Source organism: Micromys minutus (genome assembly GCF_963924665.1).
Source record: "Micromys minutus genome assembly, chromosome: 3".
Lineage (NCBI taxonomy): Eukaryota > Metazoa > Chordata > Mammalia > Rodentia > Muridae > Micromys > Micromys minutus.
Window position 1 is genome coordinate 2728903 of NC_137972.1, and position 143684 is coordinate 2872586.

At 44.5% G+C, this 143684-nt stretch overlaps 4 protein-coding genes and 1 pseudogene across 8 annotated transcripts in view; 3 read left to right on the forward strand and 2 right to left on the reverse strand.

Annotated features, from left to right (window-relative positions):
* Positions 1 to 4654: 4654 nt before the first annotated feature.
* Positions 4655 to 32734, forward strand: TM7SF3 (transmembrane 7 superfamily member 3). Its single transcript, XM_080913905.1, has 12 exons — positions 4655 to 4836; positions 10488 to 10642; positions 12829 to 12979; positions 14361 to 14481; positions 16306 to 16477; positions 17876 to 18053; positions 22661 to 22747; positions 24621 to 24701; positions 25222 to 25374; positions 27659 to 27756; positions 29131 to 29293; positions 31071 to 32734. Exons 1-12 carry the CDS (start codon positions 4761 to 4763, stop codon positions 31331 to 31333), a joined length of 1698 nt encoding a protein of 565 aa, XP_080770031.1. The 5' UTR covers positions 4655 to 4760; the 3' UTR covers positions 31334 to 32734.
* Positions 32735 to 35819: 3085 nt separating this feature from the next.
* Positions 35820 to 54685, reverse strand: FGFR1OP2 (FGFR1 oncogene partner 2). 2 transcript variants are annotated; one of them, XM_080913659.1, is made up of 7 exons: positions 54412 to 54685; positions 47057 to 47193; positions 45725 to 45842; positions 44496 to 44638; positions 41856 to 41969; positions 39487 to 39600; positions 35820 to 37665 (listed from the first exon to the last, which is right to left on the reverse strand). In XM_080913659.1, exons 2-7 carry the CDS (start codon positions 47189 to 47191, stop codon positions 37528 to 37530), a joined length of 762 nt encoding a protein of 253 aa, XP_080769785.1. In that variant the 5' UTR covers positions 47192 to 47193; positions 54412 to 54685; the 3' UTR covers positions 35820 to 37527. The 2 variants fall into 2 exon arrangements, with proteins under 2 accessions (XP_080769785.1, XP_080769786.1); XM_080913660.1 differs by lacking the exon at positions 41856 to 41969.
* Positions 54686 to 54895: 210 nt separating this feature from the next.
* INTS13 (integrator complex subunit 13) lies at positions 54896 to 83404 on the forward strand. Of its 3 annotated transcripts, XM_080914003.1 has the most exons (18): positions 54896 to 55300; positions 56087 to 56322; positions 57725 to 57799; positions 66820 to 67022; positions 67811 to 67891; positions 70124 to 70214; positions 71380 to 71508; positions 73046 to 73130; positions 75827 to 75916; positions 76094 to 76183; positions 76899 to 77077; positions 77996 to 78166; positions 78425 to 78579; positions 78849 to 79079; positions 80504 to 80643; positions 82316 to 82451; positions 82915 to 82992; positions 83090 to 83404. In XM_080914003.1, exons 2-18 carry the CDS (start codon positions 56098 to 56100, stop codon positions 83127 to 83129), a joined length of 2199 nt encoding a protein of 732 aa, XP_080770129.1. In that variant the 5' UTR covers positions 54896 to 55300; positions 56087 to 56097; the 3' UTR covers positions 83130 to 83404. The 3 variants fall into 3 exon arrangements, with proteins under 3 accessions (XP_080770129.1, XP_080770130.1, XP_080770131.1); XM_080914004.1 differs by lacking the exon at positions 82915 to 82992; XM_080914005.1 differs by lacking the exons at positions 82316 to 82451; positions 82915 to 82992.
* Positions 83405 to 98132: 14728 nt separating this feature from the next.
* On the reverse strand, positions 98133 to 99806 carry LOC308418681 (eukaryotic translation initiation factor 2A-like; annotated as a pseudogene). The gene has a single exon. The product of its transcript is annotated as a eukaryotic translation initiation factor 2A-like (transcript).
* A 34838-nt stretch (positions 99807 to 134644) lies between these two features.
* Positions 134645 to 143684, forward strand: part of ITPR2 (inositol 1,4,5-trisphosphate receptor type 2) — a 355767-nt gene continuing 346727 nt past the window's right edge. The window contains exon 1 of the mRNA XM_080914558.1: positions 134645 to 134906. Within this exon, the coding sequence (XP_080770684.1) occupies positions 134815 to 134906 (92 nt within the window). The 5' untranslated portion in view covers positions 134645 to 134814. The remainder of the gene's footprint in view (positions 134907 to 143684) is intronic.

Here is a 143684-nt window from a genome sequence, read left to right on the forward strand (position 1 = left end):
AAAGCTACAATGTACTTACTTATACATGAAATAAATAAATAAATCTTTAAAAAAAAGAAAGAAAAATAAATTTAAAAATTACATAAAGCAAAAAAAGAGCAGACAGAAAATGAAAACATTTAAAAATTATTTATTAGTGTGTGTGCACGCATTATGTATGTGTATGTGACATGCATGTGTGTATATGCTACGACATGCATGTGAAGGTTGAAGACCATTGTAGAATCATTCTCTAGTATAGGTGAGTCTTGGGGATTGAACTCAGGTTGTCAGGCTTGTTCAGCGAACACCTTTACATGCCAAGCAGCCATGTGCCATCTTGGTTAAACATTTCTGAAGGAACAATGGTGGCTAATCGGCTGCAGCCCACTTGGTAAAGAGTCTGAGGTCGCCAGCCCCACAGAAGAGAGCTGCCTGCAGCACCGGGGCCACCTCAAGACAACCCATGCTGCAATGCCAAGATTCTTAGCTGAAGTCTCCTCATCTCTGTGATCCTTCTGTCAAGTCCATTGACTTCAGCCAAAGCCCCCAGACACTTGCTCTCAAAGCTTATCTGCGAGTATTTGAAGAGTCCTGTTAAGGCAATGGGTCTGTGTTAGTTTTTTGATACGGAAATATTTGAGATAATCAACCAGTCAACAAAAGATACCTTACTTGTGCCTTTGGAGGCTGTTGCCTGTTGTTCATTAGCCTTGCTACGTTGGGCCAGTGTGGGTAAATCATGTGGTAGAACACAAAAGGGGAGAGAGAAGTGGCCAGGACTCCATTATCCCCTCAAGTGTCACCCCAGTCACATATGGTGGCCTCTCTAGAATATACCTCTTAAAGTGTTGGTAACCTTCCAGTAGTAACATTCTGAGGAACAAGTCTGTAGCATGCGGGCTGTTGGAAGAATCCTAATATCCGAAGTCTAGTCAGAGCCTCTCCTCCAGACAAGACTCAAATGTTTGCATACATTTTTGTTTGCTTCTTTGTGTTCTGAATCAGGGTTTTCTCTGTGTGGCCCTGGCTGTCCTGGAACTTACTCTGTAGACCAGGCTATCCTCAGCCTCAGAGATCTTCCTGCCACCACTGCCTGGCTAAATGTTTGCACACATTTTAAGCAGATAATTACCTTTCTGAAGCTGTGGAGATCTCTGAGGCTGGACAGACAGCCTACTCAAATGGATGAGCCCCACAGGTCTGTGAGGGACTCCATCCTAAAACATAAAAACAAAACGAAAAACACTGGGTGGTGATGATGCCTCTCATACCAGCACTTGGGAGTCAGAGGCAGGCAGAGCTCTGTGAGTTTGAGAACAGTCTGGACTACAGAGTGGTTCCTGGGACAGCCAAGGCTAACACAGAAACCCTGTCTAAAAAAAAAATTAAAACCAACAGAGATTCCTGAGGAACAGTGCCCAAGATTCACTGCCAGCTTTCATGCATATGTGCACTACACACACAGGGACTGTGCACTACACACAGGGACATGTGCACCCACACACAGGGACATGTGCACCCACACACAGGGACATGTGCACTACACACACAGGGACATGTGCACCCACACACAGGAACATGTGCACTACACACACAGGGACATGTGCACTACACACACAGGGACATGTGCACCCACACACAGGGACATGTGCACTACACACACAGGGACATGTGCACCCACACACAGGGACATGTGCACTACACACACAGGGACATGTGCACTACACACACAGGGACATGTGCACTACACACACAGGGACATGTGCACTTCACACACAGGGACATGTGCACCCACACACAGGGACATGTGCACCCACACACAGGAACATGTGCACTACACACACAGGGACATGTGCACTACACACACAGGGACATGTGCACCCACACACAGGGACATGTGCACTACACACACAGGAACACATGCACCTCACACACAGGGACATGTGCACTACACACACAGGGACATGTGTACTACACACACAGAGACGTGCACTACACACACAGGGACATGTGCACTACACACACAGGGACATGTGAACCCACACACAGGGACATGTGCACTACACACACAGGGACATGTGCACTACACACACAGAGACATGTGCACTACACACACAGGCACACGTGCACCTCACACACACAGGCACACATGCACCTCACACACAGGCACTCACAGTTTTTAACACATCCTTATACCAGGACATAGGTCCAGACCCTGCCCCTCAGAGTGACAACTCTGTCACCACCCGTCTATTAACGGTTATGGCCAAGGACTCCTGTTTCAAAACGTCTGGTGTAACCCTCCTGACTTTGTCTCTAATAACTTCCCTTTGCCTCTGGGTCTTGGTCAGACAGACAATTAATTTTTATAATCAAGCTTGAAAGATTATATGTATCTCTTAAAACCACACTTTCTTATTGAACAGACACAGATCCTTCATAAAGCATTTCAATATAAAAATGTGCAGAGAAAACCAATTCAATTACTCGTTAGTAATTAAACATGTGACAGATATACGTGATATATCTGAAAACTATCTCTGTGAATTTAACCATGAATGCATATTCTAAAGGAAAAAAAAAACCTTCATGAGTACATTGATTCACAAATAGTCTTTTCCTAAACCTTTCAAAAGTGTCAGTTACTTTCTGAAACATTACCAAGGGCTGCACAGGGTTCTATTTGGTGGCTTTAGCCCGTGACCTGGTCAGTGCCTAAAGTCAAGCTCGTGTCTTTTCTTACAAACAACAGCTTGAATTTCATTTTTACATTTTATTTACTCACTGTGTGTGTGTGTGTGTGTGTGTGTGTGTGTGTGTGTGTGGGTGTGTGGAAGGTACACACAAACCACGGTTGAAGTCAGACGACAACCTGACTCCTACCACATGGATCCCAGGAATGAAACAGAAGTCATCAGGTTTGACAATGTGTGCCTTTACCACTGAGCCTTTTTACCCACCTGGTTTTTGAAACTAATTTGTTGTTGTTTTCAAGATAAGGTTTCTCTGTGTAGCCCTGGCTGTCCCGGAACTCACTCTGTAGACCAGGCTGGCCTGGAACTCACTCTGTAGACCAGGCTGGCCTGGAACTCACAGAGATCCTCTTGCTTCTGCCTCCTAAGTGCTGGTAAAGACATGCACCACTACGGCCCAGCTTACACTAATTTTTCTATTTATCTAGGTATACACTTAAAATGGAATTATTTTACCAAAATTATATAAATAAGATTTTTTAAAGTTTCTTTTCCTGACCAAGGGGCAGTGGTTGGGAAAAAGATTTTTTATGCAATATACTTAAAGAATTGTACAGTTTCCCTATGTTAGAACACTGCCTTCTATTTTTTTTTTTTTTTAATTTACAACTTAGCTTTTCCTCCATTTGCTTGTTTGTTTATTTGCGATACGGTCTAACTATTTAACCCAGACTGACTCATGGCAATCCTCCTGCATCTATTTCCCAAGTACTAGAACTAGAGGACTAAGCCCTCAAGCCTTGCTTGTCAATTTGATTTTTTTAAAATAAGAATTTCCATCTGTCATTTGTGGTGAGCCTTGTTGTGTGCTTTACGGATGTCTGCCTTTGGATTCGGGTTTTTCAGATTGTCTGCTGTGGGTTGTTGGCTTCCTAATGGAATCCAACCTATGCAGCCAATTCTGTTTGTCCTTTTCTTTATGGGGCCTTCCTTTCCTTTTTGCTTAGCAAGTTCTTTCTTTTTTAAAACACTTGTTTCTGTTATTTTAATTATGTGTATGTGGGGATGGGGGCAGGTGCACAGGAATGGGGGCAGGGCCCACAGAGGTCAGAGGTGTCAGATCCTGCAGAGGCTGGTGTTACAGGGAGTTGTAAGCACCTGATGTAGGTGCTGGGAATCGAACCGCTGTGATTGGTATCGTACACTGAAAAACGACTGATAGAGGTTGTATTATTAACTCAAGTCTGTGCTATGCTTGTTTTCTTAGTTTTTTCCCAGTCCCCTTTTCATAACCGCTTTTTAAGATACTAAGAATCCTGTTTGTGGCTTGGGGCACCTCACTGTGATGATACTCCACTTTATAACTGCACACTGGGGAGGGTGAGGCAGAACTGTTGTCAGTTCCAGGCCAATGTGAGCTACATAGCAAGACCGTATCTTAAATAAAATAAAATAAAATAAAATTCATTAGTGGTGGCGCAAGTTTAACTTCCCTGCCCTTGGGAGGAAGCCGCAAGAGGTCAGAAGTTCACGGTCACTTCTACTGCTTAGTAGCTGGAGGCCATTCTGAATGGTGTGAGACCTGGTCTTAGAAAAAAAAAAAAAAGAAGAAGAAGAAGAAAGTTATTTTGCATGGTTAGGATGACAAAAAGTGGTGGTGGTGATGCTTGTCATTAGTTCTGGAAGAGGCAGGAGGATCTCTGAGTTTAAGGGCATCCTGGTCTACAAAAGTGAATTCCAGAACACAGCTGGGGCTACAAAGAGGAACCCTATTTTTAAAAAACGAAAGAAAAAAAAAGGAGGAGGAGAACGAAACCAAGAAAAGGAGAAAAGAGGAAGAAGAAAAAAGAGAGAAAGGAAAGGCACAAAAGCGAGAAACGGCCCGCTCGCCCCAGTCCAGGCCGGAGGCGCGCGCTCGCGGGGACGCGCAGGGCCGGCGGGCCGGAAGCGCGCGCCCGGTGGGGCCGGGGAGGCAGGTGCACGCGCGGGGCCGGCGAGCTAGAGCGATGCGCGCGGGCGCTCCGGGGTAGAGCCCGGACGACCCGGCCCGCGCGCCCCCGGCCCGCGCGCCCCCGGCCCGCAGCGATGTGGCGGCTGCGCCTGCTGGCCGTGGCCGTGCTGGCGGCGGGCAGCGCCGAGGCCCAGGCGAACTCCAGCGACGGTGAGCTTCCCGGACTAGCCTCGGCTCCCGCAGCAAGGCCGCAGGCCACCGGGTCTGTGCAGCCTTCCCCGGTGGCTGACGCGCGTCAGGCCGCGGGTTCGGAACCGAGTCCATCCTGTCAGCGTCTCGCTTGGGCTGGGAACCGGGCAGAGATAAGTAGCCCCCTCTGAGGCTTCCCGGCAGGGAGCAGCCATGTTTGTGGTTTTATTGAAACGGCCCTTTAAGCTGAATTTCGGGGAGCACGCCTGTAAGCGCAGCACCCCGGAGGCTGCGACGGGAGGATTAGGAGTTCGAGACCGACCTGGAGAGTGAGAGTCAGGTCAAAACTAAAACCAAACCCAACCCGTCGGCTACCGGGCAGCTAAGTATGTCGAGGAACTAAGGCATTCCACGCAGTAGCTGGCTTGACACTCCAACATCTATTCAAATGGGTGACGTTTTGCAGTTTGAGAGGAAAAATGAGCCAGTGACGGGACGTGAAATCCCAGGCCATGTGTCGAGGGAGAGGGGTTTAGCGACTGTTGGGAGGGGGCAGGGGCATTAATGGGAACCGTGGAAAGCACTTTTTGTGCCAGGCTGGTGATCACGTGCTTTTTCTGGCTGCGTTCACTACTTTCCTCGTTTTGAGCTGGAGACCAGTAGCAAATACAACAGTTATCTGAATTGACGGGATCGTTTTTATCCTAGATGCTTATCTGTGAAAAGCTAAGGTTAGAACCGCAGTTAGGATATTTGCGTACAACTAAGGCCAGTACCGAAACGAACAGATATTTGTGTGTTGAGTGTGCACACACGCACACCCTTCTATTTTCTAGAAGAAAACTCTGGCTCACAGTAGACAGGAAGCATTGGCTTCTGGCCGCATGCTAGGTCCATTTCACAGCCTGAGTATTGTAATCCTCAAAGCCACAGGAGTTGTCAATCTGATCCTGCACTCTCTCGGGGAGGCTCAGTACACAGACTTAGCAACACCTGGTGTGGCGCCCTGCAGAGCGCATGTCCCTGCACTTCAGCAAAGCCCTTTCTGAGAAGAATATCTTGCCCAGGAGCCTGGGGATGTAGCCGAGTTGGTAGAGTGTTTGCCTAGCGTTTAAGAAGTCCTGGTGTCCTTCCTGAGCATGACATGTACAGGGAGTGGTGGTACATGCCTGGACCCCAGCATCCAGAATGCTAAGTCACATTCAACCACACAAGGATTATGGGGCCAGCCTGGGCTACATGGGACCCTATCTCAGGAAAAAAAAAAAACCCAAAACCTTTCACGGCATAAGGCTTTATATTTATTCCACCAGTCCTTGTCTCCCAAACATCCTTGGGAAGAAGGTGGGGGAGTGGAAGGGTTGTGTTTGGGGCTGGTCTAGAATGGCACCTCAGTCTGGAGGGCTGGAGCCACAGCTTTTATTTCCTCTGATTACAGCCCGAAACTTCTGTCTGTCGTAAGTCAGTTTTGCTGTGTGCAGGACAGGGATGGACATCACAGACAGTCGAAGGGTGAGCCGCCCCTGAACGTCAGAGCTGGCGTTACGGTACAGGTGGCAGGATCTGCCGACCTCAGCCCCGAGTGAGGGCCGGGAGACAGACGGACGTTCTGGGCGGAGTGAGGGCTGGGAGACAGACGGACATTCTGCGTCCAGGGTCTCATCTGCATGTCTAGCCGCCCACTCTCTGCTTGCCAGGGTGTCTTCATTTTTGTCTTAGATTCGTACCCGGTTGCTCACCTGGAAGGCCACCCTTTAAGAGTTGAGCGGGGCCATTTTATACTAGGGCTTTGGGCCACCCGTGTGGATAGGTGCATCTGATGACTTCCTCCCAAACATCCGAACCCGAAGGGTTGTTTGTTCGTTGGGGTGTGTCCGTTTAGCTTCATACGTTTACTGTGTGGAGCTGAGGGTTGACCCTGCTCTGGACACACACCAGACAAGCATGCCACGCTGAACTAGATCTCCAGTCGTCATCGGAAGAGAAAAAAGCATTAGTATCTGAACTTGATGCTGCACAACTGTAATCCTGAGCGCTTCAGAGGCTCTGGCAGGGGGATTGCCTCCAGTTCGAGGCCAGCATAGGCTGCACAGCAAGACCTTAACTCAAAACAAAGAACACAAACAAATACAAATTGTAAGGGGCAGATGAATACCAGTTCAAGTAGCTGGGCCGTTCTTACCCTGAGGAGAATTAGGAGAGATACACTTTGTTGGCGCTCCTAAAGTTGGCTGTGTTAGCTAGCACAGACAATGCGGGAAGTCTGAGGTACATTTTAGTAACACAGTTGAAGAGGGAGGAGGTAGGTGGTTTCAAGATAGAGATCTGGTTGGGAAAGAGGAAAAGAATAGAAGTGGAAGGTCTTCCTAGAACAGAGTTGGAGGAAGGAAAAACCGACTCTGACTGGTTAAGGACTGAAAGTGCATATGAAAATAGAAAAACCGTCCCTCCCATTTGGATGGCAGTTTGGTTGTTTTTAAAAAAATGTTGGATAAAGCAGAGCCATAGCTCTCCCAAGTACAGTTCGAGTAAGCACGCCATCTTGACTGGGCCGCCTGCTCTGTACCGTCCTTTGATGTGCTGTCAGCTTCCCACACCCCAGTCATAAGATCTAATTATGCCAGTCAAATGGTTCTGGTGACTCCTTGCTTGGAGGCAAGGGTAGGGCCCTATTAACTTCTGCAGGATGTATTTTGGGTATGTCTTCTATTGCCAAGTCTCTTGTGAGTAGAAATTAAATGCCGTTTCCATCCAGGTTGGGTGTCTCAGACTTGTCATGACCCAGCTAGCTGTTGGGGAAGTTGAGGCAGAAGGATTACAACTTCAAGGCCCATTTGTGGTATAGATTAAGGTCCAAGGTAGCGTGGGCAACTTAGACTCTGTCTTGAAATACAAATAAAGAGCTAGGGTTGTGGTTTAGTGGTGGATTGCTTGGCCCTGGATTCAATCTCCTGTGCCAGAAAACAACCCAATAATAGTAAGAACAGACAGAAGGAGATTAAAAGAAGTTTCTAGCAAGTGTGCGGCAAAAGCAGTTTAGTCTTTCATCTGTGGGTGTGTGTGTGAGTGTGTGTGTGTGTGTGTGTGTGTGAGCATGTGTGTGAGCGTATGTATGTGTGTGTGTGTGCTGCAATTGTTCTCCACCTCTGTTCTTCTCTCTCTGCGTTATTTTTGGTGGTACTGGGAATTTAGCCCAGAGCACTGTGCAAGCATCTACCATAATGCACAGCCCAGGCCCCACCTTGAGTACCTTTCATCGTGTCTCTGTGGAAGTAGTCCCCTCGTTGCAGCTTCTGATGGACAGAGCATCTCTGTGAGGACATGTCATCCCTCTCCCCACTAGTGTCTTTTGGGGCCAGTCTGAGGATGCCTGAACATTTTTGCGTCTCCAAAGCACTGACAAGCTACAGAAGTTCACGACCCTTGCTGTGCAGCACCTGTAGGTTGTAAAGTCATTCTCCCGTTTGTTGGGTGGTTTCTGTGACATGGCTACTTCCCCTTTACTTCGAGAGAACAGAGGCCCAGAGGAAATACATTCCTTGCCTTAAGTCACAGAGTTCAGTCAGTGTTGAACAGACATTTACTGCCAGGCCGCTGGTACAGTGCCAAGCACTGGCTCATCAGCTATGACAAAGACCTGCATGGCCAGGAGGGAAACCACAGGAGCTTGGGTTAAAATGCAGCCTTCCGTGCAGACTGCTGCGGTTCTCGTCCAGTGGTCATCCCACACAAGCAGATCGGTTAGGAATGGAGACCTGCGGGTCTCTCTCTCTTACTCACCAAACTTGATGAACTTCCTGCTTTGTTTCCTGAGACAGGGCTAGCCTTGAACTATACGTAGCCGAGGATGACTTAAGCATCTGATCCTCCGGGCTCCACCCATCTCCCTGGTGTTGGATTACAGCGCCCAACACCCGCTGAACATGGGTAGCGCTCAAACCCAGGGCTTTGGGCAGGATGGTTGAGCTGGCCAAGCCCTCTCCCACCTGAGCCACACTCCCAGCCCTTCCTCATGATGTTTGAATGTTTGTTTTCAAATTCCCAGCTTCAGCTACTGCTAGGCATTCTCATTTACGTGTATGGGTGATTCTTGGAGGGAGGTCCCCTCCACAAACAACCAGGGTATACTGGAGTTTCCTTGTGATAAGGATAGTTCATAAAAACTATAGGAAAGACGGCAAGTAAGGAACTGTATTTGAAAGAGAAACTGTAAGGTTCTTAGTGTTACTGATGTTAGAGCAACAGAGCCCATTTTTAGATAGCATAGACTGCCTCCACAGCCGTCCTCACTATCTTCAGCAGGCACGTGGGGGCGGGGCCTCCGTGGAGTCTGGAAATGCAGGCGCCCTTTCTTGTGGTCCCTAGGAGCCCGGGTGAACTTCCTTCTGCTTGGAACTTCAGTCCTGCTATGTAGTCGTGTCTCGGGCTCTTTGTTCTCAGTTGTGACTTTTAGACAGGAAGACCGCTTGGGCACAGTTTAGCCATAAGGGTAAAGGTCATCTGATACACCATGGCATCATAAAAAAAAAAAAAAAAAAGCCTCACATTAACTTAATCACCTGACCTGTATGCTTTCTAGAACACTTTCCGGCAAAACAGAACTGTATTTGTTTTATTTGGGGGAATTGTTGAGACAGAGTCTCATATGGTCCAGGCTAGCTTCAAACTCGGTATCCAGCGTGTGTGTAAGGAAAGAGCATCTGACATATACTCCCAGTGATGCCTGTGGTTACCTGTGTCCCTCATGTTCTTAGTGACCAGTTTGCTTAATCACTTTAATTACCGTGGTCCTGTTTCTTCTCTAAGGATTTATTTATTTATTTATGTGTCTAGATGTTTTATCTGCAGGAATACCTGTGCACCACATGTGTGCCTGCTGCCTTTGGTGGCCAGAAGAGGGTATTCGATCCCCTGGAACTGGATATAGGCAGTTGTGAACTGCCATGTGGGTTCTGGGAACCGGACCTGGATCACTGGGGGAACAGCTGGGCTCTTAACTGCTCTGAGCCTTTGTCTCGTGGTTCTTCCCTGTCTTTCTAGTATGTTGGAATCTTGGAGAATGATTCTCACTTCTGGGTTGCAAAGAGAGGTTAAGGAAAGTTAGCCATCAGCATAACTAGAGATGGCTTCAGTGTCTTCTAGACCTTCTGAGCTGTTCTGGTACAGAGTCTGTGTCCTGGGGAACAAGGGCTACCGCCACCCCATCTCTAGAGTACACGGGAGAAAAGCCCAAGATGATGTTGGGCAGCTCCAATAGAGAAGCTGTAACGAATTTGCTCACTCAGGCGTTGGGCACAGACTTTGTAAACTTGCTGATACTTGTCAACTGGAGAAAATGAGGGAAGCAATTGTGTGCATATGGGAGGGGACAAAAAAATGAAACCAGAAAATGGAGGCTAGAAATGAGCTCCTTGACAGTGAAAGGTTACAGGCCCCAGAGGGCCAGGAACAGTGAGGTGCTTCACCCAGACACCCATGGGGTCTTGTTCCGTCCTCACAGATCCCTCTGCTTTAGCCTCTCAAGTGCTGAGATGTCAGGTTCGCACCCCCATACCTGACTCTCAAGGGGTGTCTGAAGGCTAAATTAGCATTGTACGTTTGCTTGTGAGTGGAATTTCCACAGATTGATACTAGAGGTACAGTATTGTAACGAGAAACTTTCCTCATTGCAGGTTTCCTTGAGTTTTCTGTGGGGAAATTCACATACTTTGTGCTCAGCAGGCCCTTTCCACAGGAGGCCGTACTACACCACATTTCCAGCAATGTGACCTTTCTTCTTTTCCATATTCACTCACAGTATCAGAACACCACAGTTTCATTTACTAAGGTAAGTGCAGAGGGTCTTTTCAGTAGCAAGAGCATCTCTACAATGTTAGAATTTGGTGTCTGTATGAGCTGGCCCGGCCTCCATGCAGCAAGGTTTCAGCCATCTTTAGTTGCAAGCTCACTGCTTGGACTGTCCTTCATCCCCTTGACTCCAGACTCTGTGAACAGAACTCTACAGGGTTCTAGAAATGTCTGTGAAGAGCTGAGCTCTTTCTTCTGTCCCTTCTAGTGGCTGGTGGTGTTCTTGGTCTTCTGTTCCATTCTGTTTGATTTTTGGTTGCCGTGGCAACAGGTTCTCAGAAGCTCGCTGACTCTGTAGGCTGCTTGCTTTGAGTCTCTCCAGGTTGAAACTCACCTGGTACATTTTCCCTTCCCATTCCCTTCGCTTTAAGAGACATTCTGATTGTGGAGGCAAGGGCATTAGACCGGCTTCAATCACAGGGCGAGGCAGAGATGACCTGACCAACGTGAACGCCTGCCTGGAAAAAGATTTCCAGCAGGATGGCTCAGTGGTTAAGGAGCACTTGCTGCCCTTGCTGAAGCCGTGGGCTCGGTTCCCAGAATGCACAGAGCTGCTTACAACTATCCCTAACTCCAGAGCCAGAGGCTCTGATTCCCCGTCTGGTCTCTATAGGTACCAGGCATGTGTCTGGAATGTAGAAATGCATTCTCACACATAAAATAAAAATAAGTAAGCAAATCTTTAAAACAAACGCTTTTGGTAAACTGAACTCTTTGGGGCCAGAGCTCTGGTTTTGTCTTGTTTGCCTCGGGACCCGACAGAGTTGAACTGTGGTGCTTGGAAGCTTCAGTGTGCAAGTCACAGAGACTTTGTCTGTTTGCTGTCTTCCCATATTAAGCTGGGAATGAAACCCAGGCCATCAGACCCCACAGGCAAATGCTTTACCACTGGTCTGCACTCTGACCCCTAGTGTCAGGTATTAAGAAGTGGAATCTGAGGGCAGAGGAGAAAACCCAGTCTATAGGACCTGAGTTAGATCCTTAAAACCCACCAACAAAACAAAACCACCCCCCCCCCACACACACATCAAAGCCCAGCCCCACCTGGTGTGGGTTTGTTACCTTAGGTCTGGGAAGGTAAAAACAAGGCTCAACTGGATAATCAGTCTAGTCAATCAGTGAGCTCCAAGTTCAGAGAGATCCTGTCTTAAAAAGCCATCTGCAGTGGATGGAGAGATGGCTCTGCAGTTAAGAGGGCTTGTTCTTGGAGAGGACCTGGGTTCAGTTCCCAGCACTCACAGCGCAGCTCACAACCATCTGTGACTCAAGTTCCAGGAAATCTGACCTCTGAGGGCACCAGGCATGCACTCGGTGTACAGTCACACAAGCAGGCAAACCACTCATGTACATAAAACAAATAAAGATCTAAAATATATAAATTAGATAGAACAATAAGTTGGAGAGGGATAAAGGGCAGTACCCAGTGTCAACCTTACCACGTGTGCTCACGCACTTGCCCCATGTATTCACACACACTCACCAAGTGTGTGCTCACACACCCACCACATGGATCCACACACCCACCACATGTGTGCTCACACACTTGGCATATGCACATGGTTACATGTGTATATACACAAACATGTATACATGCCTACACTCAAAACCAGTAACTGTGAGCTGTGGACTTGAGAGAGTCCTTCCAATAAGATGGCACCCTTGTAAAAAGGCTTCCCCAGGCCTTCTTCGCTCTGCTGGGTTCATAAACCATAAAACCTGTTGTAGTTTGTCACAGTTCAGACTGACTGAGGCAGTAATGCTGCTAAGCTTTTGTTTATTTACTTATGTCTCTGGTATGTATGTTTTGCCAGTGTGTGTGTGTGTGTGTGTGTGTATCACATATGTGCACAGTACCTGTGTAGGCTTCAAAGGGTAGCAGGTCCCCTGGAACTGGAATCACAGGCTGCTGTAAGCCATCATGTAGATGTTGGGGACTGAACCCAGGTCCTTTGGAAGAGCCACCAGTAATCTTAACTGCTGAGCCACCCCTCCAGCCCCAGTGACACGCTTATTGAGGTCTCCATGTGAAGGTGTGGGGAGTGGAACGTAGAGACGAAATCTCCCTGCGGAGTTTCTCTGTCTTCCTTTGAGAGGATTTGAGGGGGCTCTGCAGCGGATGTGATTTCTCAACTCAGTCTTCATGGTGGCTTTGCTTTCCAAACACAGACTCTCCTTCCCAGCACCTCGGGAACAGGCAACGACCGAGGGCTGGTTTTCATTCTAAGACCGGAGCAGACTCTGTGCACTTGGTACTTGGAGACGAAAGAAGCCAAGCCTGTTCAAAGTGTGGCCGTTACACTCGCCTACTCAGAAACAGGTAATTCCCTATCCAGGTTTATCGTGGATATGGGATCCTAAGAAAATGATCCTGGTAAAGTGGTTTATTACAAGTGTAGTTTATTTAACCAGTTTTAACTGTGAGCGAGGCGGAGAGCTAGTGGGACTGGAAGCTCATGTTGTAACTGGGAGAGTTCACTCCTTGTTACTGTGGCAGAGGAGGCAGTAGGCTCATCCTAGAGAAGGTGCAGGGTTTATAGAGCGGTGGGCACTGGTGTGTCTTGAGCACAGTTTGCATGCATTGCTAAGGTGGGCTCAAAGGAAGCATACAGTCTGAGGGCAGTGTAGTCCATTTCATCTTTAGAAAGCCGATCACAGAGGAGCTGCTGATGTACTGGCTGGGCAGTGCTTACCCAGCATGCATCACACCCTGGGTTCCATCTCCATCACGGTGTAAAATTGGGCATTGTGGCACTTGCCATAATCCAGCAATGGAGGATGAAGGCGAGAGGACCAGCTGGTCAGAGCCTGCTCCATGGCCTGAGCTACATGAAGAAGAAAGAGCAGAGTCAGGTCTGAGCCCGACGGCTGTAAGGAAACTGAAAAGTGGGGTCTGAAAGCAGGTCCTGAGCCAGGGGAGGGCAACGATACGGCACAGTGACTCCACATTACCAGAGAGCAGCCCCGGCCTCCTGTTTGGACAGATCAGAGCCTGAGCAGCAGGTTTAGATGTGGGGCTGTTGGGTGCTGGCCCCTTGATGGGGTAGGATGGAGTCAGTAGTGACTTCTGTGAGGGCACGGCGAGTCTGGGATGCTTGTAGGACGCCCCATTGGAGCATGTAGAATGCTGTCCCAGAGTAAAGGAAGGAGATTCCATAGACAGCTGGTGTCACAGCCAAGACCATGCGGGAGAGTGGCGGTACTCGGGGGACGTGACTGTCTCCTGTTGAGCACATGTCAAGCGCTGTACCTAGGTGACGGTGACTGCTGAGGAACAGGTCCAGGGCTGAGGAGATACCTGGTAAGAGGAATGTCTGGACTCCTGTCTGAGCCTGCAGTGGGAAATAGTGAGTTTCAGAAAAGTCCAAAGACATGACCTGCGGTGTCTGAATGAAAGAGCAGGGGCGAGTCAGGGGTCTTTTAGCATCTAGTCCAGACAGCACTGGGCGAGTCAGCTCACATCGATGGCTAAGGGAAGGGAAGTTAGATTGCAGGAGTTTGGGAGTAGGGCTGGGGAACGCTCAGTGGAGAAGTGCAGACACCCGGGTTTGACAGAGACAGTTTGAAGGGAAAGGGCAGGCGGGAACTGTGCCCTTCCTAACCTCATCCTCTGAAGCGCTGGCATTCTGCACTGATGTGGCTGTGTGGGACTGTTCCCTTGGAGTATGAAGAGGTTACTAATCTCACCATTTCTCATGCAGATCCCATTCCCGGAGGCTGTAATTTGGAGTTTGATTTAGACATCGATCCCAACATTTATTTGGACTATAATTTTTTTGAGACAACTATCAAGTTTGCCCCGGCAAACATAGGCTATGCAAGGTAGGCTGCCCTTAGGACTCTCGGGACTGTAGAGCGGGACCAGCAAACTGCCTCACGGCCATCGCTAATGTAGCAAATGTTGAATTGGCCCTTATTTGGGGTCGGCATAATTTAAACCTCAGTGCTAATATTCGAGCTGCCTTTATACTGAATCATCGCCTTAGTCCTCTGAATTCTTCATCTGACGAGGCAGGTGTGGTACAAGCCTGAGCTGGGAAGCACATCCTAGTTTTCTGCTTTTAAAGATTTATTTTTATTATCTTTAAGCGTGTACCCATCTCTGTGTGTGTGTGTGTGTGTGTGTGTATGCACATGATTACAGGGCTGAGGTTACAGGTGGTTGTGAGCTGCCCTGTGTGGGTGCTGAGCATGAACTTGGTCCTCTGTGAGAGAAATATGTGTACTTAACCACCGAGGTGTCTCTCCAGCCTCACCTTAGTTTCCTTAAAGCATTCATTCATAGGAGGCATTCATAGCCCTGAATTCTTACACCTTGTGAGGATTTAATTACGCAAGACTGCCTCAGTTTCTACTTGGATAGCAGTGACCAGTCGAAAGCTCCCCCCACCCTCGATCTCTGCTCTTTGCTCTTCATTCTTAATAGTTTTAGGAAGAAGCAGTGGTTTTCTGAGGCCTTTGAGGTTAAACACCCTCTTCTGGATTCCATGGGTACCCACAATTACAAACACACACACACACACACACACACACACACACACACACACACATTCAAATCTTTTTAACCACATAACACAATGTCAGATAGGAAAGGTGTCATCGCTGTGGGCCTGACTCATTTCTGAATCTGTTTTCTTTTACCCACGTTGGCCTGTGTGTGTGTAACAGTCAGCCAGTGCTCTGCTGTAAAGAACAGGCTCAACATCCCTTATCTGAAACATCTGGGGCCAGAAGTCTTTGAACTTTCTGTAGACCTTAATGGTTGATCCCTAATCTGAAAACCTCAAATCTAACAAATCAGAAACTTCAAATATCATAGTGGAGCCTGAAAAGTTTCAGGTTTTCAGATTTTTTAAATCCATTTTTATTTTATATGTCTTAGAATTTCGCCTGCATGCATGTCTGTGTGAGGGGGGTCAGATCTTGGAGTTACAGACAGTTATGAGCGGCTATGTGGGTGCTGAGATATTTACCCAGGTCCTCTAGAAGAGTGCTCTTAACTGCTGAGCCATTTCTTAATTCCTCAGGTTTCAGGTTTTTAGATTGAGATTGGTTAACCTATACCAAAAAACTACTTGGGTGAATTTTGAATAACAGAAATTTACTTATTTGTGGGTATTTATCTACTTACTTATTTTTATGTGTCTGTGGTTGGCTTGGGAGTTTCTGTGTAGACCAGGCTGGCCTTGAACTTACATTTATTCACCTTCTGCCTCCCAAGTTCTAGGACCACAGCCATGTGCCACACCCGGAAGGTTCCCCCTCGTGCTTTCAGAGGCAGCACCTTTGGGCTCCAGCAGGGCCTCCTACAGGCTGTAGACTTCTTATTGTGTCTTTATGAGAAGAGAAGGTTGCTTGAGAGCTGTCTGAGGCCGCTCCTGTGGGGGCACCGATCCCACCCAGGAGGGTTCCCCCTCACGGCCTGATTCTCACGGCCAGTTTACAATCCCGTCACACTGCAAGGCAGAGATACGAAACGAAACTCAGCCCGTCGCTGTGTGCCACTTTCTCCAGAGTGACATTTACACTCCACAGCTGTATAGGTGGGGTTGTGCCTGCGGAAGTTTGAAAACAGAGCTCTGGCTCCTTCTCAGGGACAGGGCTGGGGCCATGGGGATGCTGATGCTCCGCTGTGGTTGTCTTTAGAGCTGCAGAGCCCCCACCCTGTGACGTGAGCACAGGCCAGGAGTCCAGGTGGCGGCTGCGCTATGACGTGTATCAGTACTTCCTGCCCGAGGGCGACCTCACGGAGGCCTCTCTGCTCCGGCATCTTCAGAGGATGGCCCAGGTGGCCCAGGTGAAGGCCAGCGGCGTCAAGGTGAGTCTGGTTCGTGCGGCTCATGTGGCTGGTTTGGGTGCTCTGAGGTGATGTTAGACCTCGGGGAGAGGCAAGTTAATTTTGTCTGGATTGCTGCCACATCTGTGACTTCATGGTCCTGAGGCAAGAAAAGAAGTAGGTGATAATTTTCTGTACGCTTCTGCAACCTAGATAAGAATTTCTGCTCAGTGTAAGGGAAAGGTGTGAGAACAGAGGAACTGCCGAAGAGACACAGTCATTAGTATTTGTCATGTTTTTATTGCTTCCTTCAGATGTTCATACAAGAATGCAATACATTCTGATCATATTTACTCTAAACTCCTCCAGCCCCTCCCACGTCCACCCTCCAAATCCCTCCCTCCAGCCCCTCCCACATCCAACCCCGAACTCCTCCCTCCAGCCCCTCCCACATCCAACCCCGAACTCCTCCCTCCAGCCCCTCCCACATCCAACCCTCCAAATCCCTCCCTCCAGCCCCTCCCACATCCAACCCCGAACTCCTCCCTCCAGCCCCTCCCACATCCAACCCTCCAAATCCCTCCCTCCAGCCCCTCCCACATCCAACCCCGAACTCCTCCCTCCAGCCCCTCCCACATCCAACCCTCCAAATCCCTCCCTCCAGCCCCTCCCACATCCAACCCCGAACTCCTCCCTCCAGCCCCTCCCACATCCAACCCCGAACTCCTCCCTCCAGCCCCTCCCACGTCCAACCCTCCAAATCCCTCCCTCCTCCCACATCCAACCCTCCAAAATCTCCCCTCTAACTCCTCCCACGTCCACCCCTCCAAATTCTTTCCCGATGATTTCCTGTCATTGTTTGCTGTTGTTCCAAACATTTCACTGAGTCAGGTTTGCGCTGCCCATATGGTCATGGGTGAGAGCTGTCCAGTGGAGTGTGGCTGAACCTCCGTGGGCCACATTCTTACAGAAGACCGACTTTCGGGGCTGGAAAGATGGCCAGGTGTTGAGAGGACTTGCTACTCTTGCACAGGATTTGGACTCAGTTCCCGGTACCCACTTGAGGTGGCTCACAGTTGCCTGTAACTCCAGCAACGGGATCTGACTCCCTCTTCTGGACTCCATGGGTACCTACACTCACACACACTCACACACACACTCACACACACATACACTCACACACACACACTCACACACACAATCACACACACACACACACTCACACACATACATTCACACACACACACACACACACACACACACACACAACACACTCACACACACTTTTAAAAAGGGAAACTGGCTCTCCCTACCCCAGAAGGCATCAGTTGCCAATAGCTCCATACTGGACTGCGGACTGGCGTGGTTTTGTGCAGGTCTTGTGCTTGTGACCACAGCTTGAAAAGCCATGTAAACACCACTTGTTATGTTTGGCTTTAGGTGGTGACCCTAACAGCTGACGATAAAACAGCCGTGTCCTTCTCTTCCCTCCCGGGACAAGGAGTCATCTATAATGTCATCGTTTGGGATCCGTCCCTCAATACATCTGCCGCTTATGTGCCTGTGCACACATATGCCTGCAGCTTTGAGTCCCTGGATGGTAACTGTGTTTCTCCTGGTGAGTGTGTGGACTTAAACCTGGACAGATTCTTCCTTGGCTTTGCAGATCAATTTCCACTAGTGAAGACCTTAAGGTTGTTCAAAATGCTTTTTCTAACTTTCATTCACTCAGTCACTAGTTGCTTTTGTAAGACCCCCACATCAGGGAAGGGATGGCTCACTGGTTAAGAGCACTCGTTACAAAGGACCAAGGTTCAGTTCCGGTACTCACATGGCAGCTCACAACCATGCAAAACTCCAGTTATAGCATCTGATGCCCTCTGCTGACCTCCGAGGATACCAGGTGTCTTATTAGGGTTTACTGCTCTGAACAGACACCATGACCAAGGCAACTCTTATAAATGACAACATCTAATTGGGGCTGGCTCACAGGTTCAGAGGTTCAATCCATTATCATCAAGGCAGAAACATGGCAGCATCCAGGCAGGCATGGTGTGGGAGGAGCTGAGAGTTCTACATCTTCATCTGAAGACTGCTAATGGAAGACTGAATTCCAGGCAGCTAGAACTAGGGTCTTAAAGCCCACGCCCACAGTGATACACCTACTCCAACAAGGCCACACCTCCTAATAATGCCACTCCCTGGGCCAAGCATATCCAAACCACCACACCAGGCATGCATGTGGTGTGCAGACATACTTGCAAGCAAAACGTCCATACACATAAAATAAAAATAAAATCTAAAAAAGGATGCTGTATCACTACCCCCCCGTGCAATAGAATGTATGAGCGTAGAGAACTCAAAACACTGAGCATTCAGTCGGTGGCTGGTGGTACCCATTTTCCTACCACATAAGGTGCACATGTATGTGTAGTAGGGGAGTTAGCACAGGGATGGTGTGTCTATAAACATGACATTTGGGAAACAAATGGGTACCAGGGAGAAAGAGCAGGAAGGGGGCAGTCACATGTGGATGAGAGAAAAGTCTGTGGTGAGAGGGTTGGTGAAGGCCTTGCAGGCCGGACCCATGTACACATCTGGGCACGGTACATGCCAGGCGGAGGGGACAGCCATGCTAAGTCCTGTTTCTGGGTGACTGCCTGGAGGTCTGAGGCAGGGCAGTGAGAACAGCCACAGGTGTGAGGCCAGGGGAGCAGCATGTGGCTCTAGGCTGGCCTTGACCAAAGGGCACCACGATCAGACTTAGACTCTGATGGGATCACTAAGTGTCTGTGGAGAAAAGACAAATGATAGCAGAGACAGCCACACGAGTCAGGAGACTTCCTGAAGCGATGCCTCATCAGTGGAGAGGTCGTGAGACGTGCGTGTGTGTGTGTGTGTGTGTGTGTGTGTGCATGTTCATATGCTCACACATACACCCCGCTTCACACTTATTTTGAAATGATTTTACATAAAAGATGCAAAAATAACATGAGGAAGTTGTGCACACCCCTCCCTGACGCTCTCAGTGTTAGTTGCTGGACGGTGCTGTTTACTTTTCTCCTCCTTTCCTCTGTGTTTCTCAGTCACCCGAGGATAAGTAACATACATGGGACCATTCCCCAGACTAGGGAAGACTAGGATTGGAAAATGTCACTCAAGATGCACAGCCACAGCCGAGACATCTTCCCTCTTGGAGTAAGACCATGGAAAAGGGAATCAATTGTCCTGAGAACAAGCCCTGAAAGATCCTGCCGTGGTGGCTGAGAAAGCTGGGATTGATAGGGTGGGGGAGGGGGAGACATGTTTTATGGAAAGTGTCGGCTGAGTTAAGGCGGAGGATAAATTAGCTCTGTTGAAAACTGACCACTGGCTTCGAAGCAGGGAGCTCACAGGTGCCACCGAGGGCACACAGGATGTGGGGAAAGTTCAGGCGCTCTGACAAGGAGCTGCCATCTAAGGAAGCTGTGGTGGAGCCAGCAGCTACATAGAAAGTTTGAGGCCAGCCTGGGCTACATGAGACCGTGTCTCAACACTGCTTCCTCAGTGATTTGTTTTGTAGTGCTGAAGGTCAAAGTAGGCGCTGTGCATGCTGGGCAAGCGTGGGGCAGCTCTACCCCTGAGACGTCTGTCTCCTGAGACTCACGGGGAGGTCATGAGGAACGCTGTGCAAAGTTGGGGCTCTTCCAGTTAGGACGTCAGGATGCTGTGAGGCTTTGCCGTGGGCTCAGCTCTAAAGACAATATGTGCAGTGGTGAGGTTTTACTCCTTTTTGCTCCCAGTGGATGGCACGGGTGCACCCACCAAGGAGCCATCTTTGGTTCCTCCAATGAAACGAACACACACATTAGCTTATTTAAAATGCCCTGGCTACCTCAAAGGCTAGACACCCCTAACCTTCCCGATACCCCAGGCCCAGTCGGGGAAGTGGCCAGTGGCTATTCTTATGGTTGGTTGGCTTTTTTCCTGCCGCTCCTGGGACCTGTCCGACCCTGAGTCATGGCAGTTCTGCCCGTTCCTCTCTGTGTTCTACCACGAGCAACTCAAAGTATCCCACCCGTGCCCAACCATTGGTATCTTTATTGATCAATCTACCAACTGGGGACAAGGACCTTCAGTGTCGAGACGAGACACACAGATTCATGATTGAACCAAAGCATTAGATCCATCTCCAACAAGAGTAGGCAGGTGGGTGGAAAGTCATTGTCTGGGGGGGGGGGTTGTAAAAAGTGCAGTGTCAGCATTGGGGGGAGGGGGAATTTGTAAAAAGTGCAGTGTCAGCATTGGGGGGAGGGGGGATTTGTAAAAAGTGCAGTGTCAGCATTCTTTCTGAAGAGAGGCCTGGTAGATGTCACCTTGAGGGCGTGCAGAGGATGAGGGATGCTGTCAGATACTTGGTGCCATCAGATAACAGGAAGAAGGGTGGGAATGGGGGGAGAGGAGGGGGAGGGGCGGTAATTTTAGTTTATTGGAGTCGTCAGATTTTGTTGAAACTAAACTTTGCAAGGTCCAGGAGAAGGCTCCAGAACCTGAGTAGTATGTGGTCACATGAAGACTGTCACTTGACTAAAACGCAGCTACTCATGTTCAAAAGTCAGGCCTGCCTGTCCTGCTTCCCATCATGACATTATGGTCACAAAATCACCTCTGAGGCTGTAAGGAAGACCCCAGTTAAATGCTTTATTCTGTAAGTTGCTTGGTCATGATGCCTTCTCACAGGAAAACAATGTCTAAGAAAAGCATCTAAGACAGTGTTTGTGTGCATGTGTGTAAGCCAGAGGTTGATGCTGGACATCCACATCATCTTTTGAGGTCACCTTTCTGTACCTGGAGCTCTCTAGTTTGGCTGGACTGGCCGGCCAGCACACCCCAGGGATCCTCTCGTCCACACCTCCTCAGCACTGGGAGGCACTCACTGCCACACCCAACTTTTTATGTGGATGTGGATCTCAGGCTCGAAAGGCATTTTACCAACTTTCTAGACCCCCGATTTTTTAAAAAAGATTTATTTATTTATTGTATATAAGCACACAGTAGCTGTTTTTAGACACACCAGAAGAGGAAATCCTATTACAGATGGTTGTGAGCCACCATGTGGTTGCTGGGAATTGAACTCAGGACCTCTGGAAGAGCAGTTAGTGCTCTTAACCACTGAGCCATCTCTCCAGCTCAACCCCAGGCTTTTTATTTGAAGGAAAGCAAGGTGGAACCGTCCAGCAGCTACCTTTTTTTGGTGACAGTCACCCATGACCGGAAGCGGAATATACATTGTTATCTTTTGCTCCCTCCTTCTGTGCACCAGCCATGGCTCACAGACCCTGGTCTGCACTTCTCATCTGTCCTGTGCTTTCTCCTGAGGTCTGGTGCAGCCGCTCCAACTGAGCGCAGGTCTGTTCTTACTCAAGGATAAGCTCATTTGAGGGTTTCCAAGAAAGGTGAATTTGGTAAGCAGGGTTTGCTCTTGTAGGGGTATCTTTTTAAAACAATGACTAACTTTTATGTTGTGTGCATGGATGTTTTGTCTGTGTGTGTCCTGCGTAGTGTGTGAGTGCAGTGCCAGCAGAGGCCACTGTATCCCATGGAGCTGTAGTTACAGATGGATGGGTGCTGGGAATTATGCCTTTATCCTCTATAAAAGCAACAGTGCTCTTACCCACGGAGCTGTGTCTCCAGCCCCCATTGTTCATGTTTTGTTTCTGGTTTTGTGTTTTTGAGTCAGGGATCACTATTTCAGGCTGACTTGGAACTGACCACGTAGCACAGCTGGCCTTGAGTAAGATGTGCTCCTCCTGCCTCGGCCCTGGGCTTACAGGCATGCATCACCCTGGTGGGCTGTCAGGCTGTAGATGAGGTCTGCACATGGCTCATGAGTTTCCTTTAACCGGGGCGCCCACATTTTTCTCTTTGCAGTTTATTTGTTGAAGAAGCGGACTTGCTTTAGGCAAATACTGTTCCCAAAGGAACACCTTGAGTGGTGTGGAATGCCTCTGTCGGGAGCATGTGTTATCTGGTTCTCCTTGTTATAAAAAGCAGCCGCCACGCCACAGGTGGCTGCCTGTGTAGATTTACTTGTCAGGACACAAGGATATTTTTAGGAGCCGTGATCTCGAGTTCTTAATCTGGCGTGATTCTTAAGCCAGGGCACCTCCCATCCTTCCCTGCCTTGCTTATTAACTAGTACAGATGCACTTGTCCACTAATCCTTACTTATCTTATGTTTTTAAGGAAGAGTATCTACGAAAGTGTTCTCCACTTTGTTTGCCCTGCTCGGGCTCTTCATTTGTTTCTTTGGACACAGATTCTGGAAAACAGGTACCTTTTCTCACACAACCCCCTGCTTCGCCTTGTGCTGCATGCCCTGCTGCTGGGGCCTGTGAGGTGAGGGCCTCTCGCTGTTCACATATCTCTGAGGCTGAGGCTGAGTAGCGGCTGCATTTTCGCAGTTTCAGCAGCGGAGAGCAGCTTCTTTAGAGGGAACGTAGGACGTTTGGGTTGTGTGGCAGATCTCAGACAGCTCCGACTGCTTGCAATCTGGAGATTAGAGATGAAGGGGACTGGAAAACCGCCTGGGTTTGGAGGCAGCAGGTTTGATTTTGTAGAAGTCAGGCTGGGGCCGAGGTGAATAGTGACCCTGGATCTGCTCAGTGCTGAGTGCTTCAGCTGCGGGATGGGAGGAGTGAAGGCAGCGAGTGGGGCCAGTGGTGTCTGCACCGCCTTTTATGTAGGCTTTCATTCGCAGAGCCCATGCACTGAATCAGGTTGTGAGGCGGAGCTGTGCCCAGCACCTCTAATCCCCGGGCAGCACTGCCGGAGAGCCCGCTCCGGACGGAGTTGGAACTGCAGCCTTTTCCCTTTCATTTTGACATGGTTTACCTTGCTAGTAGATAAGGAAAAAAATTACAGGGAAGAGTTCATCCTCAGGGCTCAGTGACTACAGACTGAGAATATGAATGTCATCCTGGGGGACGTCCCCAAGTGTGCCGTGCTGAGATACAGTGTTCAGTAACAGCTGAGGAGAATTTGAGAACAGGGACAGAGCTGCAACCCTGTCACCATTAGATGTATAGCGGGGCTGTGGTGGCACATGGTTTAATTCCAGCAGAGGCAGGTGGTTCTCTGAGTTTGAGGCCAGCGTGGTCTGCAGAATGAGTTCCAGTTCAGCTAGAGCTACACAGGAGAAACCTGTCTCAAACACCACCCACCCCACAAAGAAGAGATTAGATTTACTTATGGGAAGCAACGTTATCTGTATGCCCTGACTACATGAGCATCGGGCGAAGAGAATGTATGAAAGTCACATTTTCCTTTCTCCTTGCCTTTATTTTTATTTATGTGATATTTAGTTGTGTCCTTTCAGATTAGACACAGGTGTTTTAAGTAGGAAACCCAGGCCTGAGGATATAGCTGAGGCTAGAGTACTTAGCAGGTCTGTGCAAAAGGCGAGATGGAGGGCTGGGGAGATGGCTGTGTGTGAGGACACGAATTCACACTCCAGACCCGTGTAGAACTGGATGTGGTAGTGCCTGTCAGTGAGGCAAGGTGCGATGTGGGGAGCCAGCTAACGGAGTGGGCAGATGAGCAGCAGGACAAGAGATCCTGCCTCAGTGGTGCCTCAGAGTGTGGAAGGTGACAGCTGAGATTGTTTCTGGCCTCACATGCACACGTGCATGCGTTAAAAAAAAAAAACAAACAAAACAATCATGCTGTGGTGGCAGATGCCTGTAACTCCAGACTTTGGAAAGCTGAGGCAGAAGGATCATGAGTCCATGTGTCTGAGGCTAGCCTGGGCTTCATAAAGGAAGCCCTTTCTCAAAGATGAGGAAGAAGAGGAATAGGAAGAGGGAGAAGAAGAAGAAAAGAAGAGGATGAGGAAGGAGAAGGAAGGAGGGAGAAGAAATGATGAGGAAGAGGAGGAGGGGAGGAGGAGAGAAGTGTAGTAATGAACTGAGGCCAGCAAGTAACCATTTAATTATGTAACAGGCTCAATAGAGGCAAACGCAGCAAGTATCTAATTTCATAATAATGACTTCACCCCTGACTGGCCATTCTGTGAGTAGCCATGGTGTATGAAGTCTAGGTGCTCCAGCACACACGTGTAAACTAGATGCCTCCACTGCGAAGGTCAAGATCCCTGACAGAGGCTTTCATTTGTTTCCCATTTTTCTGATGGTTCATTTCCTCCTAGAATTATTCTTCACTGGCTTCATCTTCCTGGGGTTCTTCTTCTACATCCTGATCACCAGACTGACACCCCTTAAGTACGACGGTGAGTATACATAACTTAGCTGGTGCAGACAGGAAGCTGTGGGGTTCCCACCCAACGTGCCTGTCCTGGGTGATACCGTGCATCAAGGGTGAAGTGACCAGCAACCTGTGCCTGGAACCCCCTCCACCTCCTCACTTCCGCTTTCTCTCCTGGGTACAACAGAGTGCCCGTAAAACAGCACTCAGGAAGCCAAGGCAGGAGGATTACATGTTTGAGAGCAGCCTGTGCTACATAGTCTTGTCTCAAAAACCAAAAACAAGAGGCAGGAGCCCAGAGTGGCTCCGCAGTTAGACACCAGTGCTGTGGAGACAAATAACCCTGGCTGTGATTCCAGTATGGGTGAGGCTGAGGCAGAAGAAGGAGGGTCATCATGAGTTTAAGGCTAGCCTGGGCTACAGAGTAAGACAATGGCCTTACTGACAAAGTTGTTCTGTCCCCAGCCCTAGGGTGACTACTGTAAGACATACCGAAGCTTGGGTTGAAGCCTGTAGACTCATTCCTGTGTTCTCTCCCCTTGCAGTTCGCCTGGTCCTCACCGCTGTAGCTGGCAGCTTTGGTGGACTCCTCCTGGTGGCCTCTTGGTGGCGATTCGGGATCCTCACACTCTGTATGCTGTGTGTGGGACTCGTGCTGGGCTTCCTCGTCTCTTCTGGGACTCTCTTCACTCCTCTGGGTAGGAGATACTGACTCTCCAGCTGTGAGAGGTTTCACTTGGGCTTTAGAGCGGTCAGGAATCTGGATCCTGGAGTGTGTTGTTTATTTCTGCCTTCTGAAGAGTCAAGGCACTTGCAGAGATGGCTGGACACTGAGGGGAGGGTCAGCTGAGAGCATTCTCCTTGGGCATCTTAGAATGCCCTCGGGGACAGCTTTCTGTGGACATCTGTTACAGCTAAGGTAGGTATTGAGGCCCACAGGGGAGGACAGAGGCTTTACTTTTATTTTTAAATTTTACTTTAAATTTTGTGTACTTTGATACAAGTTAGCAGTCCAGGCTGGCTTAAACTCACAGTAATCTTTTGGTTTCAATTTCCCCAGCACTGGGATTACAGGTGTGAACCACTGTGCCTGGTTACTCTGTAAACATTTTAAACCTGGGGTCTAACTTGTCTCCCAAATGAACCAGGTGCTGCTCTGATGGGCGTTGAGCTTGGGACCCTGGTGCTGTTTCCAGTCTTCTCTTGACCTGTCTCTGTCCCATCCTTTGCCATCTCTCACCTCAGGGGGTCTCAAGCAGCCCGTGGACTCGGGTTCTGCAGAGTTCTATGTCGAAGTTCTTGTTTTAAGGTGTTTATTTCTGTCCGTTACAAAAATCTGATTGGGGCTGGAGAAACGGCTTGGCAGTTAGTAGTACAGGCTGCTCTTGAAGAGGACCCAGGTTTGGTTTCTAGCACCTCTGTAGTGGCTCAGGCTGTCACTCCAGTTCCAGGGATCTGGAACCCTCTTGTGACCTCAGTGGGCACTACAAGTATCCAAAACACTTGTACACACAAATTAAACGAGTCTATAAGAAGTAAAAGCAGCTTGTTAGCTTGTCTGAAGTTAACATTCTTAGCAGTTTTAATGCTTCACTTCTGGATTACTGCAAAAGAAAAGCGGAGATTTCTGGAGCGGTCTTGGCAGACAGGCAACTTTCAAGTTTTCAGCTCAGGCGTGAGAAAGTGGGAGTGGCCGGAGGTGTCGCTGTCCCCTGAGGCTGTCGGATCTTGGGGCTGCCTCTGGAGCTCCCTCTGCTCACCCTCCTGTCTACTGGATGAGCTTTAAGGAGCCTCTGATGATGAAGGGTTAGACTTCTGGATAGGAGCTGTAAAGCTTGCTTTACCAATACTGTCAACTAGTCAGTGTGCCCTTAGGGGTGTGGCAACAGGGGTGTGTGGAGGTCGAGGGTAACTTGCCAAGTTTTCTTCTGCCATGTGGCCTCTAGCCGTTAGGCTCCTGGCAAGAGTATATGCTGAGGCTTCTCAGCACCATAGCTCCCTTTTCAAGTTTTAACTATTTACCGACTTTTGCTTTTTTCTTTTTTCTTTTGAGTCCGGGTCCCATTATGTGGTCCTGGCTAGCTTGGAACTTTTGTGTAGACCAAGATGGCCTCAAATTCAGAGATTCTCCCGAGTCTGCCTCCTCAGAAGCATGCCTCGTCAGATATGTCCGGGAGTGCAGGTGTCATGACCTTGGGCAGCTCTGGGTCACCCAGGTGTTCAGTAGCAGAAAGTGAATGGAGTACCTAAGTGTCCCACTCGGGTCTGACCTAGAGTTAGTTCTTCCTGGGAGGAACTGGGTTAGCAGTTCAAATCTATCCACATTGCGTTCACTGATTAACTTGGATTTCCTCATTACAGAAGATTATGACAACTTGGAGGGGTGATGGGGAGGCCCCACACAGTATAGCCAGTCATGCCATGATAGAGTAGGAATCAGACCAGAGCCACAGGGTTGATGAACAGGAGGCTATGACCGCCTCTTCAGGTCACCCTTTGGTCCTCTCTCACCTTCTAGAACATGCCCTTAAAAGAGAGGATGCTGGGCTGGAGAGATGGCTCATCAGTTAAGAGCACCGACTGCTCTTCTAGAGGTCCTGAGTTCAATTCCCACCAACCACATGGAGGCTCACAGCCATCTGTGATGGGATCCGATGCCCTCTTCTGGCGTGCCTGAGGACAGCGACAGTGTGCTCATGCACATGAAATAAATGTTAAAAATATTAAAAAATAAAACAAACAAACAAACAAAAGATCCTGTTAACTGAGCATGGTTGCACGCACTTTTAACCCAAGCAGAGGCAGGGCTTCCTGATATAGAGGCCAGCCTGAGCTATGGATCTGAGAAACCCTGTCTCGGACAGAGATGCACAGGTGGTATAGACCATTAAATGCAAAGCGGGGGGTGGTCTGGCTGCTACCAAGACAGTGACATGGAACTCAGGAGCATCTTCTTTATTCTTGATGTCTCTGCTTTTCCAGGAAACCTAAATGTTTTTCGTGATGATGGTGTGTTCTGGGTGACGTTCTCCTGCATAGCTCTGCTTGTTCCTGTCATCTTCATGGGCTGCCCAAGAATAGTAAGTGTGGCAGGGCAGTCGGATGACCCTTCCTGCCAGCCCCCTGGGTCCCCACGGAGGGTTTCCTTCACTAGGGGGGCTCCGTGGTTATCTGTGCTGAGGAAGTTCTGTGACTGTCAAGTGTTTGTCCTTGTAGGAGGTTTCAGCACAGGCCTGCTTTCCTCACTGATGTAAGCAAGTTGTACTGAAAGTGAACTCTTGCTCTCGAGAACACACACACACACACACACACACACACACACCACATCACAACACAGACACCATAGAAATGTGGCTAGGAACTGAACCCATCTCAGCCTCAGAGGGCTGGGATTTTGAACTGTTTCTGGTAACCTGGGGTGAGCTCCCCTCCCCTGATTTTGGACTGATCAAATTAAACAAAGAAAGGGAAGCTGATAGGCCTGTGGCTTCAGGTAAGCATGTTCTGGACCAGCTTTTAACATATCTGATCATCCTGGACTGGTCAGCCAGAAAGGGGCCCTGCCGAGGGAGAAAAAGCCTACGGCCTGTCTCCCGTCAAGAGGATAAAGAATCAGGAAGCGTGCCATCTTTATTGTCTGTGGCCCCTTTCCAATTGCTCTGCCCTGCCTGTCAGGGATCTGGACAGCCCCCAGTCCCTGAGTGTCAGTGCCTCCCGGCAGTGAGAGCAGAGCAAACCACCTTCCTCTTCTGCAGCAACTGAAAGGGCAGCTTAGTTTCAGCTGCCTCTGCAGAGTGGCTCCTTTGATTAGATTTTGCTGTGCAAGTTCTTCAGGGCAGATTATTTTCTACCGTTTAGTTGTGTGTCACTCAGTGACAGGGCTGCATTCTAAGGGGACACAGTTTGGCAGTCTTTCCATGGTTCAGGCACTGGAGTGAACTACAGACCTGGAGGGCCACAGTCACCACATAGGGTCTGATGGGATGGTGTTGCTGGCCATATGGTACACAGTGGTTTGAGTGTTTTGCCTGCATGAAAATACGTGTGCCTAGTTTATGCCTGGTACCCACAGAGACCAGAAGAGGGTGTCCCATCCCTTAGAACTATGGTTAGGATAATGTGAACTTCCACATGAGTCCTGGGTCCCCTGCAAGAGCAGCAAGTAGTCTCAACCACCGAGCCAACCCTATTTTGATAGCCTAATTTAAACAGTGTGGTAAGAACCTACTATGAGGGAGGGGAGAGGAGGGAAGGGGAGGGGAGTGGACAGGAGTTAAGAATATGATAACAAATACACTGTATGAAACTCCCAAAGGATAAAACCAAGATCCACTGAGGGCAAGGAAGGTTGTTTTTACAGTATCTTTGCACTAGCCCTGGTCTGCTAAGGCTCCAGTGAAAGCTGAAGGCCGCTCTCATTCCATGGGTGACACCTCTCCTCTGCTCTTCCATAGCTGAACATCCTGGCTTGTGGAGTCCTGGGCTCCTACTCTGTGGTGTTGGCTGTTAACAGCTACGTGTTCACGAGCCTCTCCTACATCACTCTGAACATCCTCAGGAGAGCTCTCAACACGGACTTCCGAGGGGCTTTCGTCAGAGTGCCTTTCCAGACCAATGGTAAGAGTCGGGACTGATGGTTCTATAGGCGTGCAGACTAACCCGCCCTAACAGGAACACCTAAGCATCGCCTGGGGCTGAAAGAGACGTGGTCAGATGCCAAGAGAGCGCTCAGCCAGTCACTAAAGGACTCAGGTGTCTAAGGTATTGGGACTCATCTTTCCAAACATCTAAGTGAACTTAGTTAGCTGGGCTTACTTATCTGTCCATTCTCATATAGGGACCCTGTTTGACATCCAGGGTGGGGTGGTTGAGGAATGAAGGGTATCACCCTGATTTAATTAAGTGTATCCTTCTCACTTTAAAGAAAATGTGGCTTATTTTCAATTAGTGATCATGTTGTTACCTTAATTAGAAGATTCTGTCCATTACTAATATTCTATCTTAATTTGTCCTTGAGTCAGGGTCTTACTCTATAGCCTAGGGTAGCCTCAAATTAAGTGATCCTCCTGTCTCTACCCTCCCTGAGATGTTGAGTGTGAACCCTAAAATGTGGCTTGTGTTAACTCCTTAAAGGAAACACAGAGCACACTGCACATTTACAGACTTTTCAAACCTTGTTGATTTTAGGTAGGTTCACAGACCTAGGTCAGAGAAGCCCGTCTTAGAATCGGGACTTAGGAACAGTACGGCTGTGACTGTTGAGACTTCTTAGGCAAATCTTTGCCTCTGCATAGAGTAAACCATCAAGATGGCTGACACCTGGCGTTCCGAGAATGTCCTCCCTGGGGGTGTGGTGGGGTCTTGGCAGTGTCTACACCTGCCTTCTAGTGTCAACTATACAGCTGATTCCACTAGGGTTCCATGTGGAGATGAGTGTACTGGGCTTAATTACAGTCTGGGGAGGAGGTTGTCTTAAAGAGTTTGGGTGAGCCCAAGGCAGCCACACCGGAAAGTCTGCACCCAACAGGCAATGGCTTTCCCACAGCCATGTCCTCACTGTCCTATCCATGTAAGCAGCCTGGCTGCCTGGAAGTATGTAGAGTGTGTTTAGGGCAGCCATGCGTGTGGGTGCTGCACGTGTGAGGCTTGTGAGGCTGGAGCTCCAGGGAGCTCCACGGACGGCTTTCACCGCCTGCTTTAACTTTCTGGTGCCTGTAGCAGAGGAACCTACCATATGTCTCCCCATGCCTTGGCTTTTGAGTGAGGAAATGTAGTTGGACACACATCTCAGACTGGAAAGGAAGACAGGCATTTAGCCTGTGCAGGGAAGCTGGTGCACACGGAATATAAACCGTTCAGAACCAGGTGTGCTCCCACAGAGCTGTGCTCTTAGCCCGCAGGAAACTGAAGCAGGAAGACTGCCGCAAATCTGAGGCCAGCAAGGGCTCACTGTGAGTTCCAGGTCAGGATTGACTACGGAATTAAGGTCTCCATCTTGAAAAAGAAAAGAAAGGGAATAAAAGGGGATGAGGGAGGAAAGAGAAGAAAAAGAGAACTTGGGGCTGGGGAGGGTGGCTCAGTGGGTAAGGTGCTTGCTTGGTCTGCATTGTGAGGACCCGGACTCAGATCCCTATGTAAAAAGCTGAGCATGACAGTGCATATGTAACTCTAGTGAGTGGGGCTGTCTGTCCTCATGTATCTGCACACACCACACATGTAATTAAAAATTGGACGCTTGGTGGTTCATGTCTATAATCTTGGTGTTCAAGAGAAGGCAGGAGAATTGCCATAAATTTAGGGATAATCTGGGCTATAGCTTGAGACATATACTGAAAAGCAAAACCAACCCGCAACACAAAATCCCGTGAGTGCTAAAGGAATTTCTCTCCTTTAGACTACATCATCCTGGCCGTGTGGGGGATGCTGGCTGTCAGTGGAATTACACTTCAGATTCGAAGAGAAAGGGGACAGCCGCCTTTCCCACCCCATCCCTACAAGCTATGGAGGCAGGAGAGAGAACGCAGAGTGACCAACGTTCTGGACCCCAGCCATCACATCCCTCCTCTGAGAGAGAGGCTTCATGGCCAGTTTGCTCGGCTCAAAGAGCTCTTCCAGAAGGAACAACCGGCTGGAGAGCGGACACCCCTGCTTCTGTAGAGGGGCCAGTGTGCTTGCCCTGGAGCGCTCAGACGGTTTCAGGTCCAGTGTGGGGTCAGCTGGGTTCAGTGTGATAGGGTGACCCCTATTGGTGTGCAGCAGTGGAGCTGGAGGATTCTAAGTGACAAGGTGAGAAAAAAAGTTGGTTGTAGATGTTTTCCCTCATTTTCTACAATCTTGAGAAGTTATCTTTTGTTTATAGATAGACGACTGATGTCTTTTATAAAATACACCACAAAATAAAGATGTTTCCTTAAAGCCCTGGTGTTTTGTTCTTTAGCTTCAGTAATGACTGTCTGAACCTGTGGAGGGGTGGCAGGCAGTGGGTATTTATTTGCTTTCTGTGTAGACGTTTAAGGGATTTGATTCCGGGCCATTGAATGTCAAGACTAAAGAAAAAGTAACTCCCCTTTTCCTTAAAAGCAGTCTGATTACTTGGCTGCATCTCATGTTAAAATCAGGAACCCTTTATATATTTTTTTCTAACATTCAAATGATTTATTTTAAAAACAGTGTCAAACTATCCTATAATGTATCAATGAATATAGATTTCCTGTTGTTTTGCCAGTTAGTGCTTAAAGTGGTAAAGTAAATAACAATTATTTCTGTAAAAAAAAAACAGCTGTTCATTAAAGATAATAACTTTTATGTGAACAGGTTATTTATAGCCCAAATGGTTGCCTATTTTTGTTTTCGGGCCGTTTGAAACAGTGTTGGCTGCTGACCTTTCTTTTCTAGGTTGTGTTTGATGGTATCTGGATTCTTTTCTCAGAGAAGCCAGTGAGACCTTCCTAGCACCCTGTGAAGTTATGGTAATGACCGCTCCGTGTAATCAAAGCCCCGTGCTCCCAAGCTTAGAGGGTCACTCAGCTGAGCTGCTTCTTAAAGCCACCCACCCTGGTTCTTTATGGAGAGCCACGTTCTTTTGACTCTGAGCGCCAGGCTGTGGGTTGTGAGGTGGCTTCCCTGACATATGTGACCAACAGTGCGCTGGTGTGCCAGCGGTGTGCTTGCTTAGGGTCACCACTGCTTAACCAATGGTGTTTCTTAGTCTCTCCACAGCACGACCATAGCCTTGACATTTCAAGGAACAGTGGAGTCTTCAGTTCTAACTTTGAAAAAATGGTTTGAAGGTAAAACATGATGAAAAATTATAAGATGATCCCCTTTCGGTTCATTTCAGAAAATTCTCACTGTTATTACTATCTAGCATCAGCAATAAGTTTAAACATTGCTCTGGGGTTCCTGGCTTCTGTCACTTTGTCACATGCTTGTATTTCAGTTGTGTAGATTACTGGAGAACTATTCTCTGGACTGTTGGAACACACTGCCACCCAGAGCTACAGAAGGCAGGATATGCTTTCTTGGAGGGAGAATACAAAATGTGTAAATTTTCATAATTTTTAATAATACCATTTGTATAATTTTTGCAATAAATGCCTACTTTGAAAAAATGCTTATGTCCTCCTTACTAGGATGTCTTCAGTTTATACCAGCCATGTTTGGACTTACATAAGGTTAATCTGGAAAATACAGTTCTTTTGTGTTAAAAACTCCACTTAAGGATAACAGGAAGTGAAGAAAATCCAGGGTGTGTTATGGTTTATGCACACTTAAATGTATTTACTTATTTTTAACTCTTAGTTCTTCATTATTTATTGACTTTACATCCCATATCAGCTTCCCTTCCTCCCAGTCCCTTCTCACACAGCTCCCTCCCCTATTCCCCCTATTCTCCTCTGAGAGGGGGAGGTCCCCTGGCTATCACCCCACCCTGGCACATCAAGTCACTGCAGGACTAGGTGCATCCCACTGAGGACAGACAAGGCAGCCCAGTTGGGGGAACAGGATCCACAGACAGGCAACAGAGTCAGGGTAAGTGACTCTTCTCCGGTTGTTAGAAGACACACTGCTACGTGTGTGCGGAGGGCCTAGGTCCAGCCCATGTTTGCTTGCTCTTTCAATGATGATTCAGTCTCTGGGAGCCCCCAAAGGGTCCAGCTTAGTTGACTCTGTTGGTCTTCCTGTGGAGTCCCTAGCTCCTTTGAGTCCCTCAATCCCTCCTGAACACTTCCACAAGACTCTCCATGCTCCATTTAACAATCTGGCTGTGAGACTCTGCGTCCCTTTCCATTGGCTGCTGGGTGGAGCTCCTCAGGACAGTAATGCTAGGCTCCTGTCTGCAAGCATGACAGAGTATCACTAATAGTGTCAGGGATTGGTTCTTTGCCCATGGGATGGGTCTCAAGTTGGGTGAGTAGTTGGTTGGTCATTCCCTTAGGTTTTGCTTCGTCTTTGTCTGCATATCTTGTAGACGTTTTGGGTTAAAGGTTTTGTGTGTGGGCTGCTGGAGTCCTGCCTGGCTATAGGAAGTGGCCAATTCAGCTCCATATCCCGGACTGCTGGGAGTTTGAGCTACAGTCACCCCCAGACTCTCTAGCACGTCCTAGAGACGCCCTGCCCCTGCCTACCACCAACTTCTGTCCTCGTTTGCTTTCCCTGCACCTCTCCATTCCCTTCCCTATCCTCTTACCCACCCAGTTCCCTCCCTCCATCCACCTCTGATAGCAAATCTCCCCTTCTACAGAGCTAAAAAGAATTCTCAACTGAAGAATCTGAATGGCTGAGTAGCACTTAAAGAAATGTTCAACATCTTTAGTCACCAGAGAAATGCAAATTAAAACTACTCTGAAATTTACACCCATCAGAATGGCTAAGATCAAAAACTCAAGTGATAGCTCATGCTGGTGAGGATATGGAACAAGAGGAACACTCCTCCATTTTTGGTCGGAGTGCAGACTTATACAACCACTCTGGAAATCACCTTGGCAGTTTCTCAGAAAATTGTAAAAAGTTCTACCCAAAGATCCAGCTCTACTGCTCTTAGGCATATATCCCAAAAGATGCTCTACCAGGCCACAAGGACACTTAGTCAACTATATTGATAGCAGCCTTATTTGTAATAGCCAGAAACTGGAAACCACCCAGATGTCCCTCAACTGAAGACTGGATTAAAGAAAATGTGGTTCATTCACACAATGGAATACTTACTATTCAGCTATAAAAACAAAAGCATCATGAACTTTGCAGGCAGATGGAGGGAACTCAGGCCCAAAGGACTTGCATAGCATGTGCTCACTTTTAGGTGGATGTTAGCCATAAAGCACGTGATGACGGTAATATACCCCAGACTCAAAGAAGCAAAGTGAAGAGGAGGGCCTGAAGGATGCTTGAGATTTATTTTTTGAGACAGGATCTCATGTGGTCCAAGCCTAGCTTGGTGTAAGCATAGGTCACCAGGGGCTCAGGCTCCACATGCTCATGGCCAGATTCACGTGTATGTGTTTGAGGGGGAGGGAGTGTTGCATTTTTCTTACCCCTTTTGTCCTTCTGTCTTGACAACAGGTATTACAGTCCCCTTCTAGAGCAAGCTGGTATGTGAGAAACCCAGGATTCCTGCTGGAGTCTTGAGAGTGGAAGTGGACAGGGACACTCAAAGGCAGAGCGAACCAAGTCTGTGCTCACATCCTCTGTGGGGAGCCTGGAGGCCAGAACCCAGTGAAGAATCTCTAAATGGCCTAGGGAGTAAAGGCACTTGACCTCAAATCTGGAGACCCGAAGTCAGTCCCTGCAACTCAATAAGGTGAAGGAGAGGACTGACGCCACAGAATCTTCTGGTCTCCTGTGCACTGCAGCATGTGCCCTACATGTTAGTACAAATATAATTTCAGTGGTTTGCACATACACCTTAAAAATAACTAGATAGGTTTCTGACACTCAGGAAATGTACAGTAAGTTTGGGGTTGGGAATGAGGTGTGGGAAGACTGACTATATGTGTTGTGCCTTCACTTTCCTTTGTCTAGAGATTTAAACAGGACCCACAGTACCTAAGGAGGTGTGTATGTCAACGACTGCACTGTTTAGTTTGTTTGTAAATCTTTAAGTATCCGCAGACAGGAGGCTCAGCTTACAGCAAACGGGAAACCAGGCTAAGCACTGGGCTTAAAGAAATGCTGCCTAGTCACCAGGATGCTGGAGTCAAAGTGGCCAAACCTGCTGACTCTTTGCTATTCTATTAAGAGCCAGTCTCCACCTAAACTTCCCCAAGATCTACTTGCCTTTGCTACCACTGCTCAGCGAGGCTGAATGTTATCAAGTTTACGGTGGCTTGGACTAGGGCTAGCAGGTATGTTCCTGAATAAAGCAGCCAGGATTTGCTAACTAACAAATTCAGTTCAAGATATAAGAGAAACTAAAGTGCTACCTCTTTGTGCCCTGCAGTTGCCCTTGAAAAGATGAGAAGCACTTTAGAAGTTTGGGGATGAAAAATCTAGGCCCAAGGGCTGAGGATGCAGCTTAGTGAAGAGCACATGTGTACAAGGTTCTGGGTTTCAAACCCTGGCACCAACCATTCCTTTAGTAAAGAGACAGAGTGTATTTTAAGGAATGTGAGCTTTGTTTTCAAATTAACCCTGAGACCACACCAACTTTAAACACTCATCTTTATTGACAAAATAGGCTCCTCTTCAGCACATTCTCATATGTAAGCTTAAAGCTGTTTTTTTGGGGGTTGGGGGTGGGGTGGAAAACTTGCTAAAAACAAAGAAATGTCTTTCAATATTCACAACCTTAAAATTATATCCAAGAAGACAAAGAATAAATCATTTTTTATAAAAATAATCACTTCTCAAATCACGTTTCACAATAGAACTACTCAGTACATTGATTCTGACTCATCTCAACTGTGCAGCCTTCCTTCTTTTCAAGATTCTGGCCTGGGACTAAACTACATGAAAGAATGTACCATAAATTAATTAATTAATCTCCAAAACCAATAGAAAAATCTTAAAAATAAATTCACTTATATAAAATGTTAAGGCCTCTGCATGAGAACGGTTTAACATCTGGGGGGCTGGTCCTTTCCTGGCAGACTGATGACCCCACTCACCTCAAACTTCAGAATGAAAGGTTCTCAAGTGAAAAGTCATTTGATTTTTGCCAACACATGAAATTACACATAAAATTCCACTGCAAAGTAAAATGTACTTAAATGGTATACTGAAAAGTCCAACTTCCTATTTGTGCTAATTTCAGTATGGACTTCAACAAGTAGAGTGTATTTTCAGCCATATTTCACATTCTTTTATTCTGATCACTGCAGAACAGTTTAGGTTGCAATTGGTATTAAAGCACACTTCTATATCCTGTGGCCTTAAACTTTTTTTTTTAAAGTGCAAAGCACAATGCCTGTGGGTCCACACTTCACTGCCAGTTTCTGAGTCACAGATTGGGGGGGAAATCTCAGAGGTTATAAGAACTAAATGGGGCTTAGATGCAAAACCAAAACTTTGAGTTTAGAACCTGCATCTACTTTGTAAGTGTTTGAAGAGTAACTTCTTAAATAACAAAAAAATTCCAAATTTTCTTGGAAATGACCATACCTGTCTAGTTACATTAAATATGTCAACTCTGTCTACTGGTCAAGTGTCTTGTACCCTTAAACATCATGTAAAGAGGAGGAAGAGCCAGGTTCACTGCTAAAAGAGAACGAAACCATAATCTTTCAAAGTAGTTTAACCTACTAATGTGTATGTATATGGCTGTCTTTCTTAGAAAGGATCTTCTTCGTCTTTCCTGACACACACTCAAGGAAGTCACGGATAACTAACCGCTAGCCAGGAGTCATGGGAACTAGTACATATGTTCCTCTGTGATGCAAGTATAGCCTTTAAACATGAACTGAACAGATGGGCGGGTGGACAGGTGAGCACCAACGCAGAAGCCTTATGTACATAAGCTATGAGGCCGAGCAGGAAGGATGAGATTTAGAACAAAGCTGTTCACTCAGAAAACCACAGCAACCTTACTTTTAACACTGTGGTAATTTAGGCTTTCCAACATTTGTGAGGAGTATTCAGGGTGGTCTATGTATCATCCCAGAACCAACAGCACGTCTCAAACTGCAGTGTTCGGCAGCACCGTGAAGACTCACTGTTCATTCTGCAGCTCAGCTTTTCCTTTCTAACTGTGATTGGGATCTAGGTTATGACCACTGGTTATACATTCATTCTGTTGCTGTCTTTTTGCCAGTGTCCCTGTACATACTGGAGGAAAAAGGCTGACTGAAGTTGGGTTTTATGTTCACTCATCCATTCACTTCTGGGCTCGTCCTAGTGACCATGCAGAAAGCCACTCAGCTTTTCCTCAGACTCAGGTCACTGTTAGTCACTAAGGCGGACAGAGATGTACTCTCTGACGCGTCATCCTTCCGAAGGTTCAAAAAGGATTCTCGAGTTATCTGAAGGATTTCTCTCAAGCCTTTGTTTTCTTGCTGTAAGGAGACAAGCAAAACCCAAGATGGCTTATATCCTATGCAAATGGGAAACTTGCAGAAACAGAAACTGCTTGTTTGACTGATTCCCTTAAGGCAGCTCCAAGAGGGATACATATTTTAAAAGCCAGTTGTATGAAATGTAACAGAAAGCAGACTCCATAACATATAAATAAACGGATAGATGTACTATGTGCTACAGGCAGTCACAACCCCAATCTAAGCCAGATTTCAAAGCTGGGTGTGGTGACACCCGCCTTTAAGCCCAGCAGTTGGAAGGTGAAGGCAGGAAGATCTCTGAATTTGAGGGTTTTCTAGTTTACATCAGGCATTCCAGGCCAGCCAGGGCTACACAGTGAGACCAGACACAACCAGGTTTCAAGTGGTGTTAAAGATACAGCTTCAGTACTCACTCAGCCCCCTCACATGGGAAGCCATAATGTGTACAGATGTAGTGGGTGATTAGGCAGAAATCAGCCTGTTTTGCAAACAGATTGGAGATAATATATGTATGTGTATATAAAACACCTATCTATGCTCACATTAGCGCTAGATAAATTTATATGAATAATACCTTGATGTAGACTTCAACACTCAGTAGTAGTTAAGTAGGTATGTTTCCCTCAGCAAAATTTGAGATCAGCCAAGACCAGCTGAGGTAATTATTTTTCAGAAAGAAAATGTAAATGATTATCTAGCATTGTAAGCAATTGTGTCATTTTATATAACCTACTCTACACCTGTTGCGGGCTTACTTTCCTGAGGGTTGTTTGTGAGCATAGCTCTGACTTTCTCCTTTTGTCTGTGGCTACTTTTGCATTACCACAATGAAGCTGAGCAGATATAAACAGACTAGTTTGCAAAATCCAAAATGCTTTCCAGTCCTTTGCTGAGAAAACTCACCTATTCTTATTATACAATTGAACAGTACTATATGCTCCAAGAAAGATAGGTTTTATAGCATTCATAAGAAATTTCCCGATCATGATTCCAAGTAAAAACTGGTTTGAATTTTATTTTTCAGGTGTATCTGTTCTATGTGTGTGTGTGTGCATGTGGAGGCAAAAAGCTGAAGCCAGAAGTCTTCCGTTGCAATCTACTTTCTTTTTTGAGATAGGTTTCTTACTGAACCTAGAACTTACTGTTCCAACTAGCTATTGTGCTGGCCTTTACAAGGGAGTCAGGTCCTCCTGCTTCACAGTTAAGCTGTTTACCCACTGGAGAGCTGAGGATAATCTTAAATTCCCTGATCCTCCTGCCTCTCCTTCCTAAGTTATTAAAGAATTAAAGGAGCACCACACCTGGCATTATTTGTGTATTATAAACTCTTTTTATATCATTATGATCTCTAGCACAAAGAATTGAAATTTAAAATTATGAAATTGAAGAAATTCATATATGTGAATGAATTATATATGTAAATTGCTTCAATTTCATAAATTTTAAAACCTTACATTTAAAACCAACATAGAAATCAAAACTCAACTTTTTCAAGACAGGGTTTCTCTGTGCAGCTCTGGCTATCCGGGAACTTGCTCTGTAATCAGGCTAGCCTTGAACTCAGAGATCCACCCGCCCCTCTCCCAAATGCTGGGATTAAAGGCACGCACCACTATGCCTAGTTTAACAATCAACTTTCTCAACTACTGGTATACTTATGCATCCCCCAGGACCCCAGACTCTGACACTACGACCCAGTGGTCTATTCCACTCACTGTTACCTGCATTCAGAAATCAGATTTAGAAATCATCACCACCAACTCAGTTGAGTGTTTTCAGGGATACTTTCAACCCGTATTTGATCTGAAGTTTAAAACTCACTTCAAGTTGAAATATCCGCTCCTGTTCCTTGCAACCCTGCTGTTCGTCAATTTCAATAGCTTTTCTCATTACTGCTGCCATCTCGGTGATCTGGTCAACATGTGCTTGCAACTCCTGGAAGAAAGGTGGACGTGGAGATGAGAGGGGACTTTAGTAGTTTTGAGTTCTCTCTTTTGATAGAACCGCACTGCCACCTAACACAAGTGTGATATCCTTATGTGGCCTCGTAACATGAATCATAAACTGATGACCATCAGGTGTTAAGATTAGAATTAAGGATACATATCACAATATAACTCAACCCTATGGCAAAATACTTATCACATTTATCACAATGACCAGGAAGAGTTTCTTTTTCACATCTACACATACTACTGTGAAATGGGAGATATAACTATTGGCACTCATGCTATCTCTTCTTCCCCGAAGTCTGCTCCATCCAGCCTCCTCCACAGAACTAATGCGTATAAAGTTGATTCAAGCCAACCTAGAGCCTTTCTAGACCATGATGCTCCTTGAGAGTAAGAAGCATCTTGTTTGCATCGGCTACTTAACGGTCATTGTGTAAGTGTCACTGCACAAAACGAGCGAAGTGCTATGGAGTATTAAAACATCAAGTGGCATTTCTTCTGCCTGATGAAAACAGAATTAACTTTACCATTATATAGATATTTATATTCATCAGTTTTACAAATTCTCTCAATCTCATCTTGTTTTTTGTATATCTATGATGAGTCAAGCACTAAGCCAGGCAACAAAGGTGTAATTCCTCTTAGACAAAGAAGCTTGATAAATAAAACAAAACTCAAACGAACGTCAAGTCTTTTAGATAGCTGAATGGTTGTAGAAAGCTATGATCAAGACCAAAGAAACTACATAACTATTAAAATGGAAGTGCACTCTATCACTGAGCTATGCCCCAGCCCCATTTAATAATCCTAAAGAAAAAATGCAGGCACCTTACATGTTTTTGGTTCTGGGGAATGAATCCAGGGCTATACCTTTAATGGAGGCTACACCTTTGTCTTAATGGAGAAATTTTTGTAACACAGCACTCAGAAGATACCATAAAGAACTTGTCTAGCACAGTACAGCTAAAATGAAAACTAAGTATGTTAAAAATGAGTAATTCTCTCACTTGTACAAGTGACACTTTTAAGTGCTTAATGGTGACATGTGGCTAACTAAGTACCTTCCACATGATGTACAGACACCGTCAATGGTCTACTGGACAGCCTTAGATTAGCCTGTGGGAGCAAAGCTGTAACCAAAGCAAAGAGTTGCCAATGCCTGCCATACTCAACATCACTAAGATAACTCTGTTAGAGAGGACACAGAACAGAAAATGAATAGCTGAATGATGGTAAGAAAATTTTTAAACCAATAACTTTCTTAGTTTATAATGTGGTCAGAACTGTGGCACTAGCATAGGTTTAAAAGGAATATAGGAAGCCAGTAATTTCTTGCCTTTAAAATGGAAAAGAGTGGTGTTGATTTTTCAGTAGTCTGTTTTAACAAGATCATCAGGAAGAAGCAAAACATACTTAGCATGAATTATAGGCCCCATGAATGACTTACTCACTAGTTGTGAGGGTCACAAGGAAAGAGCTATGGCTCTGAAGACCAAGCACCAACACAGTACCCTTGAGCTGTCTTGACACTGCCTACTTCTCTGTCTGTTTATTCCTACTAAGCTCCACACTTAAGACACAGACAGAGCATCACTATGTACAGCTGTCATGTCTGCACAAAAGGCTTTCCTATTTGTGAACTCAAACAAAAGGACTGCAAATAACTAAAGATCTATGTTAAAAGTTTAAGTTTGATGAACCAGCCCTTTTATACTAACAGGCTAAAGTTATTATCAAGTTTTCATTTTTAGACAGGTTCTCACTGCATAACTCGGGCAAGCCTGGAATTCACTATGTAGAGCAATCTGGCCTCAGACTCACAGAGATCTCCCTGCCTCTGCCTCCTGAGTAAGAAAACATTTAGATACACAGTTCTGTAACGAAAACTTCAGCAATGTCTATCAAGAACAAATAAAAGATGGTAGGTAAACATCTCGAGAGTTTCTGTCAAACTGTGTGTGTGTGTATACATACACACACATACACATTTATAGTTCTATATATGTAAATTTTATTATGTAGATGTATAATTACTTATATCCTGTGTATGACACACAGAAAATTAGGGACAAACTGAAGTGTTTTAGACTCAGCAGCATGGCCATGAAAAGCACACCGTTCTTTCGTAGATTCCATTTATTTGCTGATCTAATCTTCAGGGCAAGTCAAAGTAAGACAACTTTTTAAATGGACCCCGCTTCCACCCACCCCCAAAGTTGACTGTTTGATTTAGTGTACATTCTGATTTGCTTCCAAGTGCCTCCTCTCCAGTCGGTGCTGAGGTGCTTCAAGGATGTGCCGAGATGCATCCAGGAAGAATCCTTCGCAGCTGTTACGATGTACCATGTCAATCTGTAGTACAGAGCCATTATAGTGTTAATACGGATTTCATCCGTCATTGTAAACTGAGTGAGTGTTAGTTCATGCGTGTTAGCCAACTGTCGGAATGTTTGCTTTTTTAAGATTTCCAAAAAGGCATCTGCTAAAATATACTGTAAAAATAAATATTTGGATGAAACTGAGCCATGTTTATGATTTTTAAATATGGACTCAAAAAGCTCTAGTTGAGTGCAAAATTATCTCCCTACAGCTTCAGGTGGGACTCGAGCTCCAAAGTGCAGCTGCACTCATCTGTGCTCTGTAAGCGTGCCACAGAGCGATCTCTGTGTAGGCACATTAGACCACGGGGGCCTAAACAATTCTGGAACCCTGCACTTTTGTACCTTTGTCTCAACTCTCTGTTTATGCATCCCCACTTCTGGAGTTAAATCAAGGCAAGATCAAATAATCTGCCTTCTTCTAGACTTGGCTCCTCCCGCTCTAGCAAGTAGGGGCTTTCACCACACCATCTTACATCAGAGTCACACTATTCCTGAGCTTCCATCACACTATGAGGTTCAGTGAGTCAACAAATCCTTCATTTATCTCGCTCTTGCCACAACTACACACAGGGTGCTAATCAATGTCTCATTTACTGAGCCAAAGTGTCTCCTTTTTGGGAAAAATCAAAACCACAAACATTAATATGTATTAGTTAGAATTAAGAGCAAATAACTGAATAGTCACTTTATGGAAGACAAGGATCAGCTCTTAGATGAACTCAATCTACACAATAAAAACGGAAGGTTTAGTGGCTATTTAGGAAATGTTTAACTTTTTAAATGAACAGGATAGCACAGATGAATGTTACACCAGTGGGTTTTCTTTTTGGTGTGGAATTAAAACCCAGAGCTTCAGGCATGCTTAGCATATGCTCTACTATGGGGCTGTGACCCTATCACTTACTGTGTTTTAGAAAACATGTGCTGTCACAGATGCTACTACATGGACTAACAATCTGTTGGATCATATTCTACAGCCACCCCATGCCCACCATGGTATTTACTCTTCCTTCAAAATTTCATTTTAAAAACTGTAAAGGGCCTTTACTTATTCTTTTTGGAGGAGGGCAGAATTAAAAAGCAGGATCTCATGTAGTCCAGGCTACTCTTGAATCCTAAACTTTTTGTCTAGGAATGAATATCACCAGGTTTGGCCTAGATATACACTGAAATGCTCTGTAACGAATATTATCATTAGCCATATAGACTTTACATCCAGAAGACCAGTTAAATACCCAAGAACTTCCATTTTGTTAGGGTATGAATATTATAACTAGATAATATCAAATCCAATTTTAATTAAAAAAATATTTATTAATTATATAAGTACAGTGTAGTTTTCAGACACACCAGAAGAGGGCATCAGATCTCATACAGATGGTTGTGAGTCACCATGTGGTTGCTGGGATTTGAACTCAGGACCTCTAGAAGAGCAGTTAGTGCTCTTAACCACTGAGTCATCTTTCCAGCCCCCAATTTTAATTCTTTATTCTTCTAACAAAAGAGGTAGCTGCTACATTCCCTAATATGTAAATCTGTCACCCAAAGAATATTATTAGTTACTTAATTCTGATGGAATAATTTAAAACTTCTACAGACACTACCATGGAAGAAATATTTTAAAGATTCCAAAATATGTGTCAATAGTTCAGAAATATATGTATCACATAACTACCATTATTTCTTAAATAATATTAGTTGTAAGTAGGTTACTTCATCATTACCCAACACAGATAAGATATCCAATCTAGTTTAGTATTTTTATTTCACACTAGCAGTTAAAATTCAGTTTAATGTAAACAGCAACAGCTATTCTGCTTGTCCTGACAACTGTCCCTCAAGTGACCCCAAGTAAAATGATTGTTAAGAACGCTCAGCTCTGCTTCTAAAACAGTGACAACTACACACAGTATTGGTTCAATTCCTTCCCCAACCCCACAGTTTGTCATGAAAATGGACTGGCCTTATCCAGACTAAACTCTTCAAGAAAGCAATCTATACTCAGCTGCTGGCTGACTTCAAACGTATTTTAGCATTTGTGTAACACATAGCACTGCACAAATTTACTAAAAAAAAAAAAAATACTATTTAAAAACAGAGAATTTTTAATAATAGTTTATTTCTGAATACATACCAGTGCGCGCGCGCGCACACACACACACACACACACACACACACACACACGTTCACCAACACCAATGAGGAGGCAGAGACAGGAGGATCTCTGAAGGCTAGCCTGATCTACAGAGTGAGTTTCTGGACAACCATAGTGAGACTGTTACTAAGGAGCAAAGGGAGTGAGAAGAATAAGCCAAGTAAAAAAAATGCTATGTAACAAGAAATGGCAGGATGATGATAACAGAAATGTCAATGAAAAATGTGAGGTATTTAATATATACAGAAACAATATTACTTGATTTTCATTGTTTAAAATCTGAACATAGGTTAATCAATGGCCCCCGTTTTCATTCCAAGTCAATTTCGTAGACTGGATTACCTTTGAGTGTTGCTCTTTTAACTTCATTATTATACCCGGGTCGTCCTTTTTGCTGGCCATTAGCAATCTGAACATTTGCTCCCGATACTTGCTCATTATCAGTTCCAAGGCAGACTGGTGTTCTTCCAAGGATGTTCGCAGTTCTATCAAGAACAATGTGCTTTATTCAAATGAATTAAGATTATGTAAACTATGCTCTTCCATATGTTTATCAAAACACTGACTTACAGGATATCTTAAAAAGAAAACATACAACAAAGGACTCCTCATTTTTTATTGAAAAAAAGTTTTATGCTTCTCTCTCTGTGTGTGTGTCTATGTGTGTGCACACACTTACAGGCATACCATGGCACACACACAGAAAGCAACCTACAACTGACTTTTGACCACATGGATTCCAGGGATAGAACTCAGGCTGTCAGGCTTGGTGGCAAGTGATCTGCGGAGCCCTTTCAGCTTTTCAAAGTGTTCACTTAGAACTCATTTCTTAAAAACCATTTCACACTGGGGAAAATTCCACGGAAATAGAGTACTGTGATGAAGCTGACCTCATATGCTGAACACTGAAGGAATGATAATCCTAAACAAGGTGTGTGGCAGTAAGGGATGTCTGATGAACTGGTTTGCAGTGGCAGAATGTGTGTGTCTGGACTGAAGGTCTTTATAATGGGAAGCTCAGTCTACTGTGCATGTTGAAGGATGGAGGGACAGGATGACAGGGACCATGAGCACCTAGGCTGGGACTGTAGTGGATGGATTGGAGTTTCCTTCACAGGTGACAAAGACAGTGCAGAAGAGATGCTGAGGCGAGGCACCTAAGACGATGCCAGGCTGGGCAGACATTCAGAGAGCGCTGCATAAAGCAGCAGTAAATATATCTAGGGATACAGACCAGAAAATGAGATTAAATGTTAAGAAAGCAACTTCAATTGACTATTTCCACTTTAAAAGAAGATTCTATTTTATTTCATGTGTATGCATGAGAGCCTGCATGTATGTCTGTACACCAGACATACCGGAAGAGTGTCAGGTCCTCTGGAGATCAGTTATAGAGGCTGTGAGCTCTGTTTGATATGGGTACTGGAAACTGAACCTGGGCCCTCTGTAAGTGCTCTTAACCACTGAGCCACCTCTCCAGCTCCTCTTCAGCCATTTATGAATATATTAGTTAGTCCCCAACCAATATCATAATGAAAGATTGAAGTTCTCTTTAGTGACATATATCTTGCCTTTGTTCTCCTGTTGTAATTCTCTGATTTGTCTGTTTTCTTGCTGGATTCCCATAACTAGTGTGGATCGTGGCCGGTGTCTTGCTACTTCATTAAGTTCTTGGATTTCTTCCTGATACTATTGAAAATGTTAAAGAACAACATATGGAAAGGCATTACTTGCAGATTTTTATCTGATAGACAAATATAAATGAGCAGACCCTCTAAGTATTAAGCAGGCATTATATGACCCAACATTCCATTCCTAAGGAAGAGAAAACGTTTCCAAGTGTCCTTATTCATAATAAGAAATAAAGAGAAGAGTTTAAGTTCTTCCATCTACCTATGAAAAAAGGAGAAACCGGGCACACCACATCCCCCTGCAGTGGAGTATTATTAGGCAATGAACACACACACTACAACCCAGATGAAGTTTTAAACATAAGAGATCAATCACAAAAGGCAAATATCTCACATCCTATTCACATGCAGTGTCTTGAGCAGGCAAATCCACTGGGAGAGCTCAGTGGTTTCCAGGATTGAGGGCAGGAAGCTGATGGATGCATACGAAATGGATGGACTGTGTCTATTATTTAGCTTTGGCTTTCATGGAAGTCACTCTGTAGACCAGACTGGCCTCAAACTCAAGAGATCCACCTGCTTCTGCCTCTCAAGTGCTAGGACTAAAGGCATGTGCCACCACCACACCTGGTTGAATTTTGAATTTTTTAAAAGTGGGAATCCAACTTTAGAATTACATTCATTTTTCTTGAGACATTCTTACTGAATAGCTCTCAATAAATTAAATGTAACTGGTGGTCTGAAAGAAAATAGGCCCATAGGGAGTGGCAGTATTAGGTACGACCTTGGAGTAGGTGCATGACGAGGGGGTGGGTCTTAAGGATCAAGATGTAGAATTCTCAGCTCCTCTAGTACCACCTGCATGCCTGCACGCTGCCATAAAATAATGGACTAAACCTTTCAACTGTAAGCCAGCCCTAATTAAATGTTTTCCTTTAAAAGGGTTGCAGTGGTCATGAGGAAGCGTGTCATTCAAAGAGGTGGCCTTTGGGGTTTCAAAAAAGCCCATTTCAAGCCCAGAGTCTCTCCCTGTGGATTCAGATGTAGAACTTCAGCAACTACTCCAGCATGTCTGTCTGCATGCCGCCAAGCTACCTGCCATGATGATATTGAACTAAACTTCATTATCTATAGACTAAACTGTAAGCAAGCCCTGATTAATTAGTTTTCCTTTGCAAGTATTGTCCTACAAAACACCGAGACATTTATAATTTATGTATTACTTAACCAAGTTATCAGTGAGTAAGTCAAGTCAGCAAAGGAAAGTCAGACCTGCTTCATTGCTTCCACTCGCTTGCTGAGGGCAGTGGTCTGCTCGATGAGAGACTCTGCTGCATCATCATGATCTCTCAACCTTTCAACAAGGGCTTTAGCGTCAGCAAGCGCCTTCTCAATGGTGCAACTCATTTCTAAAGGAGAACAAATAAGTAAGTTAAAATCAGGACTTAAAGACTTGGTTTCACATCAGTGCAGATTTCCCTCTTAAGCTTCACTTTCTGAGACTTCATTTAGAGAGGAAAGCAGTTAGGAATATCATGCACTGACTGCCTGGTAGGATACCATAGTTTAAATGCTAATATGACTGTAAGACTTCTCTCCAGCTTGTCTACACACACACACACACACACACACACACACACAGAGAGAGAGAGAGAGAGAGAGAGAGAGAGAGAGAGAGAGAGAAAGTGTGTGTGTCTGCTAACTATGTCAAAGTCTCAACCTCCTCTTAGAGGAGCTTCTGCTTCTTACGTAAAGTGACATTAAAATCCCATTTCCTGAATTTTGCCTAGGGCTGAAGTTTCCACAGAGAACATCATTGGCCACCACAGGCAACTTTCACTATGTTTTAAGATACTAAAGGGATTTTGAGCTGGCTGAACCTAACATTCACCTCTCTTCTCAAGCACATGGACCAGAAACAGCAGGTGTTCAGCTGCACTCTGAAGGAGTCACCAAGGGCAGCCCTGAGAGGAGCCTTGAGGAGCCCTGGCCTGGGCTGCGCAGCAGCAGCAGGGACACAACGGCAGGACACCTGTGGCAAGGGTGCCATGGCTCAGGTAGGGCAAGCCTCCCCTCTGCAGGTCGGATCCAAGCTGCAGTCACAGCAACACTGCTGCTGGGAAGCATAACCTGAACTGCACATGGTGGCCCCACAGGAGGCTGACTGACAGGCTGTGCTAATCTCCAAAGCAAAACAGGAATCTGAAAAAACAAGAGATCCCTTCTGTAACAGATTCCAAAAAAGACAAGTAGATGAAATGCAGGATAATGAGTTCAACAGAGCTGGGCAGATCTCTGTGAGTTCAAGGGCAGCCTGGTCTACATGGTGAGTTACAGGACAGTGTATGTAGTGAGACCTCATCTCAAGTAAACAAATTATCAAGCAAACAAATAAAGAAACAAACAATTTAAGAGAATGATTTTTAAAAAACTCAGTTTGGGGAATAATGGTTCAGGAGGTAATAATGCTTGTTGCTCTTGCAGAGGATTGTAGTTTAAGTCCCAGCACCCACATCAGGTGCCTCATAACTGTCTATAACCCCAGGTCCCAGGGATTCAATACTCTACCTGGCATCAACACACTCCAATGCATGTGTGAGCACACACACACACACACACACACACACACACACACACACACACACACTCTCTCTCTCTCTCTCTCTCTCTCTCTCTAAGAAAATGCAATATTGAATAAAATTAGAATTACAGAGCAAGAAATGAGCAAAAAACCTGAAAAAAAACTAAAGAGAAATTCCAGAAATTAAGAATTCAATAAAATGGCTCTTTAAGATAAATTTATATCATAACATAAAACATTCTATTAGAATCTAAGATTTGAAATCAATTATTCAAGTCTTAACCATGAAAAACTAAAAAAAGAACAGAATAAACCCAAATTAATAGAAGATAAAGAATTAAACTCAGTAAAACTAAAAGCTGGTTCTTTAAAAGACCCATAAAGCAAAGAGTGATGTATGTGTATTTATGGAGAGGGAGCATGTAGAGATATGTACTGAGAGAGATTTAAATAACCAAGGCAAGAACAAATGAAGAGCCAGGGGTGGTGACCCCATATTTGCAATCCCACTACTCAAGAGTTTGCAGCAGGGGATCAAGGGAAGGAGCCCAGTCTGGGTTACTCTGTCTCAACTCCCACTTGCCTAAAGAGCAAGGAAACCATTGCAAAGCCATAATTCACTTTAAACACAAGTGAACAGAAGAACACACCTCACATACATGAGTTAAGCAATTTAGAATAAACAGATTAACTCCTCAAAGCCCACAAATGACATAAAGTCATACAAGAAGAAATAAATAACTATTACAGACACTGGAGTTAGAGTTACATAACCACAGTCCCACAGCTATTTTCTCACAAGTTTCACTAGGAAAGAGACTGAAGTTAAAAATACCTTACAAAAAAGCTCCACACTCAGAGAGCTTCAGTGACAGGTTCTAAAACACATCAAGGACTGGAGATGTGGCTCAGCAGTTAAGAGCACTGCTGTTCCTGCAAAAGACCTAGGTTTGGTTTTGAGCACCCATGGGTGGCTCACAACCATTCCTAACTCTAGTTCCAGAGGATGACACCCTCTTAGGAATTGTGCAGGCATCAAGCATGCACCTGGAGCATATACATACACACAGGCAAAAAGTTTACACACATAAAATATGTGGAGAAAGTACTGTGCTCTGTAATGAGAATTTTGGTTTCTTAAAAATCCTAGCTATGTTATATGGATGTTTTTGTTTCAATCCCAGGTGTGGATAAGAGGTAGTTTCACAGAAAGTGATTATGACTTGCCTTGTGCACTTAGCATGGGTGTGATTTTTGCCAGCAGCAGATAATTTGGTTCTGGGGACTCTGGAGAGGGTGTGAGTGCTCCAGTCCCAAGAGGGTCTATGGCGGCGGATGTTCCTCTTGCTGCTGCTATTTACTGTGTTTGCTGGATATTCTGATGAAGACTGGACTTGCCCCTAGGAACTGGATGCCTTTAATCATCAGGAAGTAGTCTAAAGAGGTCTATGTCCCCTTTAACCTTTCTTTTTTCCTACCTAGTGTTGGGGGGTTGGAAGGGAGGTAGAGATATAAACCCACTAAACTAGCTAAAAAATACGGCAACAGCATTCAAGGATTTAAAGACTCATAGAGATAACAGGTTTTCTGTTATCAGTCTAATGCAGCTAGAAATTGACAAGCTGATTTTACAATTACTACAGAAAGCAAGGAGACCAGAATCATAGGCCACAGAAGACTGACTGGTTTATTTCTGAAAATGTGCAAAAGGAGTGTGGTACTCACACTCCTGTAATTCAAGCACTGAGAAGGCTAAGGCAGGAGGATCACTCCAAGTTTGGGATTAGCATGAACTACCACATAGTGAGTTCAAGGACATCTTGGGCTATAAGTGTCAAAAAAAATAAAAAAAATGAAATAAAAAAGGTGAAAAGGCGAAAAGGCAAATCAAAGGGTATCAGGCCTAGACTTTAAACCCCAAGACCTTTGTCAGGGAACCTACAAATGTAACTAACTCCAGCTGTAAAACAAAGCCTTCTTCTGGCCTTCAAGGTCACATGTACATCCCCTCCCCCATACACATGTACTTTTTTTTTTTCAGCAAGTGGCACTGGAAGAACTAGACACGTATACTCTGGGAACTAATATGAAGACAACTCTAATTTGGGTTATATAAAGCTCTATGGTTTAAAGATTTTCTTACAATGGAACACAAATGAGTATGAAATTAGAAGTGGTAATGTTTTAAGGAAAAAAAGTAAAGAAAATCTCTATAGTCTGGAGATGGTAAAGAACTTTTTTTAGGCATGATACCAAAAGCATGGAACATAAGAACTGTAAAAACTGCTAATAAGCAAGGTTTCATCCAGATGATAAACAGACTGGGAGAAGACACACTAGCTGAGCCATTCCCAGTCCACATCTGATGACGTACTTGCCTAGAAAAAAACTATCAGGAGCAAGAACAAGTCTAATTTTAAAAATGGCCAGAAGACTTTAATACTTATCCTAAAAGATACACAAATGGCAAATAAAATAAAAAGCACATGGGGTTATATTTACTATCACTGAAGAAACTTAACTACAACAGTCATGATGTCCATCACAACCATACTCAAACCGCTAGGTAATACTTAATAATATATTTATTTTTCTATTCTGGGTAGGTGGCCATGGCACGTGAACATGGGGATCAAACCTGAAGAATACCACCTTACTTTGCCATTTAGACAAAGAACAAGTGTTAACTTTAACTTCTCTTTTTCATTGAAAAAAACTTTACTCAAGAATTCCAAATAAAGTAGCTGAATGGACAGCCCAGCTAGTGTAAGGACTGGAACTCTTTCAGCCAAGCTGGATCCAAGGACCCCGTTGCTTCTTCCTATGTAAAAACTGTCCCAACCTCTTGAGACAGAACAAATTTCCTGATTCTACAAAGTAGAACTTCTAAAAGACTTTATTTTTTTCATTTTGAGTAAGCTAATGGAAATGTATAAGAAAAACATTTTTAAACAACAAATTTTAAAATAATTTTCATGTAACTATAAAATCTAGCAATTGTTTTAAGTATACATAAAAATTAAATAGTCTTAACTAGCAATAAATTATGGTGAGCTTTTAAAAAACTACTATTATAAAAAATGTTCTCTAGGCTGCACAAAAACTAACAAAATGAACATTTTATGTTTTAGACATATAAAATTTCATTTACACAGAAGGAATTATAAACAGAAAACTTAGTATCTAATTAACATTTCAGAAAACAGTGACACAGCTTTTGAAAATCTATATAATCATTTCCTGTCTGCAAAACCTCAGAAAAGCTTAAAATATCACATGAATCTGCTTTGCCATACTTTTTGAAAGATATACTTCTTTCCCTTTTTGACTAGTAAATAAAGCCGGAGAGATACTGTTTTCCACATTCTGTTACACAATAAAAAAAAAAAAAAAAAAAAAAAAAAAAAAAAAAAAGAAAGAAAGAAATTGACTCCAATTTAAAAAAGGAATACCTTCAATTTACTTGCCTATTTTTCAGTGCTTGTCTAACACACTTAAATTATTTTAAATAGGTAGGTTCAAATTACTTTAAGATACAAGTTTTCTTTCTTCTATTGCTTCCTGCTTTAGCCACATTTTTATCTACTCTACCACTAAGACATCTGCAGTCAGATTCTTACAGATGGTACAAAACATTCTGCTGCTCATTAAAGAGAAACCACCACCTACCCACAGCAGCAATTGCCAGCTGGTTATTTTTAGCTTTTAGTTAAGAAATCTAAAGAAATTCAAGTAACTTTGTTTCATTTATAAACAAATCAACTAATTTTCCAATTTCTGGAAATACAAAAGTATAGTGTGTTATGACAGATGTGGTTCTTTTCAAAAACTTATTTATTTATATTATGTATATGAGTGCTCTGTCTTCATGCACATTAGAAGAGGCCATGGATCCCATAACAGATGGTCGTGAGCCACCATGTGGTTGCTGGGAATTGAACTCAGGGCCTCTGGAAGAGCAGCCAGTGCTCTTAACTGCTGAGCCATCTATTCACCTTGACAGATGTGTTTTTTAAATGTCAAAAATTTAAATTGTTACTGCTCTGGTAGATACTTCTTGTGTTAGTAAGTGTGCAGATAATATATTAACTGGCACATGAAAATAGCAAAATGAAAATATGTTTCAAGTTTTTCAGAAAAATATTTTAAGAGATCAAGAATGTATATAGCCAGATATAGTTATACAATTTAAATTCCAGCACTAGGGAGGCGGAACCAGGTGATTATCTGTGAACTCAAGGCCAGCCTGGTCTACCTAGTGAGTTCTAGGACAACCAGGACTATGTAGAAACTCCAACAACAACCCATAAACAAACAAAAAGAATGTATATAAAGAACACATAAAAAACGAGCATCTTGTTCAGACAAATACAATATTTGTAAGTACAAAAAATTTCTACTCTCCTAGAAAATTGATCTTGGATCTTTGTGAAGAAAATCAATTCTTAAATTTTAAAGGAATACAGTGAAAGAGCACGTTGACTCAAGACCAACTTACATGCTCCCTAAAATTATGGCTTTGTGCTCTGTTTGTGTGTGTGTTCAAATTACCAATCCAAAAAAGAACTAACCTAACCCAAACCAGTTATTTCTAACCTATGGCCAAAAAGCTGGTGGAGTTTTTCATATGCTGAGCACCATCAAAAACATTTGCATCACATAAAATCCTAGTTTGTCAAACTTGATACTAACAAATATAAAATCATTTGAATACACAGGGTGTGTGAACGCATTTGCATTTGATATTATGTACAATATCCATCCACTAACAGCAAAAGTACAATTACATAAGTGTTAGGAGTACATGGCTGCTCATGTTCAAAGCAGGCAAGGGCTTTTACTCTAAAATAAAAGTTCCTTTGGGTTCTAATAGTCTGATTAAGAGACAATTTTTATAGCAAATTCTTTAGAATGATTATGTTATAAATATGTATATGTAAATAATGTTTGCTATGTGCTAACACTGAGCTAGCATTTGTTTTAACCATGAATAAGACATGATTCCAGACTCAAGTTCAAGCTGGCAGAAGACAGGTAACTGAACAAATACATCCTAATAAATACTGCAGAACTTTGTCAAGAGCTCTGCGAAGTCCCTGCTTTATCAATGTCACCCGAGAGTTTTTTTTAAAAAAAAAAATCACCTATGAACTGGGTTCTGATAGATCAAACAAGGAAAAGCAAGGATCTCAAGAGACTATATGGGCTCACAAGGCACAGACGTGGGAATGTGAGGCCGGGTTAGGGAAACACCCAACAGCCTGGCAGGAGTGGATTGTAAAGAACTAGGGGCGGCAGCAAAATGACACTGAAAAGGTAAAATATGATTTGTGATAGGACGATAAAAAGCCTTGACGAATCGATATACTTAAATTAGAACTTGAAAAAGTTTAAGGAGCGATAATGCATTTCACAGTAAGTATGGAAGGCTGAGGCGGCGACACCCGTTTGGGGTGGAGGAAGGGCAACTGTAATAAACAGTCACAGTGAAAGAGGCAATAACCTGGTGCAGTGTGAGTGGAGTACAGAACCTTTGACAATTCTGAGGTCCGGGTTCTGGAAAGGAGGACGGCACTACGATCAGGGACGGGAAGAAAAGAGAAAGGGTCTTCACTCTTGAGAAGCAGACACAGACGATGGTGGCAATATAAAAGCATGTGTCTTTCAGAGACAACCTTAGAATGGGATGAAGAAAGATTGCGTGCAGATCACACATACAAGTAAGCATCCTGTTCCCCACACAGCACCCTGGAAGCCGAGAACTGAAAATGGTGGAATGCAAGTACTCGGAAGCTTCTGAAACATCTGTCTGAAGGAAACCACAACAGAATTTGGAAGGGCGCTGCGGGATTCAGGCGATTCCAGCAGCTCCCTCAGGACCGTGGCTGAATCCCAGTCGCGAACTCGGTCAAGCGTGCTGAGGTAAACTCAACAGTGACAAGTCCCTTCAGCCACCGCCCACGGAGCTCCCGAGTGGCAGGGAGGGAAACCCGGAAGGGGTGTCCCGGGGCGTGCAGGCCCGGGGTTTTCATGGAACTTTCCGTACCTCAGTTCCCGGCAGGAGCTCAGCAAGAGCACGGAGAGAGGGAGCGCGGCTCGGAGGATCGCCCACGCGTGTTATTCCACTCAGCTCCGGTCCCCCTCAGCCGTCAGAGACGGCGACGACCACCCGCGAGGTGGAGGCGCCCAGGGAGTGGTCTCCGCGCCTTCGCTGCGTCTGCTCAGCGAGCGGACACAAAGCCCTGCTCGCACAGCGGCGGGACGGACCAGCAGCCCGCTCGCCTCGGCTCCATCCCGGGCGGACCAGAACCTTCACTACCGGTAGCCGCGGAGCGACAAGCCTCGCGAGATTTACCTCCGCGAGTTACCAAAGACCCCGCCCCCGACAGGCGGCTGCCCGTTGATTGGTGGACGGGGAGGGGGCGGGGCCTTTCTCCTCGCCTGCTATCACGGTTTTACTCTGCTGTTCGCACACTCTCGCGTGTTTTCCGAGGGGCTACCGGCCTGGACTGAAGGCGGAGAGGGAGGTTGAGTTGGTGGGTTCTGCCTGTGCAGAGCCGAGGCCGGTTTATCCCGGCCGCGGCTAGTATTTTGGGGGTTCTCTCAGGTCGTCCTGACAATTCTTCCCAACGTTTGTTAAAGCCTTTTTTTTTTTTTTTTCTCACTTGCTCCGCCCTCTTCCGGTTCGGCCTCTGGTGGCCTCTAAGGGGAAGGGAAGATGGCGGGACTGTACGAGAGCGCCGTGCGCACGCGCGAGCCCGAGTGCGCTCTTGTGCGTGCACGCGCATGCGCGCGCTCCAGCGCTTAAGAAGCAGGAGTGTGGGGAGATGAGCCTGGCAGTCAGTCTTCTGCGGGTGGTACCAGACTGACTGTGCGCCGACTCATCTGTCTTCTCCCTCAGCCTCCTTTCGATCACTGAAGGACCAGGCACGAAAGTAAGCGAACCTCGATGCCGAGGGCTTCCCTGTCTACTCACCTTGCCCCCACAACCCCCTTGCAGACAGGTGTGTGCAGAACAGAAGGTTGCAGACAGGGACTTGGGAGGGGAGGGGCGGTGCGTTCCAGAGCAGCAGGAGGTAATAGCGGGACATTAAGATGTTCCAGTGAACGCTTGCTCTGTTTCCCTTGTGCTTTTAGAATGTAGATTTTTTTTTTTTTGGTCTGTAAAATTTTAGGAGCAAAGCAGTGTTCTGTGTTTATAAGAAAAAGTTTTAGAAGTGTTTCCTCCAGCATTGGGATAGCATCTGTTTGTTCTGGTCTGCATGGTGAATTACTGTAGTGTATTGCAAGTTGAGGGACAGCATGAGAGTTTGGGCCATAGGAAGACCCAGTATGCAGCTACCTTAGGAGATGTGTGTGTATTGTGGATTGTACTTTTGCGGTCGGTCTTTTCCTGTGGATTTCCCTCAGCCCCTAACAAGGATCAGCATAAATACATTTGAAGAATAGATCTGTGGTTTGTAGGCATAGGAATCAAATACAATGTGTACAGATGTTTTCTTCTATTTTAAGTGCTTTGTAACAGAAAAAGAAGTATGAACTAGTTTCATTAGGTATGATGTAGCTTATCCCTTAAACTGGCACCATTACCTTGCCCCTTTTTGCATAAAATTCTCTGATCTTAGGATCCCTATCAAATCTTTAGGACAACACACCTGAGAAGTTACTTAAGATAAATGTTAGGTGTCAACATTTTGACTAGTATGTTTATCCTTTTACAGGTTAAAACAAAATGAAGATTTTTTCTGAGTCTCATAAAACAGTGTTTGTTGTGGATCACTGCCCATACATGGCAGAATCCTGTAGACAGCATGTGGAGTTTGACATGCTGGTGAAGAATAGGACCCAAGGAATCATCCCTTTGGCTCCCATCTCCAAGTCCTTGTGGACTTGCTCAGTAGAATCTTCCATGGAATATTGTAGAATAATGTACGACATATTTCCTTTTAAAAAACTGGTAAGTGTTAGGAACAAAATTGTGATCGGATGATGTACTTAACTGTGTACATAGTCATTACGTGAATTTACTGTAGATTTATAACTGTATAGTTAAAATGTATGTAGAACTGCCCTTGATGATTAGTGTGGTACTGGTATTTAGTTACAGCCAGCAGTAATGATGGTGCTGAACACTTACAAGTTCCAGGAGTGTTCCAAAGTGCTCTCTACTGGCTTCTCCAGCAGTCCAATTGAAGCAAGCACTATACATGTTAAGCCATATACAAAGTGTGTTACAAGCATAGAACAGCCACTGAACTTTGAGAACAACTGGTGGGAATGATGAGAGGTCATTATTTTGTAGCCCTGGCAGTCCTGGGTCTCACTATGTAGACCAGGCTGGCCTTTGACTTACAGAACTCCACTGTCTCTCAAGTGCCGCAGTTAAAGATGTGAGCCACCTACCCAGCTTCAGAAAGCTAAGTTTTTGTTTTTGTTTGTTGCTGGTGGTGCTTTGTTTTTACTTTCTTTTGTTTTCATCAGTAAGAAGAGACATTGACATTCGGTAGAAATTCCAAATATTAAGTTTACCTTTAGGTTTCAGTATCCTGGATGTTTCAGGATTATGTACAAGTAGATGGCATGTGTTCTGTCTTGCAGAAACCTAAGCTGGAACCTAATAGATTAGATTCTTTGCTTGACCGGGGTCCTTATCATCTTACCTGATAGGGTTTTGTTTTGTTGTGGTGCTAGGATTGAGCCTAACACTGCATGTTAGGCAAACACTATACCACTGAGTTGTATTTTGATCCCTTATATATATATTTTTAATTTTGTACTTTACTGAGGGAGAAGGAAGAATGTAGTTCATGTCTGTTAATTGGCTGTCATTGCTCAGAAACCCTGCTTCTTCAGGGTTATCTCTAAACCTTCTACTTGTTTTGGATTTTGCCTTTTGGGGAGAATATTTAAATTTAAAGACCTTTGCATCTGCTGTTTGCTGTACTGGGAGTTATCTATCCATGGCTGGTTCACTAGTCAAATTTGTAGCCCCCTCAAGTTGCTGCATCTGTAGAGAGCCTGTGTGTCAGCACTGGGTCTTGAGTGTTAACTGAGTGACTTTGCATAGCCTTTATTATTCCCTGAAATTACCCTGTTCATTATATGTTCTGTGTTCTTCCTATACTGCTTTGCCACATTTCTCCCTGGAGACACTTTGTGAGTTGTGACAGACTGTTTTATCTATCACCGCCTTCCCATAGACTCCGTGCCGGAAGAGCAGCTGCATGTGGTCGGCATTTATGCTTACAGAATAGAAGAGTCAGACGATGGCCAGTGTAGGAAGTGTGTGGGCCTCACAGTGTGACTGATGGCAGCTGAGTGAGAGTAGACTGGCATACTGATTGTTTCTTTGACTACAGGTGAACTTCATTGTGAGTGATTCAGGAGCACATGTTTTAAACTCTTGGACTCAAGAAGACCAAAACTTACAGGAGGTATGCTTAGTTTTTAAAATTATCTAAATGTAAAACTTTCTAAGAATGATTAATTTTTTAAAAAAGTTCCTGTATCTTTGCAGTTTTAAGATCCTAAGTTCTATTACAAGAAAAACAGCTCTTTCCATTTTAGCCCCCCAAGCAAATCTCAGCTCTAGTGTCTTTTACTTACATATTACATATAATTTATACATAGCATTTTATTTATTGAGTTTTTAATTTAACCTTTATCATGATTGTTAGTGATGATTTATTAAGACTTCCACACTCATGCCTTTCCCTTGTTTTTTCTAATCAGTTTTTTGTTAGAATTGTTATTAGAACTCTGTATTTGTATTATAATATTCATAATAGTATTATTCAATGCTGTGCCACATATTGTTTATGTTTTTATTTGTAGAATTTTTTACTTCCTTTTCCTCTCTGTATACCTATTGTATACCTGTATACATATGTACCTGTATATGTCTCTCAAAGCTTCTCAGTGTCTGTCTTATCACAAGGGTATCAGAGGGTGCAGTGTCTGTCCTGACTGCATGACACCAGACGTCTTCTCTCACATTGCACTGAAGCCTCTGTGTGATCATTTGTCTGCCAGAGTATGGCCTCCTCTGTCCATGTAACATGATTCTTCTTATCAGCATTTTGGATGTACAAGGAATAATTATATAGAAATTGTAAGGATCTCACTCCGCTCTGTTCAGGCTTCCATTGATGCTGTTGAAGAAGTCCAGGGATGTGTCATTTAAATGTTGGTGGCTTTAAGAATCTTTTTTTTCCTCGTTTATATTCTGAACATTTTTAGTGATCTGCCTGTATGGGTCTTTTCTCATTTGTTGCATTGAACCTCATAGTCTTTTTAGTTAAGAGGAAATTCTGAGTTGTGTCTTTGAAACTGTTATTGTGTGTCTCTTCTGTGTCTTTCTGAATATTTATTAATAGGATATTGGGCTTCCCAGGTTAAAGCCACTTTTCTCATTATTTTTCTCTGTTATTTGACCACTTTGAACCTTTTAACTCTTTTTATGGATTATATGGATACACTGTAGCTGTCTTCTGGCAGCACCAGAAGAGGACATCAGATCCCATTACAGATGGCCGTGAGCCACCATGTGGTTGCTGGGAATTGAACTCAGGACCTCTGGAAGAGCAGTCAGTGCTCTAACCACTGTGCCATCTTCAGCCCAATTTTGCGGCTTTTAATCTAGTACTTTGTTATGTAAGAGAAGTTTTAGCTTTATGTGGCAATTTAAAATTTAAATTATAGTTCTTTTGTACCCTTTGCTATGCTTAGGTGCTTAGTAAGCCACAGGTAGATAGTGGTTCCTATATGGACCAGGACAGGCAGGAAATGCAGCATTTTATAAAGCTCTGTTGGGCAGTGCTAGTCCTTGCCTTGGCTCTTTGTTGTGTTCTGTGGTGTACATGGCATGGTATGTTGCTAATGTGGTTCTGTGTCTGTCTGTGGTTGCCTGGGAAAGGTAGTAGGTTACAGAATTAGGGTCTGAGCCCTGACTACAAGCTGTTGGTAGGTTTTTCAGTATCTTCTTCAGCCTTGCTTTATGTGATGCATAGTGCTTCCTGCTTGGAAATGTGTCCTTTCTGTGGGGTGTGTCGTCTTGTCTTTCTTCCCACGTATGTATGCACTTAGACTTCAGCTTGTTCAGTGCTGTTGTGCTCATTGCCAATTGTCCACTTTCATAATTCTCAGTGACATTCCCATATTCCTTTATTCATTGTTTGCGTTTCATATGGGATTTTGTGCTTTTTTATTGTGGCAGTGATGGGAATGTTCTTGGGGATTGGATTTATGGCCTCCTGCATGCTAGACAAGCACTGTAGGATGAGCTGCGTCTCCTTTATAGACTTCTCAGACCTTACATTTATGATCCCCTGCCTTACTAGTAAGCTAGTATTACTGTAGCTAGTATTAGATGCCTGCCCTTGTAAGGCTGGTAGGTTTATGCTTTTAAATTTTTCTTTTCCTGTGGTCTTGGTAGGGTGAGCACAAATAATCTTAGGCTCTATTCATTACATTTAATATTTGTATTATTTGTTAAGAGCATTGAGTTTCTGGTAGCTTTTGCTTTTTGCTTTTATTTTGAGAAGTTGTTAGTCTATTCAGTTCGTCACTGATGCCTGTGAACAACATGAGAGAAAGGGATTAATGAAATATTTGAATACACTATTTGAATGAATTTATCTAAATTTTTTTCTGTTAATGAATACTGTTCAATGGAAATAATCCTTCCAAGGTTAGTTTTAATAGAAGACCTTAAAAAATGTTTATCACAGTGCTTGGTTCTATAGTATTTGTAATTAGTTTTTTAAACTATAAGCTTGTCTAGCTTTCATTGTTTTGAGGTAAGTCACTGAAGAATTGGGGTTTTATTGGCTTGGCTTTATACTTTTACCTCTCTAGAATATTCTTAATATTTTTGTTAATTATTTGAAAACAATTTAAGGATTCTGTATGTCTCCACTATCTTTTAGAAGTACCACGAAAAAAATCTTGGAGCCTTTCTACTTGTGTGTAACTAAAAATCAGCACATACTTGTATAGCTCTTCCTTTCTGCACCACTGAGTTCTACCCATAGTGTATGACTATGAAGAAGTTGCTGGGCAGATGCATAGTCCTGTGTTCCCAGCATTCAGGAGGAATGGGCAGCAGGATCAGGAAGTTGAGATCAGTCTTGACTCCATAGTGTCATAGTTTGAGGGTAGCCTGTACTACAGCAGACCCTGTCGCATAAAGCAAACCCAGCCAAATGAAGCAAGCACCTTGAATGTGTAGTGTTGGGAGGGACCCTTCAGTACTCTGAAATTGTGAGTGATCAGGAAGAAACTTCACTGTGAGGCCAACTCTAGCACATCACTGATGTTGGGTACATTCTCTTTGTCTGAAGTGTATGTGGTGCATTGTGCTTTGGTTATTCTTCACACAGCAAGTTATCAGAAATCCTCGTGGATAACGAATGAAATCAGCTGGTTGCAAATGTTTAGGCTGGAGGGACTTTAGACATCCTTTGCTATATAATTCCTTCCTCATGCAGGGAGAGAGCCCAAGAGCACCCACAGCTGCCATGGATTCTGTGGCATGTATCTCAGCTGTGTGCATGGCGGTTGTTTTGTTTTGATTGCCACTCTTGAGGGGCTTGGGTCTGTTAGACAAAGCTTGACCAAGAGTGTCCCTAATGTAGAACAAGTTTAATAGTTTTATTTTTAGTTAGGTGAGAAAAAAGCCAGAAGAGATTGGCCAGGGTCACTTAGCTAATAAATGACTGAAAAGAATGTCAATCCATATCTGACTCCAAAGCCTTTTTCTCAAGGAAATATGTTTTCCCTTCTCGTAAACCAGTGCTTGTTAAGCTTTTCCTGTGTTGCTGAAATATATAGTAGTTTATAGATAATACTCTTTCTTCTTTTAGTTACTTTTAAAAATAGACAGTGCCCATCTGATTTGAAAAAACGTCCATCTCTACCCATACATGTATACCTCTATGTATGTATTCATAATCATGTTCATTACTTTCCCTGTTGCTGTGGCGTAATGCCTGCCAGAACCATTTTAAGGGAGAGAAGCATTACTTTGGCTCACAGTTTCAGATGAGTGCAGTCCCCTCATGGCACAGAAGACATGGTAGCTGTGGCCCTGTCTGGAGCTATCCATATGGGGATGTGAAATTGGCAGAGCAGGAGGCCAGGAGGGAGACTAGAAGCCAGGCCAGCCTGTCTCCCTCAAAGACCTGCCTTGCATTTACTTAGTGGGCTCCTAAATGCAAATGCTTCATAGCCTTAAATAGTGCCACCAGCTGGGGTCCAATGTGTGCAAACATGGGAACCTGTGGAGGCTGTTTTGAACTAAACCATAAAAAGTACAAATTGTTTGTGTTAAAACACTGCCTACTTTAAATTTCTTTGGATCATTGGTGCTAAAACCTGTTTGTAGCAGTTGAAGAGCTGAACCAGTGACATTCTAAACAGCTTCACATTAGCCATACCCTGATTCCAAATCACAGTGTAAAGAGACACTGCAAATCAGTGCTTTTATAAACCAAAACAACAACAAAACCCTTTTACTTTCATTGGTTACAAAAACATACATGTTGATGGAGTAAGAAGTGATGTCTTTATACATCATATAATATTCAAATCAAGCAACCGTCTCTGCAAAAACTTAACATTCCTTTAGACTGAAAATTTCTAAAATTCTTTCTTAGACTACAGATGTAGCTCAGTTGGTAGAACGCTTACATTTGTGGTAGGCGTGCAGCCCTGCATTCAGGTCTGTAACACAGTGTAAACCAGGTGTAGCAGTGATCCCCGTGATCTCAGCGCTGGAGTTGAAGGTCATAGCAGGTGCAAAAGCCAGGTTATTCTCAGCATCCTCAGGTTTGGCAGCAAGCATGTATCTCCACTGAGCCATCTAGTAGCCCTTCTTCCGTATTTTTATGATAAATCTACTCACCTGATCTCCCTGGTTCCCTTGGATCCTGTGAAGGTTTCTGCTGTGACACAGAACTGATGTGTGGCAAATGCAGTGCATGTGATGCTCAGCACATGTGTACATTGTGTAATTGTTCAGATCTGGTAAACAATGCTTAACATCCTTTAGCCCCCCAAAAACATTTAAATCCTAAGCTGTTTGAATTGATGCTTCTGCTGGAGAGGACTTCAGGAGGGTCGTCCTACATCTTGCATCTATTGTTCATTTGAGTGAAAATGTGTCACTTGTTTTTGTTTGTTTGTTTTCTTTTATATTTTTTTTCTTTTTGAGGTGACATTCAACTGTGTAGTCCTCACTGGCTTAGAAATGATTGTGTAGACCAGGATGGCCTTGATCTTATCAAGATCCACCCATATTATATGCCTTTCAAGTTATAGAATTAAAGACATGGACCACCAAAACTGCAGTATTAATATATTTTTTATTAAAAAATCATTTAATATAAAATAAGATTATTGATAGGGCAGAATATATTGCTTATTTTCTTATATTAATGCTTTATAAGTTCTTTGTATGTCTTGAGGTGCCAATACTGCAATAATATTAGAATTCATAGATATTTCGAATGCCAAAAAATTATGACCTTTTATAATATTACACGAAAATTTTAAATGTCCTTATTCATTCCACAGAATATGTAGAGTTGTAAAGTAGGTAGCCAAAATAATGAGATTATAGTGTTTTATAGTTACTATGATACTTGAATTCTCAGTCCTCCTACCTACCTCTTCAGTAGCTAGGACCACAGGGACCTGACACATGGACTCCTTTTTTAAGAAGCTATACTGAGAATAACTCACATACCATGGAATTTTCCCATTGAAAGTATAGAATTATTGAACCATACCATTACTATAATATTAATACATCCACAGCTATGTATAGTGATTACCACTATCAATTTAATACATTCTCCCACCTCAGAAACATCCCCATACATACTGGCGAGTACTACTTCCCATTTCCCTACTTCCGGACAGTCGATCACTAATCTTCCTGTGTAGATTTCTCTGTTCCAGGCTTTGCATGTGAATGGAATCTAGTAATATGTGGGTTTCCCACTGGCTTCTTTGACTTCGCATTTACGTCGTTTTCAAGGTTCATCCATAATGTTGTTTATGCTTGTTTCCTTCCCACACCCAAGACAGTTTTCTCTACATATTACAGCCTGGCTGTTCTGAAACCCACTCAGTGAGCCCAGGCTGGCTCACACTCAGATACATCTTCCTCTGCTTCCTGAACACTAGGATTAATGGCGTGTGCCGCCACTTCATTTGAATATTGTATTTCTCTAATGAGTAATGGCATTAAACATTTCTGCATGTGCTTTCTGGACACAGAGAAGTCTTGGGTGATGTTGCATCTTAGCAGTAGAGTCTGTCACTCCGTGAGTGCAGGAAGTTGCTCTCTGGATGTAGATCTCTTTAGTTTCTATAATCAATGCTTAATAGTTATTAGGTATAGTGTTTTCATTATTTTGTTAAGTGTATTGCCAAGTATTTTCTTTTTTTAAGAGTTATTCTAAGTTGGTTTTCCCTCCTTAATTTTCTTTTGGGATCCTTCGTTCTAAGTATGTTCTAAGTATTGATTAATTTTGTGTATTGATCTTATGTCCTTCGACCTTAATAAATTAATTGGTAGTACTTGAGATTGAACCTATGGCTTCACGCATGCTAGGCAAAGGCTCTGCCACTGAGCTCCAGCTGCAGCCTTGTGCTTATTCACTCTAGTGGCTTTCTAATGAACTCCTTAAGGTTTTCTATAGGCAAATCCATGGCACCTGCAGCATAGGAGTAGTTCTTCTTGTCTTCCCATCTGGGTCACTGTATTTCCTTTTTTCCCTAATTATCCTGACTAGAACTTCTATACCATGTTGAGTAAAATGGGGTAAGGGACATCTTGGTTTGGGTAAGCAATTAGAGTGAACACTTTTAGTCTTTAACCATTAATTATGATGCCCTCAAAGGTTTTTCAGGAGTACCCTTTATCTGTATGAGGAAACTGTTCCCAGTTCATTGTGGTTTTTTTGTTTGTTTGTTTGTTTTGTTTTTATTGTATGCTGTCAAAACCTTTTCCTGGGTTTATGTGAAGCAATAGTGTGGTTTGGGTTTTTTTTTTTTTTTTTTTTTTTTGTAATATGTCTTACATTTATTTTTTGATGCTAAATTAACTTGATTTTCTTCTTTATTATATTTTTTATTATTCAAAACATTTAAAATTTTTAAATATATATTAATTATACGGTTCCCCTCCCTCAAGTCCTTTCCCTTTTCTACCCACCCAACTTTTTAGTTCTTTCTCAAAAAAAAAAAAAAAAAAAAAAACAATACAACAACCTTTCTTCCCCAGAACATAGAAGATAAAGTAATACACCACCTAAAAAAATGGCAACAAAACCCCCACCAAAATGTAACCAAATAAACTGTGGAGTCCATTATATGTTGGTCAGCTAGTTACTCCTGATCATAAGGCATGTCCTAGAGTAGTTGATAACACCCAGTGACTCTCCAGTGGAAAAAGACTGATTATCCCTCTTCTAGCAGGTAAAAAAGGACAGGTCAGTTGTTGACCTTGACCCTAGTGACTAGGCATTCATTATACATTCATTTTAAAAAATATAACAAAATAAAATATAATAAGATAAAGCAAAACTATCACATCAAACTTGGACAAGACAAACCAACAGAAGGAAAAGAGCTAAAGAGAAGGCACAGAATCAGACCCACTCATTCACATACTAAGGAATCTCATAAAAACACTAAATTGGAAATCAGAATATGAGCACAGAGGACCCGGGACCTCTGCAGGCCTTGTGCACGCTGCCGCAGTCTCTGAGTTCATATGAGCTTTGCTCAGTTGACTTAGCTTTGTTTTCTTGGTGTCATCATTCCCCTCTGGCCTTTCAACTCTTCCACCTCTTCTTCCAAGGGATTCCCTGAGCTTGGAGGGGAAAGATTTTATGGATACAACCCATTTAGTGCTGAGTGTTTGTCTTAGGGTTTCATTGCTGTGAAGAGACTCTGTAGCCATGGCAACTCTTTTCAGAGGCTTATTCCCTTATCCTCAGGGTGGGAGTGATGGTGGCATGCAGGCAGACATGATGCTGGAGAGGTAGCTGAGAGTTCGACATGTGGATTGGCAGGCAGGGGACCAGACTGTGATGCACTAGGCCTGGCCTGAGCTTCTGAGACATCAAAGTCCATTCCAAGTGACAACAAGGCCACACCTCCTAGTAGTCCCTATGGGTCACTGCGGACATTTTTTTATTCAAACCACCCACCACAGTGTTCTAAGGTCTCACTCTGTATAATGTTTGTCTGTGGGTTTCTGTATTTGTTCCCGTCTTTTTACAGAATAAGCTTCTAGGGTAATGGCTGAACAAGGTACTGATCTATGGGAATAACAATATCATTATAAGTCATTTTATCACTACATTTTTTTAGACCATTATTATTTGGTTTTATTCTAGGTCCCTCCCTGGGCTTTCTAGTTTCAAGTTTGTGGTCACACAAGCAGTGTCGGGTATGAGTTACATCTCAGGGAATGGCCCATAAGTCAAATCAGTTACTGATTGGTTATTCCTGCAAGCTTTGAGCCACCATTACCTTTTCCTATCTTACAGGTAGTACACCAGTGTAGATTAAGGGTCTTAGTGTTTTCAGAGCATGCAGAGTACCTTCCTGTACCAAGGATGTTGGAATGTAGAAGTGAAGGCTTTCTAGGCACCAGCTTGACATACCCATATTCAGTGAGTTGTATGGTGTTGTCTGCAGCAGTGGGGCTTTGCTGTCAGTTGTGGAGAGCAGCCTATAGTCTTGGCAACAGCCTGGGTTGTTTGGAGATTCTGTGGGACCCTTTGACCAATAACTCATTCTTGGTACTGGAAGCTTCATTTGATTACAAGAGCATTTGCAGCTGTCTTCTCCATTATTTGGAGAGTTAACTTAGATTACTTTCTTGTGTGTGTGTGTATTTTACAAAATTTCTACTGTATTGGGTTTCCATATTACCCTTCAAATATACCTTAATTTTATCCGTTTTCCCCCATATTTCCTCCCTCAAGCCTCTCCCTCTGTTTGATATAAGTTCACTTTCATTCTTGACAGAAATCCTCCATGGTTATGGTGTGTGTTGTTAGATTTGTCTTGCTAGTATTTTGTTCAGGGAGTTGTATCCATCTATATGATTAATTTATTTATTTTTATGTGAATTGGTGTTTTGTCTGCATATATTTCTGGTGAGGGTGTCAGATCTCCTGGAACTGGAGTTACAGTTGTGAGCTGCCATGTAGGTGCTGGGAATTGAACCAGTGTTCTTTGGGAAAGCAGCCAGTGCTCTTTATTGCTGAATTAGTTGTCTAGCTACTTATCCATATTTTAGGAAGTCTTGGTTTGTAGTTTCCTCAGGATGTTTTGTCTAACTTGTCATCTTTCTTTCTTTCTTTCTTCCTTTCTTTCTTTCTTTTTTTTTTTTTTTTTTTTTGTCAACATGGTTGTTTCTCCTTTTTCTTAGCTAATGGCAGCACTAGCTACTGTGGGGCCTCCTAACCCTCGGGCAGATCCAGAGTGCTGCAGCATTCTGCATGGTCTTGTTGCAGCAGTGGAAACACTTTGCAAAATTACCGAATACCAACATGAGGCTCGAACTTTACTCATGGAAAATGCAGAACGAGTTGGGAATCGAGGACGGATAATCTGCATTACAAATGCAAAAAGGTGGGCTGCTAATCACAGTGACCCTTTCCTTGACAGAATCTTCATTGCTATGTTTTTATTCTACAAAGTGTGGGTGGCCTCTAAATATGTATGGATATGCAAAAGGCTTCTCTGATTTATTTTATTTCTAGTATTTGCTTTTAATATTGAGACTGAGCTTATTCCGTTCTAGATAAGAACCCATCTTGATAAGCTATATGTGCTTATGCACATCTGCGTCCAGCACTTGGGAGGTGGGGCAGGAAGACTGTCCCGAGTTTGAGGGCAGCCAACCCTCTGTAGTGAGCTCCAGGTTAGCCAGCGCTACAGAGCAAAGCTGTCTCAATAAAACTGTCTCTTGGTGAAAATTGTTTAAATTATCATGTAAATTGATAAGACTTTTTTTTCCACTTATTTTTTAAACTAATAATTTGATAGTATGAGTGAGGTATGTTCAGGACAGTCTTTGCTGAAGGAATTTTTTTAAGTATTTTTATTTTTTAAATTATGTGTACATAGGTGTCTGAGTGGGTTTGCTCACTCGAGCACAGGTACTGCAGAGGCTGGAAGGTGACTTCAGACCCCTGCAGCTGGAGTTACAGGCAGTTGTGAGCTGCTGAACTTGGGGGCTGGGAACCAAACTGAGGTCCTCGGCAGGAGCGGTGCTGGCTCTTAACCTCTGAGCGCTCCCTCCAGCCCTGCTGAAGTAACTGTGCCACACTCCGCATGCTCATGCTGCAGCTGGGTAGCGGCTGTGACTGTCGTGCTTGCTGTTCCTGTAAGTGTCCTCTCCCTTCTTAATAACACAGTGACAGTCATGTCCGGATGCTGGAAGACTGTGTCCAGGAAACAATCCATGAGCATAACAAGCTTGCTGCAAATTCAGATCAGTGAGTATGATTCACAGATGAAATGACTGTCTTTAACTTCACATGATGCAATTCCATATTTATTTCCAACAGTTTTTTATTATGTTTGGTAGCATTTCCTTGATTTTTCCTACTGAATTAATTAGCATAATAGTGTAAGTTTGATCGGAATTTTTTTTCATTTTCCTTATATTTTAGAGTATTTCTATTCACAAAAAAGGGGTTCAGAATGCTAAAATAATACCTAAATTTATAGTGCATATTTGTTTCTGTCGGACATTATCATATCCTTCTAGGAACTTACAAAATATGCAAATTGTGGGTGTCATTACTTATTTATTAGTTCAGAATGTAACAGCTTATCGCATAGTGTACATTTAATTTTAAATAATAGCAGTTGAAAACATTTCTTCTTTATACGCAGCACTATTTAGGGTGATCAGAAGTGTTTGCTTTGTCTGTTTTCTATACCAAACAATTCTGCCACTCTGTAGGCAGCATCTGGGTAACCTGCAGTTCATTTATGACTCCAGCTCTCTGGGTTAGTGCAGCCTCTGCAGATTAAGAGCTTAGTTTTTCAGAATTGAAAACCTTCTTTACCCTTTCAGACATTAGTGTCAGTCTGACTTGCTAACCATGAGTTGTTCCCACAGCCCCATCATGCCTGTTTGCTCTGAACTAGTGTGCTAGTGTGTTTTGTGTTTGCTGAACTAGTGTGCTAGTGTGTTTTAAACGATACAAATGAAGCAGGTGACATAGCACAGAGCAGAGGAAGTCCCAGGTGAGAGTTTTTACCCCTTGGAGATGAATATGCTGTCTTCATGGTGTGTGGATATGTTCATGTCAACATCCTGAGCCCTTTATCTCTGGGGCTTTCGTGGAGATGTCATACAGGCATGACTGGATATTCTTCCTAAAGGATGGCAGAGTAGGGTTCAAAGGTCCCAAGCTTCAAATCAAAGCATAGTCTTTCTGGCAATATCTTCTCCATCCTGCTGTGTAGAATCCCAAGTCAGGCCATTAGCAGAGAGGAACTAGTACACAGGAAATTCTCAGATTTAGCAACCAACTGTCAAGAACTTAGATCCAAGGTAAAATAGTAGAAAGCTGAAGATACTTTTAGTACCCATCGTACTTAGGACTAAAGTCCTATAAGTAAGGATTTTAGGAGAGCTCTGTCCCATCTGCCAGGTCCATAGACCAAATATGGCATCACAGCTACTAAGGGTGTGTTTACTGCAGTTGTGCTGTACTGCAGGTTAGACTGAGCACTTACTAATTGTCTTATGTGGAATGAGGGACATTTCTGTTAGAAGTGGAACTGTCTTTAGTAGAAGGGTCCTTAAGTATTTAGGAATGTCCTGTACAGTTCACTTGAGAATGGCTCAGAGACAGTCGCACCTCTATTCAGAGCCAGAAAGAACACAATGTAAACTAATAGTGAATGTGTGTGATATACAATGCAGAATATATGGATTTTCATTGAATATACTGCTGTCAGCTTTTCTTCAGAATACAAGGTTTAGGGAAGGGCTGGTGAGATGGCTTCATATCTGACAACATGAATTCAGAGCCTGTGTGGTAGAAGGAGAGACTCCCACGTTATCCTCTGGTTCCACATGTGCACTGTACACCCCTCCCTTAAAAAAAGTAAAAATGTAATTTTTAAAAATTGGGGACATTTTTTAGATTTATATTTGTAGAAGTAATCATTTACAGTTTGTGGTTAGTATTGTCTTGATTTTTGTTCTCAAAAAATTAAGATGAATTGTATACAGATAATACATTTTCTTTGTGATAATTATAGAAAATTGTGAGACCCTTCTCTTTATTGTTATTTTTAACTTTGAACAGATTTTTTTATTATGCAAAAATTGTCGCATAATTGGATACATTCTGCTTTGTGCAGTCTCTTACTCTACATGGTAACTTCTGAGCATCTCATCTGCCAGTGGCAGCAAGAGTGGGATGGCCTCAGTGACATCATGTGACAGCAGGGCCCTGGTGCATGGCTGTGACCAGGCATCACTGTCACTGTTTTTACTACTTAAACACACAGAGAACGGTTTTGCATTTCCTTTAAGCAAATGCAATTATTTGTGTGACTGTTTAGCTTAGAGTGATAGTGGTGATATCTGATTATGGTTTTATTATGTATTTGATACTATTATTATGATAAGGTTGAAATAGTTTGCTTGCCTGAATTCTTTACAATATCTATTCTAACATTTTAAGTGAAAGCTTTATTTTAAGTCTCATGCAGATTCAAAAATGTGAGTTGGTCTTGATTCACACCTACCCAGTTGGTGAAGATAGCCTTGTGTCTGATCGTCCTAAAAAAGAAGTAAGTGTGGAAGTACTGCAGGAGGAGATGGTTGAGTTCAAGTACAGCAATTCTGAGAATGATAGCATTAAACTGGTCACATTGATGTTTTTCTTCTGCCAAGAAACTACTTGAAAGTCTGAGAACAAACCTCTATGTCAAACATCTAGCTAGTCAGAATAGACTATTGTAATTACAGATGTTACATGTTTCTTGTTTTCCCTTCATTACTGACATTTATTTTAATAAAATGTTGCAAGTCTATATGTTTTATCCTTATGATTCTTTATTGTGGATTTTGGTTTCTTCAGTAACTTTAATTTTTCCTCATTTTTGAGAAAAGGAATATGTTCTAATAATCTTGGAGGACAAAGAAACCAATTTAAAAAGTTGAAAAATTTTTAAGTGAAAAGATAATTTTTGTTGGTTGGTAGGTATATTCATATCACATCTTTATTGGTAGTCTATATTCAGAAATACAAATTATCCATTTATGTAGTTACAATAAATGTATAGTAGTATGCTAATTTTAAAATTATTTTTAACCATAACCACTATTTAGAATATGAATTTTTGTATTTAAGTGATATTTTCAGGTTGTTGACTCTCATCTTTAGGTGGTTTCTTGATTACTTTATACAATATGTTGGTTTTACTTTTTGGTAATTAAGACAATTAAATTTATTGTTATTGCCCTGGAATTAATAAAGTTTTGTTAGTTTACTAATTTTTTGCTCCCTTACCTCGTAATGGTAATGAAGTCAGATGTTTGTGGTAATTTCCATGTCCCTTATTAATTTTTATCTGCAGTTTTGTCCTTTATAAAGTGAGTTATTTTTCTTATAGTATCTCTATGTGACTTCAAGGCTATTTTCATATCAATAAGCAGAAGTTAAAAAGTACAAATATGTATTTTCTGAAAGGTTTCAGTCTAGATTTTAAGAGGTCAGTGATTGTCTGTATTGTGATTACATATGTCACATAGTTCCTGACCTATAGTATAGGAAATGGATTATGTATGTTACAGATGGAACTTCATTGATGAAATAATTATCCTTGCTAGCTTTTATACCCTCCTGGTCCATCTTCCAAAGCCACTGGACACTTCATAGTCCGTAGTAAAATAGTCAGCACAGGTTACCTGCAGTAATGTATGTGGATTACCTTTCTTTGTCCTTTGCTACAGTTGTCCCCAGTTCTGACCAGTGAAGTCCACAGTGTCCGAGCTGGGCGGCATCTTGCTACCAAGCTGAATGCTCTAGTGCAGCAGCATTTTGACTTGGCTTCAACGACCATCACAAACATTCCTATGAAGGTAGGTAGTTCTGAGCGCTCTTGTGTGCTTTGTAATTGTTTGCTTGACATGCCTTATTCACTTTAATTGAACCTTTACTTTTTCTCCCCATATCATATTTTGTTTTGCTAGCCCACATTCAGTGTCTTTGAACAGGTTAGTAAATACTGAAAATCAAAAAGAAAGGATCACAGAACAAAATGTTGTGTAGTTACTATTTCTAATAACATCAGATTTTTAAGAACTATGTTTTTATTTTTTTAATCAACGTCTATATTTTAAATTATTTTTCTGTGATTCTTTTCCTGAGAGCTGTATAATTAGATGTTACTTTGTATATTTGAGTGGATCTTTGATTTCCTGTACTTTCATTCTTACCACCCGAGTGTAAAGGTGTTGATAATAGGACTGACTAGCAGAACAGCCCATGGCTTCCAGTTGATGCAGCTCTTCAGATGGAGAGCCGTGGGTTCGAGTCTGTGGTCACACCCATGGGCTTTCTCAGGAGCCTGTCCCTCTCTTCATGCTGCCATTAAGTTGTCAGGACTAAGCAAAATGCCTGGTCCACAGTAAGCTTCAAATGAGTTATCACTAAATTAAGTTCATTGTGTAACGACTTCTGCCTAAAAATTCATAGTGACTTTCATGGAGTCCAGTTTCAACTCTTTCCTTTTTTGGTTATTATTGAGACAGTGTTTTACTTTATAGTCCATGCTGACTTGAAATGTGTGATCCTCCTGCCTCAGCTTCCCTAATACTAGGCTCAAAGCTGTGAACCACAGTACTACTCAGCCTTGTTTTCAGTTCTTTTGCTTTTATCTCATGGATACAAAATTGCCTGAAAAAATCTTAGATTTTCATTTTTCATCCTCCCAATGTCATTGGCTGGTTCTTTGCTAGGAGTTCTAGAAGACCCTGTAGCAGGCACTGGATGAGAGGCAGCAGACAAGTAAAACTGTGTAACACACTCCAGCTTATGTCTGAGTTGGAACAGAAATGCCAAGAAGGCAGCAGGTGGCTTGTTTGTTGGACTTGATACTGTGTGCCTCTGTAGTCTGTGTTCTTTCTGTTAATAGATAATATCAAAAACAAGTCACTAAACTTGTTTATTAGTTAGTATTTGCTATTTTAAATAAATGGTCTTCATTAATTCATTGCAGGTATTTAAAGATGCTATTGCCTATTTTTAAGTTATTTTAAGTTCAACTTACATACATTATTCCAATGATGGTATATTTGGATATTAAAACTATTGTCAAGAGAATACATTTGTAGTAAAATTCAAAAATTCTAGAAGAATCATTTGTGTTAATAATTCTGACATGAGAAAATTATTACTTTAGTGCCTGGGTTTGGTTACTAGTTTTACAATAGTCGGTTACACTGTTGGAAAGTGTTGCATCTTTAAATAAACGACAGAGCAAACCATCCTCTTATTTAGCTAATGCAGTAGAATGTATTTGACCTCACTTTCAGAAAAAAAGCAAAGTGAGTCATTTATTTCATTATTTTGAAAGCAGATCCAAGTTATTTAAAATGTCTTAAACTTTGCTTAAAGGAAGAGCAGCATGCCAACACATCCGCCAACTATGACGTGGAGCTACTTCATCACAAAGATGCACATGTAGATTTCCTGAGAAGTGGTAAGAGGCGTTACCCAGGATTCTCACCAAGCAATAAACTAAGCTCATCTTTGTCCTAACTGCTGTGCAGTGTCACCATCAGAGTTTCTGTCGACTTGACACAGATTGCAATCACCTGGAAAGAGGGCATCTCAATTGAAAAACCATCAGATTGGCTTGTGGTCATATTTTGGGGCATTTTATTAATTGCTAATTGATGTACCCACTGTGGGTACTGCCATCCTTGGGCAGGTGGGTCTGGGATATATTCTGAGAAAGGTAGCAGGTGAGCAAGCCAGGTAAACAAGCTGGTAAGCAGAATTCCTCCATGTCCTCTTCAGTTCCTGCCTTCAGGTTCCTGACTGGAGCTCCTGCTTTGGCTTCCCACAATGAAGGACTCTGACTTCCATGCTGAAGTAAACCCTGTCCTCTCCAAGTTGCTTTTGGTCATGGTGTTTATTACACCAACAAAGAGCAACTGGGACAGTGTCTGTAGAACTGGTTCTCTGTAGACTTTGCTTCCCTTCAGGCTCTGATCTCCATTGCTGCACCCTTGTGCTAATCTTAGGGTAGGAGGGAGGAGCTTTAGCAAAGGTTTTTTTTTACCACAGTAGCTATAGCAGGATGAATCGTAATATTCCATTCACTCCTAAAGTTGAATACTGAGGCTTTTCTTTGTAGATTGGTGCTGACAGCTACAGGCTGACGTTAGCATGTTGTGCGCAGTCATTCTGAAGCAGTTGGGAGCCAGCTGGGGTTATGTGTCTATGGAATCTTGGAATTTCCTGACTGGGTTGCTAGCAGGAGAAAAGCTACTGTGATAAATGTATCCACTGATGTTAGCAAGGGAGTCTAGAGAACTTGTTTTTGAAAATGTAACTTGTGGAGATTATAAGAACCCAGGAGATGATGACAGTTTTTAAGATTTTTATTTTAACTTAGAAGATTGTTTAAATTCTCTTGGCTATGAAAATATTTCTTGTCTATGGAGATGGCTTAGTGGGTAAGAGCACTTGCTATGAAAGCCGAACAACCTGAGGTCAGATCTCTGGCACCTCTGTGAAAGCCCGTAAAGCCACAGTTTGGAGCAGAGACTAATAGGTCCCAGGAGGCTTTAGCCACACCTATGTCTTTACATTACACATATGTACACATAAATAAATAGAACCTTTATGCTATTGTAATGTGCTCCTGTGGCAATAGGAGCCGAGCCCTGTGATATACAGAGAAGGTTGTGTGTGGTTATGACACTGAACTTTTGGCAACCTGGACTGAGGAGGGACACCAGAGCAGGATTTCTCTTAGCACTAGGCTGTGCTTTGTAGCCCAGGCATCTCCCCTAAGCTCCATATCTATGTATTCCACTGCCTCATGTCAGTCCTCCATCTAACACTCAGCACTCCCGAGCAGTTGGTAAGCTTTGGGACTTAGCACTTTCTATGCTCATACAGTTGTTTTCACATTTTTATTTAACAGAGACCTCAAAGTTATCTTGAGATGCCTTTCTGACACTTTCTTTTTAAATTAATTTGTTTTATTTCATGTGCATTGCTGTTTTGCCTTCATTTATGTCTGAATAAGGGTGCTGGGTCTGCTGGAACTGGGGGTTACAGACAGTTGTGAACTGCCATGTGGGTTCTGGGAATTGAACCAGGTCCTCTGGGAGAGCAGCCAGTGCTCTTAACTGCTGAGCCATCTCTCCAGTCCCTCTTTCTGACAATTTCTTTATCAAATTTATCATCTGATTTTCTTAATTTCATTTTGTGTCTTTCTGATACAAACATTTCTGCATCTCTACCACTAGCTACTTCCTGAATGAAACCCATTATTTTCTCCCTAAGTGTATCTATTGTTGGTGGGTTAGCCAGGTAAAGTAAGCATGTAGCTCCCGTGTTCTCACAGCCTACATCGCCAGACCCTCCTCCTGTTGTCTCACCGCTCCCTGCTGTGAAGATCTTGACATGTGCTGTCCTCTCTGCCTGGAATGCTTTCTCCTTCTTTTCCTCTAATTTCTACACATTCTCTGAGAACTTAAGCCAACCTTTATATCTAAGAGGTTTCCCAGTGCCTTAGAACAGGTCAGACCTCTGTCCTCAGGCACTCAGAGCACTTATGTATACTATCTTCTTCAACAGAGTATCTTTGTCAACTTTGTGATTTCACATTTGCCCACCGTAGGGTGGGCACTGCTCCGCCTCCCTGTATTTACTCCCAGAACCTTTGTGCGTCCTCCACAGAAACACACTGTTGGCTATGTTACTTTATCATTCATTGGCACGGGCAGGAATTATATTGTATCTGAGGTCTATATATATATATATATATATAAATTTTTTTTTTTTTTTTGTTTTTTTACTGGCTATTAAGACAGTGACCCAAATTAAGTAAACTAGTGGATGAAAAATTTGGAGGGAAATTACCTATTGATGCTAACCATATTCCTCTCTTTTTTAATTAGATACTCTGTATTTACATTTGAGATGTTATCCTTTTACCCCGCCCTGCTCCCGTTCCGCCATTCCGCCGCCCCCCCCCCCACCATAGTTTATATCCATTTTTTTACTTGGCCTTTTCCCACTGAGACATTGTAAATAGTGTGTTTTTATAGAGCACTTCTCTTTTCCAGGGTTTAAACTGACTTTGAAAATTTAAATAACCACCACTTTGAAGCTGTCAGCCTCCTTAGTAAAGTTAATATTTTTGTGACCTCTCTAAAGGTGATGGCCACTCGGGGGGCAGCAGCAGAGAAGGGCCATTTAAAGAGACAGTAACCCTGAAGTGGTGCACACCCAGGACCAACAGCATTGGTAAGGAGAAGGGCTGGGGGTCTGGAGCACGCAAAGGTCTTTAGGTGTGATGTTGGACCCCAAGTTTCTTTTTGAGTTTTTGTTTTTCATTGTCTTAAGGGACTCAGTGAGCAGGTTTGTTTCTTTTAGGTATAGGATATGTTATTCTTTCATATCAGCATTTTTTTTCTCTTTCAGAGTTACACTATTGCACTGGAGCTTACCGAATCTCTCCTGTTGATGTGAATAGCAGACCGTCTTCCTGCCTCACTAATTTCCTCCTCAACGGTAACGTCACCATTTAAAGGCTGACCTCAGTCACTGTTAAGGGGAGTCTTTGTGCCACTGTAGTTCATGTGTCAAGATTGTTTTAAATTCATGGTATTAGAAATAGCCTTTAACAGTTTTGCTGGGTGGCAGAAATTTACTTTTTGATTTCCCGGCTTTATAGCTAAGTGAATTTTATCCAGCATAGTTTTAAGAATTTTTTATTAGAAATTTGATCTTTAGGGTCTGACTTTTTTGGAAGCTTAGGGTAATCTTAAGGTTTGGAACTATTGATTAAAAATCTGTCTTTTCCAAGGTTATTTTCATTATGATGTACAGTTTGATAGTTTGATTATCAGAATATGTAAGATCTAAATTCGACAGTATTTGGCATGTGAAATAGAAACAATTATGCCATAAAGGAGGCGTTGTGGGCAGGGATTGAGACTGTGCCTTTTCCTCAGATAGTTTGTGGCCTTAATAACCTGAGAATTCCTCAGTAGTTTAATTTTGATCTTGAATGTCTAGCAGGAAATTTTTATGTGAACTTGAAATTCAGTAAAGCAAACATACCATTATAATTGTTTATGAAAACAGCCACATGCCCATGTAACCTTAAAGAGTCTGAGAGAAGCTAAGTATTCGGAGAAAAATGTAGATACACTACCTTAGCAGTGCTGGTTAAAATACAGCTATTTGAATTTTGTTACTGACAGCTTGATCTTGCTTCTAACAGGTCGGTCTGTGTTGCTGGAGCAGCCACGGAAGTCAGGTTCCAAAGTCATCAGTCACATGCTTAGCAGCCATGGAGGAGAGATCTTTTTGCATGTCCTTAGCAGTTCTCGATCCATTCTAGAAGATCCGCCTTCAATTAGTGAGGGCTGTGGAGGAAGAGTTACAGATTATCGGATTACAGTGAGACTTTTTTAAAGAAATGTTTATTTTATGTGTATGAGTGTTTTACCTCTGTATGTCTGGGTGCCATGTGCATGTGCACGCGTGATACCCGTGGAGGCCAGCACAGGGTGTTGGATTCTCTGGAACTGGAGGTACTGACAGTTGTTAGTCATTGTGTGGGTGCTGAGCAAGAGCAGCCAGTGCCCTTAACCACTGAGCCATCTCTCTAGTCCTGCCATAAAACTTACTATTCTGTAGATTTTGTTTTGAGTCAGTTAGCAAGAGTTCTTGTTACACGTTAAAGTTAAGGGGAAAAGAGCTCTGAGAAAAGCTGGTTGGTTCAGTGACCATCATCACTGAGTGCTCTGAGTACTCTGCCATGTGACAGACTCGGAGACTGAAGCATCTGGGTTCCGGAACACGGGACATAGAGAGGACATGGTTCAGTCAGTGCTTCCTTTTACATATATTGATATTTCAGGGCTACTTTTTTGAGATGGTTGTGGAACTTAGATTTGGATTTATGCGTATAACTACTCTTTATAAACTACCAAATATTATATAATTTAATTATTTTAATAAGGGATTGAAAGCCCATCAGTATTCATTATAGAAAACGGAGAACTTAAAGATATCAAACAAAAACTCTACCTCTAATTCCATTATTTAAAGATTAACACTCATCATTTTGATGTTATCAAAGCAGCTTTTTATGAGCAAGCTGGCCTTGCGCTGTGATGGACTCACATACATCTGAGAAGCAGTCACAGCATAGGAGTGGAGTAGGGCTTGCTTCATTCCATTGTGTGCATGTTCATAGCTTCAGAAGGGGGCGGGGCAAGCACTGAGGTGGGTCACTGTCAGAGGACATGAGGGATACGACTGTGATGGAACATTAGACTAGCTTCTAATTGTGTCTTATCTGGTTATCATTAGGATTTTGGTGAATTTATGAGGGAAAACAGGTTAACTCCTTTTCTAGACCCCAGATATAAAATCGATGCAAGTCTAGAGATCCCGTTGGAACGTGCAAAGGATCAGTTAGAAAAGCACACCCGTTACTGGCCCATGATTATTTCACAAACCACCATTTTCAACATGCAAGCGGTGAGTGTCATTTTTTTTCCTGGATTAGTGTGTATTTGCAAATACATTTTTAAAAAAGAATTTTTTAAAATTTGTAATTGGTGCCATTTCTCAAGCAAGACAAGAAGCATGAGTTTGCTGTGGCTGAAGAATTAGTGGCTGAGGACAGAAGCAGCAGTTACGGTGTCCCCACTGTGTGGCCATCCTTAAAGTCCGCTTTAAACCAAGTGCTTCTTTTCTTCTTTCTTTTTCTTTTCTTCCATTCTTGTAACCTAACAGGTAGTTCCATTAGCTGGTGTCATTGTGAAAGAGTCTTTGACGGAAGAGGATGTGTTAAACTGTCAGAAAACTATATACAACTTAGTTGATATGGAAAGGAAGAATGATCCTCTTCCTGTTTCTACAGTTGGTACCAGAGGAAAGGGACCTAAAAGGTAGTTTTCTGTTCATCATGTTTACTTAACAGGCATTACTCTATGTGAGAAAATTCCTCCAAGTGTAAATTATCTGAGGGGTGTGTGCATGTGATGGGGACATAGGATGACAGGCACTGCTGCAGTGTAACTTGGAGTTCCACCATTAACTGTGGAGTGAAGAGAAAGAAAGAAATCTCCATTTCTGTTTTCTTTACCAAAGCAAGTGCTTAATGCTTGGCTATGATAACCAGGAGCATTTCTGAGGGTGCTTTTGATGTTTACTCCAGAGATGAACAGTACCGGATCATGTGGAATGAACTAGAGACTCTTGTTAGAGCCCATATCAGCAACTCTGAAAAGCATCAGAGAGTCCTGGAGTGTCTGATGGCATGTAGGAGCAAACCCCCAGAAGAAGAAGAGCGGAAGAAGCGAGGGAGGAAGAGGGAGGACAGGGAGGACAAGTCGGAACAAGCAGGGAAGGAACACAGCACCGAAAAGCCCCGGCCGGACTCAGACAGGTGACTTGTCCCCTAACACATACCTTGGCCTGTCACACATTCACTGCATCCCGTAAGTGCCTGTTCACGCTAACTGCACTCTTAGTCACCCCATCTTTCTGTGCCTTAAAAGGTATGAACTTTTATTGTTATGGCAAAAATGTGTTAATTTTTCCTAACTAGTTTCTAGTTACCATTATGATGTTAGATACCAGTATGTACTTTGAATATTGTAGAATTCACACACATAAATTTTATGTTTAATGAGTCATTGGGCATTCATTTGTCACAAGAGCCCATCCTGAAAAAACACCCTGCCTTATATTAGATAGGCCATGCTTCAGTGATCACAGCACAGTTTGGAAGATGCTATCTTTTATGAATTGGGTTCAGGTTGCCCTTGGGAGCAGACCAGCATACCGCCCTAATTTTGACATCATTCCCATCAGCACACTGCTTCTCCTTGAGGCCACACTTGACTATTTTGACCAACATGGCGAAGGGGAGAACTGACTTCACACACATGCCTTTGCACATAAATTGCTTTATTTAAAAGTTAATAAATATCTTAATGTATCAACTTCTACGTTCTTGCCACAATTCAGACAAGACAGCTAGATTTATTGTAGTGGCAAGTGACCTTTGCCTTTACAGTTAGTAATTCATGGAAGATCTCTGCTCACACATACATGATTCCGTGTCTACCACCTTCCCCATTGGTCTGTAAGAATATGGTGACAGTAGTTCTTGAAGTCGTCATTTCTAGATAGGTAGAGCACTTCACTTTTCCTGCTGACTGTAGGAAAAACAAAGTACTTCAGCTTCAGCTGGCCTTCATTCAGTGTATGGCTTTGAGCATAGATGAGAAGTATTCTTACTAAGAAAGCTTAATAAAAGCTTAGAGTAGGCCATCCTAGCACTCAGGTAGAAGCACTTAGGTTGATCTGAGTTCTAGGTCAGCCTAGTCTACATAGAGAGTTTCAGACCAGCCAAAGCTACACACAGACTGTCTCAAGGAAAAGCTTTAAGTGAGGCTTGCAAGTAAGGACACCTGAGAGCTTACCTCGTCACACAGATTGCACCACACTAGACAATAAGGACTAATCTTACTTATAATTTGGAATAGATTTTTTTTCCCATCATTTTAAAAATGTGAACCATCTTGTGAAATGTCTTGTGCGTAATTACATTGTTTCTAACCTTTTAACTGTTAAATTAGGTTTCCTGGTTTGGTTTTAACTTTTATGTTGGACTAATTCCTGGACTATTATGACTATAAAGGGAAATAAAATTGTGTTGAGCTCATTAAATGACCTTATATGATTTTTAGATTGTTCTGGGAGATGGAGTATGTATATGAAAACCGACACACACAGCAGTGCAGTCACTGGGCCGTTTATAGACTTGTGAATTAAACTCTCACTCCATCATTTGTTCCTCTACAGATTGAAGGGGGTTTTAGAGCGAGGGAAGGAAGAGCTGGCTGAGGCAGAGGTCATTAAGGACTCACCCGATTCTCCTGAACCTCCAAACAAAAAGCCCCTTGTTGAAATGGATGAGACACCACACATGGAAAAGTCTAAAGGTGAGGACTTGGGAGTGGCCTGGGCAGTGAGCTCAGCACTTGTTTCTGTGTGGTGTTACTTCACATTGTGTCTGTGAGAAAGAGCTGCTGACACAGGGTGCCTGGGGCTGCTGTTTACATCCTTGGTAGTGAAGGTATTTTTAACATTAAAAAAATAGTAGTAGTATGCTTCTGTTAGTAAAAGCCTTGAAAAATAAAATACTTTATATAAAATCTATACTTTAGGAAATTGTAAATTAGAAGCTTAAATCTGCTTATGTTCATGGAACTCCAAGTACTGGCTTATGGAGGACAAAGTGTTCCCTAAGCCTCTTTATCATTATTCATTTTAATTAACAAACAAAGTAATTGGTTTTACTGTGACATTTATTCAGTACATCATGGTGTGTTGTCATAGTTCCCCTGCACATGACATGTTCTTCTGCCCTTGCTCTCCCTTAACAGTCCCTTCATACCTCTCCCACTTTCACGTGTTCATGTGCATGCACATAAAATCTCCCTTTCACTTTTACATGTGCATGTGCATACACCTGGAATCCCTCTCCTGCTTTCTTTCATAGGTGCATGCACATGAAATCCCTCTACCACTTTCATATGTGTGTGTGCATACATACAACATTTAGATCCTATGTGTGAAAGAGAAAAATACTTGTTCTCCCCTCTACCCATCTCTTGGGACCCCGGGAAGAATATAACAATACTCATTTAGTAGTAATGTATGACCAAGCTTAAATGAAGATATTGTCACAAATCATATTTTCACCATGAAACCTTTAATCTTATTTATAGGCTGAGAAACTTAAATTTCTTCTTGAAGTAATTCTAGTTCTAAATGATGGGACTTGGACTTGAGTTCCTGATGTCATTCTGGGCCTTAGTGTCCACGAAGGTATCCTGTGTTCAGTTCTCTTAGGGTTTATGGAAAATCATCAGTCTATCTGATGCTTGTGTCTCCCAGCTGTCGAGTGCAGGGCAGCCCAGCATTATTGGCAGGTCTTTCTCTGAGCAGGCAGGCTAGTCACTCCTTAGTCAGTGCACTGGGACACACTCAGTCTTCAAGCCACCAATCTACTTGCATTCGGGGAAGCAGGGGTCACCTTGAGGTGGTCTGGTACCTGCCTCTCCAGGCCTTTGCCAGAATTAGAAATGATAGAGTTTTAATTGGTGTCTACTGATAATTACATATCTCACATATGTAAATAGATATACCACTATGGATTAGACTGAGAAATTTAGATCTACTTTAAAGATTTTTTTTTAACTCTTCATTTTCATACGTGTATTTGAATCATACCCAACCCCAATTCCTGTTTCTCTCTTCCCTAGATCTCCCTCCTACTTTCATGTCTTTCACTGTTTTACCAGCTAAATCTTTGTATGTTTTCTGATCAACAGCATTCCTTAAACCCATTTCATCTGCTTTGGAAAAGATTTTCTACTTTCTGTCCCCTCAAAGCCAGTTGTTAGTCTAATGTTTACCTACACTGCCCTTAAGGCTGGTTTTTCTAAATGTGCCCTGTGGGTTTGGTTAAAATCTGCTTGACTTTCTTGGCATAGTACAGTGCCTGAAGAATGGAAAATGAACAGCAGAAATGAGGGTTAAATTTGTTACATTTCTAGAACTTGAAGTAGTAATTTTTCTCCTTTTTTTTCTTTCTGCTCTTAACATCAGGGCCAGTGTCCTTATTATCCTTGTGGAGTAACAGAATAAACACTGCCAATTCCAGAAAGCACCAGGAGTTTGCTGGGCGTTTGAACTCTGTCAATAACAGAGCAGAGCTATATCAACACCTTAAGGAGGAAAATGGGTTTGTGTAATTTCCTGTGGAAACTGCTTTGTTGATTGTGTAGTCCTGTGATGAAACTGCTTGATTTGGTCAGCAGTTGTGTTGTGCTATTGTGAGCTAATACTCACATTGCCTCTAAGGAGAAAGATAGACCGTTAGACCCTTCGCACTCACAAAGGGCCCAGTTTATTGATTGTAATTATGAAGCTGTTTACTACTTACTGCATTGTATTTTCAGGGGCCGTTAAAAACCACACATTAAATCTGTGTAACGTTAAAGTATTAGAGTAAATTTCAGACATGATTATTGTAATAGGTTGTTTTAAGAAGAAATTCTCCTGTAGTATACTGTTAAAGGAATTCTTTTTGTAGAAATCTTGGTGGAGATTTCCCTTTTCTTTGCTTGGAGAAAGGAGAGTGGGCTAGGGAGGGACCCAGGGAAGTGCCCTGATGTTTACAGGCTCACCTTTCTCTCTGTGCACAGTGAGGAGGTTGGACTGACTGGAGGACCCCGAACTTCAATCCCTTTCTTAAAGTGCCCACGTTCTCCTGTTGTGAATAGGTTAGATTTTAGTTCCAATGGGTAAAAGTAGATAAAACTATGGATTGCTACTATGTGTGTATTTATCACCATCTCACTTTCCTTCTAAATTTTTCAGGATGGAGACAACAGAAAATGGGAAAGCCAGCCGCCAATGAAGAGTGACTTGAGAAACTAAATTTAGTTTATTTCAAAAACTATTTTGGGCAGAATTTGATATAAGTACTTTTACAGCAAGATTGTATAGCTATGTTGCCTGGACTGGTTTTTACATTTTTAAAGAATTTCAACAAATTATCATTTTTGTACTAATTCTAAGATTGGCAGAGTCAAAATATATACATTGGAGATTTGCCCTCCCAGACCACACAGTTTATTTTATTGTAAAAGGTGTTCCTTCTGGAAATGTTTTTTTAAAAAAAAATTCTTAGGCCTTTGCCAAATAAAACTATTAAACTGTTTGAAATGTAAAGTATTGGAGTATTATTTTAGAAAAAAGATACTACTCTCTTAATTCTAACATCCACTTTCAAGGATTTGTAAAGCTTGGTGCAAGTCCAGGTGAGATTTGTAGTGTTTAATGCAGCCCTTACTGCCTGCTTGCTGTATAGAGTGCTTCTCTCAGGAGATGCTTTGCCTTTGTGTGCTCACGATACCCATTGAGGCCAGAATTTCTAAGTAGTCAGTGTGACTTTGCATTTTCTAGTTTGATATAACACCACATTTTTATTGTCCATTAGCTCTTTATATTGAAAGGGAAGTAAGTACAAAGGAAATTCACAAAAGAAGAAACGGGCATCTATGGGGTTACTTGTTTTCATTCCTGGTAGAACCTTGGTTTTCTTTGTCTTCAGAAACGTCAAAATTTATGTTGCAGGTTGTGTTAACTTTCTTCCCATGCATGGACTCTAATAACATGTTGTAAGAAACGTGTTATCTTGGTGTTACCTACTTCTAGGTTTCTCCAAGTCTCTTGAGTGCTTAAAGTGGAATTTTGAGTCCAGGAGACATTGTGATTATAAAGGTTCTAAATTAGCATGAAAAACAGGTGCATTTGAAATCACACCAAGTCCACCCACTAAATTCTACTTTACTTTTGTCATTGCAGTTTAGGCAGAAATCACACAGTTTTTCTACCATATATGTATGAATACACCATAAAAATTATGAGGCTTATATTTGAATGTCTAATATTGTCACATGATCATGGCCAATTACCATTACAGTGTATATAGATGTACTAATGCACATACATATTGATTGGCATTGAGGCTTCATGTAAATATTAAGAATCAGCCTGAACAATATATGGTTTGGTTTTGGGGATTGTGGCCAAGTGTTTGGCTCCTCAGCACTGCACCTGTGTTTCTCCTTTATGTAGAACTCAAGACACCCTTGCTTCACATCAGTACCACCTGGACGACGTACTGCATTGCTTGCTTTCTTGTTTCTGCCACATGGCTGCTAAAACCATTAATGGAATTGTATATAGATGTTGCCAACTGAGCAAATCTAGAAATTTCCATAGTATCCTATAGATTTAGAGCATTAGTCTTAATTTAGAATGTTCCATTATCTAGACTGACACTTAGGAAGTTTAATTTCTTGGTGACTTAACATTACTAGATTTAGCTATGTGAAATTGCTACTTTGAAGCTGGGCGTGGTGGCGCACATCTTTAATCCTGGTACTCAGGAGGCCAAGGCAGGTGGAGCTCTAAGTTCTAGTCTAGCCAGGTCTACAGAGCAAGTTTCAGGACAGCCAGGACTACACACAGAGAAATCTTATCTCAGAAAAGCAAAGCAACAACAAAGCCAAAATTAGCACTTTATATGTAAAATATAGTTGTATAGTGGTTTAGTCTACCTTTGTCTTTATATACTGTCTGAATACTCCAAACTACATTTAGCTTAGTTCGTTTGAAATAAGTTTTTCATACAGAAAGGTGCTAATTTAGTGTCTGATTAAGAATTTTTTAAAGTTTATTTTATATGCATGCCTGTTTTTTGCCTGTATGAGGGTCTGTGTACCACATGTGGACCTGGCACCCACGGAGGCCAGAAAAGGACATGGGATCATATGGAACTGGAGTTAAAACAGCTATGAGCTACCGTGGTTGCTGGGAATTGAACTCAGGTACTTTTTATAAGAACAGTTCTCCTAATCACTGAGCCATCTTTCCAGCCTCAAGTTTTATATGTGCATTAGAAGGTAAAAAGGGAAGGTGAAAACACCACTCCGATTACTTTCTTGATAAAAGTAAGGCAATATGTGGTAAATTACTGGACTAGAATTTAATGACAAAAATCATTGTCCTGGTAGAGTAAAGCCAGACTTCTGTTTTTTTTTTTTTTTGTTTTGTTTTTTTTTTTTTGTTTTTTTTTTTTGCCCTTTTGTTCAGTGCAGGCCCCTGCCTGTGTGATGCTGCCACCTACGTTCAGGGCTCATCTAACCTGAGTTAAACCTTTCTGGAAACTCCCTGTAAGACATGCCCAGCAGTGTACCTCAGCAGTCTCCTAGGTAATTTTAAATCCAGTCAGGTTGACAAGATAAAGGATCACACTTAGCAGCAGCCGGGAAACCGTCTAATCCAGTGGGTATTCTCTGTACGGGTTAAGGCTATAAAGCTGCTTTGAGTCAGCACCTGCTCTGGGTGGGGCAGTCTATTCACTGCATGTGAGAACGTTCAGTTTCAAAACAGCCAGTTTCTGTATCCTCACGATTTGGGTGGGTATTTGCATCAGGCCCTCTTAAAGGGTTTGTAGGTAACAGAAGTCTCCTGTTTCACCTGGATGTCATCAGAGAACCTGATGGATGGGTGGCTAATGGTATCCGCCACAGATACTGCAGTTTATTCGCTGAGTTTAGCAAAATAAATCAATCTTCTGATGAGCAAGAAGAAACCTTTTGTGCACAGAGTGCGTATGTACCCAGGGAATACTTTGGATAGCGTTCTTACTACTGAAAAACCAGGTAAAACTAAGGCAGAATGGAAGGTCTGAACAGGCAGAACTCAAGTGAGCTAAGCTTGTAAGTTGCTGTCCTCTAAGGCCACTGCTTCCGCTCCTGCCCTGACTCCCCTGCGTGGTGGACTGTGGAAGTGTAAGCTGAAGTAAACCCTTTTCTTCCCAACTTGCTTTTGGTCATGATGCTTTATCACAATAGAAACCTTACCTAAGTCTGAAGTTTGAAAGGCCTGGGCACTGCTGCCTGAGTCGGCAATGAATCCAGATGATAATACTCTAATATTGCAAACAAGCCCTTCTCCCCAAATCCAAATTTAGTGGCACTTTGCATTCAGGTCGTCTTCAGTTTGAAAGAAATTTTAGGAAATTGCCACAGAGATGACAGCAGATTGCTTTGAATGAGACACATGCCAGGTACTGTGCTAAGTGTGTGTTCCATTTTCTCTTTACAACCAGTGTATTGAGATAATCTATAAAGGGAAAAATAATAGAGCAAGTTTTGAGCCTCACTTTCACTGTTGATGAATTTTGTTTGTTTGTTTAATGTATATGAGTACACTGTAGCTGTCTTCAGACACACCAGAAGAGGGCATCAGATCCCATTACATATGGTTGTGAGCCACCATGTGGTTGCTTGGAATTGAACTCTGGACCTCTGGAAGAGCAGTCAGTGCTCTTAACCTCCATCCCTGATAATTAATTTTAAAATGTATTTATCTTTAGTGTATGTGAGTGGTTGCTTCACTGTATATATGTGCTGCACTGTGTATGCCTGGAGCCTGAGGAATATCTGGTTCCCTGGAACTAGAGTTACAGATGACTGAACTGTTATGTGGGTGCCAAGAACCAAACCCACGTCCTCTGCAAAAGCAGGTAGCATTTACTGCTGAGCCATCTCTCCAGCCTTTTGTTTTAGAAGATTATAAATAGTATTTTCTATTTGATAGCTTCACATGCCTCCCTTTCTAACTTCACATCCCCCTTTTCCAGTTAGTGCTCCCTGCAAGCACATAGCTGTGGGGCATCCAATGGAGTTTGGGCAGAAGTTACAGCCCTGAAGAAATATGTCTGCCTCCCCCAGCAGCTGTCAAGTGCTGGTAACCCCTCAAGTCCTGACCTCCCCTTGCTGAAATGCTAATCGACCTGATCTAGCATGTGTGAGTGGGTGTGCATGCTTGCGCACATGTGTGTGCATGTTTGTGCGTGCATGCATGCATGCGAGTGTGTGTGTGTGTTCCTCCCTGTTCTCTTACACTCTCTTCTATTACATTCCCTGAGGATTAGCAGTGGTGATACTGTGTCACCAACAGCCCCTTATTCTCAGTACTTTGACCAACTCTGACTTTAGCGACTGCTGCTCACTGCACAAAGAAGCTTCTTTGACCAAGGTTAGGAGCAGCACTGATTTATACAATAGGCACAGCCCACTGATCTGAAAAGTATTAGATCCCATCGGTTTCTTTGCCATATTCCATGTGTTGTGGGGTCAGTGGTCTTTACTGCTGTTCTCTGGTTCTGGCATGTGGGAAAGGGGAGAAGGTTGGACGTCTTTCCTGGTCGTTCCCTTTCTTCCTGGCTTCTGGTCCTGCTATCAGTCCCTGTGTGGAAAGCACTCTGCTTTCTTAGTCACAATGCTGCCTTTTTATGTAGTAGACCACGAGATGGACAAAATACAAAGTGGACTTAACTTCAGTGGTAGTTAAATATTTTAAGTGGAGTGTGTGCATGTGTGTGCATGTGTGTACATTCATATAAAATTCTTTTTAGGGGCCAGAGAGATAGCTCAGAAGTTAAGAATGCTTCCATGGATCCTGAGTCCAATTCCCAGGACCACATGATGGCTCACAAGCATCTATAATGAGACTGGGTGCCCCCTTATGGCATGTGGGTATGCAGGCAGCACAGAACACTATACATAATAAGTCGTTTTAAAATGTCTTTTGAGATTATAATTAATTATATCATTTCCCCCTTTCCTAAAACCCTCCTAACTAACCCTCTTTGCTTTTTTAGATGCATGGCATCTTTGTGTGTTACCGTGTGTATGTGTGTGTTTTCCTAAATACGTAAATACAACCTGCTCAGTCTGAATAATGCTACTTGTATGCATATTTTCGTGGTTGAACACTAGGTATTGGAAAACAATTAGTATGCTTTTCTTCAGGGAGACTATTTCTCCTGATCTCAGCATTGCCTGTTTCTTTATATAGGGTTTATACGCCACCATGAGCTTTCCTTCATCCACATCAGCATATCTATGGCTGTCCCTGTTCAGCTTCTATTTAGGCAGCCACATTGGTGAGACTTTGAATGTAGCTTCTGACATTCCTAGACACACAACCTCTCAGCAGACTCATTTTCCTCTGGCTCTTACACTTTTTCTGCCACATCTTCTGCAATAATTCCTGACCCGCATGTGTGTGTGGATAGCAAGTGTTTCTCATGCTGGTAGTCTGTCAAGTGCAACACATTATTTGTGTCTTTCTAAGACCGCTTCAGAGTAGCAAAAGCTAAGTAGGGCATAATCTGAACCCCAGGTTTGCCAGTCTGTGGTGAGTATTTAATATGTGCAGTGAGGAAATATGGGGAAGGGAAAGCTACAGTCATTGCTTGTCTATTGGTAAAGTAAAAAATAGTCCCCGGCCTTTAAGACCACCGTTTCAGTAGAATACTGGCAAAACAAAGCCCATTCACTCAGGTAATATGAATGCAGATGTGAATTTGGACAACTCAGATGACACAGGCACATGTAGCAGTAAACACTGAGGTCTCAGAACACATTTAGTTGAATCTCATGAGCTTCATGAGATTGAGTTGAATCCATATAGATACTGTGTGTGCTCATGCCTACAGATAAAGTTGTCTTTGTAAGTGGTTAATAAAGACATTTCTTTTGGCTCCACTGAAGCTACACTAGTCCCTTCACTCACTCCCTTGGGGCATCTTTGGGAATTTTAGCGCAGTCTCCGGCTCTCGGTTTTATATCCTTCAGTTTAGGTGCAGTGGACAGAAAGAGCTTGCTACTGTACTGATGAAGCCATGTAGTGATGCAGAAGCAATATTCCAGAGGCAGTGGTCACGCAGGATGCCCCCGTGGAGCGGTGACAGGCATTCCATCAGCCAACATTGGAGAGCTCTCACCCTCACTAAAGGACCCAGGTAGAAGTGCTCTGCCAGCCTTTGTCCCAGAGACATCCTGGACCACCAGGAGCCTCAGCAGCCTCTCTGGGGGGTTTTAGGTCAGTGGGTCTTGTCTTTGAGCTCTACCCAGCTCCAGTGCTGAAGAAGACAAGGACAACAGCAATACTGGGTGTGACAGTGCATGTCTTTAACCCACCACTGAGGAGGCAGAAGCAGGTGATTCTCTGTGAGTTCAAGGCCAGGCTGGTCTACACAGTGGGTTCCAGGACAGCCAGAGCCACAATTCTTTATGTGTGTATGTGTGTGTGGTCCTGCAGATGCTGTGCTATATGTCACGTGGCCATTTAGTCTAACAAGTTTTCTGTCCATTCGTCTTCCCTCTGCTTCCCTCACTCTGTTCCTCGTGCTCTTTCCTGTCTTTCTCTTCATGCCTTCATCCACCCCTCACATTGTAGCTTCCTCCCTTCTGCCCTTGCCTTTGTTTGGCCTTCCCTATTCTACCTCTCACTTCCCGCCTAGCCACGTTCACATGGAAGTGCGTGCTCCCTGGCCCTCAGTCACTGCCCGCACTGCCCCTTGTGTTGTTCAGAGCCCTGGCTGGTAGAACCTCGGCTCTCACAGACCCTTCGTTACCGTGGAGCTGTGCTCTAATGCCAAGTCCCAAGTCACAGGAAAGATAACAATTGCCCTGGGTTTCCCTAGTAAAGGGAAGCAGGGAAACAGTTCAGTCTTTGAGCATTCTTCCAGGGCTGCCCTTCCATTTTTTCTTTCAAGCACAGGCTGACCTCAAGTTCATAGCAGTTTTTCCCATCTTTCCCTCTCGAGTGTGGGATTTCACTTGAAGATTTTTCAGAGCTAGTCATTGTGAAAAATGCTATGAAGGTTTTTAAACCTCGGGATCTGCTCACACCCCCAGTCTTCATGTCCTTGTGGATTAGCAGCAGGAGGCTGGGGTAGCTTCCCAACACACCTTTGGACATCAGTGTTCTTACGTTTCCAGGAACCTGACTTCTCCAACTTAAACATTCAGTATGCTGGGCATGGTGACACATTTGTAATTCCAGAACCTGAGGAGAACCTGAGGCAGGGGATGGCCAGTCTGAATCCAGCCTGGGCTACATGGTGAAAACCTGACTTTAAAATAAATAAATGTATGTATGTATGTATGTATGTATGTATGTATGTATGAATGTATGTGTGTATGTGTGTATGTGTGTGTGTATATGCATGCATTGACATGAACTCAGCTTTTGCCAGCACCACCTTCTTCCCAAATACTGTTAAGTCTGTGAATTTGGCCTCCAGAGCATGTTAAGAGTTAACAATGAGTTCGTTGTACTGTGTTAATTACATGTTCTGTATTCCTGGGCACCTTGCTGTGCACTGTCAGAGGCTTCTTCATATTAACTCCTGGACCAAAAACCCAGTAAGCAGAAGACAGATTCTTATGAAAGTGACACTAAGTAGAGAGATACAAACGGAAGAAAAGGTTCCCATGGTGATCTATGTGGAAGTACTTTTTCCATTTCGGGCTGCTGTTTGGGACACTTGGCTGGCTCTGTAGTTTCACAACTACCGTGAGGTTTTTAAGGCAGCTTTCTAGAGGACCTCTTCATTCTAATTTTAGACTGAGAGAAAACAGCAAATAACAGTTATTTCTGTATTTAAGAGTTACTTGAAGAAAGGCTCAGGGATACAGTGTTGTGAGAACCTGGGCAGCAGCCCCAGCAGCCACATAAAAGCCAGGCGTGGCATGGGTGTGGCAGTGAGCAGTCCCTTGCTGGAGGCTGAGACAGGAGGACCTCAAGGTCATTGGCCAGCTCACTGAATGAGCTGGAATGCTGAAATGGCAGTGAACTCCTGGCTCAGTAAGAAATGTCTCAAAAAATAACACAGGAGCCAGGTGTGGCTGCTGGGCTCAGTCCTGCAGCTCAAGGAAAACCAAGGCTACATACAGCCTGTCTCAAAACATATCATAAAAACAGTGTGGGTGGGATAGAGGATGACACCCAAAGCCAGCTTCAGGCGACCTCATACACACATGCAGTCGAGTATTCCTGCACATGTATGCACATATGAGAGTAGGAGGGGCTTATTGAAAAGAGGAGGGTCAGTAGGAGAAAGAAGATAGAATCATTGGGAGGGATGACGATCATAGTGCATCTGTGTTGGATCCCCTGAAACTAGAGTTACAGATGGTTGAGAAATACCAAGTGGATGCTGGGAATTGAAGCTTGGTCCTCTGAAAGAGCAGCCAGTGGGCTCTTCTCTCTTTTTCCCTCCCTCCTTCCCTCCCTCTCTCCCTCCTTCCAACTCTTTCTTTTTTCTTTTTGTGTTCTAGAGACAGGGTTTCTCTGTGTATCGTTGGAACTTGCTCTGTAGATCAGGCTGGCCTCAAACCCACAAAGATCTCCTTGCCTCTGTTTCCTGCGTGCTGGGATTAAAGGTGAGTACCAATACTGCCTGGCTCATAATAATGTTTTAAATCAATTTACAATTTTGCATTGGGCATTCACAACTGTTGGGGCACATGTGGTCTGTAGGCCATGGGTTGAACATGTCTGCTGCCTCTCCAGATGAAAGTGCCATTGTCCTCCTATGCAGAAGGCACAGCACCACACAAACACAAAATAAAATCTAGCCACTGCTAGACTTACCGTAGACTACTGGTGGGCAGCCCTACTGTGTGCATGAGGGCAGCCCTACTGTGTGCATGAAGCAGTGAGCTTGATGTGGACCCTCTGACAAGGGATCCATGGCCTTTGAGAGGATCAGCAGCCGGAAAAATGAGTAAGAGCCTACATGCCCAGGTAAGAGGCAGGCGCTGGCCTAGTCATTTGGAAAATCTATGTGCTGAGAACAGTGTGGCACTTTTCTAATGGATGGAGACTGATTGGGAAACAAGGCAGCCCCCTCATCCCACATAGTCCTGGAGGAGAAAGGGCTATTCACTATTAGGATGTATTGGGTGTCAGTGACATGAATATCAGGGTTCAGTGAGTAATTTAAGAGGGGTCCTAAGTTTTTGTGCGCCCAGACAAGGAATTGGATAGAGGGACAATTTTTGTAATTATCAGGAATTACATTAAATAAGTAAAAGAAAAAATACATCAAAACATCAGAAAGTTAATGGATTTAAGGAAAGAAAGAAAATGTCAATGCATTAATCTACAGCTCCCTAACTTGGGTGGAGAAGAACTTGTTTGGTAGGGTGTTAGTGAGCTGGCCATTGTATTCAAATAAGCTAGGAAACTGCCTGGGAGTTATACAGGCAAAGTTGTTGCAAACCTCAGAACTTTCAGATGACTAGGTAACATTGGGTTTCCAAATGAGAATAGACTCTTGAGTTCCTAACACACGCACGTGCTCTAGTGTTCTCTCTCTCTCTCTCTCTCTCTCTCTCTCTCTCTCTCTCTCTCTCTCTCTCTCTCTCTCTCTCACACACACACACACACACACACATGCATGTGGGCACACACCCATGGTTTCTGAGGGTAACTGCTATCTCAAGCCAACTGGAAGTGGGTAGAGCCTGGTCACTTAACTGTGCTCTTCCTCCTGCAGTTGGCATTGGCATTGCTTACTCTCCTTCCCCAGCCCCATCCATTTTCTCCTTCTGCTTTTTGTCCTCCCTCCTTCCCTCCCTTTCTCCCTCCCTCCTTTCCTCTCTCCCTCCCTTTCTACCTTTCTTTTTCCCTCCCCCTGTCTCCCTCCTTCTTACTTTTTCTCTCCCTCCCTTTCTCCTGTTCTCTTTCCCTTCCTCTCTCCCTCCCTCCCTTCATCTTTCCCTCCCACCTCCTTCCCTCTGTCCCCTTCCTCCCCCTCCCATTCTCCCTTTCTTCTGCCTTTCTGCCTCTCACCTTCCCCTTTGCCCTTCATCTCTCTCTCCCTTTTTTCTCCACATGCCTCATGTCAAGGGTCAAATCCAGAGTGCCCTGCATACTAAACAAAGGTTCTACCTTGAACACACCCCAGCTCTCCCATCTCTTACTTATGGAGCAGGCAGTCCTATTTTTTTAAGCCTTTCTGGTCCACCCAACCTTATTGTTAGACCAAAGATACCAAAGAGGAGGAACGACCATTGTTGTCCCCAATGGTTCAAATGACAACACTTCTTCAAAGAGATTGGTTTCAAGGTTTCTCCCAGTTTTTGCTTGCAGTTATCTGGGGTGGAGATCCTCAGGTCACAGTGATGCTGGGGACACTGGAAGTTATAGGCAGAAGACAGGAGCCATCGTGGGCATGGTGCACGAAGAAGAGTATGATAAAAATATATTAAGCAGATATCAAAACCGTAAATGTTTATCCTTTCTCAGTCTTCTCTTGACTAATAATTCTCTAACAGAGAAAGTTGTGATGGCATTTGAGAATAAAGTCTAATTATTTTTCCATGCTTGCTAAACGAAACATGCAGACTATAACAAAGGCCTCAGACTTTTTTAAAGACAAAAGGACTCAAGGCTAGAGAGAGGTAGCTCAGTGGTTAGGTAACACTGGTTGTTCTTCCGAAGAACCCAGGGTTGATTCTTAGCACTCACATGGCAGCAAAACCTCTCTGTTTCTCCAGCCTCCAAGGAGACTCCAAGCCCTCTTCTGGCCTCTGTGGGTATCAGCCTCACACACGGTACACAGACATACTTGCAGGCACCTCTATGAATAAGAATTAGTAAATGAAAATTAAAGAAACAGACCTATAGCGTATGGAAACCATTATTATCATTTCAGTTAATTTGTTTGAAATGGGTTTCACTGTTTTATATATATATATATATATATATATACACATACATATTATTTAGAATATAATCAGACCACACAGGGGAGGGGCCCACTTTCTGCTTTGACCCAACACAGAACTCTAGGCTAATTGCTTCCCTTCTAAGCAAAGGTTTGCATTCCTTCCATGAGTACATTTGTTCTTCAGGGTGAAGTTAGTCCCTCTATCCCTCTCCTTCTCCCTCCCTCCCTCTCTTCTGTCCTTCACAATCTCTCCTTCTAGTGCTGAGGATCAAGCCAAGTTCTAGTTCCTCAGCTGTTCCATAACATTTTTGTGGAAATTAAATTCCCCTCTCTTTTCCTTTTCCTTGCCTTCCACTCTGAGGACTGAACCCATGGCCACATGCAGCTAGGAGTCAGCACTCTGCCAGTACTCTCAAGGACAGTGCCAGTGGGGTGTAAACCCCAAACCTCCTTCTGCTTCTCACATAGAAACAGAGTCACACACAAGGCTTGGGTTATCCGTAGACACACTCTGTAGCACAGATAAGCCTTGAGATTATGATTATCCTCCTGCCTCAGCCTCCCACTGGGGGTGAGTTTGACAGACATCGAGGGACCCACTCCGCTCGGCCATTCACTTGCTCTGCATCTTCCCTGTCATCAGGGATGGCCTTCCGGGGCAAGATTACATCAGAGTTGATGAGATGAGGTAGGTAAATAGGTGGTTGGGTGGGCGGAGCCCCAGTGTGGCGGGTTGTCAGTCCTCTGTAGACCCACCCTGCGTGAGACCAGCACAGAGAAGCCCTGGATTCACAATTCCCAGAGGACTCATGCCCAGGGCCTCCTTGGGCCACAATTAGTTTCTAGAGAAGGAGCTTTGAGATGAAACAGGTCCTTGCATGACACAGAGCCTTTATTCATGATAAAACCAGCCACTGCCACCTCTAAGTCTATGCCTTTCACGATGCTCTCCAGGCCTCATCCAGAGAGGAGAGCATCATTATAAGATGAGAGCTTCCAATGTTCTTAGGGAAGCTCTGCTTACTCAGTGCTTAAAGCTGTCAAGTCAGCAAGTCACCTCATTAAGATGGACTTGCTTTGCTTTGACCTCTGACCTCCATAAGAGTCATGACCACCTATACACACCCACCTGCCCCTTTGAAGGTGACACATGCCCCAATGAATAAATAAGTGTGAGTAAATGTTAAGATTTATTTTTATTTATTTTTATTTTTTTAAAGGATTTATTTATTATTATATGTAAGCACACTGTAGCTGTCTTCGACACACCAGAAGAGGGTTGTTGGGATTTGAACTCAGGACCTCTAGAAGAGTAGTCAATACTCATAACCACTGAGCCATCTCTCCAGCCCAAGATTTATTTTTATTTTATGTGTATGGGGTTTTATTTTGTCTATACATATGTATAAGTAACACATTTGTCTAGAATCCATAGAGGCCGGGAGAAGGCATCAGATCCCCTAGAACTAGAGTTTAAGTGATTTGTGAGCCACCAAGTGGGTTCTGGGAATTAAACCAAGTCCTCTGAAAGCAGAACCAGTGCTGGTAACTGTAGGTTTATGTTAAGGTGATATTTGACTGGACATGAGAGATAGGCAGAGAAAGGTCTAGGAGCAGAAGAGGAGGCAGGAGGCAGAGATTGACAGAAAGGAGGGATTCTGGGAGGAACGAAGATGGAGGCAGATGTGTATGTTTCTCTCGGTGCATCTCTAGCTTAATGAGGTTGTCATGATTATTTCTAAGGGTTTCTATGGGTCTATTTATCTCATATAGATGAGCAGTTTATATCTCTGTCCATTGGTTGTAAGCTTATTGTGTAGAGAATTTGTGGATTGAGAATTTAACATATAAACCTGTTTGATAAGTTACAGGGCTGTGGAGTCATATTTGTACTGGGTGGCGGAGGAAAGGGACACACCAGGGTGGTTGTATCCACCCAGGACAGAAGCAGCTGGGGTAGTAGAGTGAACCACTCCTGAGTTAGAGGCAGTGTAGAACGCCAAATTAGAGATCTCAGCAGTGCCAGATGGCCTCCGTGGGAGCCGGCAAAGAGCGGGATAAAAGTTTAGCTAACATTTTTAATAATTACTGCAATAGGTAACCACTGAGCAGTCTCTAGGGAAGAAGCCTTCACTTCTACTGGGGAAGAGACTAGTAAGGAGAATTGACATCTGCTGACAGATGTACAGGCGTGACCTCGGTTAATAACAAACATCCATGAAGCAGGGATTGTTATGAATCCAGGAGGCCCTGTGCTCACGGAGCTCCCTATGGAAATGCCGGAATTTGACCCCCATTGGTCTCAGAACTTGATTGTTGACTGAATGAGGTAGGGTCTGGCGTAGCCCAGGATAGCCTGGAACTCACCATGAGGTGAGGATGACCTTAAGCTTCCAATCCCCTTGTCTCTTCTTCCCACGCTGGGATTCCAGGCATGAACCACAGTGCCTGGCTCCAAGCTAGATTCTGAAACTCTGTTGTGCTCAAGAGTACAGACACCCCACCCCCAACCCCTGCCTGAGCTTTAGGTGATCACTGTCATTTTCCCGGGTTTGGATTTTGTGGGAAAAGGAGAGATTTGGTTGATTGTCACCTGCTGTAAATACCCATTTGTTTTCTAATTTCCTCACAAACCTCTTTCATTGTGTTGGGTCTGCAGCATTCTCACCAGCTGAGTGTGAGGAACTGTTCTGAGAACAGACATTTGGCTTGAGTCCTCATGTTGGATTGGGTGCTATGTGACACATATATTGGGTGCTATGTGACGTGTGTCGGATGCATGTGACATGTCTGTTGGGTGCTATGTGACTTGTCTGTTGGGTGCTTTGTGACATGTATATCGGGTGCTATGTGACATGTATATCAGATGCTATGTGACATGTCTGTCGGGTGCTATGTGACATGTATATCAGATGCTATGTGACATGTCTGTCGGGTGCTATGTGACATGTATATCAGATGCTATGTGACATGTCTGTCGGGTGCTATGTGACATGTATATCAGATGCTATGTGACAGATCTACCTGAACTTGTTTATGTGTCACTCCCAACCACTCTAAGGAGTAAATGCTGGACTCCTGAGCTACATTCCCAGCCATCTCCCACTTGAGACTTGAACGACATCCTTCAGCCCTTCCTCAGCATCCTGAGTAGCTGGGTTGACAGACTGTGTCAATAGAGCGCCAGTTGTCAACCTGTGGGTGGAAACCCCTGTGGGAGGCCCTGCATATCAGACATCTACATTATGATTCATAACAGTAGCAATGAAAATAATTTTATGGCTGGGGGTCGCCACAGCGTGAGGGCCTGCATTAGAGGGTTGTGACATTAGGAAGCTTTGAGAACCACTGCACTAGACCCAGCTCAGTCAGTTACTGACATAATCTTACAGACCTTAAATGTGAGATTCAGAGTGTTTGAGCCAGAGGCTTGTTAGCTCCACTCCGCAGTGTACACCCCAGGCCCCTTCTGTGCCCCTCCTACAGAGTTCCTGCTCCAGCCAGAGCAGGATAAACGTGAGCGAGCACCAGACCAGCTGGCTCTCCTTTTGGTAAGATTTGCCGATCCCAGCTCCCTGCTCACCAGGCCTTAGAACTTGGAGGTCAGCAGGGTGGGTGGGTCAGGCTGCAAAGCACAGGAAGTGTGGCTCGGCATTTTATCCTCCTGTGCAGGCTGGCCTGCTAGCCAAAGGATCATTTGAGTTCCTACTTCTAAATCCCAAATCTTTTCAGGACCGAGTCTAAGTCTTATTCCATGCCTATCTGCATGGAGGAAACCCTGGGCCCTGGCCTACCTAGGGTGACCTTTTTTTTTTTTTTTTTTTTTTTTTAATTCCTTATAGTCTCCATCCAAGTCTTGTGTATGTTTCCATGGAGGGAAGTTGATGAGGCCTCCAGACACCCAGGATTTATAGAAATCAGGCCATCACTGTTCTTGGCAACCTCAGTCCTGCCTTTCAGGATGGGTAGAAAAGCTGGTGGAGCAGTTTTGGTTTTTTTTTTTTTCAAATTTAAAATGTCTTTGTTTATATAGAGAATACTACTCCCACTAAAAAAACAAATGTCTGTCAATTTATTAAGCTTATCTGGAAAAAAAATCATCTCTCTTTATTACACACTGACATGATACAGAATGCAGATGTAAAAGTCGATTGAATAGATATCATTAAATAATTACACATATTCAACTTTGGATAAATGGTTAAAAATATAGACTGATGTTAACGATGGGCATAGGGCAATTCCATGAGCACCATGGGATTAATAGACTTGCTTATAGTGTTTCCTGCCAACAAATCCAATTTTTGTGAGTCTTCAAACTCCCAATTCCAAATCTTCAAGCTCTTGGAGAAGGGCTGTCTCCTTTTGGATTTTCTCTAACTGATTTTTTTCTAGCTGTTTCCCGGCTGCTGCCTGCTCTTTCAGCTGATCTATGGCCTTCAGTTTCTTCTTTAGATTCTTAATTTTTTTTGTTTACTTCAGGATCACCCGAAGCAGACTGGGTGATAGTGTTCTGTGGTGCACTCTGTGGGACAAGAGTTGGAGCCAAATCGCTTCTTGCTTTCTGCTTTGCAGCTTTTTTAGCTTCATGCTTCCTTTGATTTTTAAGAGCTGTTTTTGATAATGGCTTGTCACGTCCTAGATGTGGCTTCATATTCTGGGGAGGTTCCTCTTCATGCAGCTTGGAATTGGTGACTGGTTTGTTCCTCAAGGCTGGAGGTCTATAAACTGTTGCAACTTTAGGCTCCTCACTAGGCACTTCACTTGGAACTGCTTGCTACATTATCATTTTTGCTGGAAATATTCCATCCAAAAATGGCTGCCAAGAAACCTGCCAAAATTCTTCATTTGATGGTACATCATACTTATGCAAGAGAGAGGCAGTATAATGCCAGATCTTATACCCATTATTAACACGTAATCTAGGAGCACATGTGGTTGTCAAGATATACTCGCCATCTGGGTACCAGGCAAAATATGTAGAATCAGAAGCCACTGGCTTAGAAATAAGCTTGTAGTTTTTAACGTCCCATACTTCCATTTGTCCTCGAAGATTTCCAAACCCAGCCAGTACTAATATATGTCCATGAGGGCTATAGAAGGCTGCATTGCGAGGACCAGTCCCAAAGTCAAACACAGGATTACACTTCAGGTTAAAAACTGTTGCTTTTGCAGGCATAAAACCATAGACAGCACAAAACTCTGTAGAACTAGGATTCCAAATGACATCATAAATTGGGCCATTTTTTGGGAACTGTACCACGGCACTTTCTCCATTTGTCACAATGTAGTGCAGTGTTTGCTTTCCATAGTAGGAAGTGCCCGTCTTATCAACATCTGTACTGGCTATTACCAGCACAGCAGTAGCTTTTCTATTCCACAGCATTGTAACCTTATCAGCTTTAAAGAAGCTTTTATTGGCCAGTGCTTCCTGAGGTCCAGCAAAGTTGGGGTACTGATACAATCTAACAAATGAAGGTGCACCTTTACTTCCTGGGACATAAACTGCCACCTTATAAGGTTGGGTTCCAGGTGATAAATTAAAGTCATTAACTTTTTGCAAATGTAATTTATTTGAAATTGTGTTAAAATTGTTGTTCTCAAAGAAGTGAACTTCATTGTTAACATTCCGGGCACAAATAATTTCATCATCTGACCAGGAAGGACAATTTTGCAATTTTTTTTTCTGTATGAATGATTTCAAACATGTTCCAGTTTTCACATCATAAAGTTGTAGGTTAGGTGTCCCAGCTATGCCATCTTTAGAAGTAGTGTAAGGCTGCCACGTTGCCAGGACAGTGTTATTTGGTGAGAATTCAAGGCAAACTGCTTTTGGAAGGTTGAAGGAGTGCAGTAGTCCCTCGTTAGCGACATTGATTATATTTACTTCTCCATTGCTCCAAGCAAACAATGTCCCATCCTTACTAAAAGTGTAGACTTTGCAATTTTTTCCAGATTCTCTGTCAATAGTGGTGTGGACGGCACCATCTTGTCCCGGAAAGAGCGGTGGAGCAGTTATAACAGCACCCACCTTGTTCAGTTTGCACCCTGAGTCCTGTTGATGCTTGACTTGCTGATTCTTACTATAGCCCCATGAGGTTTGTTATAGTGGAGGAATGGAGGAAGGTTTGCAGTGTAGACGCTTTGCACAGACCTGTCAGAGATGGAGACATATCCATCCCACCCACAGGCAGAAGGGCAAGCTGAGGAGACCGGGGTAACTAGACACCGGTGAGGCGAGGAACCGGTGGCAAACGAGGTTTGGGGCAGATGCGCCAGGGTCTCCCTCTCTGTGTCCTTCCCACTTCCTGTTGGCCCGTGGTCAAGAGAATCAGATTAGGTGGTAAAACCTTGAAGCATTACCACACAGGACTCAGCACAGGGCATGAGAAACAGAGAAAGGTCAGCCTGTGGAGGCCACACATTGAGCTCCAGGTTACGAAGAAGCAGCAGGGAAGGAGCCAAGGCAATCTAGTGGTTGTCTAGAACACAGGCCTCAGTCTGGAGGAAAAACACAGTTTTTGTCTTGTCTTGTCTTGTTTTGTTGTTTTCATGTTGAAGATGTAAAGTTTTGATGGAAGACTTGCGGCCATGGCTTGACTCATCACTGGTGTTGCTTGGTATGATTAGAATAATCATCATGTGTACTGAACACACTTTAAATGCTAACCTGACAACGGCCCACCAGGAGCAAGTGTGAGGTGGGGCAGGAGGGAAGAGCCCCAAAAAGACCAATTATTAGAAACAAAGGAAGGAAGGAACCATAGCTTTTGTGTAGTTTAGTGTAGCAGTAAAAATAAAAAGATGCTATCTCATGCTAGCGCTGGCAATCTTAGGGCCACATGGCACGGTGGGTTAACTATATCTTATCAACTCCATGCTGCCTCTAAGTACTCACAGACACCGGCTTCCTTTGACCCAGGTGTGGTCCACTTTACCTGCCTCAGCTACTTCTGTCCCAGGTGATCCATGACCGCCCTAGCATGTTGTTTTCCCTTGAGCTCCAGGTTACGAAGAAGCAGCAGAGAAGCACTCATTTTCCCTTGGCATGTTCTTGTCAAGTTTTTCACACACACACACACACACACACACACACACACACACACACACACATCTCATTCCATGGGCCCCCTGCACCCTCACCTCTCACGGGCAACAGAGCTGGAACTTCTAGTTCCAGCTGCATCTCAGCCATTGCTTTCACACGCTGTCCTCCACAGTCCGGTAAAATCATGACTCAACAATCAATAACGTATCAAATAGGTTTATATGTTAAATTCTCAATCCACAATCCCTCTACACAATAAGCTTACAACAAATAAGTTAACACACAATAAGTTAACAAAGATATAAACTACCCACCTGGATAACTAAATTGATCCATAGAAACTCTTAGAAATAATCATATCTACCTAAAAATACTCAGAGCAGCACAGACAGAGATGGTTCATTTGAATCTCCCGCTTTCTCCTCCTTTTCCGCCTTACCAAAACTCTGTCTGCACCCACTCTCTACTGTCCAATCATGTATCACCTTGACATCAACCTGCAGTTTAGTGGTAATACTGCCAGATGTACCAAATACTGAATGAGGGACCCAAAGCCTGATGTTTCTAACTCTTATCCAAGTCATGTGCTTGGCCTGGGGCATGCCCCTTCCTGACACACTTCCTTTTCTCCTCCAAAATTTGTTACTGGGAATAATTTTTTGGCACAAATATGGAGTGCAATCATCTTAATTGGAGTTTTTTCATTAACATTATTTATTATAGCCTAGAGTGACTTGTACTCGCAGCACTGGAACAATGCAGGTGGTACATTTAGGAAGTCAGGGTTATTCTCGGGTAAGTAGTGAGTTCCAGACTAGACTGGGCTACATGAGACCCTGACACAAAGACATCAACAGCAAAACAAAACAAACAAACAAACAAACCCCCTTATTTCATAACAGGGCTTCAAAATACACACACATTTAAAATTTTTAAATTGGCTATTCTCTGTATTTGCATTTCAGATGTCATCCCCTTTACCCCCAGTCCCATTTCCCCTCCCTCTCTCATTGCCTCCATGAAGATGTTCCCTCTCCTAACCACCCTTTCCACCTCAGCACCTTGGCATTCCCCTACACTGGGAAAACTAGTTTTTGCAGGACCAAAGGCCTCTCCTCCCAGTGATGTCAGACAATGCCATCCTCTGCTGCATATGCACCTGGAGCCATGGGTCTCTCCATGTGAACTCATTGGTTGGACACACACACATACATTTTTATTTCAATCCACAAATACTGGAAAACTACTATATATAAAAATAGCCATACAGGTTTGGGGAGACGGCTCAGTGGTAATGTGCTTGCCTCATAAACATGAGGACCCACGTTTGATCTCTAGAATCCTCCTAAAAGTGTCAGGTGTTGGAGGTCCAGGACTGTAATCCCAGCACTGCAGAGATTGGTGGGCCCAGGGGCCTTACTGGCCAGCTGGCCTGGTGTAGAGAAAATCTCTTATTAGCATCAAAAAGCTTATGGCCAATGGTCTGAGTCAGGAAATAGAAGGCAGGACACTGCAGGAAGAGAGAGGATGCTGGGAAATAGTGAGGGGTAGGAAAGTTGAAGTAAAACAGCAGGAAGTTGAACTCAGGTCCTTGAGGAAGGGAGGAAGATGCAGAGGGAAAGTGGGTGGGGACTGAAGGAGAGGTAACTGACACGGGGATGACATAGAATGGTGTGAATGAGTTAAATAAGCTATGAGCTAGTTGTTGGATGAGCCAAGAGATCGTGACCTAGGCATTTATTAATAAATGACTAGTCTCAGAAGTGGGTTTTTTTTGGGGGGGGGGAATGAAATGGCTGGGAAGAAAATGTGAATTTATTTTTTACAGTCTGGCTTCATCAGCAATTTCCCAACTAGTGAGAGACCCTGCCTCAAAAGAAAAAATAAATAAAATAAAACTTAGAATGACAGAAGAGGTTGACTTTGGCCTATACCACCCCCCCCCCCACAAATGCACACTATACCCTCCCTCACACAAGTGCACACTATATCTTGCCTCAAATGCACACTATACCCTCCCTCACACAAATGCACACTATACCTTGCCTCAAATGCACACTATACCCTCCCTCACACAAATGCACACTATACCCTCCCCCACACAAATGCACACTATACCCTGCCTCACACAAATGCACACTATATCCTACCCCCACACACAAATGCACAGTATACCCTCCCATCCCACACACAAATGCATATTAGATCCTCCCACACTCAAATGCACACTTGCACACATACATACACCAAACATGCAAATAGACAAAAATGCAGATATATGAAGCACGTGTTCCCATCTTTCTGTATTTTCCAGCAGATTTGAAGTCCTGCTCTCTATCTGCATCTACACCCACCGTCTGTCCATCTGCCCTTCATTATTCTCATTCTTTCAGGCTATGATGATTGCTGTTGGATTCTCAGCTTCTATGACATCAGCCTTTAGCATCCGTTTATGAGCTCTTGGTTGTTCAGCCCTGACTCAGCTCACTTGGTGTCATCCCATTGTGCACATAAGCCATCCGTGTTGATTTGTGCACATAAGCCATCCGTGTTGATTCTGGGTCTTGGCTGTTATGTTCAGGGAGCACTAAACCTGAGGGCACAGATGTCTGACATTCTGTTTGCAGCTTCTTTGAATATATCCCCATTGATAGGGTTGTGGGAACACACGAAAGGTCTGTTTTCTCATGTGTGTTTTGAAGAACAGACTTGTCTTGAAACTGGTAACACATCCACACTCATGTGTGAGTAGAGGTTGTGGTCAGCTAGAGACTATGGGCAAGATGGTGGTCTATGAGATCTCATCATTTGGTGACATCACCGACATTTTAGTCCCTGAGCATGCTCTGTGATGCTTCCCAGAGATGGAATCACCTTGCAACACACCCCACAGGTGCGTCCTACACTGAAACAGTTCGTACATACACAGAGTGGAAGGCAAAATGTCATACAGGAGCCCTTGCCTTTGCCGTGTTCTGTGGACATTGAAAGTGGTCGATACTTTGTTTTCTTAAAGATGTTGTCCTACCCTCATCAGTAAACTGACTTTATAATCTATGAGTGGAAAGAGACTGAGAGATTTAAAACACCTTTGAAAATCTGGTTTCCAACTCAGCCTATCAACGTTCTCATTGATAATGTTTAGAAGAATAGATAGATGGTTATGTTCTTGTTCACCAGTAAAATTATTGGTTGTTTTTGATGCTCCATGTTTTGTTTGGATGTCAAAATGCACCAAGGGGACAGATCACACAAGAAAGATGTCGACATTACAAAAAACATCACACTTGCATTTGATTAAATATTAAGATGGTTGAATAAAAAAAATAAAAAAAAGAAAATGACTGTTCCTAGATATGGTGGAGGAGAAAGTTTACTGGAGACACGTGGGCAAACATAGCCAGAATGTCTGGGAAATCCCAGAGCAGACATAGTCTGAGCTAGATCATATGAGGAGGGAGAGGGGAAAAGGGAGAGAGGGAAACCAGGGGCAGGAGCCAGGAGGTCTAAAATAGAGAAGCAAAAGAGGCTGTTAACAAAAATGGTTGGATTCTATAGGGAAGCCCAGCCTTCTGGGCTGAAGACATTTAGGATAGGCAGTGTGGTATACCAGCCAGGAGGCCCTGTAACTGGGAGGGGCCAGGGAGAACTAGGTGGCCAGCATATGCTTTGACTGGTTAAACATGCACCTTAAGCATTTGTCCAGGTTTGAAATGTAACAGTGACCTTTCCTGAACACCTCTTCAACCTCTGATTTTGTAAGCCCTATTTTACATATTTGTATGTATCTTAACATTTCTTTAGCCTGGATGAGCTATCAGTGCCTTCAGAGAGAGAGAGCTGTAGAGGAGCCTGGTGCGTGGGGCATGGCTACTGGAAGCAGGTTAGACAGAGCACAGACACTTAGCAAAAGCACAGGCTGTCTGCAGAGGAGGCACACTGTCCGTTAGCTTCACCGAAACCCAACACCTGACCTGGGAAGATGGTTCAGGGGGCAAAGTGCTTGTCACTAAGCCCAATGACCTATGCTTGATCCACATGGTAAAAGAGAGATGAGATTCTCTCTCTCTCTCTCTCTCTCTCTCTCTCTCTCTCTCTCTCTCTCTCTCTCTCTCTCTCAGAGATTTATTTATTTATTCATTCATTACATGTGTGAGTTCACTGCAGCTGTCTTCAGACACATCAGAAGGGGGCATTGGATCCCATTACAGATGATTGTGAGCCACCATGTGGTGTTGGGAATTGAACTTAGTTCTCTGGAAGAACAGCCAGTGCTCTTAACTGCTGAGCCATCTTTCCAAAAACACTTTTAAAATATAGGGTTTTCTATGTAGCCCAGGCTAGCTTTACATTCAGTTACCTTTCAGACTGCGGTTGTGTCTGGATTTAACACACTTTCCCCTTCCCTTCCTTTCCCTTCTCTTCCCTTCCTCTTTCTTCCCCTTCCTTCCTTCCTCCCTCCCTCCCTCTTTCCCTCCCTCCCTCCCTTCCTTCCTCTTAAAACTCTCTTGGCACATATGCAGAAGTTATATAGGCAAAGCATAGACTGTATCCGTGGGGTTCAGCTATTATCAGATTAACAAGTTGTTAACCAGATTGAATATGAGTAGCTTTTCCCTATTTTCATTGTAACAGATTGCTGTAATTGTAGCTGTTGGGATTCTGTAAACCCCACCCCACTGGCAACAACCAGGTATGCTCTGCCCCAGTTACCTGACACTATAAAAGGGGCTGCTTGACCCCTCCTCTCTCTCTTGCTCCCTTTTTCTCTTGCTCTCTGGGTCTCTTGCCCTTGCTTTCCCCTCCTCTTCCCTCTCCTCTCCCCATCCCCTTCCCCCATCTCCCTCCACGTGCTCATGGCCGGCCTCTACTCCTCTCTTCTCTCTCTCTGCCCCTACTACCCCCTTAACTCCCCTCCCCATGCTTTGAATAAACTCTATTCTGTACTATACTGTCATGTAGCTGGTGTTGGGATTTGGTAAACCCCACCCCTCAATTACCTGGCAGTAGCCAGGTATGCTCCGCCCCAGTGACCTGACACTATAAAAGGGGCTGCTTGCCCCCTCCTCTCTTTTGGCCCCTCTTGCCTCCTGGCTCTCTTGCTCTCCCACCCCTATCCCTCTTCTTCCCCTTCCCTTCCCCCCTCTCCCTCCACTTGCTCATGACCGGCTTCTACTTCTCTATTCCCCCCACCCGCCTCTACCACCCTCTGAACTCTCCCATGACCTGAATAAACTCTATTCTGTACTATACTGTCATGTGGCTGGTCCCTCAGGGGGAAGGGATTCCCAATATGAACCCCCCCAGAGGCATCTCCCTTGCTCCCAGGCCTTGCTGCACCTCCATGGGCCATATGCCCCCCCCCCACTCTTTTCATCCTTCCCCTAACATTGGTGCTGAAACCCGGGATGTCATCTTTTCACAACGTTGGTGCCCCGTGACTTTTCCTTTCATTGGTGCCCCTCATGAGGACATTAGATTTCATGACCTGATATCTCTTTTTTCCCAGGCTCTAGCAGCTCCCAGGGGCTGGTGAGGATGGTGGCGATTGAGTTTCTGCAGGGACCCTGGTCCTGCTGTCAGTCCCTAGGGAAACCATGAAAGAAAGCAGGCCTCTTAGTAAGCAGCCGCCTGCCTAGCAGATCACACACGTGGTCCCCTGCCATGGAGGCAGCACAGGTACTTCCCCACCCACCGAGGGGTGGGGTGGCACACCCCCTGGCCTGAAATAGCCTTGCCCTGCAACCACAGAACCAAACCCCCTCCCTGTACGTGAGTGCCTCCAGTGCCCCAAGTGCACTTTCTCACCTGTGTGCAGTAGTGCCTGTCTCAGACATGTTTTGTTTCCCTTTATTATTTTCAATCTTATTCTGCCTGCTAGATTAAAGTTTTATTTATTCTAAGCCAGATTTCTGACTGTTGACAGCTAAGGTAACTGCAGCTTAACAACTAAAAGAAATAGATTTCCATTTTCTAACAAGTAGCTCAGATATATGGTTACCTTCTTATGTAAGCTCAGGTTCCATTAATGCTTCATGTTTCCTTTTGCTAAACTTCCTTTTCCACTACATACAATTCTTGCTCCTTCTGCTCCATAAAGGCTCATCTTAAAAATGTTTATGTTGTTAACTCATGTTGTTATCTCTTATAAACTTATAAGCTACAGGAAACCCAGTCAGATCTACCTCCAATGGACCAAATAAGACTCCACCCAGATAAGTACATCTACCTAAAGCCCACTACCTATTCTAAGGGGTGGGATTCCTCTAGATTTCAAATGTGGGTTTCAAATGTACATCTAAGAATTTTTCTTTCTTTTTATGACTATAGCTCCTGCCTCGTGGGCGCCGCTGGGATAGATAAACCACATGCTACACGGTTTCACTTTTCCTGATACCAGATCATGGCTAAGGCTCCCACACAAACATTGGCAAATTGGTAGAGATTGTCACTCCAGTTGGCAGAGAGAATCCCCGATTTCCCAAGGCCTGGCCAGACTTTGCGGGCAAAGAGGGTTAATTCTCTATAGCCACAGTTTTGAGACAGACGTTGACCATTGAGAAGGTCCGGTTGGGAGTGCCCTTCACTTTGTCCCTTCCCCCAGGTCTAGCAGCCGGTTCACTCAGCCGAAGACCAGGCCTGGCAAAGGCACTCTTTGCCAGATCCGGGATCTGGCGAAGCCACCAGGAGTCCAAGTAATGACTTTCAACCCCTGCGTCAAAACTTTCCTACCGAGTTTTATCCACTGGGATGCTGGTTTGAGATAGCTCGGTAGCCCCCTCCCTGTACCTTCTCAATGGACAACTCAATGTCTCAAAATGTGTCACCAGGCTCCCCACTGGGATGTCTCCTGGAAAATTTCGAATCTCTAACACTGACACCTCAGCTAAAGACATCTAAATTGATATACCTCTACAACAATGTCTGGACTCAGTATCCACTAGATAATGACTCAAAATGGCACCCTAGACTCATTAATTTTATGAGACCTTCACTCATACTGCCAACAATCTGATAAATTGAAAGAGGTTCCCTATGTATAGGCATTTATCAATCTTTGCTCTAACCCTTCTCTGAGTTCTTCTTGTAATCCCACCCACCTCCTTTTAGCAATAAGGCAGATGACACCACAGCTCTCCATCCAGCCCATGAGCCATCCTCTCTATGCCGCAAAATCCAAACCTCTACCTCAGCTTCTACTCATGCTACTCTAAGCTTTTCAAAACTCTCCCCTCCACGGCCAGACTCACATGTGGACATGGGCACGCTACCTGGCCGATGCCCCTTTCCTCCTTATCTTATCCTCTTCTGCATCACAATCTTACAGTTTGGCGTTCTATGCTTTACATATGATTCTTACTAATAATTTACTTCCTGAAGAAAACCAGTGAGTTTGGGAGTAGAAAAAAAATGCATGCAGACAAGAACCACCAAACAGACACTAACCTAGACCCTGAAAACCCGGAGGGTAAATGACTTCTAATGACCTGTTTCTTTTCCCAGAACTACCCTGACATAAGAGACAAGCTTAACAGCTAGAGAGGGGACCCCTAACTCCACAGGCAGAAGCTTTGGTGCTGGCCTTTAACGTGTACCATGGGAAAGGTAAAAAGGCTCACAGATAAATACCATCTGCTGGCAAAGGCTTCCCAACCAGCCCCAGCCACTGCTACACCACCAGGCCCCTGCTATGAATGTGGTCAACAGATCCTTGGACAAAAGCTTGCTCCAGCCCTCACAAGCCAAGGGGCCATGTCCTAAGTACGATCCAGAGGAACATTGGGTTGTCGATTGCCCTGTGTCATGCAGGACAGAGGGACATCACGCCCAAACAACCCTCCAGCCTTCTAGGCTTGGCTATGGACAACTGAAGAGGCCCAGGCTCCCTTGACCTGACCACTGCCATCATGAACAGGGAGCCACGGGTAGCTATCACAGTATATGAGCAGCCCATCTCCTTCCTCTTGGACACTGGGGCCACTTACTGGGTCCTGATGGAGTTTTGGGGAACCCACTTCTCCCTCCCATTTTCCTATTGGACAACTTTACCTTCCTCACCACTCGCCAGACCCCACCACTTACTTACATTTTTAGGGGTGTACCTCTTAGGCATTCCTTTTTGGTAGTGCCAACATGTCCTGTCCCCTTATTGGTAAAGAGATCTTCTAGTATCAATATAAGGAAAAGATGACGGGGCCCCAATGAAAGGAAAAGTCACTGAAAGGAAAAGTCACAGGGCACTAATGTTGTGAAAAGATGACGTCCCAGGTTTCGGCACCAATGTTAGGGGAAGAATGAAGAGAGTGGGGGGTATATGGCCCATGGAGGTATGTCAAGGCCTGGGGCAAGGGAGATGCCTCTGAGGGGGTCCATTTTGGGAATCCCTTCCCCCGAGGGACCAGCCACACAACGGTATAGTACAGAATAGAGTTTATTCAGGTCATGGGAGAGTTAAGAGGGTAGTAGAGACAGAGAGAGAGAGAGAGAGAGAGAGAGAGAGAGAGAGAGAGAGAGAGAGAGGAATAGAAAAGTAGAGGCTGGCCATGAGCATGTGGAAGGAGAGGGTGGAAGGGAAGGGGAAGAAGAGGGATGGGGGTGGGAGAGCAAGAGAGCCAGGAGGAAAGAGAGGCCAAGAGAGAGAGGAGGGGGAAGCAGCCCCTTTTATAGTGTCAGGTCATTGGGGCAGAGCATACCTGGCCACTGCCAGGTAATTGAGGGGTGGGGTTTACAGAATCCCAACAGCTGGTCTCTCAGGGGGAAGGGAGTCCCAACATGGGTACCCTAGAGACATCCCCTTACCCCCATGCCTCATCAAACCTCCGTGGAGCATATCCCCCCCCCCCTTCATCTTTTTCCTAAACTGGTGCCGAACCCTGGGACATCTCTCTTTTTTATATACACATCAGCAGCAGCCTGAAGGAACACGAAGTTACATATTTCCAATCCTGGAAGTGGCTCCCAGTCCTTGCCATGGTCCTCTGAGCTCACTCCTGCTGTCACATCTGGACTTGCTGCCTTCTGAAAGCTCTCGTGCTTACTGTGGGCCCCCTCAGTGAATCCAGACCAGTGTTCCCTTCTCAAGACCCTCGGTTGGATCTACAGAGTCCTTTCCAACCTTCAGTGCAACGTCTTTCTGGGATTTTTGCTATGAACATCGTTGGGAAACATTACTCAGCCCACACAAGGGGCCGGCAGTGGGGAGTCATTGCCAAGAGTGAAGGTATCACTGGGTACTAATCACCAATAAGAGATTGCTTTGACAATATCTACTAAACTTATCCATTTTATATCAACAATAAGCGTAATATTTACCAAAATGCAGCAGTCCAGAAGACAATTATCTGGGTATCCCCTAAGCTTCCCAGGTAACTGTTCCATCCTCAGAGTCAAACTTTCCAATATAATCAGAAATGGATACAATCCATTTCCAATATTTTGGAAGGACTTAGGAAGGGTCCCAAACCCTAACCCCATCTTAACCCCAACCTCAGCATAGAACTGGAGATGTTTACTGCAGAAAAAAATGTGGGGATGCAGATGTTAACTGTCTTCCCTCTCTGAAGGGACAACATAAAGTCAAACTGTGAGTTGGAAAGACCAGAAAGATGGTTACACACTGAAGGAAGGAGATGATGTCCACTGCATGGGTGCCATTGAAAGCCACCAAATCCTCTCTCAGTGACCAGGGACTCTGGCACATGAAGGTTTTATGGTTCCCGTGGAGTCACAACAGCTGGAAACCATGCCTAGCTCTCTTCACACTCAGTCAGGGATTCCAGCAACTCTGTCCCTGCTTGAGGAAGCCGCAGCAGATAAGGCGTTTGTAACTGTAGGAACAGGCTTTCTCACTGGCTGACAGATTTATGGAGGGGCCATTTCCTCTGTTTGTCTCCTAGGGAGCTTGTGTACTTTGGGTCTGAAAAGGCCTCCTTGCCCTGTGATCACCTCCAGATGGATTTTAAAGGAACCAGTTTCATGGAAGTTACAATTAGCAGAATTTCCACTGATTAATTTTTCCTTATTGTTTCCATAAATCTCATCTTACCATCTCAAGATAAAGGTTTATATTTGGACAGTATATGATTTCCATAAGCACCTAGACTGTGTACATCCTTTTAGTCTGAGTGAAAATGGCCGTGGTGGTTGATGCTTGTTACCCAGTCAATAATACCCTTCATCCTCGTAATCACACACTGCTTTCTGGAGAAAGTGCTTGTTCTGTTGGTTTTCTCTTTTACACAAAAGGTTTTTCTCCTGTGCTCAGGCCTCTCTCAGCTTCCACAGTCACCAGGTGTGCCTGACTCAACATAAAAGGGGCAGCTTGTCTGCTCTCCACTCTCTCACTCTTCCCCTCTTCTCTCTGTCCCTTCTCTCCCTTCCTCCTCCCCCTCCCCATTCTTTCTCCACATGTTTATGTGTTCATGGCTGGCCTCTCCTCTTCTCTCTCTCTCTCTCTCTCTCTCTCCTCTTTCTCTGCCTCTATTCCCTCAACTTCTCTCCCCATGCCCCAAATAAACTCGATTCCATATTCTTTGTATGGCTGGTACCTCAGGGGGAAGGGAATGCCTAAGCACGGGCCGGAAGAGGCACCCCTTCCACTTCACTATACCACACCTCTACTAAACACATCCCTCACTTCCTCAGAGTCAACTTTATCTCTACGCCCAAAACTGTTGTTTCTTACCTATACTACAATAGTTCCCTCTTTTAAAAAAAAGTCAAACATACATTTATCCAAGTGTTGTCATCTTGTGACATGTATTCTGGTGTCTACGTTACTGCCATTGTCAAAGTGCACTTGTCCTGAACCTGTCTGGGTGTGGCCTTGAAAGTAATGTGTGAGCTGTATTATGAGGTCAATCACATCACATTTGAAATCAGGTATGGTTTAGACTAGAGATTATCTTGAATTTATACTTCCATTGTGACCTTCTCACTGGTGCTCCTGCCTTGGGTTCTGCTCCTTCTGGGATCCCTTCTACTCATCAGCTAGGACCCTCTCATGTACCTGCTGTTGGACATAGGTCAGAAGGCATCTGTTATACCCGTGTAGACGTCCAGGCAGCAGGACATAGACCAGAGTTCAAGCTGAAGTGGAAAACACAAGTGTGAGGGTTGTTACTCAAGTCTGAATTGTTTGGATATTGGGGATGGAAGTCATCAACTGGGCAGATGCTAGAGACACAAATGGGGGAGCGCATACCCCTGAAGATTACAGAGAACCTTAACCAGAGCCATTCTGATGCATCAGTGTGGGCAAAGGCAGAAGAGTCGAGAGAGGACAGGAGAAAACTAGATACTACAAATGGATATATGCAGATCTTCCCAGGAGACCTACTAGGGACATGCGTTCCTCACAGAAGGCAAACCAGGCAAGTCAGCCTGGTTGCATTGGCAGGCATTTGTGGAACTGTTCTGACTGCTTCTATTTCCTGCCCAGGCATGAATCATCCCTTAGTCCAGCGTATCCACTGGACCATGGCTATGGGCAGAATGCCTTTGCACTGGGAGAGGAGAGGGAGACTAATGAAGTGGGTGGACTAATGGAGCAGCTGCCTTGTTCTGCTGAATTCTGTGGCTCTGAACAGGGAGAGGGACAGCTCAGTGTGACTCCACTGTTTTCTCCTGTAAGACTGGTTAGGGGTGCACCTGTTGTTGGGATTCTGTAAACCCCACCCCTCAACTACCTGGCAGTAGCCAGGTATGCTCTGCCCCAGTGACCTGACACTATAAAAGGGGCTGCTTGCCCCCTCCTCTCTCTCTTGGCTTCTCTTGCCTCCTGGCTCTCTTGATCTCCCAATCCTACCCCTCCTCTTCCCCTTCCCTCCCACCTCTCTCTCCACATGCTCATGGCCAGCCTCTACTCCCCCCCACCCCCGCCTCTACCACCCTCTTAAAACTCTCCCATGACCTGAATAAACTCTATTCTGTACTATACTGTTGTGTGGCTGGTCCCTCTGGGGGAAGGGATTCCCAACATGGACCCCCCCCAGGCCTTGCCACACCCCCATGGGCCATATGATCCCCCACTCTCTTCATCCTTCCCCTAACATTGGTGCCAAAACCCAGGACGTCATCTTTTCACAACATTGGTGCCCTGTGACTTTTTTTTTTCAGTGACTTTTCCTTTCACCTGTGGCAGACAGACATTGGATTTTACCAGGGTTGGAGTTTCCCATATGAATAACAGACAGGGAGCAAAGGGTGTGACTGTGGTGATGGGTTCCAATCTCACACGGCAGCAAGTCATCAGTCGGCAGAATCATGGGAGCAGAAAGCAGAGTTAGAACACACAGAGAGCCGTGTAGGTGGCAGGCACCAAGGAAGCTGTGGGGAGATGTGGGGACAGGAATGATGTGAGTAAGAGGCTGGGGATATGAGAACTGTAGCCCTTGATGTCTTAGGACGTTCTGAAGCCAAGGTCCTGTTCCCTGGTTGATTCTTGATTTGTCAGTAAAGAAAACCATGGGTTAATTGCTGGGTGGAAGGGACAGGCGGGACTTCTGGGTCCCTGGAGGCAGGCAGGGAGATGTGAGGAAGGAGATTCATGCTTTGGAGGGAGAACTAAGAGCCATGTGAGATCTCAAAACTGAGTAGCCATAGCGGCCACCCCTACAGGTGGATGGTTAGGGGAGTTGAGCAACAGCAGTTTAGGGCAGGTGGGAAAAGCAGAGATAAGAAATTGATAAGGGCGAGTTTTTCAGGCAGGAGAGAGTAGCACCCAGCAATTGTGCCAAGAAGGCAAGTTGAAAAGAAACAACTGAGTGTATCTTTTATCCAAGGATTCAAGGGAAGCCAGGCGGGTGGGGGCTGGTAGTGCGGTCACTTCTCTGAGCAAAGGTGGGTAGAGCAAAACTACACACTACAACTATCCCTTACGTATGGGTACAAAAGTGTGACTCAGAAAGTGCTGGAAGTGGTGAGCCAGGAGGCCACGTCATGGGGAACTGAGAGGGATGTCTCAGGGATCCATTGAGGTGTACTGAAGAGGTAAATGTTAGAAAATGGGAAATGGTTCCAGGCGCCATGCCACACTACCTCCCGCTACTCTCTGTCCCTCCCACTCTGGGCTCTCTGCTCCCATTCCCAGCATCTGCCCCCCTGTGGTTATCGTCACAATTCCCAGTAACCCGGTAAAATCACAACTCTAGAGGGTTGTGATTTATTAATCAGATTTATATCAGTAAATTCTCACCCCACAAAACGTCCACACAATAAACTCAGAGTCAATTGATAATGATACAAACTGTCCACCTAGATATGAGCGATTGTCAGATAACAATCTGTACATTACAAATCCTCTGGTAGCGGATCCCAATGGATCCGCCACCCGCACCAGGGGCCTCCCCTACCTACAAGTCTCCATAGTCTTTCCTGTCCAACAACCAGTTTCTTTCTCCTGCCTCCCCCTTTCCTCTCTCTGACCCAGAGGTCCCGCCTACTCCTTGCCCAGTGATTGGTCCCCTGAAATCTTTATTCATTAGGGGAAGGTTCTTGCCACAGTGTAAGGCAAGGGGAAGCCTATGACGTGGAACAGTCAAGTGCCTAACAGCAGAACTCAGACCACAATGTGCTCAGGGTATGGCGGTACATGCCTATAATCCCAGCACTCAGGAAACAGAGGCAAGTGAATCTCTGAGTCTGAGGCTAGCTTGGTCTATGGAGTGAGTTCCAAGACATCCAGGGCTATAGAGCAACAAACAAACAGCAGCAAGTTTCCTACAGAGGAGGGTCCTTGAGTAATTTGTCAAAAGACAGGTTGTTGGTCCCCTGGTTTCTGCTCTGTTTGGGCCGAGGCCAGCAATTCACACTTCTGACCAGGATGCTGGTGCTCCTGGTGTTGATACTCAGAACACTTCGCTTTTGTTCTCTGAGACAGGGTCTTGCTCTGTATCCCTGGGTGTTCTCAAACTCGCTATTTAGGTCCTGGCTGGCCTTGAACCTGTGGCAATCATTTTTAAAAATCACGTTTGTTTATTTACTTAATCTGTACGTGTGGAGTATGTGCATGAGTTAATGTGAGCACGTGGAGGTCAGAGGACAACTTAAGGGAGTTGGTTCTCCCATCCCCCACACATGGACTCCAGCACTCAGGGTATCAGGTTGTCTGCTCAACCCCCCGCTGACCTGGCAAGGCTTCTTGGCTCTGCCTCCCTAGTGCTGGGGTTCTAGGTGTGTGCCACAACAGCCAGTTAGAAACCCTTCTGAGAGCCAACGTACTGAGAAAAATCACAAGAGGAAGGAACTGCTTCCTGGAGAGATTCAGGGAAGCCAGTGGAGGTCAAGAAGCCAGCAGCACGTGCTGATTTAGCAGAAGGGAGGCCACGCCTCTTACTCGGTCCTGTATGCTTATGTTCACCGTCTGGGTTTCTTTTTCCTTTGTTGTTTCGATAAAACATTCTTACTAAGGTAACTTAAGGAGAAAGTGTGTATGTCTGTTCCAGGTCACAGTTCATCTTATTGGGGGGAAATTATAGCCTCAGGAGCTTCACATAGCCCAGGTCACTTCACATTTACAGAGAGAGCGTGCAAGGAAAGCATGCAAGCTAGTTAGCTCGGTTAGCTCTCTCCACTCAGTCCTACAGCCCAGGATCCCTGCTCAGGGAACAGTGTCACTCACAGTTAAAACAAATCCTCCCTCATTGGTCAGGACCCATCCAGGAAACGCTAAGGCTAGCAGGTGACCTGGAGGTGGCTCGACTTTTTGCATGGCCTAAGATGGGTGAGCACTGAGAGGCACGGTCCAAAGAGACTTTATCTCAGGACGGCTTCTTGCAGCTGATAACCTTTTCTTGTCACTTTTACATACCCTAAGGATTCCTGGGCATCAGCTCACACCACTGAGCTGACTCCCTGCAGACCAACAAATAAAAACATGATGAACTCTCTTGAATTAATGCTGTTTAAATGAATCAATGACTTCACAGAATTCCTGATTTGATCCAAATAATCCTAGGAAGAAAGTTTTAAGAGATTTGTTTTTGTTTTTGTTTATGCTAGAAAGATGTAATCTAAAATAGAATGTGCCCGTGCCTCATAATAGTAAGTAAAGGTGGCATAGTAAGAAATACAATGAGTATTCACATTTATACTAAAAAGAGAAACAGGCTTGGGACAGATTTGTGATCATTCATTCTAGGTCAGGTCCAAGGATGAAGGCACAGGCCTGCACTATGATAAAGCCAGGCCATGGGAAACTGTTGCTTTGAACTTATAATGAGCTTATAGAATGAAACACTGCTTTGAACTTACTATTGACATATTTTGTAACTCCCATTTGTGTAACATTTTATCTCTGAGGTAATTTTCTAAAGAATCTTTGTCTAAGAAGGTATAAAATGGCCAGAAAAAAAATCAAGTTGGTGGTCTGGGGGCTCTGCCCCATTCTTCTATCCATCTATCCATCCACCCATCCATCCATCCATCCATCCATCCATCCATCCATCCATCCATCTATCCACCCATCCACCTACCCACACATCCATCCATCCATCTACCCACCCACCCATCCATTGTTTGGGTACAGCCATTTTCTGCTTCACCCAGTGTGTTGTCTGTGTGAGTGACTTCTTTCCTTTCCTTTTTTTCTCTCTGGTTCATAAAGAGTTGCTGAGCTCCCCGTCAGTCATCGAGTGGCTCCTGGGTGACTTGACAGAGGAAGGAGCACTAGCAATAAAACCTTTCAATCAATTCTCTGCTGCTAAACAGCTTGTGCTAATTGTACTTCGTCAGAATTTAACAGTTATTTAAGCACAGACCAGTAAGGAAGAGCTGAGTTTTTAGCACTTACTAAACTATCACAGGAATTAATTATTAGGAAGCAGCAGTGTTTGACCTTAGGATAGCAAATAGTTAAGAAAGGTAAATGTATCCCAGCAATTGCAACTTCTGCCACCACAGCCATCGGCACCCCTGTTGCTGCCTTCCTGGACACCCTATAGATGCTGGGAAGGTCACTAGCACTCAAAAATAACATAACCAGGACAATTGTCACAGATGTTTTCAGATGCCAACCCTAACCTGAACAGTTCCTCACAGGGGTGCCTGACAGCTTATCTCCCAGGAGCCCAGATGGTAACCCTAATGGGCATAAATGCAGAGGAGGCACAGGCCCTGGGTTGTCTAAAACACTGGTTCTCAACCTTCCTGATGCTGTGACCCTTTAATACAGCTCTTCATGTTGTAGTGGCTGAAGGGGTCTAGTAGGCTGGAGCATGGTACACACTGCAGATGTACCCCCCCGCCCCCCTTGCGAGGAACCGATACACCCCTGAAGCAAAGCCTCCAAGATCTATTCTCTCACTTGGTCACTGACTCATTCCTGAAACAAAACACGAATGTCCCAATATCAAATGTCATTAACTGTCCTAACACGTCCAAGCTGAATTTACCAATTCTCCCTAGCACAGACTCCCCATCCCCTTAAACACTTACCCTTGCGGAAATGTTCTTTCTTTTTTTGCTGCCACCGCAGGGTAATAGATGACCTTTGTGCTGAAAATTTGGTGTCTGGGTATGTCCTGTCCTGAGGGGGTGGGGGTGACTCCCCTTTCAGGGACTTCAACCATAAAATTATTTTTGTTGCTATTTCATAACTGTAATCTTGTTACTGTAATGAATTATATTGTAGATAATTTTGGAGACAGAGCGTTACTAAAAAGGTTACCAGTCACAGTTTGAGAACCACTGGTTTAAAACAACTTCTCTGTTATGAGCCTCTGCCCCCAGGTGCCCTAGAAGCAGCCGAATTGAATTCTTTCCAGGTGAAAATTTGATCCAATTACCAAATTTTAAGCAAACCATTCAGTTAAATACTGAGATCTTTTAGGTGTCACCTGACAGGATGTGGTTTGTGAGCTGGCGGTGGCTTTGTTCTATGTGGGGCTGTTCTACACTCTGTCTCGGTTCTCTGTGGCATCTTTCTTCCTTGAAAGGTTCCTCCCACCCTTCTGGCTGACACCTGACAAAGGTTAACTTGATGCCTGGTGCTTTTACAGGCTGAGCTGAGCCTGATGGCTGTCCCTGACTGACTTGGCAGAGCCGGGCCTGTTCCAGTTCTCTTGGAATTTCTCCCTTGTTCTGTCTGGCCTGTGGTTTAGCAGATGATGAGGTCATTTGGCTCTTCATTGTGACTGGAGAAGATCTGCTCACAGGGAACAGTGGTAGCTCCAAGGGTTTTTTATTCTTACCCCTGTCACATACTCTGTTCCCATCTAGAAAAGGGGAGGGACAAGGGGAGAGGATGCTTAGGACACCAGGTCTAGGCTGTTTTATACCATGTCACCCCATTTCCTTTCCACTGTTTCTCAAGCATGGAGATTACTTGAGAGGTTACCTCTACAAACTTTAAATCTTCCTAACTGGAAGCAAAGCCTCTGCTTCCCCCAAATCAGCTTCAACTCCCCGGAGGCAGACAGAGCCTCCAGCTGCTTCCCCTGCCTCCTGTTTGCCCTGGTCTCTTACTGTGCTTCATGCAGTACAGGGTGCACAGTCCTTTATCCGGTCCACTCTGAAATCTCTCAGACTGAGTCTTACAAACAATCCCTGTCACAGGGGATGGAGAGATGGCTCAGCTCTTTCAGAGGACCCAAGTTCAGTTCCTGTACCCATACCATACACCTGTGACTTCAGGACTATTATGTGACACCAAGGAGTTATGAACAAGCATCTAATAACCCCAAATAGAAAACTAGTGACAGACACGTCAAAGAAAGGACACCCCTAAGCCAGCTTGGTGAGGCAATATGTTTCCCTGGGGTTCTTACAGAGGTCTGGGCAAGGAGGTACTTACCGGAGCAGAAATGACTCAAGGATAGCGACATTACCAAAAGGCCACCCTAGCATGGCTGACAGCTCACAAAAGCTGGATACCTGGAGGGCACTGCACAACCTGCAGGCAGATCAATAGCTGGAGAGTTTTGTTTCCCCCTCCAGGCAGTTTTGTTGGTCTGAAGCACTTCCAGGCAGCTGGGTTGTCTAAGAGTATCTCTTAAGGGTCCTTACTGCTCATATACACTTGAGGAGAGAGGAGCCTAGTGAATCTTGTCAGTTTTAGGAACTTCTTGAAGCTTCTGAGTTGTTTACTTCCTAAGCTTTATGAATTCCCCTGCAGGATGCAATGTTTCACTTTCCTTTAATGGTTCTCAACCTGTGACTTGCAACCCCTTTGGCAGATTCCTATCTCCAAAAATTATTTACATTACAATTCATAATACTAACAAAAATCACAGTTATGAAGTAGCATCAAAAACAAATTTGTGGTTGGGGGGGGTCACTACATCATGAGAATGGTGTTAAAGGGTTGCAGCATTAGGAAAGTTGAGAACCACTGCTTTAGAACATGTAGTATCTCAGTAAGTTTCCCTCTAAGAAGGAAGGTTTTATCTAGGAGCAAGCCATAACAAAACAAGGGGATATGATACCCTCTTCGGGACTCTGCAGACATCTTTATACCCCAAGTACCACCACACTACATCTTTTTAAAAAGAGAGTTGATGTTACATTAATAAGTAGATCTTTTTCTTTCTTATTGGTCATCTTAGTCCATTTCTATTGTGATGATAGAATACTGGTATTCTTAAAGAAAAAGAGGGCTGTTAAGGTCATGATTCTGCAGGTATGGAGTCCAAGGTTGGGTAGCTGCTGGTGAGAACCCTTTCAGTCATGGCAGCAAGTGGGGGTGCAAGAATACAGCAAAATTAGGGAACGGAAGAGATCAGTTGCTCTTGAGGATAACTAACCCGCTCCTACGGAAACTATGCGAATCTCTTCATGAGGGTGGAGTCTCCATGCCCCACACACCCCTCAAAGACGCCTCACCTCAGAGCACTGCTACCACATGCAAACCACTGTGTTGGTGTGAGGATGAATGTGACAAGCAATACCTGCCGAGACTCCATAACACATGGCACTTCCAGGCTGGCAAGATGGCTCAGGGAGTAACCGTGATTGCCGTCAAGACTATTGACCAGAGCTCGATCCCTTAACCCGACATGGTGTGTTCCGATTAGCTATTATTATGAACTTGCCACACAGTAGAGACCCTGGGGAAAAGGGAACATCAACAGAGGGGTTGCCTCAGTGAGATCGGCTTCGGGCATATTCATAAGAACTCGTTTTGTTGCTAGTTGATGTAGGAGTGCCAGCCCACCGTGGGTGGAACCATTCCTAGGCAGGTGGTCTGTCTGAGGAAGCTGAACATGAGCCAGTGTGAGAGGATGTATGTTAGTGTTCCTCTGTAGTTTCCGCTTCAGTTCCTTTATGAGCTCCAGTCTGATTTCTCCCCAGGATGAATTGTGATCCAGAAGTGTAAGCCAAGCAACCCCTTTCCTGATGCTTTTGGTTACGGTATTTTTCACAGCCATAAAGAGGAAACTAACATGATGGATGGTGAGAACAGAGGGTCCAAAGTTGTCTGCTGCCTCCACATGTGTCTCATGACATGTGCCTGCCCCCACATGTACACACAAGCAACATATATAAAAGGCAACATTTCTGCACACCTACTGTATCACAGTCTTATACCACTCACTCCAGCCTTGAGATTATGTTAATATGTAATGAGAAAAAAATTTGGTTTCTAGATAGTAGTTCAGAGAAGATTTAGAAGTTTCTTTGACAAATATATTATATATGTATATACACGGATAGCTGATGCTTAAAAGATTCACGAGGAGGAGAGGCCTATCTTTGGAAGGATAATGCGGTGCTTTTCTACTGTGAGTCATTATTTCCTATTTTTCTGTTGCAATATGACTTATTTGTATGTTATCAGAAGTTAGGCAGAGTTATTACAAATAGGATTATGTAGCCCTTCTTTATTGATGAGGGATTGTGGTCCAAAGACCCTGAAACTGTGGATACTGCAAAACTAAATGCTAACCATGTGTGTGTTTTCTTATACATACATACACACATACACACATACATACATACATGCATGCATACATACATACATACATACATACATACATACACACACACACACATACATACATACATGCATACATACATACATACATACATACATACATACATGCATACATACATACACACATACAGACATACCCATGACAGAGTTTAATCTATAAACTAGGCAGAGTAAAAAATGAACATTATGGCAAAGTAAGAACGTTGTGACAGTGTGCTGTGACAGAAGTTTCTGTTTCTTACTTTCCAACGCTGATGGGCCTTTGGTACCTGGTCCTGCAGCAAACACGGTCCCTGGTAAAGGAAAATTACTGTGCTCAGAAATAGATTCATGTCTGATGCAACACGGAGGCATGAGGGTGGAGAGGCTAGGATTCATGAATGAGTCACCTCATTTAGATGGTTCTTTGTTTCTTTTTCTTCTATTTGTTGAAAATGGAAAAAAGAGATATCCATCTGGGTGTGGAGATGCTATCCAGTTTGGGAGTGTTCCGTTTGCAAAGTCAATAGGAAAATTAGGTCCAAAACAAAACAACAAACAGAAATATAAACACTGATCACTAAGTGTGAACTCACGAGTGTGGCTGTTTCAGTTTATCACGGGTCATCCAGAGAGTTTCCCACTTTTCAACTCACTTGCATTTTGGTAAACATTAAGAGAAACATCTAAATGATTATAGATTTTACTTTCTTCATATATAGGTTTTAAAAATTAGTTGGAAATTATGTATAGAAATAATTACCATACTGTTGCTATGGTGTGGACATTTTATTGAAGGAGTCTTTCCCTAAGCAGACTTGAGCTAAATGAAGGTCAAGATTGTCTCTTCCTTTCATTTCTTCCAGAAACAGCCCCTGCTCCCACACTGCATCAAGAAGTCATTTCCAGTTCATCTGGAGTAGCCCAGTGGTGCAGGTAGTAAGAGTTAGGAAACCTTTCCCTGAAAGGGTGATGTTGTAGAACATCTGCCAAATTTACAAAATTTGTCACAAATTTATCTGGTAGCTTCCTTCAGATTACATAAAATATAGCAATGTATGTAGCCTCTGGAATACAGCAATGTGACCTCTGATAATGAAAGTCAAATTTAAGAAAGTCCTTTGTTAGCTCAAAGAAATGATGAAATCCTCAATGTGAGTAGCTGCTGTAGTCTGTTAGAGGACTTTTTCAGTTGACATCAGGAGACTGGTAGTAAGTGAGGGAGGGTAATTCTTTTTTATGTTTTGAGAACCGTCATCGTAGAAATACATTCTAGATCCAATACATACAACATCTACTGTTATCTACCCTGTTTTCAGATGATACATTCAGGATTCCCCTCTTTGTGATAACCGCTGAAGTAGTTTTACTGAATGTAGTAATAGCTCTGAAAATTCTAAACACTCCACAATGTGAAAGAGCTGGTGTGTGTGTGTGTGTGTGTGTGTGTGTGTGTGTGTGTCCCTGTTAAGGTCTACATTTAATATTAAGGTTCATAGAATTAAGTCTGTCTCTGAAGACTTTGTCAGGTGCTGGAATGAGTCAGTTGAAAATTACCAGTGAGGGCTAGAGAGGCTGCTCAGTGGTTAAGAGCACTGGCTGCTCCTGCATGAAACCCGAATTCCATTCCCAGCACACAAACACACACACATACCCACACACTTACACACAAACACATGCATACACATAAATAAAAATAAATCTGAAAAGGGAAGAAAGAAAAACTGTCATGAGCAATACATAGTTGACAGATGGGTGAAGCTTGTCACTTTGATAATTACTGTCATGCCCGACTCTGCACTGTGTAAAAACTGAAAACAGTTTTGTAAGATAACAGTTAGTGTCCTCAGAAAGCAAGAGGCCAATGCACTGTGAGCTTTCAGTGGCAACTATTTAAAATGTAAATAAAACCAAAATACAAAGTGAAAAGGCAAGCATTCCTTTTTTTTCTATTGTTTTCTTTTTATTTGAAACACTGTCTCATGTGGTTGATCTAGTTTCAAACTGTGAAGCCCAGGCTGGCCTTGAACTCCCCACCCCAAGTGCTGGGCCTATTGTTGCTGTAGCTTTAAATGTCTTTTTTTTTTTTAAAGAAGTCATAAGACATATTTATTAAGGATGTCTAACTAAAATAATATTGATTATAAATGCTTTTATATGTAGGAACAAAACATCAAGCATTCATTTGACTTTGGGATAAATCATGGAAACAATAAGTATATCATATTTTTTATAAGTAAAATATTACTCACGAAAATGCTGAACTTCATTAATTAGCCTTTGAATTCTAATATTTTTAATGTGAACATATTAGGCACTCCTGAACGATAATACAAAACAGTCAAGACTGCCTTCCTATGTTTGATGGTTTATGTTGGTTATCAGATGCCTTTACACATAAGTACTACATAGTTCTGACGTGGTTTGTCCTCTAGAGGTCTGCTCTCAGGTGGCAGATGAGAGGGGCAGGCAGAGGCTAGGGGATGGTGCCTGCAGAAGGAAGAACGTGTTGTTCCGAGGCGGCCTTCCTCCAATCATTAGCCTTTTCTGTATCAGCCCTACTTTTTCCTTCCAGTTCTCTGTCATGTGTGATGCAGCCAGACTCGCCCTCTCAAGAAGCCAGATTGGTGGAGCCATCAGATCTTGAACCTCTGGCTTCACCACTGTGAGCTACCCAAACAGCTCTGTGCTGTAGAAGACTCAGCGTCCTACATTTTGTCATAGGAAGCCAGTGGAATACACGGGAAGTTTGGTCACATGTGTGCTTCAGACGATAGGAATTGTTTTACATACGGCAAGCATGGGAGATCCAGGGGCTTCATCTTTCTTATGGAGCCAAAAGAGTCAAATTAAAGAGAATGCCAGTTCTAGCAATGGGGAGGCACTCCTCCTCTCACTAGGGTAGCTCCCACCTCAGGGGCACTATGTCTCAAGAGTGTATCTTATACTTTGTGAAGCAGTTCTAATGCATACTACGCACAAAGGAAACAAAGGGGTTGCTTAGGCCAAGCTCCTTGTCGGTGCATGTAGTTTGGTCTTGTTTAAATGTCCCATAGGGTGCTTGGCACATCCCAGACGCTCAGTCAGTGTTTGCTGAGTGAGCACAGTGACCACAGTACATCCCATTTTTTAAATAACCAGTGATGGCTTGACCCACTGAAGACGCCCGTGTTTGCGAGCTTTACGAGAGCGAGTTGGATAGATGGCGGCATCTCTAGGTTTGTTTCTAGGCCACACGCTCCTTGGCTGTGGATTGATGAAAAAGAGAAACAAACAGTGTAAGATAACATCAGGGAGGTCCTGTGGTTATTCTTCTTGTCATCGAGACAGAGTAGCCCTCAAAAACAGCTCAGGGAGGCAAGGGTTTGCTGGACTCACGGTTTTCAGGGCTTACAATCCGCCATGGCGGAGAAGCCTTGTCAGAGCATACATCTGTAAAATCACATTGTAAAATTTAGTTGGGGGTTAGGGAGAAAGCCAAGGCTTTCATTATTGGGGGGCGGGGAGAAATGAGTGGATATTCAGAAGTGGACCAGCGTGACTACATCCGCAACTGTGACTGATCAAAGCCACACTACACAGAATCATGACCGATGAGGTACCGGCTTGGTGCAGTTTGGTCGGATGTGTGGCAAGCAGGGGTGAAAGGTGGTGAGTCACGTCTCTGAGACCTTTTCTCCTGTTTTCCCATCCTTTGCCTAAGAATTGGCTGACTGGTGTATCAGCAAAGGGAAAAGACTTAGCTCGATGTTTTTAGCAGAAAATACAAGTAACTTAAAGCCCAATGACCTTAAACTGCGAGAATACCATGTAAAGTTAACGTGGGTTGGTAACAAGGCTGCTGAAAAGCCAACATGGTGGGTCTTTACACAAATATGTGTACGCCTACAAATGGAGGGGATTAGGTAAGTATAAATATTTTTCTTTTTATATATTTCTTTTTATAAATATGGTGGTGATACAATTTTGTTAATTAGAAATTTTATTGCATTTATTTATTTGTGTATGCATGTGCACGGCACTGCATAGCTTTAAAGATTGGAGGACAACTTGTGGGAGTCAGTTCTCTTCCACAGCGTGGGACCTGAGGATGAACTCAGGACATCAGGCTTGGTGGCAAGTGCCTTCACCTATGGAGCCATCTTGGAAGCTCCTCAATTTATTTCAGAAATAAGAGGAGATTACAGAAGGACTTAGGAGGCTGTGGTGGTTGATAAGGATTGTCAACTTGACAGGATCTAGAATCATCAAGATTCAAAGGCTGGACATCTGTGAAGGAGTTTCTACATTAGGCTGACTGAGATGGGAGTTCTGTCATCACGAGTTTGGGGTCCCCAGCTGCAAAAGTAAAGAAGAGAAAGCCGAGAACGAGGATTTGCTCTGCTCTGCTTCAGTGTGATCAGCCGCTTCATCTCCAGCCACGATGCCTTCTCCTCCGCCGCCCTCCGACCCGGACCTGACTAGACCCTTCCTCCACTGCACCCTCTGACCAGGAACCCGGCTAGACCCTTCCTCTCTTCGATTGCAGTTGCCAGGCATTTTGTCAGAGCTACAAGAGGACTGAGAGATTCCAGCTACATGGAACACCAGGGCTCACACTGGGAAGCATGCTTTTCTGGAGAATGTTCTCCAATCTCTTCTACCCACCTGACCCTTTTTCCCTCACAATGTTGTTGTCACTGTGACAAAGACAGGCTCCTCAGGTCCAGGAGGAAGTGTGTGTTAGACACCTGGTGTCCTGTTGTCTCTGTGTGCAGACATCTCAGTGGAAGTGATGTCTGAGGCAGGTGTCTTTCTCTGGGGGAAACAGAAGTCTGTGTGGAACGGCCGTGAAAAGAGGTCTTTTGAAGAGAGTTTTTTTTCTCTTTTAACAGGTAAAATAGCAGACAAGATTCACACATGTCTTGTGGCATTTGTTGCTGAGAGTGGGTGTGTTTGGGAGCATTTGGGAAACTGAGGCAAAGCCCACATATTTGCCTATCATCTATAGACAATCCTACTTAAAAATAGGTGAGCGTTTTTATCTCCGTCAGCATTCTGGTATTTACTGGTAGGAGCATTCAGCATAATACCTGCTCTACTTTAAAAAAACTGAGATACAAAGGAAGCTGAATCTCTGGTCAGTCTCACGCCTGTAACTAAGGCTTTGGTTTGGAGGCAGCACACACTCTCCTGGAACGTGGTACTTAGAAACAAGCAGGCCCCAAACACTGATACAGTTGTCATGGAGACAGAGCTACATTCCAATCTTAGCTTCTGCTAAGATAGGTGGATTCCCATTCTAACAGGCTTCATGAATTTCTGCACACACTCTTTCCCTCAGACATCCTGAGAGATGAGATGCTGGCCCGGGAGATGAATGACTGAGGAACTGTGTGTGTAGAGGCTCTGCTAGGTCTCACCAAGGAGAACACGAAAGCTCTCCCCTCTCCATGCCCATTCTTTATAGAGACAGGTTTTTGCATAATCAAAGCTGTTAAATAAAAATTTCAAAACCTACTCTTAGTAACAGTTTTTAAACACTTTGACCTCACTTCCAGCCCACCACCCATCTGAGGTAGTGGGAAAGAAATGTTAATAGGATACGGGGGAAGTAGAGCTGTTTAGAAATGGCTCTTTGGAGCAAATCCCATCTGTGTTGTCAGGAAATCAGCAGTTCAGTTCACAGGACTCGATCCACTGGCAAACATTTCGTGGATACACCAGCAGTCCAGTTCAGGGTTAGCAGCAGCTGTGGCACGACCTAGCAGGAACAGCCAGACCTCAGCCGAATCGGCATGAGCCAGCAGGGGGGATTAGGACCACCAGGGACACCAGAGAAGTTTCTGGCTGTAATTTTTTTCAGAGACACAAAGATTATGAAAGACACAAGACAGAGAAGCTCTGCAAAGTGAGTTCTATAAGCAAGCCCCTCTTACAGTCTGTTGTCCTATTTATACTCCCTACAAACATCACGTGTCCTCCATGGTTCTTACCGCACCACGCCTCGCCTCAGCATGAGTCCATCTTAGCAAAGCTCCACATGTGTCTGTCTCACTGACATCATCCGGCCAATCGTCCTATGTCTGAGGAAGCGGCAAGAAGCCGCCAGCACACCACCAGAAGTTTGTTTTTGTTTTTGTTTTTTTGTTTGTTTTTTGTTTTGGTGTGTTTCTCTCTGTGGAGTCATGACAAATGGAGCTCAACAACACATGTGTGTCATTATTGAAGAATCCTCCATCAAGTGTCCTTTCATGTGTTTGCTTTAGCAAACCATCCTTTTATCTGGACCCACTTCAGCGAAACATTTCTTCATGTGTTTGCCCCAGCAAAACATCACCTGTTAACACAACCGACTTTCCAAAGAACCCTTAAGTTTTCATTTCATAAGGCTGCCTTTGAACTTGCTTTGTAGCTGAGGGTCACCTTGAACTTCTGATCCTCTTGCCATGGCTTCCTGAGTGCTGGGATTACGGGCGTACACCGCCACACCCAGTTTTGTGTAGCACTGGAACCTAGAGCTTGGCACCTTCGGCAGGCACTCCACCAACTGAGCCAGCATCTTACAGTTTGCATCAGTAGGAAAAGACCAGTGACAACATGAGAGGCTATGCATGATTCTGGCAATGAACTCTGGTCTGCTGTAGCTCAACTGAGTTCAAGAGAAAGGTATGGGGTGGGACGCACCAAGCCCGCCACAGGGCTGGCATGGCAGCAGCCCACCACGGGAACTCAGTGAGTCCTGTGGAGGGATTTTAGAGCAAAGGGTCAGAGAGTCTACAGAGATGAGAACAGCCCGCCAGTGCCATGTGGGCTGCCTGTGCCCGGCCTGGTTTATTATGTAACACTACACGACAGTGAGCAGTGTTAGTCTGTCTAGGAGTGTGAGCCTACAGGAATGGCTGGGAGAATAGATTTCTAACCATTAAAGACGAATTCTTTAGGTTGTTGTACAGAGCGTGGATTTCATCGTGGTGATGTCATACATTACATCAGAACACTTTATCTCATTGCATCGCCCATGCTGTCCCATGCTCTGTCTGCTCCAGACAGTTACCTTCCTTCCCAGAAGCAGTTCCAGATCCTTCTTTCTTATCCCAGCTATCCCACTGTCTCCTATTTCCCACCTCCCCCGAGATCTCTTCCTGGGTGGCTGAGGATATTGAACACCTTTAAAAAAATACTTGTATTTCTCCCGTCGAGTGCTGCCCATTCCGCTTGGTAGCCACTTGCTGATCGGATGGCTGGGGCCTCGGCGTTTTCTCTCTGCAGCCCTTTACACATTCCAGACAGATGCATATCAGCTGTGCAGTTGGCAAAGATAAAGGAAGTTTTAATAGTGAGGTGCGTTGCCCAGGGGTAACAGCTGGATCTAGGTTCCTCAACCCGGCGTCTAGTCTGTGCCTTCAGCGTGAGCTGAGCCCAGCCGCACTTCAAGTTTGTTTGAGTACCAAGACTTGGATTTTGTTCCTTGGTACTGCATGAAAGACGGTAATGACAGGCAAGTGGTCATGATGCATGCAAAAGATCCTGAAGACACGTATGTGTGTGTATGTGTTTTCAGTGTGTGTCTGTGTGTGCGTATGTGTGTATATGTATGTAGTATGTGTGCAGTGTGTGTGTGTGTGTGTGTGTGTGTGGTGTGAAGACAGCCATAAAACTGATGTGATAAATTATAAAAATTGATGAATTACTATGTTACTTTGAAAAAGTCTTTCGTGAATTTGAGGTTATTAAAGACAACAATAAAACAACATAAACCAAGAACAGGTAATTTCTCCGTGAGGCCTTTGCCCTTGTCAAGCTTTGCTTGAACCCCGTGTCCAGGGCCCTGCCCTTATCTAACCATGTGGCAGGTGAATCTTCATTGCCAACTGGACTGCATTTGGAGTTGCCTAGGAGGCCCACCCCTGTGCATGTGCGGGGTGTTTCCCGAGATGGTTCACTGTGGAGGGAAGATCCACTCTGAATGGGATTCTATTCTATGGGATCGGACGCCTCAGACAGAGCTCATCTGTCTGTTTTCTTACAGCAGATGTAACGGCTGGCTCTGGTTCCCGCCGCCTTATAATTAATACAAAATTAATTACACGGGAACGGGCATATCTACATGTAAGACACTGAAGGTCTCTGTCCCTGTTGGCTTCGATTGGCGAAATAAAGAGTTGCCACTGGCCAATGGCTGGGCAAGGAGACAGAGGCCAGACTTTTAGATTTCTCTGCCACTTCCCTGATTGGGTCTAGGGTAGCAGAAATGAAATACAGATTCAGCAAGTATTAACTCAGGAGTATCAGAGGGGACCGTGATAGCCATGTGGCGGTTCAGGAGTGGCCCAGCCATTGAGCTAGTTGAGGCATATTAAAAATAACACAGCAAGCATGTGTCTTTTATTCGGGGAATCCAAAACATCTGGGCCGTGTAGGGGAGGTGTGTGCATCCACCAGGAGTTTAGAGCAGACATACCGCTACACAGACCTGAGAATCCAAGGGAACAAGACCTATGTCTAACAAGTTTTTCAGTTTGTTCTTGAGAAGCACCATTTCAGACTTTTCAGGCTCCATTGGGACTGAAGAGTTGAGCTAGGCCCATTTAGGCTTCACCTAGTGGGGTGTGGATGGGTATAGGAGAGGTCACAGGGCTGGTGACCTACTTCAAAGGGGCTGAGTGAATTGTCACTGAGGGAAGTTATGTTTTCCATGTAGCCCTCCAACCTTTCCCTCCAAGCCAGAGGCTAAAGGTCAAAGTGCACATTAAAAAAAAAAAATCCAAATCTTGACCTAAAGTTAAATAATTTATCTGCATTGGAGGATAAACATCAGAGCTCAACATATGAACATATACTAATTTCTTTGCATTAGTGGAGTTGCTGTGCTTCCATTCGATGCCCAGATCAAATCCAGAGCATCATGCATTAGACAAGCGCTTTATCATCAACCCACATCCCCAGCCTGAGCTGTCTATTTTTGACCTTTCAAGGTGGAGCTTGCTCCTGTCTCCACGGAGAACGAAGGCACACAGAGCAGTTATGCCTACAAGCAAAGAGAATGAGTGTGCCAGTACAAGGTGACTTGGAATGTCAAGCTGCTGGTATTCCAGATCTGAAGTAGGTACTGATGAGGCAGAAGCAGAGATCAATGGAGGGAGGGGTCCGCGGAGCAGTGTCTACACCTACTCTCTGGAGTGCTAAGGATGCTGGAGTCCAAGAGCGGCTGTATAATTTGCAAGGTAAAGTGCGAATCAAGAAAGTAGTCGATTGTTCAAAATGGTCAAGACTCCCAGAATGGTAGCCAGGCATCTATCAGTTACATTTCTGTTGTTGGCGACAAAACACGGAGGCTAGGGCAGCTTATAGAAGAGTTTATTTGGGCTTACAGTCTCTGAGGGTTAGGTCCATAATGGCAGAAATGGCATGGCAGCAGGCAGCAGGCAGCAGGCAGCAGGCAGGCAGCAGGCAGGCAGCAGGCAGGCAGCAGGCAGGCAGCAGGCAGGTAGCAGGCAGCAGGCAGCAGGCAGCAGGCAGGCAGCAGGCAGGCAGCAGGCAGGCAGGCAGCAGGCAGGCAGCAGGCAGGCAGCAGGCAGCAGGTAGCAGGCAGGCAGCAGGCAGCAGGCAGCAGGTAGCAGGCAGGCAGCAGGCAGCAGGCAGCAGGCAGCAGGTAGCAGGCAGGCAGCAGGCAGGCAGGCAGCAGGCAGCAGGCAGCAGGCAGCAGGCAGGCAGCAGGCAGGCAGGCAGCAGGCAGGCAGGCAGCAGGCAGGCAGGCAGCAGGCAGGCAGGCAGCAGGCAGGCAGGCAGGCAGCAGGCAGCAGGCAGCAGGCAGCAGGCAGCAGGCAGGCAGCAGGCAGGCAGCAGGCAGCAGGCATGGCAGCTTGAGCTGGAAGCTGCCCCAGCTGCTAACATGTGAAGAGCTTCAAACACAGGAATCAGAGAATGGGTGGGAATGGCACCTGACTTTGAAACTCCAAAGCCTATCCCCAGTGGCATACAGCCTTCCACAAAGGCCACACTTGATAAATCTACCCAAATGGCTCCACCAACTGGGGACCAACTATTGAAATATCTGAGCCCATGGGGGACGTTCTCAATGAAACGATCACAACATTTCCTCGATCCCAGGAACCTTGTGCACAGGACTCACTGCTGTGAAGGAGACTCTCGAATCTCCCAAAGTCAACAGGAGGCGGCTGTTATCAGAATCCACAGGATCACGATCTGTGCTTTGTCAGATGCCCTGTCTCCACAGTGAGGAGAGGAACTGACTGAGCATCCTTCTGCGTAGCTACTCCCTGACCTGAAGAGGCCTAGAGGAGACAAGACTAAGGGTTAGTGGAGTTGGGACATGAGTGTGCACGAGTGTGCACCTGTGTGTGAATGTGCACTCCTTCCTTTCTTTTTTTCCTGAGAGTGATAATCTCACTATGCAGCACAAGCTGGTTTGAAGCTTCAGATCCTCCTGCCTCAACCTCCCAAGTACTGGTACTGCAGGCGTGTGTTATGATGTGTAGACACGCATTGCCATGCCTGGGATTTTATGCGGCTGCTGGGCATCCAAACTCATCTCCTTATGCTTGCCTGGAAGTCTGTTTACCAGCTAAGCCTCTCCTCAGCTCCTAGTGTGCATTGTAACAAAAAGCCGAAAGCCCAAGACTGTCCTCAAGTTCTATCAACCACGAAACATGTAGGTTTGACACAACATTGTTGAGGGAGAATGATGCTTCTATTCTGTACTTTATGTGTATCTCATAAGTCAGACTGCTCAATGAGACGGCGTGATTTTCAAAATATATCCATTTCAAAGCAGAGGAGAAAGCAACTCACCTAACATTCAGTGTGGGGAACCGCTTACAAACCCTTTGTTTTGGGTAACCCATGGTTACCTCTGTCCAGCTTTTCTGGAAGTTCATCTTTCATACATTCAACCCTTGGGGACAGATGTCTCACACAGTTTTTACTCTGCTTTATATGTCATCTCTATAGGTTTTTAGGGCTGACAACTGCTACTTTGCTGAGTGACTCACAGTCTCAGTGGCACAGGAAATTCTGGTTTTTATTTGGTTAACCTGGTACACAGTTATCTGTGTACCTGGTATCTAGTCCTTGATCAAGATAATAAACACAAAAATGTATATTTGTCTTCTGTTCTTTGAATTGTTTTGTAGTGCCAGAGATGGCGTGGTGTGTGAGTGCTCAGTGACCCCATGAAAGCTGAAAGAAACAAAACTGTGAGCACACTCTTAGGACATTTCTAGTTGGGCTGGGGGGCTATGGATGTGGTGCTGTGGTGTGTGAGGTGCTGGCATTGGGAGGAAGAACCGAGTTCCAGGCTCAGTACTGCATCAAAGCTGGCCAGGATACAGCTGTAACCTGGGGCTTGGCTACGTGAGGACCCTCAGCACTCACTGGCTAGTTCACCATCAATGTAAGTAAGCTTCAGGTTCAGTGAGAGACCCTGCCACAAGACAAACAAAAACCACCCCCAAACCTCTCACACAACAACAAGACTGCAAAGTGGAAAAGTTGTTGATAAAGGCGCACTGATACCAAGCTCAGAGTGCTACCATAACACACACAGGTCAATGCATCTGCACACATCCGTACAACATACATGCACAGACACACAGAGAGACACAGACAGACATACACACACACACACACACACACACACACAGACACACATACAGACACACACACACAGACACACACACAGACACACACACAGACACACACACAGACACACATACAGACACACAACTGCATATAGAGACACACAGAGAGACATACACACACAGACACACATACAGACAGACACACAGACACGCACACAGAGACACATACACAGACAGACACACAACTGCATATAGAGACACAGAGAGAGATAGACACAGACACACACACACAGTGCAGAAATAACAAAAGTCAGGTTTTGAGACGTGCCTCAGGACGATGGTGTCTTACCTTAGGTAACAGAACTCCCGTCCTGGGGCTCTTGGTTTTAGGGGACCATACTCTGAGTTAAGGCTGGTCTCACAAGAGGCCAGAACTTAGGAACCCCACTTTACACCTCATCTGTTTGTCAGGAGAAACAGTCACACACCCATTTTGTTCCTGTGGGCCTGACTTTGTGACTCCAGGATCTAGGTCAGCAATGGTTGAACATCCATTGGCTGTTAGCAAGGATCATCCCAGAACACAGCTCACAAGTGCTGTGGGTAACAGATGTCTCCATCCCAGAGCCTGGAGACTATAACTCAAGCCCATCACTTGTCCTCCCAACACCATTATGAACATACACAGCACAACTCCTATCTGGGGACGGGCACGTCTCACTAAATCACTGTCTTCTGTGGGCTGGTGATGTGGCTCTGTGGGAAGGAAGGAGAGGAGGAGTGGTGAGGACTGAGAATACACTGTTTGCTTCCACAGAGGTTTGTCCCACACCAAGACTTGACTCGCAAGTGGCATTTCCTGTCTGTTCCTTGCTGTCTAAAACCTTTCCACCCCAGGAACTGGAAGGCAAAACTCCCCTAGACTCTGACTTTGGTCAGCTGCGATTTGGTTTATGCCTCTGACCAGCTCCTTCCTCCCCCACCCCACTCCTGCTTCCCCCACCCTTGACTCTGCACATTGTTTTTCATTTCTGACTAACTAGTGTCACAGTGAACACAGCGTTTGCCTCTTCCGTGCCTTCCACTGGGGAGGACCAAACACTTCTAAAACAACACTCTGGAGGTGGACTGAGGCACAACAGAGGGGGCGCCCACGACTCAGGTCTTGCCTCCGGTTTTATTTATTATAACCTCCGGGGCTACAAAGATAGTCACCGCTCTTGGAGATGGATCCCACAGTTACCCTCACTTGTGAGCCCCCACTGGCAGCGCTGACCTACCCATTGACGGTCACCATAGCAGCTGCAGCTGCTGGATTCTTTCACCCAGCCATGAACTTGAGAAAAACAGGATCCAAGAACAGTTCCACAGGAGCATTTCCTCTTTTCCTCGGCTCTTCAGCACTTTTTCATCTGTGTGTCAACCATCTCCTCCCCTTCAGTCAACAGCTTTCCCACTGACATGCATCCACCCGGACTACAGCTTTTCACAGTCAGGACTCCAGGCTGCTGCGTCGCGCGAACACCACAGTGGCCTCTACCATTTCGCCCACCCCACCCCCCACTCCTCAGTGACCGCAAGCTCCTGCTCTCAGCCGGACAGTTCAACACGCGCTCCAGGTCCCAACCAATGCAGAGTGGCTGCTCTGTGCTCTCTTCCAGTCAGGGTCCCCCAAGGACATTTCCACCCGAGCCTTGTCCGCAATTTTCCTCTAAACCCCTCTAAGTCCCTTGCCTTTCGCAGACGGGGATTGTCCCTTGCACTCTGGGTCCTCCTGTCTACACTGGCTGCACTGCACCCCTCCCCAGCCCGCGTGCCAAAAGTCCTGAGTCGCTCCTTCATCTTTCGGATAGTCTTCCCTTCCTTCTCCTCTCTTCCCCTCCCCTCCTGGAGTCACTCCAGACTGTTGCTGCCTGTCCCGGAGCTGCCCCTCCAAAATCTCCCCGAACCCAGAACCGATGTCCTCGCCGCCCCGCAGCGCCGCCCAGCGTGGCTCCCACGCCTCTGTTCTGGCGGCTTCGGGGTGGCCCGTCCCCCGGGAGCTGGCCCCGCCCCAGCCCCGCTCCGCCCCCGGCCGCCTAGGCTTGATTGGCCGCGCGCCCCCCTCCTCGGAGCTCCTCTCCGCCCTCTCCGTCCGTGGGCACCGCCACCTGGTCCAGAGAGTCCCCCGAGGGGACCTAGAGGCTCCGCTCAGGCCGGGCGCGCACTGTGGGGACGCAGAGGGAGCGCGGGCCAGGGAGGAGGAGCGAAGGTGTAGGACAGAACTTCGCCAGGAACAGGAAACCTACGGCCGGGCAAGGGTGGCGACGGCGGCGCGGGGCCATCGCAGTGTCCCCAGCGGTGGCCTCGCTGCCGTACCCGGAGCTAAGCCTCTTGGACCCCTCGGACTCAGCGGGCCCGAGCTCACCCTTTCGTGCAGCGGAGACAGCGGGGACGACCACAGGAGTGTGAAGCAGCATGTCTGACAAAATGTCCAGCTTCCTCTACATTGGGGACATCGTGTCTCTGTACGCGGAGGGCTCGGTCAATGGCTTCATCAGCACCCTGGGGTAAGCAGGACATGCTCTGAGCCGCGCCAGCAAGCTCTGGTCCCTGTCCCTCCCGCGCGCGCGTGCCCGGGGTCTGCGCCTGGGACAGCCCCGGTCCCCGAGGTCCCAGTGCGCAGGAAGCCGCGAGCGCTTCTCAGCAACTTCATAATCTCCAGCCCTAGACACATCCGAGAAGAGGAAGTGGTTCGCACGCCCCAGACAGGCCCTGCGAGCCTGCCTTCCCTGCCTTGTTTTGGTTAGAATGTGTGTGTGTTTCTCCCCATCTTCCCTGTGGCCTTTCTCAGCGCCCTGCTGGAAAGAACGGTGGATTGAAGTCCCTGGCTTTGGCCATGAATGTAGGCGATGGACATGGCGCAAATGTGGCTTTGTCCTGCTTGAGGAGATCACCAGCCCCTCTTCGCTGAAGTAATTTCCTTTTGGCCTTGCCAAAGGAGTACTCACTCTTCTGGCTTTGCCAAAACTGGCGTCCTGGGCAGCCGGGGTTCTAGAACTTGGCTATTCTTTCTCCCTGTCCATCCTGACCGCCCAGTGAAAGGAGCTGAGCCTACCGCAAGGCCCTTGGGATTCCAGTCGGTATATGAACTGGGGAAATAGAGATGTATACCATACAGAAAAAGCAGCACGTTAGTTAGGTAGGACCCTTTCTGGTTTCTAGAACATTCTTTCATGGTGTTCATGCTGGCGAACAGTTCATTGCACCCCACGACACATTTTATTGCACAGGTGCTCTTTGGTTACTTCATGGGCCCTGGCTCAGTGTCTTACCTGAGAAGGCTGAGGTTGGTGACTGTTCTCAGCTGTTAGGTTTAGGAGTCCTGTCCTCTGGGCTGTGAGGGAGAGAGCCTTTCTGTGACAGTGTTGCCTGCCCAGTGCCTTCTCTGGAAGTCACCAGTGGCTCCACAGTTCCTGTTCTTCGTGCATTTTCCACAGGCTTCGGGAAGGAAGGTTTAATCGCACATCTTTCCTGTGTTGTTTGCTCCTGAGATTGAGGTGTGAAAGAAATGCTCAGTCCAACTGCTCGATCCAGTTGTTTGTGAGAGAATTCACGATGCAAGTCTAGTCCGGGTCCAGGATAGTGCTTTGTTGATGAACACCGTCAAACTTGGTAGGCATGGAAGGTGTTACCGTTTAGTAGCTAAAAGGAGGGGCTCTAGAAACAGAAGGTTTGGGCTGGGATTCCCACACTTTGATGCGCAAACCTTATGACCCTGGGCAGGTTATGAAATGTAGACTACATCTTCTGAGTTTAAAAATGGACTCACAGTGGTTTCTGCATAGGGGTGTGGGGAGGAAAGAGGCAAAGTGCTTACCTCGGCAGAGCCTTAATGACTATGCTCGCAAGTTAATTAGCTGATGCAGCTATTATCCCACTCAGGGAAGGCAGGAGTTCAAGGGTCACTCACAAGGGCGAGTGTGGAAGGGCTGAGGTGGTCAGCTCCACAGGCTGAGACCCAGAGGCAGACACTGAAAGAAAGTGACGGACTCCAGAACTCTGCTCCTGTCTCAGGCGCCTCAGTGAGTGTCCACTGTGCTCCCGGGAATAACTGTGCGCACAGAAAACCAGCACTAATGGCTGTTGCCGTGCTGTCAAATGTGCTCAATGTGTTTTCTGTTTCTTGGTGGTGACTTGATAGTGCGTTTGCAGATGGAGTCATTTCCCTCTCTGCGAATGGTGTTTAGGTGACTGCAAGTTCAAGTTGAAGAGTCTTGAGCGCGCCACCCTGGGTAGAGCTTGGTCTTTGATTGGATGTCTGTTTTCTGAAATAGACTTCCCAGGGATTCCAGCAGCTCAGAGAACTTCAGAGGTCATGTGTGTGATTGCCCACTCGCCCGAATCAACAGGTTTCCCACGGCTGGTTACAGAAGTCATTGCTGACGGCCCCCGATACACTTTCTGGCCCTTCCACAGCAGCCCAGAGACATGGCTTCAGTGGGCTCTTCACAAGTTTAAATCTTATGAATTACGGTAGACTATAAAGCTACCGAGGCATCTCGCTTTGCAAATACCGGCATCTTTGTATCTGTGACTTTCTGTGTGGAAAAGCAAATAGAAAAAATACTTTTGCATTTGGGAAATATCTAATAATGTCCAACATTAAATTATTAATAATTTATTAATATTTATTATTGATTGATAATTATTAATTAATTAATCAATGAACACTTCCAAACAGTGTTGTGTGCAAGATCTTCGATTTGTAGCAATTTCAATTGTTGTAGCAATTTCAAAGATGCTTCTGGTACTTCTTACAGAGCTTCACTTCTAAAGAAAACCTCACTGATTTTTATTAATATGTAGTTTAAATACTAGGGCTTCTGTCTTATGAAGTATTTTTTTCAAAATTGAGGAGTGAAAAGTTTCAACTACTTGAGAAATAATTACATCGGATTTTGTAATGGCTTAATTCAGGTCAATTTCCCATCATTATTACAGAGTAGCTGAGTATATCAGCTTATAAGGAGGGAAGCCCTTTGTTTTCTTCCTTCCTTACAGTTTTGAAAACTTCAGTTCTGCCTTCTAATTCTGTTGCTTTGGAACACCAGAGACATAGGAGAGACAGCAAGTGCCTGTGAGCAGGGGCTAGGGCTAGGGCATGCTCTCAGTGATTCAAATTTTACTGTGTGTGTGTGTGTGTGTGTGTGTGTGTGTGAAAGAGAGAGAGAGGGTATATGTCTCTCTGTGTGTGAGTATGTGTGTGTTTGTGTGTGTGTGTGTGTGTGAGAGAGGGTATATGTCTGTGTATGTGTGAGTGTGTATGAGAGAGAAGGTATATGTTGTCTGTGTGTGTGCATGTGTGTGAGTGTGTGCACATGTATGTATACCTATGTGTATCTGTGACTGTGTATGCTATGTGCATGTTTCTCTGTGTGTGACTGTGTATATGTATACCTGTGTGCATGTGTATGTGTATCTGTGAGTGTCTGTGTGTTCAAGTGTGTGTGTGTATATGTATCTATGAGTGCCTATGTCTGTGTGTGTATATGTGAGTGTCTCTCTGTGTGACTGAGTGTCTGTATTTATTTTATTATTTTTTGTGTTTGGGTGTTTTGCCTGCATGTGTCTGTGTATCACATTTGGAGATGAGAAGAAGCTGTTGGATTCCCTGGAACTGGAGTTTCATAAGGCTGTGAGCTGCCATGTGGCTGCTGGGACTCAAGAGCAGGCGCTAGTCTAGTCTAGTCTCTGGAAGCTTACAAAGTAGATTCTTACCTAGGGCTGTTGGGGTGTGCCTCCCTGTTACAGTGTAACTGTTAGCTTCTCCAGAGCAGAGCCAGGCTCAGGCTTCCTCTACACTGTTGCTCATGTGCTCACGGGTCTTTTGTATCAAAGGCTAGGTAGAAACTTGACTGTGATTTTTCTTGCTCTTCCGCTCCTGTCATCTTGGGCCTGCTGCAATTGGCACATGGTGTTCATAGTGTATCTCTTCCTCAGCTGTCTTGTCTTGCAGACTAAGGATAGTGGATCTTGCCCTCTCTCTCCTAGGATCAAATTGATAAATGAGCAGGAGAGACAAATGAAAATCTAATAAAATTAAAATGTATAGGGAAAAGTTGGTTATATTTCCATATATCCAATTACAAAATTTCTCCAGAGGCTAATGAACTGCTGGAGTGAACTAGACCAGAGTTCTAGTTAGGTAACTGTGGCGCTGCACGTGTTTATCCAGACTCCTGTGTTCCACGGTAATGTTACAGATTCCAGGGAGCAGCTAAGGATTAGACAGGAAACCCTCTGGTTTCTGTTTCAGCTCTTCATCACTCTGACAAGTCCTGAAGCATGATGCCACTGAAATCAGGTGGGCGGCTGATGAGAGCTGATGTTACACGCACACATGTTTATTTGCAAATAAATGTTGACTTTAAATATTTTCTGGTGTAAATGAGTTTTAAAAGGCTGTCTTGTGGGAGCGTTTGCAGTGGGGACCGCAGTAGGCTTTCACTCTGTCTTGAGTTTAGCAAGTTCCTTATAGCAGCTCCTGACAAAATGAGGCTCATCAGCTTTTCTGCGTGATTAAATTTTTAATATTCTGTTTCTGTCTGTCTGTCTGTCTGTCTGTCTGTCTGTCTGTCTGTCTCTCTCTCTCTCTCTGTGTGTGTGTGTGTGTGTGTGTTTGCTGGCTTAAGTGTCACAGCACGTGTGTGGGGTCAGACAGCAACTTTGGGGACTTAGCTCACTTTTTCCGTCCGGTGTGGGTTGGGACAGGGGCTCAGGTTCTCAACAGTGTGTTGCAAATATCTGTGTTTCTTTCAGTTTTCCTTTGAGTGGTATCTATACTTCGGAGACAGGGTTTTTCGCTGTGTAGCTCTGGCTGACCTGGAATTTGCTCTGCAAGCCAGGCTGGCCTCAAAGTCAGAGATCTGCCAGTGTCTGCCTCTCCAGTGCTGGAATTAAAGGCATGTACCAGAAGGCCCAGCTGATGGTTTTTACATGTAAAGTTCTGTATAGGATACCCTTGTACTGACTTATAGAAAAACTACCTTCCATCCTAGATGGTGTATGCATCTTGAATGAGCTGATTTTTTTTCCTCTTATATTATATTATATAATGTATTTTAGAGTTATACTTTTTGTTTCTTCTCTTTTTGTCTTTTCTCTTTCTTCCTTCCTTCTTTTTTTTTTCTTCTTCTTTCTTTAGGGAAGGGGGGGGGATTTCGGATACACTGTGTAGTTTCAAATGAAGGTTAAAGGGTTCTTTGGTCTTTTCATCACAGACTTGGAAGGTCCACTTGTGCTCCTATCATCCTCCAACCCCACTCCACCCCATCACCCCATCACCCCATCACCCCATCACCCCATCACCCCATCACCCCATCACCCCATCACCCCATCACCCCATCACCCCATCCCACCCCATCACCCCATCACCCCATCCCACCCCATCACCCCACTCCACCCCATCCCACCCCATCACCCCATCACCCCATCACCCCATCACCCCATCACCCCATCACCCCATCACCCCATCCCACCCCATCACCCCACTCCACCCCATCCCACCCCATCACCCCATCACCCCATCACCCCATCACCCCATCACCCATCCCACCCCATCACCCCATCACCCCATCACCCCATCCCACCCCATCACCCCACTCTACATGTGTCACCAACATGGGGAGGGGAGCATATGATAGTAAAAAAAGTGAAAAGAAAGAGAAAGCTCCATCACAGACTTGGAAGGTCCGCGTTCCTTACTCTCTTGCTGGTCTGACCTGGTTGAGGCTTCAAGGAAGAGGAACAATGAGGAGCTCAGCGTGTCAGGATGGGTGGTCATTTGCATTCTAGTGACACCCACAGTCAGTGGCACATCCTTGATATCGTCTTGTTTCATTTTTAAACAACCATCGACATTTTACCACTCATTTTAATAGTTCTAAAACTCCCAGAGCAAACCGTTTGCCGTTGAGATGGGCAGAGATGGATGATCTAAAAATTCCTCATGCCTCACTCAAGAGACAGCGTTGCGCTGGGGTCAGTCTGTCTGTGACAGTCACACCAGCTTCCAGACATTGATGTGTGTGATGTATTTAAAGAGACCTTGGTGATGACCCTGGGGGTTGGAACCTGCTCAGGAAGAACCCCGCAGTGACTGGGAACCTTTAGGCCGAGTACCAGCCCCCCAGATCCCAGGCTTCTAGTCAGTTCTTCAGTTTTCCATCTCCAGGGTTGTATATTTGTTGTTTTCCCTATGAGCTGTGTCCAGCTTCTGTGGATCCCCTTGAGGTAGAGTCTCACTCACATTGCAGCCCAGCTGGCCTGGAACTCAGTATGTCATCTCCAACTCCAGCCCATCCTCCCCAGTGCTGGTTACACTGTGCCCTCCCACACCTGATTTAAGGTCATTTGTAATTATTTTTAACTCAAGTTCCCCAACCCCTCTCCTTCTGATTTGGTTTTACTGTTCTAAAGAGTGACAAAGGTCACAGAGTCCCACGAATGCAGGGGAGGGCTAGGGACTTGACACAGTGTAATCTAAGCTCATATCTAAATTCTTAGAATTCAGGTCCTAGCTGAAGTAAGATGTTGTTGCTGTTAAAATATCGCTGGGGGAAAAAAAAAATCTCTGTGCTGAGGATCAAGCTCAAGAGCAGGACTTGTTACAGTTGTTACTAAGGGAGTCTGCAGTGGAGGCCCAGAGACATCCTACAGTTGTTACTAAGGGAGTCTGCAGTAGAGACCCAGAGACTTCCTATCTCAGAGACAGTGTGGCAGCTTCCAAATCTACCACAGGGAGCTTGCCCTTCACAGTGATTTCTTCTGAAAAGGGGACTGGACATTGCGTTCAGAATACATGTGGATCCTCAGGGCTCAACATGGAGGCCAAAGAATCAATCAAATAAATAAATCTAACGACAGACTGCGACCCTAAACAAGCCCGTAAGTTGTCTGTTAAATTGTCAAATTGTCCTGTCTTGTCCTCAGGGTTTCAGATAGTGAGGTTCCCTCCAATCCTGTTCACTTTTAATTAAGTCATTTGCAAATCTAGGGACGAACTCTCAGTACCTTGTAAACAGTTCACAGGGATCCCTTACATCATGGTTTGCACTGTCTGATCTCAAAAGACCCGGAGGAACCTGCCTGTCATACTGCTCGGCTGCCCTGCCTGTCATACTGCTCGGCTGCCCGCTTGGATAGACTTGGAACAGAATGACTGGCTTGTGTTAGTAAGGCTCTCTGTTGCTAATAAACGGAAACCACCCCTGGCCAACTCAGGAGCAGGAAATGCCTTCAAGGACATTTGAGAAACTCAAAGTCGCTGAAAAGAGAACTCACAGTGGGCCCGAGCCAGGCAGAGAAGCTTGACCATGAGGCTCCCAACAGCAGGACCTTCTTGCTGGACAGCATCCTGAACATGGACATAACCCAGCAGTTCCTGTAGTCTCTGTCTCTTGTTAATTTTTTTCTTAAATTATATACCTGGTAGGATTCATTCCTGCTTGGACTAGAAGTGATTTCTTGTGATGGCTAATCTCAGTTGTCAACTAGATATGCCTGAGAGAATGAATTAAAGACTTGCCACCATCAGATTGGCATACAGGCATGACAGTGGGGGCTTTTTTTGGAATTGTAATGGCTGTAAGAATGCCCAGCCCACTGTGGGCAGCACCATCTCTAGACAGGTGGGCTTGACCTTTATACAAATGAAACGGAACCAGGAGCCTGGTGTTTGTTTCAAGTGTCTGCCTTGAGCTCCTGCCCAGATTTCCCTTGGTGATAGAGTTGTAACCTGTAAACTCAAGCAAACCCCTTCCTCTTGAGTTGTTTCTCAAAACAGCAAAAGCGAACTAAAACATTACTCATGTCTAGGAAGGCAAGTTGCAAGGTCCAGATCTGGCCAGCAGAGAAATTCCTGGGCTAAGCTAGGTTTCCTGCTACTTTGGGGGCAGTGTGGTGTGGGCCACAGTGGAGCTTTGCCTGAGTGAAATGCTCCAACCTGTAGGCAAGGAAGGCCATAGTAAAAGTGTAGTGTCCTTTGAAGCAAATTGTGATATGATACACATACTATACAATTCACCATCTTGGCTGCCTTAAGTGTGCAATCTGCTCAGAGGCAGCCAGGACATGGCAGTGTGGGTAATCAGGACTTCTTTGTATCAGACACTCGGTACCATTCAGGCACAAGTCTACATTGTCTCTGAGGTCTTTGTGTCTTCATGAATTTGCCAACTCCAGGCACCCCGTGGAGGTGAATTCTGCAGTGGTCCTTTGTCACACGTCGTTTGCTGAACAGATGTGGGTTACATTGGGCCTGTGAACTTGAAGATAGCCAAGTGACGATAGCAACTTGAAGCAGCAGTGTAATTGTTCCTATGAAACCTTCGACAGCCGCAGGTGATTTGGGAGCCCTCACAGGATCTTTGCGTTTAAAGAATGCAAGAGGTTCTTTAAAAATACCAAGACATGACTACAAAACTTACACGAGGAACAGTAACGCACGTGACTGCTCTTCGGAGTTTGTACGCTGTAGCCGTGGAAAAGAAAAGCTGATGTTTTGCAAGTTCAGTTTTGCTGGTTATAAGCTCAAAGAATGGGTTTGTAAGCACCCCCAAGACGGTATAACTGAGGGCAGACCTATCAGTGGGTGACACGTAATTCTCCCAGGGACAGGTTTTGTTCCTGAGTTTGAACAGAAAGAACTTCCTGAAATCAAACCCAGAGACTAGCTGAAGGATCAATGTGCACTCGACTTTAGAAAAAGGATGTGTTTCACTGTGAAACCTTCATTTTTTAAGATTTAAAAATAAACGGTGCCCGAGAGAGACATTTCGATATCGTGTAAAGAGGACAGATAGGTTTGTTTTGATCTTATGTTAAATTTAATTATTTCCACTGATATGTTCGGCCAGTGTCTAATCACCTGAAATCCCTTAGCACCAAGCTGACTCATGTGCTAGAAGTCTTTGAATGCAACACACAAATGACTTATTACATACATGTAGAAGATGACTTATTACATACATGTAGAAGAGAATGAAAGAAGAAGATCTGGATTATGTACAAACTACAAAACAATTTGAAAACTAAAGCAACACAGTTTAATGTTCTAGTCTTAGTTCACCATCATCCTCTATAATAGGCATTTCAAAATGTCTAGAAATGTGAGTTTGGCTCTCCTGACGTGGTGCCGCACGCCTTTAATCCCAGCACCTGGGAGGCAGAAGCAGGAGCATCTCTGTGAGCTCGAGGCCAGCCTGGTCTACACAGTAAGTTCCAGAACAGCTAGAGCCACATGGAAAGACCCTGTCGCAAATAAACAAAGACAAAAATGTAAGTTT

Excerpts from the sequence above, each read along its gene's own strand:
- TM7SF3 (XM_080913905.1), top strand. The coding sequence starts at position 4,761 with ATGTGGCGGCTGCGCCTGCTGGCCGTGGCCGTGCTGGCGGCGGGCAGC. Across the intron at positions 4,837-10,487 it reads CCAGGCGAACTCCAGCGACG|GTTTCCTTGAGTTTTCTGTG; the intron begins GTGAGCTTCCCG and ends TCCTCATTGCAG. Across the intron at positions 24,702-25,221 it reads GACACCCCTTAAGTACGACG|TTCGCCTGGTCCTCACCGCT; the intron begins GTGAGTATACAT and ends CTCCCCTTGCAG.
- FGFR1OP2 (XM_080913659.1), bottom strand. The coding sequence starts at position 47,191 with ATGAGTTGCACCATTGAGAAGGCGCTTGCTGACGCTAAAGCCCTTGTT. Across the intron at positions 45,843-47,056 it reads GAGTGGAAGCAATGAAGCAG|TATCAGGAAGAAATCCAAGA; the intron begins GTCTGACTTTCC and ends CATTTTCAATAG. Across the intron at positions 39,601-41,855 it reads ACTTGGAAGCAAATCAGAAT|GAGTTGCAAGCACATGTTGA; the intron begins GTACACTAAATC and ends CCTTTCTTCCAG.
- INTS13 (XM_080914003.1), top strand. The coding sequence starts at position 56,098 with ATGAAGATTTTTTCTGAGTCTCATAAAACAGTGTTTGTTGTGGATCAC. Across the intron at positions 71,509-73,045 it reads TCACAAACATTCCTATGAAG|GAAGAGCAGCATGCCAACAC; the intron begins GTAGGTAGTTCT and ends CTTTGCTTAAAG. Across the intron at positions 80,644-82,315 it reads ACACATGGAAAAGTCTAAAG|GGCCAGTGTCCTTATTATCC; the intron begins GTGAGGACTTGG and ends TCTTAACATCAG.